General features: G+C 41.3%; 3 protein-coding genes across 4 annotated transcripts; all 3 read right to left on the bottom strand.

Moving 5' to 3' along the window:
* Positions 1-1,564: 1,564 nt before the first annotated feature.
* On the bottom strand, positions 1,565-35,447 carry LOC114659712 (tyrosine-protein phosphatase non-receptor type substrate 1-like). The gene is made up of 7 exons (XM_028812334.2): positions 35,262-35,447; positions 23,970-24,311; positions 16,849-16,947; positions 12,541-12,654; positions 9,612-9,636; positions 5,020-5,050; positions 1,565-2,113 (listed from the first exon to the last, which is right to left on the bottom strand). The coding sequence occupies exons 1-7, from the start codon at positions 35,308-35,310 to the stop codon at positions 1,979-1,981; spliced, it is 795 nt and encodes a 264-aa protein (XP_028668167.1). The 5' UTR covers positions 35,311-35,447; the 3' UTR covers positions 1,565-1,978.
* A 6,901-nt stretch (positions 35,448-42,348) lies between these two features.
* On the bottom strand, positions 42,349-81,676 carry LOC114659709 (signal-regulatory protein beta-1-like). Of its 2 annotated transcripts, none has more exons than XM_051932660.1 (5): positions 81,519-81,676; positions 50,599-50,949; positions 47,362-47,694; positions 44,955-45,263; positions 42,349-43,077 (listed from the first exon to the last, which is right to left on the bottom strand). In XM_051932660.1, the coding sequence occupies exons 1-5, from the start codon at positions 81,568-81,570 to the stop codon at positions 42,677-42,679; spliced, it is 1,446 nt and encodes a 481-aa protein (XP_051788620.1). In that variant the 5' UTR covers positions 81,571-81,676; the 3' UTR covers positions 42,349-42,676. The 2 variants fall into 2 exon arrangements, with proteins under 2 accessions (XP_051788620.1, XP_028668163.2); XM_028812330.2 differs by lacking the exon at positions 81,519-81,676 and adding an exon at positions 57,032-57,907.
* Positions 81,677-93,415: 11,739 nt separating this feature from the next.
* LOC114659710 (signal-regulatory protein beta-1-like) lies at positions 93,416-107,608 on the bottom strand. The gene is made up of 4 exons (XM_028812332.2): positions 107,474-107,608; positions 102,422-102,775; positions 97,359-97,646; positions 93,416-93,930 (listed from the first exon to the last, which is right to left on the bottom strand). The coding sequence occupies exons 1-4, from the start codon at positions 107,526-107,528 to the stop codon at positions 93,635-93,637; spliced, it is 993 nt and encodes a 330-aa protein (XP_028668165.2). The 5' UTR covers positions 107,529-107,608; the 3' UTR covers positions 93,416-93,634.
* Positions 107,609-119,570: the final 11,962 nt, after the last annotated feature.

Consider the following 119,570-nt stretch of genomic DNA (forward strand, 5'->3'; position numbering starts at 1 on the left):
CAGTAGTAGACACCTTTGTATGGAATCTCTATTTCTATTTCTTGGCATGTCTGTCATGTCTTGGCTTCCCCATAATCCCTTGGCACGTCTTCCCCATAATCCCTCCAGCCACAACACAGTCCCAAATAAAGCACTGAACCTACGACCCACAACCCACAATCCTCCACCTTGGCACCACCACTCCTCCCAGGCAACCTTGTCTTCTTCCTCCTGATTCTGGCCTTGAGTGGTGGTTGCTGGTCCTTTTTATAGCCCACCCGGAAGTGCTCCAGGTGCTTGATCACCTGTTGCTAATTGCACTTCCGGGCGGGGCTGTAGAGGTGCCCAGGTTGGCTCTGGGATCCATGCAGCACCCCCTGGCAGCCACCCCACATCCCATGGAGCCCTGCGGGGAACTGAGGCACCATCGTCACCCAGGGAGGCTGCCACCAAGCATCCCGGGGGAGGTACTGAAGAGCTCATGGCCACCTCTTGGACCCTCAGGTAACACAGGGTAAAAGCACAAGACTCTTTTATTTTCTTCTTGTATAGTGCACAAAGCACCCTTCACTCCACACTATTCATATAACTATTACACACTAATCACAAACCAATCCTCCTCGCCCAGACACTTCGCCACCCTACCTCCCAGCTCAGCTCAATGTACTGGGCTTCCCAGAGTCCTTTTATACACCCTGACCCGGAGGTGTTCCTCTCCAACAGTCCAAAGTTCCTTATTCCTTCCGGGTCAGGGTAAACAGTCCTTTTCTTCAACCCGGGAGCATGTTGTTTCTTCCTGTCACGTGACCATGACGTACCTCCGGGTTATAGGGCACATAAGAGCCCACGAGCCCTCCTATAGTGACTCCTGGTGGCCCCCAAGGTATCCAGCAGGGCTGCGTATAAAAACTACATAGTCCATGAGGCCCTGCTGGAACTCGGGGCACGTCCACGCTGTTGGGAGAGCTCCTCCTGGTGGCCTGGGGGTGAGAGCCGGAGTAAGAAGCCGGCAATCCACCACAATATATATATATATATATATATATATATATATATATATATATATATATATATATATATATATATATATATATATATATATATACACACAGTACATGTTGTAGATGCCACATGGGCTGAACAAGCATTCTGGCCAGAAGAGGGGATGGTTCCTTACATGGACAGGACGCTCCTAACAGGCAGATAGGCAGCTTGATGGCCGAGGTCTCCAGGACTCCTATTACGTGACATCATCTCCTGTTGTTATATTGTATTGAGGATTACTTGTGTTCTATTCTGTGTATTGTGTTGTATTACCCCAATTTTATTGCACACCCACTTCACGCCCAGCCTACCTGGAAAGGGGTCTCTTTTTGAACTGCCTTTCCCAAGATTTCTTCCATTTTTTTCCCTACAAGGGTTTTTTGGGAGTTTTTTCTTGTCTTCTTAGAGAGTCAAGGCTGGGGGGCTTTCTACAGGCAGGGTCTGTTAAAGCCCAATGCGGCACTCTTTGTGTGATTTTGAGCTATGCAAAAATAAATTGTATTGTATTGTATTTAGCTCTGTAGACAGCAAAGACACCATGTTCAATTCTGCTATAAGTTTTATTGTACAAAAAATGTATATCGATATAGGTGATTGCATTTTCATGCCCACTGCTATTATCCTGCAGTTCATCAGGTGTATCACAGATTGCAACAACAGCCCCCTCTACTGATATCAACCAAAACTGCAGGTAGGCACATCTGCGTATTAATCTCCCAATTCACCCCTTTCTTCCTATTTATAGTCATTATATATTAAAAAGCACAATGAAAATGAAATTTTGACATAAAATATTAAAGAAATATCTCAGAGACAGAGGCATGTCCTATTCAGAAAAGGAATTTGAACCCCAAACTGCTGGGACAGCACCCTATTGCTTGTCATGCACAACACTTCTGGTTCTCAGTTTCTCTCCATCTTCACCTTTGGTTTACTGTTGTGTAAAGATTCATCTTCACGCTCGGCTTTTTCTCAATGGCTTACGTGCCTCTCCTTGACCGTGTGTCATGCTGTGGCTCTGAGGTGGCTGATTCTGAAGGGGCTGATTCTGGGGTTGCTGATTGGCGTGGATGCAGGATTTGTGATGCATCTGTGGGGCCCAGAAACATAAAAAAAGGAAAACCAACATTAAGTGAGTGGACTTTACAACTGTATTGGAAGATGCAAGCATATAAAATGTAGAGGTTGAGGCTTTGGCCTTCAAGCTTTGAGGCTGTGGGTTCAAATCCTGCTGCTAATGCTTTATGACCTTGAGCAAGTCACGTCACCTGCCTGTATTCCAATTGGAAAAATGTCACCAATTGTATCTCAAGTGTTGTAAATAAGTAATTGCAATAAATAATTGTTCTTCTATCAGGATCAGATATCATCTACACCAAGGTGGTGGCCTACCCTAGATGGGCACAAAACTTGAAATGGTATACTGGAGGAAACTACTGCAGATACACACTCAATAAAGACATTCTTAGGAACACCATCCTAATACTGGGTAGGACCTCCTTTTGGCTCTCAAAACAGACCCAAATCTTCATGACATGGATTCCATAAGACTTGAGGAGAACATGCAAACTCCATGTCGAAAGTGTCTGCACTTTGGTTTGAACCCAAATATTCCATGCTATGTATTGTAGCTGGGTGCCATTTTTGGTAAAACTTTTAGTCTATTAGGCCTTTCCATTATATTGACTTTTATTTAATTGCTCAAAGTAGGATGAGATCCTTCAAGTGTGCAAACCCCAAAGTAGCCCCTGTCCTTGGAGTGAAGTATCACTTATCTCTTTCTGTGTTATCTAATACAGAATGATCTAATGTCCCATGTATGGACCTATTTATAAAAGAAGATCGTTGAAAGACAAGCTGAAGACCACGTTAAAAAAGTATGAGATCCCGCCTGTGGATGTGGAGAAGGTTGCTTCTGACCGCAAAAACATGATGGCAATTGTGTCAAGAGGGGGACCCTCCTGAGGAAGAAAGAAAGGACAGCCAAGAGACAGCACAAGAGCTTACCCGTTGCTGCTGCTACAATTACTGGCACTGTTACATGCAAATACCCACCATGCAACAGAACTTATGGATCCAAGATAAGACTTTTACGGCCATAAGAAAACTTACCGTCGGGGTTGGTCTCATCTGTTACAGAAATCTCTTTAACAGCCAATAGCGTGCTGCCTGATAGAGCCGGCTCTGTGTGAATCATTAACAGCTATGGCGAGTTCAGCCACCATCTTTGCTTTTTTTTTTTCCCCTGTGGCATTTAAAACCATCCGAGAGACAAGCTTCTCCTCTGTTTCTGAGGTCCAAACCAGCCACATTCCTTATTCGTTGTTGCTTTTTTCGATGCATTGTATTTCCAGATGAGCATTCATTGGCTGTCATCTCCCATGCCCTCAGAGCCTACCCTACGACTAAAGACAAAGTTAAACCTGTTTGAAGTCTCAGACTAGTTGGACTGAGTCACTTGGTATATCATTTTAGACGACTGGGTTCATGTGAGCACTCCGCTAACGGCCTCCTACTCATTAAGATAATGTAAATGAAGGCTATAACAGAAAATCGTGGAAAAGTCACGTAATGTAACATAGCCTTAAGTAAAGTCATTTAAACATGGAGAGAGTGTACAGAGACAATGACGGGCTTGGGGCTGTGACCGGGATTCATTGAGTCACTATGTAGTAGTACTGTGCTGTAGCTGCACTACCTAATTGGACCGCAAACCCCAGCAGTCCCAGTAGTATTACACGATTGAACAGTTTCAGAGTGGCACAGGGCTTGCTGGGAAGAAGGATGATTAGGCACTTTCTTTAAACAGGAGCCAAAGACGCGGAAAAGAGATTGTGATCATCTGTGTCTTTTTGTTTCTACGTTTCTCGCTCTATTGGATTACCATGGATTACAGTTCTTTCTGGATTTACAGCATGTGCTCGTTCATGTGATTTCATCTTGATTGGATATGTCTTCACCTGGGGAGCCCTCCTAATCATGTCAAATCTACACATAAAAACTGGAACCTGGTAGGACAAAACTATACATTTCATTCAGATGGCTGTTCACTGGGAATCCTCATTCTACCCACCATCATCACCGGCATCTGCTGTACTGGACTGTGTTCAGACTGTGTCATAAGTGTTGTTATTCAGGTAGATCCTAGTGCTCCATTCGGTTTCATTTGTTCTCTGTTGGTTAAATAATTATTTCTGCTTGAGGAAATTTGGGTGGGATTTTGCATTAATCATTTATTGATTGTTTTCTTCATTTAGTTAAAATTAGTCAGTTAACATTATTGATTGTTTTCTTTATTTAGTTAAAATATTCCTTATTTGTTCACTTTGAGCCACTTTGTTACTTGTCCTTGTTGTGAATGTAAGAGTTGGGTCAAGTCTGGGTGCGTTTCTGGGATCCCCAAAATGAAATAAACAAATTACTATTTAAGCACATTGAGAGTGGAGGGCCTTCTTCACCATTACAGTATTACCATGCCACTAATAATAAGAAGAACAACACTGGGACCAGGGTGGAATATGATTCAATGGTATGCATTGCCACCCCATGTATCCAGCATCCCAAGTTCAAATTTTATGCCTGAATTGTTGTTTGTGTGGAGTCTGCATGTCCTCCCCATGTGGGATCTCCTACAGGTATTTCAGGTTTCAAACCACATCCACAATAACTTTCCGGGTAGGTAAACTGATAACTCCACCTTGGCCTCTTCTGGCTGTGTAGGGTTCCTGTAAGCTCCAGCTACTTGCTCTCTACAACCCTGATTTGGATTAATCAGAATGGAGAATGTTATGTTAACACCACCATAGTGTTATCCTAAAGCTATGGGGTGACCCACACTAATAATAGGCAGGTCAGGGGCAACATAATGTCTGAACCCAGGTCTCCTGGACCAGTGAGGCACTGGCGCTATCCACCCAAGATTCCATAATTGTTATTATTTGTATGTGCACTGAGCATGCTTACAGCTAATATTAAAATGAGAGATTTTTTACTTACATTTTTGCCCGTTCTAGAGTGAGCAGGACCTCTGAAAGACAAAAGTGAAAACTGAGTATTAGAGAATTCTGATTTGCAGGACAAATCGTGCTGCTTTATTTACAGTAGATCACTTTTATTAAATGCAATACGATAGACATTACAATTCATCTCATTTAATAAACCCGTCTGTTCCAAACTATGTAAAGTCAAAACCAAAATGCAGGGTTCAAGTAATCAATCACCACAGAGGCAGAGAATGACATTCCAGCAGCTCAGCCCTTATCAGTAAAGCTCTGTGCTCCTCTTACCAGCACAGCCGTCTATGATCTTAGTCTTACTGGATGCTGTTGCAACAAGCAAGTATTAATTGAAGAGTTCAGTTTTTTATATGTGGGTCATCCTGGTTCCAACTTAATGTTGAGGGCTGATCAATTAAAAGGCCTTCAGTTTTTATTAGTTCAAGATTGGGAATGTGAGGAATGTAAAACATGATCAGATGATGGGCATCTCAGGGCCAGGCAGCAAGTACAACCTGCAAGTCCTAATGATTGTTATGAAAAGATTGATTATTATTAGGAGAAAGAAGTTTACAAGGCTGTGGTGGGTTGGCACCCTGCCCAGGATTGGTTCCTGCCTTGTGCCCTGTGTTGGCTGGGATTGGCTCCAGCAGACCCCCGTGACCCTGTGTTCGGATTCAGCGGGTTGGAAAATGGATGGATGGAAGTTTACAAGGCAAGTTAATTTGTATGAAAACAGGCACAGCATGAGGTCATTACTACGAAGATAACATGTAAAGTGGATGACGAGAATTATGTACGAAATGGGGATGTTTTTGTGATTAGAAACGAAATAAAAACTAATCATGCCCAAACCACCGAGCTCATTTCATGAACTGAGACAGGCTTTATGTGCTCTGCAATTGTTTTCTATTCTATGCAATAAAGTCTTAAATTCTGACTGCCTTTCTGAAGACTCTGCTTATTTTTCCTGAAGATTTCTCCACAACACTGTCGCTAACTGTGTTGTCTTCATTTTCCTCTAGTGTACTGGGAAGTCAAGAAAAATGAGACCATTTATTGGCCGGCTAAAAAGATTACAATATGCAAGCTTTCTAGGCAACTCAGGACCCTTCTTCAGGGCAAAATGTAACCTGAAGCTGCCGTCTTTCTAGTTAGCCAATAAATGGTGTCATTTTACCTGACTACTTCCACAATGGCTAACCCAGTACAACACCCTAGTACTACTCCATGGTACTGAGAAACCGCCCAGTCAGGACAACTGACTCCGCCCCTTCAGGTCTTAACAGCATGACCGCCGCAAAAGAGGCGTCACTTCACGACCGACCAACCAGAGAAAGGGAGCTCCTCTATAACTTAAAAAAAAACATATCCAATCAGTCCACCCCCATGCTAATTGGATGCTATTATTTGTTCTATTTTGATGGCATTGAGTGATTGTTTTGTTGCTTTTTTTCCCCTTTAAAGTAAACAGGGATGGCCGGGTTGTCACCGCAGAATTTATTTTAGTCAAGTCTGTCATTCCCTCCGATGACCACAAATTGCAATAATAATTTTCTGGCTAATGACCTGCACTCTGAATTTTCACTACTCACTTGCTTAGATCATTTTAGGGTTTTCCATCTCTCTGGTCCTAGAGGCTTCCATTACTATTAGAATATCCAAAGCTTTTTTTTTTTTTATATATTTTATTAATTTTATTGTAATCATTCCGTACAAATAATCAATTTACAAAAAATAGGATTGAAAACAAATCAAATCCCACCCCTGAGAAAGAGAGCATGGCAAAAGGAGTAATACTTAAAGCTTGTAAACATACCTAAATTGTTGAGTTTAATAGGGTAATGAAGATAAATGGAGAAGGAAAAGAAATGCGGAAATAATTATTTCTTCTTATTCTAAAATATTATTGATTAGATCCTTCCAGGTTTTGAAAAAGTTCTGTAAAGATCCTCTAACTGAGAATTTGATTTTTTCCAATTTCAAATAATATAAAACATCGGTATCCCACTGACTTATCAGAGGAGAGTTAGGATTCTTCCAATTTAACAAAATAAGTCTGCGTGCCAAAAGTGTAGTGAATGCAATCACCGTTTGCTTGTCCTTCTCCACTTCAAATCCATCTGGAAGAACACCAAACACAGCTGTTAGTGGGTTAGGAGGGATTGTGATACCAAGGCTGTCTGAAAGGCACTTAAAAATTTTGGTCCAGACTGATGTTAGTTTGGTGCAGGCCCAAAACATGTGACCCAGTGAGGCAGGAGCTTGGTTGCAGCGTTCACAGGTTGGATCTTGCCCTGGAAATATTTTGGACAGATGTGCTCGATATATAATTTTTAGTTGAATAATTCTATGCTTTGCACATATGGAGCTCGAGTGAATTCTCTGCATTGCTACCTTCCACTCCTTTTCTGATATATTAATTAAGAGATCTTTTTCCCATTGTCCTCTTGGATCTTTGAAAGGAAGGGACTCTAATAAAAATTTATATATTGCAGAAATGGTGTCTAATTCCTCGAAATTGAGCAGTATTTTTTCCAGCATGGTGGAGGGTACGAGATGAGGCAAATCGGGCAGGTTCTGTTTAACAAAGTTTCTAATTTGAAGATAGTGAAAGAAATGTGTAGTTGGAAGGTTAAATTTGGAATGTAATTGTTCAAAGGATGCAAAGATATTGTCTATATAAAGATCTCTGAGCAATTTAATCCCAAATCTTTTCCAGATATTAAAAACTATATATGTTTGCGAGGGTTGAAAGAGGTGGTTCTCCTGCAGAGGTGCCACAGATAAAAGATTTTCCATCTTAAAATGCTTTCTAAATTAGTTCCATGTTCTGAGTGAATGAAGCACAATTGGGTTATTAGAATATTTGCGATAACTTGCATTTATTGGAGCGCAGAGCAGGGGATATAAAGAAGTACTGCAGGATTTTACTTCTATTGTGGTCCAGGCCTGTGGATGTTCATCTATTTGTGTCCAGGTTTTTATGGCTTGTATGTTTGCTGCCCAGTAATAAAACTTAAAAATAGGTAGAGCCATGCCACCTTCTGCCTGAGGACTTTGTAGGGACGCTCTTCGGATACGTGAATGTTTTGAGTTCCAAATAAATGAGGTTATGGTTGAATCTAATTGCTTAAAAAATGATTTATTGATGTATATTGGAATGTTTTGAAATAAAAAAAGAAGCTTAGGAAGGATATTCATCTTAACAACGTTAATTCTTCCAGCTGGAGTGAGATGAAGGGTTGACCATCTATGCAAGTCTTGCTTAATTTTTTCCATACAGACGGCAAAATTTTGTTGATAAAGAGCTTTATGTTTACTTGTGATATTTACCCCTAGGTATTTAAACTGATCTGCTATGGTGAAAGGTAGGGTGTCCAATCTAATATTATATGCTTGTGAATTCACTGGAAAAAGTATACTTTTATTCAAATTAATTCTGAAACCAGAGATCTTTTGAAATTCTGTAAGTGCTGTTAAAACTGCCGGCACAGTGTTTTCTGGGTCTGATATATATAAAACCATATCATCTGCATATAGAGAAATTTTCTGTTCCAGTCCTTTTCTGAAAATCCCCTTTATCTGATAAGAATTTTGACAGTGGACCGCCAGTGGTTCAATGGCGATTGCAAACAGCAGTGGTGACAAGGGGCATCCTTGTCTGGTGCCACGTTCTAGTTTAAAGTAGTCTGAACAAATGTTGTTAATACAAACTGAAGCTTCTGGATTGGTATACAGTAGTTTGATCCATGCACAAATATTCGGGCCAAACCCAAATTTCTCCAATGCAGTGAAAAGGTAGTTCCATTCAATCATATCAAATGCTTTTTCTGCATCCAATGATAATAATATCTCTGAGGTGTTTGACTTTGCTGGTGAATATATAACATTAAACAAGCGTCGAAGATTGGAAGATAAGTGTCGGCCTTTAATAACTCCAGTTTGATCCTGTGATATTACCGAAGGAAGCACTTTCTCCATCGTTCTAGCTATAATTTTTGAGAGTATCTTAACATCATTATTCAGAAATGAGATTGGTCTGTATGATGCACAATGTAACAAGTACTTATTTTGTTTAGGAAAGATGGTGATTAATTCTTGATGAAAGGTTTGAGGTAGAATTTGATTGTCTCTAGCTTCTGTAAATGTTGCCAATAAGAGGGGAGCTAGCTGAGTGGAGAATTGGATTGGAAATTATCCAAAGCTTTTTTAGACCAGCCACCAATCTGTTACAGCTGAATGGAGAACATATTACCGTAGGCCTAAAATTTCAACCTTGAATGGATTTATATGTTTCCATCACCCCTGCACTTTCCAAATGTTGCCATACAAATGTTTGTTTGTCAGACCGTGATTCTGTGGACACAGCAACTGAAAATTAATCAATCAATCCCGTCTTGAGGATGGTGACACTTAATATTATAATAATAATGTATACAGTACTTAGAAAAAAATACTTTTAGAAACCCGTTCTTGTACTTAACACGAGTCAGAAATCATATAGATCATGAAATGATTAAGTTCTGGCTGGCTGGCCGAGAATCAATCAGGTGACTACAGACCCTCATGGTGTCCATCACATCACCTTACCTGTTTCTAGCTGCTCTCCGCCTTGCTGTGGAGACAAAAAAGAAAAAAAAGAAGAAAGAACTCTTAAGTAATATGAACAGACAACATTTAGGGAGAACGTAAGAAAATGACTAAATAAATAAATAAGGAACTAAATATGCAAACAAATAAATTCTGTTGTACAATGTGACAATAAATATATAAAACAGTATAATTTGTGAACAAATTAAATAAAAAATTCAAGAAGTTTTATGCCTAATTTGTGTATTCGTTTAATTATTCTTTCATTTATTGATTTTGGTGACACCACACATAACATATGAAATACACAATGAAATGAAAAATGAACTGCGGTGGGTTAGCACCCTGCCCGGGATTGGTTCCAGCCTTGTGCCCTGTGTTGGCTGGGATTGGCTCCAGCAGACCCCCGTTACACTGTGTTCGGATTCAGCGGGTTGGAAAATGGATAGATGGATGGATGAAAAATGAAAACTGTTGCTTTCACTTGTCAAAGCTGAGAGGGTGGGCTCTAGCGAGTGCTGCGTTTTGATTGGTGAATCGTCAGCAGAGTGCAGTCCTATCCACTTCATTCTTCTAAAATAACATCGAGTCAAGTTTTCAAAGTCCCTAAAGTCCTGCTGTCTGCCATGCTACTTGGTCACTTATTCCAAGTGTCTGTGTGAAGAAGAACTTCCTAATGTTTGAGTGAAATTTACCCTTTTCCAACCGTGTCCCTGTGTTCTTGATGAACTCCTTTTAAAATCCCAGTCTTGAACCACTGGACTAATTCCCTTCATAATTTTAAACACTTAAGTCAGGTCTCCTCTTCATCTTCTTTTGCTGAAACTGAAAAGGCTCAGTCCTTTTACTATTTCTTCACTATTCATCTCCATGTAGCCCTGGAATCAGCCTAGTTGTTCTTCTCTGGACTTTATCCAGCACTGCAATGTTGTTTCTGCAGCCTGGGGACCAAAACTGCACCCAGTACTGACAGATGAGGCCTCGCTAGTGTGTTATAAAGCTTGAGCAGAACCTCCTGTGACTTGTACTCCACACATCAGGGTGCTATAGAACCTGATATTCTGTTAGCCTTCTTAATGGCGTCTGAACACCATCTGGTCATGACAAGCCCACTATGACTCCTACATCCTTCTTATAAGGTGGACTTTCGATCTTCACACCTCCAATTGTGTATTCAAATGTAACATTTTTACTTCCTACGTATAATACTTTACATTTACTTCCATGAAATGTCATCTGCCACAAATCTACCCAAGCCTTTCTGTTGTCCAAAACCCTCTGTGATGATTCAACAGATTCTCGATTATCTGCCAATCCACTGATCTTGGTATTATCTGCAAACTTGATCAGCTTGTTACTGATATTCCTATCCAAATAATTTCTATATGTTAAAAATAGCAGCGTCTCCAGCACTGACTCCTGCTGGTCACCACTTTTAACATCAGTTCATTCTAATAAAGTTCCTCACACCATCACCCTCTGCTTCCTGTGTTTTACCCAATTCTTCCCCCCATCCACACACAACTCCCTAAACTTCCACTTCTTTTAGTTTGATGCCCAACCTCTCATGTGGCACCTTATTAAATGTTTTCTGAAAGTCCAGATAAATAATCTCATATGCTCCATTTTGATCGTATCCTTTTGTTGCCTCCTCATAGAATTCCAGCATGTTGGTAAAACACGACCTCCCTCGTCTCAATCTTGATGTATTGCTCAATCTTTTCCTTGATAATTCCATCCATTATGTTACCTGTGAATTTCCACGGTCCTGAATAGCACAGGGTTCCACGGTGAAATAGACTGACTCCATTCCTGCTTTCCCTGCACACCTCAGACTTTGGATACAATTCCAAATCAAGTCATCTTCAGAAATGTTCCAATGACACCGTCAAAGTTGAGTCTATTAGCGGTGGACAAACGGAATGAACGTAGGGCACCGATGAAGGACTTTGTTGAACGTTGCAAACTGAAGTATGACATTACTGTTGTCACGCCCCTCTGATCTTGGAGCTTCAATCTCTATGCTCTACAAACTTGTTTCGTAGCTGGCATCTTAACCCTCTTGTTGTTAACAGATGTGAACTTTATAGAGTTGATCTTCAAACGTATTGATTATTTTTTTATAACGCTTCCTGCAAAAATACTTTGGGAAACTGAAGATGTTTTTAAGAGAATGGATTCTTTCTTATCTCTCCCATAACAATAATGTGGAGACCAACAAGTCATCAGAGTTCATTTGTGGATGAATAGAACAAATCTGAAAGTAACTCTGTTATTATGCGCATAAATCCTCCGTGTAATTTCGAAGTCGTCGTATAAAGTCATGAGAATGCTTGTTAACTCTTTCAGGGTGGATGTCGAGTTTTGTCAAAAAAAGAAGATGAATTTTTAGTTAGACTATCTTTGCTAGAAGGAAAGTTAGCTTCATTGGTTTTGACCGAGATTCCCTGAGAGGAGCAAACACCAGCGAAAATGGCACCGACATCTACCAAGAGATCGAAGTGGATGCATAAAGCGAAATACTTCGTGGACAATGTTTTGCATATTATCGCCGAATTAGACTCTGAATTGTCGGACTACAATTTTGTGATCGAAAACAAATGTGAGATGTCAGCATCAGCTGATTGGTCCCCAGCTGATCGCGTTGCTGAACAGGTTCATGTAGCTGATGTACCTACGGTAACAATGACAAGAGGTACAAACCAGATTGCGATGCACTGTGACCTCCCCCTGCCATGTCAAGACAGCCTGGTAGCCAGCCAATCGCACATCCCTGATGAACTGGTGGCCACAGCACGCGGCAACAGACATTTTACGTTGATTTCTGGGTGAAACCATAGCTTTGTTTGATTTTCAGAAAACTGAGTTATTCGAAACAAAATATTCAGCCCTCAAAGAGTTAAAGGAGAGAGGTAAGACAAAGACTCACCTTTACATCTTCTGCAGAAAACCCACGTGATGATTCCGATGACAGTAAGGAGCAGAGCGAACCCTCCGCCTATGATGATCCACAGGTAGGGGAATTCAAGTAAGAAACCAAATTCTGAAAGAAATACACACTGGAATGAAGAACAAAGTAACAGAGAGAACATTTATATGTTACAGACTCACAACTTCAAAGTCTGATGCCCGGTCTTTGTTAGCTCTGACTGGTTTTCCCTGTGGCATTTTTTTTGCCGTTTTTTGTTTTTTCTTGCTCATCCCAGGCATGTGAAAATTAGTTTGATTTGTGCCTTTAAATTGGCCCAGTGTGAGTGAGTGTGCCTTGACTGACTTTAGGGTTACGGTTCCCACAATGGGGTGCTACACACAGGTCTGTCAAGCTATTGCATTACTAGCTGTCCCTCGTGGCTCTGCTCATGCAGTAGTGAAACAGGACAATCTTTAAAAATCAATAACAAAAAAAATGTAATTATTTGTACTGAGAAGAATTTATATTGGTAGATTTCATATCAGAGGGCCTCTTGGCATTCAGTATTTTTGGTTTTGCTATCAGGGGCGAGAATGTAGCTGAGATCTATTTGCCGAAAATGTAAAAATTTGGCAAGGAATCTCTGGCCAACTGGAAGGTAGGTACGCTCCAACATCAAATGTTGGCAAGAGAGCATCCCCCGCATGGGGAGAAGAGCACGTGACTGTGATATCTCTGCCAATCAGCAACTACCTTCTAAAACACACGTAGCTCTGATATTTCACTCAAAAACATCAAAAGTTACTCTTTAGCAATCTCTAGATGATAATGCCTGCTTAACAAACAGGTATTGCTAGCTGATCAGAGGCAAGCTACGCTCCAACACGTGGCAAGGGGTAGAGCGACTTGAATGGATAACCAATGGGTACGGGTAACCAATGATTTGCTTATGGCAGCAGACTCTGGACAAACCAGCATATTAATTCTGTTAGACCTCAGTGCAGCATTTGACACTGTCAGACATGACATCTTACTGTCCAGAATGGAGAAAATGCTGGGTATCTCTGGCACTCCAGTGGTTCAAGTCCTGTCTGACTGATAGGCAAGAGTTTGTTAGTCTTGGCAAGAGCAGATCCAGCTCAGCACCAGTCACACAAGGAGTCCCTCAAGGCTCTGTCCTCGGTCCTCTGCTTTTCTGTATTTATATGCTTCCCCTTGGCCATATTATCCGTAGCTATGGACTGGGTTATCATTTTTATGCAGATGATACTCAACTCTATTTCAATGTTAAAAGTGGAACTTCATGAGAGCTTTCTCAGCTCACAACCTGCCTTAGTGAAATTAAAACCTGGATGGAGCAGAACTCTTTAAAATTAAATTGCAATAAAACTGAACTCCTGCAAATTGGGACTAAAATGCAACTTAATAAAATGAGCTCCTTCCCAGTCTATCTTGGCGGTGATCTCATCAGACCTGCCTCTACTGTAAAAAATCTTGGTGTCATTTTTAATCCTCCCTCTCTTATTCCGCCCACATAAATCACATTAAGAAACTTTCTTACTTTCACCTCCGTAACATATCCCGTGTTTGCTCCTTCCTCTCCTTTTCTAACGCTGAGAAACTTGTCCATGCTTTTATCACATCCCACATCGATTATTGTAATTCCCTACTGGCAGGTGCCCCTTCTAATCTTGTATCACAGCTCCAGCTTATTCAAAACTCAGCTGCAAGAGTCCTTACTTGAACCAGCAGCAGCGAGCACATCACACCCATCCTGCTCCGTATTCACTGGCTCCCTGTGTCTTACAGAATCGAATATAAAATCCTACTAATAACCTACAAAGCTTTAAATAACCTCGCGCCAAACTACATCAGTGACCTTCTCCATCACTATGTGCCTGCCCGCCCACTAAGGTCCTCTGATTCTGGTGATCTTGTTGTGCCCCTCACTAATCTACACTCCATGGGTGACAGCAGGGCCTTCAGCTGTATAGCGCCCAGACTCTGGAATGACCTACCAAAATTAATCAGGTCAGCTGACTCCATGAATTCTTTTAAAAAACAACTCAAAACTCATCTGTTCAGGACGGCTTTTAGCTCTACTTGACTTTATTACCCTTCTCTCAGTTTACTTCTCTGTTAAGATGCCAATGTAACCTGTGTGTGTGTGCTAGACCATCAGTTATGGTGTCTGTTTCTTTTTTTTTCAGAATTCACTGTCTTAATCTTCTTTATTCATTTATCTGGTTTGTACAATGCTATATACTGTATATGCTGCCGTTCTTTATTATATTCTGTAAGTGTCTTGAGCATGGGAAAGGCACTATATAAATAAAATGTATTATTATTATTATTATTAATTGAGGCTGGCGCAGGAGTGAGGAGGGTCCCGCCAAGCTCCCTACTCCTGAGGTCCCGCCTCCCTCTTCCCTCGGCCCGCAGCGTCTCTCTCGGATTTGTGAGAGTAAATCGGTGCTGCAACCGAACTCTAATGCTTAGCACAATGAGAGAAGTTGGAAAATCTACCGGAATGTTCAAGCAAATTATAAAGAGAAAAAACAAACCAAATCCATTAATTAGTTCTCTCGTAAAAAGCAGAAAGACATACAGACAGACAGGAAGATGTTTGATTTTATATACATAGAGATAAAACGGAATCCAGTAAAGTGAGGAGACCCTGTGTAGGCCCATACTCCGCACCTGAACATTTCTTGAAAATCATTGAAAGGTGGGCTCGCAGGGGACACAGTGAGGTGCAACTCTTTCTTTCGGATTATGGGAGTCGCCACCGACCATCAACTGAAGCAGTGTGGCACTGCAGTGAAACTTTTGGACACTTTGGAGAGGAGAGCTGGGAGAAGCACACTGGAACTTCTGCACTCTGACCTCCCATAAGAAAGAAAAATCAAAGCCAGAGATCTCCTTCATATCGTTTTGGTTTCTCCTCAACAACAATGAGATCAGAAAGAAATAAAATAGAGACACCATCTTTTGTCTCCTGCTTCTCAGATTTTTCTCCTGTGGATAAAATAAGCCAGGATTCTCCCCAGTGAGATATTAAATATTCCAAAGTACGGTAAGGAGGGGAGAGTAAAATGTTAGAGATGCTGTAAATGTGAATATTGAAGGTGGCGACATGATATTAAAGAACTTGGTGCCCTGTACACTGATTGATCAGGGGGTGCAGGGGTTAAATAACATAAAAAACATTCATTACTTGTGTTTCATAATCCACACATCAAGCCATCCAGTCTTGAGCTCACAATATACAAGACATATCTTTTTTTTTTTTGCTAAAATATCATGAAATGAATAACTATGGAAAATTAAAGCAATCCACAGACAGGAAGCCCCCTTATAAGAAAATTTTACCACTCAAAGGTTGATGGCTCACGTGACTTCACAGAGATTCTCATGTACATTTCATTTGAGAATCGACTTTGTCACAGATGTCTCTCCTAGAATTCCTTAGGAGAAAGCGCTTTAGACAAAAAGGAGACACGACTGTGAATCCAAGAAGTCCAAAGTGAGAGTTTGGTTTGAAAGGTGTGGCATATTTTGTGAGATCTTGTTTCAGTCTCTTATAAGACTTCCTATTTTATTTATTACTGGACTGATGACTTACAACACCCGAGATACAATTGAGTTCTTTTCATTTTCGAATTGGAACACAGGCCAGTGAAATGACATGTTCATGGTCACACATTGGTGTCAGTAGTGGGATTTGAATCCAGACCGCCAGGGTTTGAAATCCAAAGTCTTCACCGCTATACGACACTGCCTAGCTCTTCATTTACAATGATTCTGATCTAACTTGTGTACAGCAATATAAATTAGAGCAACAAATTGTGTTATTCAGAAGCGAGGACTACAGCTTTGTACTCCTAGTAAAGGGTTTCATTACCACCATCCGTACATTTGACCAGATATGACTGAGCACACAATTTGAAGATCTGAGCCCACTGTATGACTTTGCTGAGATCTCTGCTGAAACTCCAGATCTGCAAATATTTCTAAAACTCTGTTTTGACTTTGTCATTCTGGGGCACTGAGTGTTGCTTCATAAGGGGAAAAATTAATTGAAGTGATTTAAGCACAAGGAGGCAACAAAAGAAAATGTGAAGAAGATGAAGGGGTCTGAATACGTACTGAAGGCATAGTACGATTAGCAATATACCATATTGTCCCTTACAATAAAATTTTGAAAAGGGGTTCCACGTTATTTTATGTTTTCAGAGAGAAAAATGCTCAGAATAGTAAATCTGTACAAAACATAAGAAAATAAATAAACAAACAAACAAATAAATAAATAAATAGCTAGCTCACCACTTGAGACATCTACTGAATTTGCCGTTGCAACCTTCTTTGTTTGACCATCTCCATTCTTTTTTGTTGACTGTGTAGGCCCAGGCATTTGGGGTTTTTCTATATACAAATATTCAAAGAAAAAGTTATTATTTTGTAATTTGTAGACACATGTGTTACCGGACTCACGGTCTAGGGGAACCTGGGCCAGGTACAAGCCACTGTTGCTACAGGGTATAGCCACAGTGATATGGTGAAAAGCATAAAAGAAACAGGCAGCAGTCCCGAGTCTCAGACCATACTTCTCTGTTCTCTTTATTCTCCTTTTCCCAGAAATATACAGTGATCCCTCGCTATATCACGCTTCGACTTTCGCGGCTTCACTCTATCGCAATTTTTCTTCATACACGCTTACGTCACTACACATGCGTTTTCTGAGAACGTTTATCTAAGCCCCACGATGGCTCCTAAACGTGCTGCTTTTTCTAAGCCTTCTGACAATAAAACTAAGCGCCGGAGGAAGATGCTTACTATCCAGGAGAAGGTGAAACTCTTGGATATGATCAAAGATGACAATACCCTACAAAAGCCTCCTCACGCATATGAAAAGACAGCGCCAGCAACTGCCTATCAAGATGTTCTTCAGCCGCGCACCCAGACACCCACTGCCTACTCCTAGTACTCCTTCAGCAGAAGAAGACAATGACGCACCTGCTGAAGATACTGCACCACCTGAAGACTCTCCTACTGAGGTCGTGCCTTCATAGGTTAGTGGTTGTGTGTAAGAACTGTGTGTTTGTGTAATTAAATGTACAGTACAATAATCTACTATATAAAAGCGGTCGGGATTGTCCTTCCGTCTCATGAGTGCAAAGCGTAGCGGTATTACGCTTATCACAGACTTACTACTTGCGGCTTGCGGTACGAAGCGACGTGATGTGAGCAGAGTTCTGGTGCTCCCATCATTCCCTTGCTTTTGTGCGCGATGCGCTGGAAAAATAGACAAAATTATGTCTCTGGAAATAATTCATGTTGATGGAGTACAAATGCCTCACCGCGTAGTAAATATCAGGGGAGATGGTGCTTGCTTATTCTCATATATAGCTTATTTAGTGCATGAAACTCCGTCTTTAGCGGTACAGATTCAGGCTGACATTGTACGACTTTGGACAGGCACTCGAGGGGATAAAAAAACGTAGGTTTTCAGGAGATGTTATGAATGGGCACTTTGATGTTCTCATTCCCTACACTTACATGCCTGATGTACACATGGAGCGCACACAAATTCAGGATAAAAGTCGGTCGCCTTAAAAGGCGGGTGAGCCTAGTAATAATATGATATTTGTAACGTTTAATATGTCTTATTTTCTCTTATTTTGTCTAATATATTGGGTAATATGAGTGTAATGGTGACTAAAGGGTGTTATTTCATGTCTAGAGGGCTCTAATAATGTTAAAAAATGTATTTAGAAGGTCGTAAACAGGTTTTCTATACTCTAACTGCGAAAATATTCGATTTATAAATAAAGAATCCTACTTTGCGAAAATTCATTTATCGCGGTAGAGTCTGGAACGGATTAACCGTGATAAACGAGGGTTCACTGTATATATGCTTCAATTTCTGCATAGATCAACATGGCAATCAGTGAACACAATGGTCCAAGCCGATTTCCTCTGCATAACAAATAGTGTAAACACATTTACTTTGAGTACTTGATTAGAAACCAATGTCCCCAGAACTCGTTAATTTTCCAAGGAAGCAGACAGTTCTGTTTCCCCATATTGTGTGTAGATGGGATACTAAATCAAAGCAGTCTGACTATTCAAAGCAGGTGACTCTTTAGCAAGACAGGTAAATATTTATGTCCTGTAGATAGCCATCAGTAATAACCTGTAGCAGAATTTTCCAGAAATTCTGCCTTTTCTTTAAAACACTGGTTTATAGCCTATTACACTAAGCAACACACCGTAATGTCATTTTCTTTAGAATACTGAATTCTAGCCCACTACACATGCATGAACTCTGCTGTCTTTTTACATGGTGTGATATTTGCCCGGACACCACCAGTCGGAGACCACATCTTTATCAAATGTACTTTTTATTTTGTCTTCCCACAACACACTACTCAGTCCTGCACAACAATGTTTTCAGTCCCAGTCACCTTTCTCCTGGGCCTTCTCTCTCCTCGTCCCTGGGCCACCTGTCTCCTCTCTCCAGGAGCTTCGTCCTGCTCCTGCTCCCGAATCCAGCTCCATGACAGGAGGGAGGCGGGCCCCCTTTATCCTCACCCAGATGAGCTCCAGGTGCTGTCCATGACGTCATGTCCTGGTGTGGCGGAAGCATCAGGAGAGCACCCGGAAGCACTCCGGGTGACCCTGGAAGGATCGTCATTCATGGGTGTGGCGGAAGTGAATAAGTCCCGGGCTCCATGAGGCTTTGGGCGCCCCCTGGCGGTGACCAGAGGCCCCAACGGTCTTGAGCCTCCCTGCTCCCCTTCCGTGGGCCTCTTCTATTCCAGGGTGGTTGCCCCCTCGTGGCCAGGAGGACAAATATGCCAGCACCAAGTCCTTCCAGGTGTCCCGGCCGGGTCTGACGCCCAGCCGTGTACGACAATGGATACATACATACAGTGCTCTCCATAAAGTCTGGGCCAAAATCACATCTTTCCTCAATGTCCCCCTCGGCTCCACAGTTTACAATTACAAGCCAAGAGATTCAGACATCGTGATTAAAGTGCACACTGAAGACTTTCATTGAAGGGGATTGGCAGACATTTCCATCACAATGTGCTTTGTCAGCATGATCCCCCCATTTCAGGGCACCATAATGTTTGGACACAGCATTGGCAGGTCTATTAAAGCTGTTGTCATATTTAAGACTTTGTTGCATATCCCAGCATGCAATGACTGCTTGAAGTCTGCGATTCATAGACATCACCAGGTGCTGAGGGTCTTCTTCACTTACACTACCAGTCAAAAGTCTGGACAGTCAACCAGGAACACAAATAGTCATTGTGTTAAAAGTGTAGTATAGGAAATCCATCTTATGAACCCATTTATCCAGGGCGGGATTACTCAGAAACTGGAGCCAGTCCTAGAAATTATCAGTTGCAAGTACATCACAGAGCCAATAAAACAGCAATTCAGCCACATGAACACATCTTGTAAATTCCACACAGGGGGCAACCCTAGACTTGAACCCTGGTCTCCAGAAACTACTGTACCACTATGAGTTGTTAGTTACATAAGCTAATGTCTTCTGATGTTCTTCCAAACAGTGCTACGAGAACAGGGTTTCTGGAACTTTTCCTTATTGCGATCCAATTTTGCCGCCTTTAGTGTCTTCAAGATTCATTCCTTGTTGAATGCCTGGATGATCGTCATCGTCAGTTGGGAGAGAGTATCCTGCTTGGAGAATCCTGGGTGACTGTTGTAATGTCAATTGCTTAATCAACCAGCAGTGACCCCCAGTAAGAAAACCATCTGCAACATATCACAATTGAATAAGAAGCAAGCAAATGGCAGAAACCCACCAACCATTGATCAGATAGATCAGAATATTGCTAACACAAATGCCAGGTTAGGTCAGGTCAGGTTGGGGAGTATGCACTGGTACAGCGCGTAGCCGCACCCACCACACAACAAAATAGCTCTGGATCCCAGTTGGAAGCTGCCCAGGCAGACACGCAATCCACCCTCTGGAAATGACCACCTACCTGCCACAGCCAGGTGTTACGTGGACGTCCCCTTGGCCTGGTCCAGCTGTTTAGGTCCTCAGCAATGAGGGTCCTGTGAGCTAGATCACCCTCTGGGAATCACGCCACATCGCCGTATTGCAGTAACTGACGCCCCCTCACAATGCAGGTAATGTGCCTCATTCGGGACTCCGTGAGCAACACAAAGTCAAACCAGGGGCACCCAAGGATTCTCCGAGGAGACACACATGAAGGAGTCCAGTCTTCATCTCAGGTCACTGGATAGTGTCCATCTCACAAATAGGTAGCACCAGGACTCTAAAGACTTGGACCTTCGTCCTTTTGCATAGATATTGGGGGCGCCACACACCCCTTTCCAACGACCTCATGACCATCCATGCTCTCCCAATCCATCTACTGACTTCATAGGAAGAGTCACCAGAGACATGAATGTCACTGCTGAGGTAAGTAAACCTCTCAACGAGGTCGACACTCTCTCCAGACAGACACACTGCTGATGGCTGTGCCCAAGAGGTCATTAAAGGCCTGGATCTTGGTTTTTATCAGGACCCTCACAAGCCCAGACACTCAGACTCCTCACAGTCTCTCGAGAGCCCCGATCAGAACCTGCATTGACTCCATGAAGATCAGAGCATCATCAGCAAAGTCAAGATCAGTGAATCTTTCTTCACCAACAGATGACCCCACGACCCTGCCCAACACCCAGTCCATGCAAACATTGAACAGAGTAGGAGCAGAACACACCACTGACGGACCCCAGAATCAACTGGGAAAAACACAGAGGGTCTGCCTCCACTCTGCACAGCACTCAGAGCACCAATGTACAGGCCAGCCATGATATCCAGCAACCTTGGGGGGATCCCACAAAGTCTCAGGATGTCCCACAGGGCAGCTTGATCAACTGAGTTGAATGTTTTATGAAAATCGACAAAGGCTGCAAAGAAACTCAGCTGACATTTGTGCTTGTGCTCCATGAGAGCCCTCAGTGCCAGGATGCAGTCGATGGTAGACTACTTAGGCGTAAAACCAGACTGCTCTGGTCACTGCTAGGAGACCAAGTGATCTTTGATCCTATTAAGAAAAGGACCATAAATATGAAAGCCACTATAAGATAGATAGATAGATAGATAGATAGATAGATAGATAGATAGATAGATAGATAGATAGATAGATAGATAGATAGATAGATAGATAGATAGATAGATAGATAGATAGTGCGACAACTGAAGGGTTTGACAGACATTGATAGAAAGAACAACATGTTTTTATTTTCTTCAGTCTCGTGGGAAACGCCTTCCTCATTTCCCACAGGCACAACACAGTTCCACAAGCACAAACCACACAATATTCTTCCTTTCTTTTCTCTTCGTCTTCTACCACCCGACTCTGGCTCACTGAGTAATTTCCTCTGGCCCCTTATATACTGTAAGTCACCCTGAAGTGCTCCAGTTGCTCGTTGCCCCACTTCCGGCTGCACCTCCGGGTGTGGCAGAAGAACCGCCCACACGGGCTCAGAAACGACTGCAGTGCACCCTGGTAGCATCCCGTGTTCCCAACAGGGCTGTATCCAACTCCATCTCCCATGAAGCCCTGCGCGAGTCTGAGGTACCGATGCCATCCAGCGGGGCTGCCATCTAGCGTTCTGGGGGAAGTGATACTCTGTCCACACTTGCTCCCCTGGTCTCGGCCCCGGCCATCCATGATGATAGATAGATAGATAGATAGATAGATAGATAGATAGATAGATAGATAGATAGATAGATAGATAGATAGATAGATAGATAGATAGATAGATAGATAGATAGATAGATAGATAGTATACTGTATAACAATTACAATGTCTGTCTATCTGTTCCATATTCAGTCCTTCACCCTTTGACTGATTTAGACCAAACTTTGCATAGCTGCTCTTTAGGATTCTACAGACAATAAAGATTACTTTGGAGTCCAACATGTTGTCCCTGGGGGTCCCAGAGGTGTTTGTTTTTTTTTTTTTTACAGTTTGCATAACAGTGCCACCTGCTCGCTCAGAGCAAGTGAATCATCTGACCAGACTGTAGCCAGACAAGCAGATGGAATGGCCAGAGCGCAGTGGCGGGCCATCAGGGCCTTCAAGACCTTCTCGGCTGGCCTAAAAAAATATCTGAATCACAAACCGATGTTAATTATATTTTGTCCATGAATACTTATTAAATAATTCCAAATAGTTTGTTCGCTTCCTTTCATAGCTTTTCCGATGGCTGTGCTGCTTCCAGACATGTATTTTTGTATTAAAGCATGTAGCCAATCACATTTCAGCCATCATTTGTTGCCCGGCAGGGTCAAAGTCAAAGAAGTCTGCCAGAGGCCTTCACAATCCGTTCTGCAGGCCCTCTAACACAAAATAAATGTCGATTAAACCGTTGCTTCAACCAATCAGATTTTGAGTTGGTTTCACTAGGGCCCTCTAGCAGGCGTATGGCAACGTCACCGTATTCAGACCTGTTGAATGGATAGGATGGTGTAATAGAAAAATCTGAATGAGAGCATCATGGGGCAGCTGTACACATTGGTATGTTTGGCAGTGAGCATTCCTGTGTCCACTGCTTCTGTCGAGCGGACATTTTCAGCCCTAAAGCGAATTAAAATTTATGCCAGAAATACGACAGGGCAGGTTTGACTTTCAGCATTAGCTTTGATGGCGATAGAAAGGGACTTCATGATGGAACTGAAGCACACAGATAATCTGTACGACAGAGTAATTGAACTGCTTTTGAGGAAAGAGAGGAGGATGGATTTTGTTTACAAATAATCTGAATTTTTGATGAGTAAAATGTTGCGGTTTTCCTAAATAATATTACAAGTTTATGAGTTATTATTGATGTTCACCCCTGGTTTGTCTGTTCAATAAAGGCATTTATTGCGGCTATAGGAGTTATCTATCTGCGATGCAACGGCTCTTTATACTGTATTTCTGCATATTAAGATGGTTTTAATAACCATAAATTAGTTTTTGAGGGGCAGGTTGATTCAGACGGAGCACTACTGAAGGCCTAGGTGTGTAATGCATGGTCCACCACTGCCAGAGCGTAACATTACTTACCCTGGCAATGTTTGTGAGCTGCTTCAATCTACTGTGACATAAACAGGCATATCGTTCGCTTTAGCAGGGGGGCACAGGGTGAGGTTTGATCGAGAGTGGAAGAGAAGCGCAACAAACTGTCCACCATGAAGTAAGAGGACAAGTCAGACATAACAGCATTCATGGTTACAACCCAGCAAGGAGTTACTGCATTTGTGAAACCCCATCGGACCCAAAAAGAACCAATTTACAACCCATTCTACAAATCTACCCGGGAAATGCCAGCTACTTTAGCTAGTTAAACCTAAAAACAAGTCGGCCCAATTACGATCCGTCAATAGCATCATCTTCGGCGTATTGCCTACCTCTTACAATGAGGGCTGTCCATCCTCCTGTGGCATGTACTTTGTTGTCCTCTCCCTTTTTGTATTTCTCACAGGAATAGTCTCCTGCATCGCTGGCTCTGACTTTTTCCACTTTGATGCTGAAGTTGAGAGGTGAGTTCTCCACTGCCCAGGTCACCCGAGGGTCACTCTTTTCATTATCCCTGGGAACAGCAGCGAAAAAGTGCTGGCGCTCACTGCCTGTCTTCTTGAACCATTTCACAGGACCCACGGGAATCTCACTGGAAACGCTGCATAGTAAGACTACATTGCTTCCATCTAGTGCTTCTACAGTCGGCAGTTGAGTGATTTCGAAGGCAAATCCTGTAAGGCCAAATAAATTTAGTTAATAATGAGATAGCACTTGTTCTTATCACACATAAGGCCACGTGAGATATCATTTGCATGATTTGTCTCCTTAATTTGTCCACATCAGGGCACTCGTTTGCCTCAACAAATGTGGAGGGTACACATCTACACTTAACACAAAGCAGACGGATGTCCATCCATAACAGAGCATCGGCCATGTAGTTTTCAAATGCACATTACTTCTGCATCCAATTATGGTGTTGAAAGGTCCATTTCAGGTTCATCGTCAACTTTCAGGCAGTTGACCTCAAATCTTCATCATTTAGCATTTAAGCAATCAAAGTGGACAAGGCAGAGAAGCTCACCGATGAGTGCGGCCATTTGCCTTGACCTCAAAATGAAAACGTTTTTGACTGCATGAACAAGTATGGGGCGCCCTAAATGGAAACTATGAAATGGCCTATGGATTGACTTTAAGAACTTTGCATCTTTAATTATTCATTCTACTCTTATAGGATTGAAGATCCTAAATTTCACAAGTGAACTCACATAAAGCCTCACAGGATATGGAAATGGTGGTGCAACACAATTATAAGTGACCAGGACAGACACTTGCTTTGCACCTCATTTGAGTTGTAATTCATTCTGTTTCGACTTCACGAGTAGCTTCCAAAGAGGACAAGGAGCATACAGTACAGGCTTCAGAGAACATGGAAACGCTCTCATCCTTACAGTATGGCGGATGACATTTTATGAGTCTGTGAGGTGAAACACTTTTTTAACGTTTGTGTAACCTCGACCAGCTCCATGTGTGTCTCCATGTTCTTATTATTGAAGAATTTATATTGGAGTAACAGCTGAGATGCACTGTAGTGATTGTCTTCCAAATTCTGAACACCTCAGTCATGTTACCTTTTATTCTTTGCACTTTAAGTTGAGAGGTTCAACTCCTTCAATCTCTCCTCGTAACCATAGTCTTTAAATCAATCTAATTACTCTGCTTATGGGACTTTACATAGCACGCCATTTTTAGGCAGAAGTTCTTCTGTGTGTTTGGATGTGGGGAGGTTCTGGTTTATTGTAATATACTGTATATAACTGCTTAGTACATTTAAACATTTTTTTTTACAAAATTAGTTTTTTAATTTCTGTATTTTTCCAAAAACTCAGAATCAATTTACTTTATTAGCCCTGGAGTTCAATTAAAGCAGAAGTTGGTGGGAACAAAAACCTGCAGCCACAGTGGGTGTCCAGGGCCAAGTTAGAGAAACCCTGACTTAGTGAATACCTCATTGGCAAAAGTGACACGCATCGTCGTCTTTGAAATCTCCAAATACTCACCCAGCTTATTACGCACATTCAGCAGTAGTAGCCATAGTTGTAGTAGTTTATATTTTATTATTATTAGTTGTAGTATCTTAGTAAATTTTTATTATTATTATCGTGGTATATGTATTATTTATCATAGTAGTAGCAGTAGCAATTGTAATTTTATCATTATTATTATTATTAGTAGTAGTATAGATAGATAGATAGATAGATAGATAGATAGATAGATAGATAGATAGATAGATAGATAGATAGATACTTTATTAATACCAAGGGGAAATTCACATAGTAATAGTAATTGTTGTATTTTTAGCACTAGTATTATTATTATTAGTAGTAGTATTATTAGTATTACTGGTAATAATAGAAGTAGTACTAGTAATTGTATTATTATTATTATTATTATTATTATTATTATTATTATAACAGTAATATTTCATATATTGTTTTTTAGAAGTAGTAGCAATAGTAATTGTTTTATTTTTATCATTATTATTATTAGTAGTAGTAGTAGTAATAATACTAATTGTTGTATTATTATTATTATTACTATTAGTAGAAGTACTGGTAATAGTAGAAGTAATTGTATTATTATTATTATGAGTAGTAGTAGTAACAATAGAGGTAGAGCTAGTAATTGGTGAATTAATTAATTATTATTATTGTAGTAGTAGTATTTATATATTGTAGGTTTTAGTATTAGTAGTAGCAATAGTAATTGTATTATTATTATTATTATTATTATTATTATTATTGTTTCAGCTGCATTTTGCATATATTTTTATTAGTAGTAGTGGCAATAGTAATTGTTGTATTTTTATTAATATTATTATTAGTAGTAGTAGTAGAAGTAGTAATTGTTGGATTTTATTATTATTATTATTATTATTAGTTGTAGTAGTAGTAGTAGTGGTAGTAGTAGTAGTAGTACTGGTAAGTAGTAGTAGTAGTAGTTGTATTATTATTATTATTATTATTATTATTATTGTAGTACTAGTATTTTATATATTGTTTTTATTAGTAGAAGTAGTAGTAGTTGTATTATTATTATTATTATTATTATGATTGTAGTACTAGTATTTTATATGTTGTTTTTATTAGTAGAAGTAGTAGTAGTTGTATTATTATTATTATTATTATTGTAGAACTAGTTTTTTATATATTGTTTTTATTAGTAGAAGTAGTAGTAGTTGTATTATTATTATTATTATTGTAGAACTAGTTTTTTATATATTGTTTTTATTAGTAGAAGTAGTAGTAGTTGTATTATTATTATTATTATTATTATTATTATTATGATTGTAGTACTAGTATTTTATATGTTGTTTTTATTAGTAGAAGTAGTAGTAGTTGTATTATTATTATTATTATTATTGTAGAACTAGTTTTTTATATATTGTTTTTATTAGTAGAAGTAGTAGTAGTTGTATTATTATTATTATTATTATTATGATTGTAGTACTAGTATTTTATATGTTGTTTTTATTAGTAGAAGTAGTAGTAGTTGTATTATTATTATTATTATTGTAGAACTAGTTTTTTATATATTGTTTTTATTAGTAGAAGTAGTAGTAGTTGTATTATTATTATTATTATTATTATTATTATTATTATTATTATGATTGTAGTACTAGTATTTTATATGTTGTTTTTATTAGTAGAAGTAGTAGTAGTTGTATTATTATTATTATTATTATTATTAGTAGTAGTAGTAGTAGTAGTATTAGAGTGGTTGTTTTTGTTGTTGTTGTATCTCATATCACAAGTGATGCTGTTGGCTACATCAAGTAACAAAGAGTAACAGCACACTGATACCCTGAGCCAGTATTATTATTATTATTAATAATAATAATAATAACAACTAGGCCTTCATTTATAAGGAAACAAATCGATTACGTGTATAACTGTCATTGAAGTCTGAATCTGTGGGCTGCCCTCCACGTTGCAGTAACCCATCCCGTTCCCAGTTTTCCCAGACACACCTGAGGTCATCCATTGCACAAGGATGTCTGAGGAGCTCGGCCGACAGCAGCAGTACCACAGATGACGTGGTGACCTCATGGATGACTTTGCCTTTTTAGTGTTGTTGTGATAACACAATAACGAGGCTGAAGAAACCCCTAAACAATCACTTAACACTTTTGATTAATTGGAAAAAAAAAGGATTTGTATTTGAGTTTAAAAGGTTATAGTAAAGTTTGTGAAGTGTGCTTTTTTGTTTATTAATTATTTATTTGTATATTTATTGTTGAAATTAAATGATGTTATAAGAAACACTAATGTAGCAGACTGAGGGAGCAGCAGATTTTCACTTTGGGCCCCAGTTTGGCCAGGGGTGGCACTGCTGGTAATTACTACAGCAGCACAAGATAATATGTAAAAGGAAAAAGACAAGCTGGGACTGCGGCTGATCTCACCAAACCTGAGAGACATTAGTGGAGTCACTGGCACTGTCAGGCTGCACGTTAATGGAAATTTGAAATATGCTGCTAAAGAGTTGAGTTGTCGTGCCATCCTTTCAGATTCCGAGGTGTGTCTCAAGATGAGATCCAGCAACTGCACTGCTGAAGTGTGACTATGCCAGCCCAGCCCGCTCTTCATTCTGTCATTACGGTTTACTAACTCAGCTCCTCCATTAGCCGGATGTTTTGGTTTTTTTTAAAGTGTAAAATTCTTAAGCCTGATAACAGAAGCTGGGGTTTTGTGGCTGACTGAAATGTGCAGTTGTGTTTAGCGACACTTTAATCTTTACTCTCGTCCCTTCTTCCTCTGAATTGTGCACACCAGATGCTGCAGCTGACGGAAGGCGCCAACCTTTTTCTCTTTTTTAAGTCACAGTGTTACCAGAGTAGCTAAACATACTGGAGAACTTCTCAGGGGGCTTTATTCCACAATTTTTCAGTTACCAAAAGCATAAATGAAAGAAAAAAATGTAAAAAGATGGATTTCCAGAAAATTCTGAAAATATTCAGACTCCTTCAGCTTCTGCACCCTTCATTGTGATGCACGTTTAACTTTTAAATGGAAACGTTTGCCATTTTAGCCCATCAGTCTCCACTCAGTCACCCATAATGAGAAATCGGAAATCAAAAACTGAAATCACTTCTTCATACAAGTATTTAGACTGTAAATTCAGGACCTTTGGCAGCTGTTCCATCTTCAAGTCTTCTTGGGTAACTCTACAAGCTTAGCACACCCAGATTTGGGTGATTGTTTTCCGTTCTTCCCAGCAGATTCACTCAAGTGCTGTTAGATTTGTTGGGAAGCATCTGTAAAGGTGCCATCTTCAGGTCACAGTCAGGGCCACTCAATGGCAGTCATAGATCCCCTCAGACCATTCCAGTGTTGTCTTCACTGTTACTGTCATGCTGGACGATGAACCATCATCTGGGTCAGAGTCACCATGTACTCTGGAGCAGGTTTTTTGGAGAAACTCTCTGTGTTTGTCTGCATTCATCCTTCCCTCAATTCGGCCCCAATCTCCCTGTCCCTGCACCCCCTTAACATGTCACTGTCACCACTGTGCTTCACCAACGAGATGATATTAGGCAGATGATAAACAGTGTTTCTTCTTCGATAGACATAATGCATGGAGTTCTGCCCAAAGAGACCAGAGAATCTCCCCCTCATGCTCTCAGAAATCCTGTAAATACCATTTGGCCAACTCTGATCATAAATGTCGGACTGATGGAGTGCTGCTGAGGTGGCTGCCCTTCCCACAGGTTCTTCCATATTAGTAGAGGTCCTTGACCAAGTCCCTTCTTGCCCGGTTGCTCAGTTTAGCTAGATGGCCAAGTCTAGGAAGGGAAACGGTGTTTCCAAACTTCTTTCATTTCACAATTACTGAGGCCACCGTAACCCCTGGGATCACTCAAAGCTTCAGAAACGGTTTGATTCCCCTTGGCCTGATCGTTGCCTCACCATAATTTGATCATGAAGGTTCGCCAGAGAGTTCCTTGGGTTTTTATCATGACATGCAGTGTGAATTGTGGGACCTTCAATGTATGGGCACACGTGTGTCCAATCAATTCAGTTGACCACTGGTGGACCTCTCAAGGAGAACGAAAGCAAACTGGGCACGATTTGGAGAGCCACAGCAAAGGGTCTAAATATTTCTAGGAATAATAGATTTCAGCTTTTGAGTTTTATTAATTTTTCAAACCATTCTAAAAAAAATCGTTTTCACTTTGCCATTATGGGGTATTGAACGAAGATTGATGAGCAAAAAATATTTGGACGTGAGGGTCAGTAGGCTCTGTGCCCAAGGAACTAAGTTACCAAAACTATTCTAGAACATCTCAGTAATTATTTACCTCTCTGGTGCTGATCTCTCTGATCATAAAGTAGGTCATTGCGATAGCAATTTATGAGAAGAATTCATAATTAATTGAAGAATTACGGTATTTGAGGGTTCCTCTAGAGGACCTCTTGCACAATTTGGCTCAAAAACTAATCAGCACATCGTCATCTGATAACAGGCTTAAGTTTCAAGTTTCATATTTTTTAGTTCTAGACTGTCCTCAAGAAACTGTGATGCTCAGACAGACAGACACACACCCATCATCGAGAAATCAATGTTTTTGGTATCAGAGGACTCTAAAACATCGAGATCCATTGAAAAAAATGGAGATCGAAATTTTTGAAGAATCTAAAGCTTTTTCTCCTCCCCCATAGAGGATAGGTTATGGGGGCTGGGGGACGCGGCGCATGACAAAAATGGCAGATTCATGCAGTTCTAAATAAAGTGTGCAGAAAATGAAGGGATCTGAGTACTTTCAGAATCCACTGTACATCAGAACTACAGTGTGTGTGTAGCACAATGCTGGTTTTCACCTTCAATGAGATAAGGAAAGAAAAATAAAGACGATCAGCGGCAGAGTTTTCAAATGTTTCAAACTACTCTTGAGGATTATTTTTGTGTTTTTTTGTCATAGATAAAAACACAGCATCACGTTACCCGAAAGCGAAAATTAAAATAAACACTGATCACATATTCGTGAGAATACAAATAGTAGCAGCAGCAGGCAGGCGACTCTTCTGCCGGTCAGTTCCTTAACCACTGCAAGGAGGACATCCTGGTGACACTGGGGACAGGCAGGAACTGGCGTTGTGGTGAACGTTTGAACAATTTATATGTATAATAAGCCATTAGATCTGTGACTGTGGCAAAACTAAAGTAGGGGTCCACTCTTAGAAAGAAAGAAAGAAAGAAAGAAAGAAAGAAAGAAAGAAAGAAAGAAAGAAAGAAAGAAAGAAAGAAAGAAAGAAAGAAAGAAAGAAAGAAAGAAAGAAAAGATTTTAAGTTCATGGTGCTGTGAAATCATACTATTGTAATGAATTCACAATGGATTCAGAAAGTATTCCAACCCCTTTGCTTACTGCACCCATCACTGTGTTGTGCATTAAACTTTTAAATGGTTAAGTTTACCATTTTTGCCCGTCAGTCTCCACTCAGTCACCCGTAATGACAAAGACAAAACATGTTGATTCAGAAATCAAAAACTGACATCTCTTATTCATATTTCTGACCGTTAATTCAGTACCTCTGGCAGCAATTCCAGCTTCAGGTCCTCTTGGGTAACGGAGTGGTGGCTGTGAGGCTAAGGATCTGTGCTGGTATCCCGAAGGTTGCCGGTTCGAATCCCCGTCACTGCCAAAAGAGATCCTACTCTGCTGGGCCCTTGAGCAAGGCCCTTAACCTGTAATTGCTCCAGGGGTGCTGTACAATGGCTGACCCTGTGCTCTGACCCCAAGGGGTGTGAGAAAACTAAGAAATTCCTAATACAAGAAATTGTATAAGGCGAAATAAAGAGCAAAAACAAAAAAAACAAGCTTTGCACACCTGCATTTGGACAATTTATCTCATTCTTCCAGGCAGACCCTTTCAAGCTCTGTAAAACTCCCATCTTCAGGTCACAATCAGGGCTTTGGCTGGACCACTCAAGAGTAGTTATAGTCATTTCTTGAAGCTGTTCCAGCATTGACTTCACTGTCATTGGAAGGCTGGAAGATGAAACGTCATCCCAGTTTGTGGTGGTGTGAAATCGTGGGCAGGTTTTCTTTGGGGCTTCATTCATTGTTCCCTCACTTGTTCCCTCAATTCGGACTAATTTCCCTCTCCCTGCACCTCCATAACATGAAGCTCATACCCCCAGTTGACACCATCTATCTATCTATCTATCTATCTATCTATCTATCTATCTATCTATCTATCTATCTATCTATCTATCTATCTATCTATCTATCTATCTATTATATAGTGCCTTTCACATCTATCTATCTATATGTCTGTCTGTCTGTCTATCTATCTATGTATCTATCTATTATATAGTGTGTTTCTTTTATTTTTACTTGTGCAAATCTTGAGTGTGTGTATTTTTGATAACACTGGTTGTCGGTTTTTGTGTTTTGGTTTATTTTCTTGTGTCCATGTAGCAATGCCTTATATTTTGCACTTTCCTACTGCAAAAAAATTTCCATCTGGGATAATAACAATTCTACTTAACCAACCTAATAATAATAATATTAGATAGATAGATAGATAGATAGATAGATAGATAGATAGATAGATAGATAGATAGATAGATAGATAGATAGATAGATAGATAGATAGATAGATAGATATGAAAGGCACTATATGATAGATAGATAGATAGATAGATAGATAGATAGATAGATAGATAGATAGATAGATAGATAGATAGATAGACAGATAGATAGATAGATAGATAGATAGATAGATAGATAGATAGATAGATAGATAGATAGATAGATATGAAAGGCACTATATGATAGATAGATAGATAGATAGATAGATAGATAGATAGATAGATAGATAGATAGATAGATAGATAGATAGATAGATAGATAGATATGAAAGGCACTATATGATAGATAGATAGATAGATAGATAGATAGATAGATAGATAGATAGATAGATAGATAGATAGATAGATAGATAGATAGATAGATAGATAGATAGATAGATAGATAGATAGATAGATAATATCAACAAATAATAGCTGTGGCACACTGGCTAGTGCCACCAGTTGCCAACTTCATGATGTCTGCTTGTTATCACAGCCCATTCTGCATGAAGTCTGCAGGTTCTCTCTGTATCCATGTTGCGTTTTTCTTTGCAATTCCTTTCTACATTACAGAGACTTGCATGCTGGATTTAAAGATGTCCCAATGTCAGTGTATGTGTGTGTGTGTCCTGTAATGGATTGGCACCCTATCTATCTATCTATACTCAAACATTTCAACTCACTTCAGTTCATTTTTATAGATTGCTTCTTACTGAATGTTGGCTCAGAATGTTTGAGCTCAATTAGCTCTGTAATGCATTAACAGCAAATTACCAATCATAGAACAGTTTTATTTTATTGCATTCAACAGTAGCATTTACATTTATTTGCTTAGCAGCTGCTTTCATCCAAAGTAATTTACAAAGGCGTGATCGTATACAAGTAAAAAGTTATTTTAAGCCAGAGGTCTGAGTGGCGTGTACTGTGTAATGGGTCCCAGTGTCCATGAACATCAAAAAGCACATCGGTGATGACGTTGAAAGCCATTTACTGGTACATGAAACGTTAACCTTTTCAGAACAGACCTGAACTGTGGTGACGTGAGCGGTGGCTGGCCTGCTGCTGCTCTTGCTGTTGCTTTCAGGGCGTTTTGCAGGTGTTCTGATGCGAGGCTCTTGTGTGCTGAGCGACAGCACGCGGTGTTAAAAGCAACGAGGCTGTGACTTTACCCAGTAGGTATACAGAAAGCTCAAGGCATTGCCCTTTGAGTCAAGTTTCCTTTCACGGGTGCAAGTTGTCCAAGAGTGTGTGAGAGAAGATAGCAGAGAGAATCAAAGAAAGGAGTGGTGGTGCTGTGCATTTTGCATAATTTTCAGATTCAAGCGAGTAGAAAGTGCAGCCAGCGACAAGGGCCTCTTTAACAGAAACTCTTAACTTTTAACCAGCAATGTGTGAAAGTGAATCTTTTTTCCGGTTACTTGTACATAATTTAGTTTATTTCTCTTGTATCGTTGCTGACAGATTGAACTCAAGTACAAAGTCATGACTTCTCATGGAAGATGAAATTGAGGCTGAACTTGAACGGGCTGACAGGTATAACATATGAGAGTGACTGTGATGTTTGCGTATCTCCTACATGTAACATAAGCAGGTTTATCGGGGGTCCTTCTTGTCACGTGTACAATTCTTACTTGCATGTGCAGATTAACACACGTGACAAGTTGCCACGAATAGTGAGCACTGCACCTTCAAACCTCTGCCGTCTTTGTTTCATTAATCTCCGAGTTCACAGCAACAGCCAAGTCAAGCTTTACGAATTTTCTTCTTTTCCCAGCAAACGCCATTATAAGATACTTTATGAGGGATTCTGTGCAACTGGCATCTGCCACAGCATACAAGACCTTCATTAAAGTGAATACATCAGATGCCAGCAGTCAACGTCCGGCTTCATAGAGTAAGACAGGGCTGCCCAAAACTCAGTCCTGGGGGACCCCCCAAATGGCTGCAGGTTTTTGTTCCCACCTGCTTCTGTTTTTAATTGGACTCCTGGGCTAATTAAGTCATGTGTTATTTCCCAAGTTCTGTGTTTCTGTGTTGAACAATATAGAAATTAGAAAACTATCCATCCATCCATTTTCCAACCCGCTGAATCTGAACACAGGGTCACGGGGGTCTGCTGGAGCCAATCCCAGCCAACACAGGGCACAAGGCAGGGAACCAATCCTGGGCAGGGTGCCAACCCAACGCAGAATTAGAAAACTAAGTTTGGTAAAATATATATATATATATATATATATATATATATATATATATATATATTAAAATGTACCAAGCAGTTATATGGGAATAATGTATTCATTTTTCTTTTTAACAATATTTTCATCTTGATTTTCATTCTACCTTTCCAGTTGTTCTAATTGTTTAATTAATCCATTGTTTAATAATTAGAGGGTCTGACACTAAAGTAGTTGCAGCCTTTCATGATTCCATGTTGTTTGCCTCAGGGGTCTGCTCTGCGCGTTTTTAATTGTCATTAATAAAATACAAACTGCACAGAGAAAGGGCCAAATAGAATGAAATCAACAAAAGATACATAAACATTTAAATCAATAGCAAAAGCAGAAATATTTTCTACTTGTTTTCTCCATGTAAAAATCTTTCTGCTTTGCTTTTCTGAATGTAGAATGAGAGAAATAAAATACCAGCTAATTAAATGAGCTCAGTTCACTGATTAGGAATCTGATTGGAAGAAAAAAAACTGCAGCCACAGGGGGTCCCCCAGGACCGAGTTTGGGAAGCCCTGGAGTAAGACCTTCCATTAAATACGCCATTCAGCTAAAACAGGAAAGTAGCAACTGTTTCGGAACGAAACTCCCACCCCTCCCGGACCATCACTCCAACCCACCACCACCTTACACGATCAATTTTAAACTCGTAACTTGTGAAAAGAAGAAGAAGAGACACAAACAGTTCTTATCACCGACATACTGCTCTTTGTTAACACCAGGTGTTATCTCCTAATTAGAAGGAGACCCACATTCTATCACCGAATAATTTCTAGTAATACAGCAAGAAAATAAATAAATAAATGACACGAGGTTAGTGATACCTTGACTGTGGCTTAGAAGAAGGACCACAAAAGGGGTGAAGACCTCCATTTCTGGTTACGATGAACTCCGGAGCTGCAGTCTCAATCGGAACATCAGATGCTATTGTTCTGAACAGGATGTGCAGCTGCTCTACCAGCAATGCCTACAGAGATATCATTGGCTTCTCTCACAGACAGAAGTCAGCAAAGCTCAAAGAGATGAAGTGCCCTACTGCTCCACTCGAGTTGAGTCTGTTATTGTAAGTGTGGGGTGTGGACGATGAACACAGACCAGACAGCAGGTGTGGTTAAGAAGCAGCTTTATTCTTCAATGTCACAGTGAGTAGAGTTTCAGAAAACAGGCAATCAATATTACTTGACAGCGTCAGGTCTGTTCTGAACCCCGTTTTAGGGTGAGGCAACCGTTTTTATAATCTTAGGACGCGTGATTTAATATTCATTATTAAATGTAACAGCTTACAAAATCCTTGAGCCAAGTTGCCAAGCAACCCCAGAGTGGCTTCTTCTATCTACAAGTTCAACCTCCCTTTCTTCGCCCTTTGTTATGGATTTCAGAAGGAAACGCGATAAGACAGAGTCAGTTTGAGGAATGCTTAGACCCTGGATTCCTTTGCTCATCAAAACAAGCTTTTACACAATGCTTGGCCTTGCAGAGCCCACTTCTGTTGAAGTTAAAGACATGGGTTAGTACAAGGGAGCGAAGAGAACATTCATCTTCCACAGGGGACATGACTTTCTACTTCAGTTTTAAGTCTTTGGATGTTTGAGTAGAGCTTAGGGGTACACGTTACTGCTCAAAGGCTGATCTTCGATGGCGTCACCGAGATTCTCATGTCCATCCATCTTTCCATTTTCCAACCCGCTGAATCCGAACACAGGGTCACAGGGGTCTGCTGGAGCTAATCCCAGCCAACAAGGCAGGGTGCCAACCCATCGCAGGACACACACAAACACACCAAGCACACACTAGGGCCAATTTAGAATCACCAATCCACCTAACCTGCATGTCTTTGGACTGTGAGAGGAAACTGGAGCGCTCGGAGGAAACCCACGCAGACACGGGGAGAACATGCAAACTCCACGCAGGGAGGACCTGGGAAGCGAACCCAGGTCTCCTAACTGTGAGGCAGCAGCGCTACCCACTGTGCCACCGTGCCGACCAGGTTCTCATTTCTGTTTCATTAAAGAATCGACTTTGTCACAGATGCGTCTCCTAGAATCCCTGAGGAGCAACAGCTTTAGACAAAAAAAAAGGCGACACAAGGTTAAAGATCTCTTTTCGAATCTTGTTTTTGACCTCATTCAGGACTTCATATTTTTTTATCAGACTGATGCCTTTGCCCAGGGTGTCTTACAACATTTTAGATACGTCTGTCTACTCCTTTACACTTGTCACGTTCGTTAATGGATTGGCCTACTCCCGCCACCTTAATAAGAACACACTGTGGTAAATCAGTCCTAGACACAGACAGACAGACATACAGCATCACAGCAAGGCCAAAAAGCACCATAATGTGCCCATAAATAAACTCAGTTTCTTTCTTTCTTTCTTTCTTTCTTTCTTTCTTTCTTTCTTTCTTTCTTTCTTTCTTTCTTTCTTTCTTTCTTTCTAAGAGTGGAACCCCAATTTAGTTTTGCCACAGTCACAGATCTAATGGCTTATTGTACATATAAATTGTGCAAATGTTCTCCACAACGCCAGTTCCTGCCTGTTCCCAGTGCCACCAGGATGTCCTCCTTGCAGTGGTTAAGGAACTGACCGGCAGAAGAGTGGCAGGAAGAAGATCCCTGCCTGCTGCTGCTGCTGCTGTTTGTATTCCCACGTACATAGTATGAATATGTGATCAGTGTTTAATTTCATTTTTATTTTTGGGAAACGTGATGCTGTGTTTTTTATCTATAACAAGAAAATGGCAAAAATATCCTGAGGAGTACAGGGGGTCCTCAGATTACGACGTCTCGACATACGACGTTTCGAGTTTACAACGCTCACGCCCATAAAAACTTGGAAAAATTGAGACGTGAGTGTTCCGGCTTAACGTCGTTAGCGTCATACTTACAGACTATGTGGGTGCGCGCAGCGGAAGAATACGCGGTGATGTGGCGTATGACTGAGGGAGTTGGCAAACAAGTTTGGTTGCACGCGAAGGAAGTGTTCTGTTTGTGTTGCTTTGTTTGGCGACTTTTTGGCCCTTATCATGGCTCCTAAATGACAGTCAGAGTCTTCAGATGGTAGCGCTTTGAAGAAGAGGAAAGCCATCACGATGGAAGTGAAATTAGAAGAGAGAGATCAGAAGGAATAAAGGTAAGGAATATTTTCCATCCATCCATCCATTATCCAACCCGCTGAATCCGAACACAGGGTCACGGGAGCCAATCCCAGCCAACACAGGGCACAAGGCAGGAACCAATCCTGGGCAGGGTGCCAACCCACCGCAGGACACACACAAACACACCCACACACCAAGCACACACTAGGGCCAATTTAGAATCGCCAATCCACCTAACCTGCATGTCTTTGGACTGTGGGAGGAAACCCACGCAGACACGGGGAGAACATGCAAACTCCACACAGGGAGGACCCGGGAAGTGAACCCAGGTCCCCAGGTCTCCCAACTGCGAGGCAGCAGCGCTACCCACTGCGCCACCATGCCGCCCAGGAATATTTTTTGACACTCATTTTTTTCTGTTACTACAGTAGAGTATATTTATGTCCTTTTCCTTTTTCTGTGGCTTGGTTGTGTTTTTATCTTCTAGATTATGATTTTGCAAATGTGTTAGGATAGATAAGTGACTTAGGATAGGGTGTGTTTCGATTCGGGTTACATCACTGTCGTAGGAGCGGAATTGTGTTGTAACCCGAGGACCCCCTGTAGTTTGAAACATTTGAAAACTCTGCCGCTGATCGTCAACCTCCCGACTCCGGCTTTCCGAATGGAGTGAGGCGGCTCCCTTTTTTATGTTGCACACGGATCTGCTCCAGGCTCTCCTTGACAATCTCTCTGGCAGCACTTATGGTGGAAGGTTTTGGTGGAAGTGCTGCAGTCCACGGCTCCGGAATCGCCAAGGTAGCCATGGTGCCCCAACAGGGTTGAGCTTCCAAGCTCCATTCCCATGGCCCCAATGCAAACCGGGGTTGGGGTCGGGGCTGCCCAATCATTAATGGGACCATATAAATGCATCACCACGCATCTTCAGATCATCCGAGACTATAAAGCTGTGAGCTGTCACTCGCTATTTGATCTTTGTATTTTGATTTTTGATCGCCGTTTTGGGCTCTGATAGTTTGGTTTCCCGGTATGAACTCGGCATGTTTCTCAATCTTGTCAATCTCTCCAGAAAAAAAAGCAACATCTGTCTCTTCTGGAACGACACCCCGAAAAACACAAGTAGCAAAGTGGGAGGCTTCACCCTGAGTGTGATGGTCGCAACAACTGATCAGCATTCAGATTCCCGGTCTGGTGACTCTCCATTTTACCACGTGGGATTTCCACCTGCATCACAAAGACATTCAAGTCAAGATGGGGAGCCTGCACTGGGACAGCGCGTTTCCGCACCCACTACATGACAAAACAACTCGAGATCCTGGTTGGCAAACCCCCAAGGCAGACACACGGTCCAGTCCCACCCTCTTTCTGCTGCAGCCAGGTGTTACATGGGTGACCCCTTGGCCTGGTCCAGCCACTCGAGTCTCCAACAATGAGGGTCCTGTGAGCCGGATCACCCTCGGGGAAACGTGCCACATGGCCATAGTGCTGTAACTGACGCTCCTTCACAATGCAGGTCATGTGTCTCATTTGGGACTCCATGAGCAACACAAAGTCAAACCAATGGTACCCAAGGATTTTCCAGAGAGACACACATGAAGGAGTCCAGTCGTTGTCTCAGGTCACTGGATAGCGTCCATGTCTCGCAACCATATAGCAAGACAGGAAGCACCAGGACTCTAAAGACTTGGACCTTTGTCCTTTTGCAGAGATATCGGGAGCACCACACACCCCTTTCCAGCGACCTGATGACCCCCCCATGCTCTCCAAATCCGTCTACTGACTTCATAGGAAGAGTCACCAGAGTCAAATGGATGTCACTGCCAAGGTAAGTAAACCTCTCAATGACGAGGTCGACACTCTCTCTGCAGACAGACACACTGCTGATGGCCGTGCCCAAGAGGTCATTAAAGGCTTGGTTCTTGGACTGAAGAAAGAACAAAGACATTCCAGTCCAGTAAACTGGTGACTCTAAACTGGCCCACTAAGGAAAGGTAACTGGCAAGGACGAGTAAGTCTGCCACTGTTTGGACCTTCTTGCCCAGGTGGTGCGTCCCACAGGCTCAGCCTGATGCAGTCATTTCAGGTAATGGGCGGACGATCTTCTCTGCACAGGAACGCAATAACTGAAACGTTCTTGCACTGCAAAACTAAATTGATCATCCTTTTAAATGAGGATTTATTAGTTCAATTTAAAAGTCAGCGTATTATTAAAGTATGCTAATTTTTGATAAATGTGAGGTCTGGCATCAATCGTGAAGTAAGGACACAATACCAGCAACGGAAATAACCACAAATATGACAAATCAGCCAGGCAAGCAAAAATCACTCACACCGTCTCGGCCGGCGTAGTGCGACAAATTCTGCAAGGTGTTGCATTCCTACAAAACAATGCAAGATATGACTTACTGCGTGAGTAAAAAGAAAAGAAAACGGCAGAAAAAAAAGCAGCGCAGTGTAGCAATTTATGAGAAGATGCAACTGTATAAAGCCACCAGATGAAAATCTCATAACAGTGCACAGTTACCATTCAGTTACCCTTTGCCACCAGTTCTTTTTTATTTAATTTAGTTATTTATTTTTTTGATACTCTGGCAAGACGGGCGCAGAATGTACTGTCTCATGTCATCACGGCCATCAGAGAACAGTGACATTTGTGTGTCTGAGAGGCCCCTCTGCTCTCCGGGTGTGACGCTTTCTTCAGAACAATTCTTTTTGTTTGTTTGCACACAACTCAAAGTGCCAATGGAGTTTCATTAGTCGCATCCTTAATCTTCTGTATATTCTGTATATTCTAATTTCTGCTCTTCAGATCTTTCCCTCTATATCCATCTGCCCCCTTAAGTGTTGCTATTGCTGGATGTTTCTTTTTGGCTTTTTCTTTTGAGTCTTCTGTCTCGAAAGTCAACACCCAGTATCTGAATAAGGCTTAACCTTAACATTAATAAATAGTAAAGAAACAAATGACATCAAAAAGACGCAGAGAGGGAACAAAGAGCTTCTGCAAAAGGTTGCCATCTGCACGGTTTGTAGATGTTGTGCAAACTCTTTTCACATTTAAAGTTTATAATATTGTACTCATTTCACTTAACTGCCACAGATTACTAATACATCCTGAAAAATGTAAAGCACAGTAAGCCGACAAAAGCTGTCCACTTGATGTTAAAAATGTGATAATTGACCATATGAGGCGATTGCCAGTGAATGTTCAATTTTATAAGAGATACATTATAAATAAATGCACTAACCATCTAAGACAAGTTGAAATCTAAATAATCAACATAGCCTGCCACATTTTCAGTGTTAATGTTTTCAGTGCACCTTCTATTAGAATGTATTTTGTAATGGATGTAGTAATTAAATGCATTGCATTTATCATTCCAACAGATGGTGCATCACAAACATTTGCATTCATGGCTACACATGTTTGTAATGCACCATCTGTTGCAATGACAAATGTAATGCACAAGTCTCTGTTATCTGCCATTTGTTATAGACTTCAAAATTCATTGCTACAAATGTTTGTGATGTGCCACCTGTTGGAATGATAAATGTGATGCACATGTCTCTATTATGTGACATTTGGTATGGCATTCGTCAAAGCAGTGTTAATGTCTGTGATGCACCATCTGTTGGAATGACATATTCAATGCATTTTGTTGCTACAAATGTTTGTGATGTGCCATCTGTCGAAATGACAAATGCGATGCATATGTCTCCATTATGTGACATTTGATATGGAATTTAAAATTTATCATTACAAATGTTTGTCATGAGCCTTCTGTTGGAATGAAAAATGCGATGCACATGTCTTTGTTATGTGCCAGTTGACATGGGGATAAAAATTAATTGGTACAAATGTTTGTGATGCACCATCTTTGGAATGACAAATGTAATGCATATGTCCCTGTTTTGTGCCATTTTGTATGGGATTTGTAAAAGCAGTGTCCATTTGTTTGAATGACAAAAGTAATGCACCAAATGTTTGCAGTGTGCCATCTATTGGAATGCCAAATGTAATTCATATGTCTCTGCCATGTGCCATTTGGTATGGAATTGAAAAAGCAGAGTATTTGTTTGTAATGCTCCATCTGTTTGAATGACAAGCGTAATTGCAATACAATTTATTACTCTGAATGTCTGTGATGTGCCATCTGTTGGAATGACAAATGTAATGCACATGTCTCTGTTTTGTGCCATTTGGTATGCGATTTGTAAAAGGAGTGTTAATGTCTGTGATGCACCATCTGTTGAAATGACAAATGCAATGCATTTTATTGCTACAAATGTTTGTAATGTGCCATCTATTGGAATGACAAATGCAAAGCATTATTACATCATTGTTAAATGCCATGTGGTGTGGGATTCATAAAAGCAGTGTTAATGTCTGAGATGCACCATCTGTTGAAATGACAAATGCAAGACAATTTATTCCTACAAATGTTTTTGATGTGCTGCCTGTTGGAATGACAAAGGTGATGCATGTGTATCTATTATATGCTATTTGGTATGGGCTTAATTAAAGCAGTGTTAACGTTTGTGATGCACCACCCTTTGGAATGGCACATGCAAAGCATTTTCTTATTGCAGTTGTTTGTGATGCACCATCTGTTGGAATGACAAATGTGATGCACGTGTCTCTGTTATGTGCCATTCGGTATGGGATTCATAAAAGCAGAGTTAATACCTGTGATGCGCCAGCTGTTGGAATGACAAATGTAATGCATTTTATTAACACAAATGTATCTAATGTGCCATCTGTTGGAATGACAGAGGCATAGCAGCCAGACAGGCCCACAGAAACTCAGACACATAGACACTTGTCCTTTTTCTTTAAAGTTTCAATAAAAGAAATTTATAATATTTAAAAAAAGCATTGCTTAATTTCTTGACCTAAACTTTTCAAAGGCAGCTGTGCTAAAATGAACAGGAAGAGGAAGGAGCATGCTAAATAAAGCCTATGATGTATTATCCTGATTTTTTTTATCCTACGCAGTGCTAACAGCTTGCTATTACAGTATTTACCAAATTTTTTTTTTTTTTCATCTTGAAGAGCTCTATACTCTATACATTATACTAATGTATAAGAAACAAATTGCTGTTGAAATTAAGAATCTTGGCCATCAATGAAGCTAAAGCGGAATCTCCTCATGCATTCCTCTGGCAGCAGGTCTTTCTTTCAGTGGCTGGCTGAACCTCCGTCAGGCCGTCGTTCACTGCTGGAAGGCAGTTGCTCATTTTGTGGCCTCTTTTGCAGGTCATGGCCTCACCCACGCTTCTCGCACAACACTGCTGACAATATCCGGCATGACATTTCATCACTGCACCTGCAGACAGCTTACTGCGACTCACTTGAACGTGGCAGCTCGTGCTGAAGGTGCCATCTGCATTGCGCCACTTCTTCTTACAGCAAGATGGCACGGAGTGGTTCCTGAGGGTCCAGTACACGCGGATATCTTCAGGATAGAAGCCCGTGACCTCACAAGAGTAATGGTGTGATGAGCTGTTGGAGAAACCAGCAGTTGTGGTGATTCTCACCTGGGGCATCACTTAGAAAAAGGAGAGAAAAGAAATGGAAGTTATTCTTAAGAAGCTTTTCAACATATAAAACTAATGGCTGCCTTCTTTATGTTTTCCTTAAATTTGACATAAGCACCCAAATTTATCAAGTGGCTCAGAGTAGAAAAACAGTTCAAACTAAGTCCAATACCTAGGAGTGATGCCAATTTGGTCCTTTTCTTAGGAGTAGGAGTAAAAGCATTCTATCAATTTTCCTAATTTAGGAAACTCCTCCGAACTTCACCAGAATGTAGAAGAGCTCGTGAGCTGTCCAGAGAACCCAAGCAGATGAAGCTCTCATATTGTCTGACACTAATATTTGGCAGAGTTGTGATTGTCCACAGGTTAACATTTGTGTGTTCCTTAAATTAAATGCTGGCTCCTCAACTATTACTTTGGACCCTTTTCTTCCTATCAATAATTAGAAAAGTGGTGTAGTCGGCAGGATTGGGCTGCTAGTGAGGATTTCAGACCTGGTAGATTTTCAAGAGATGGTGCAGCGACTCATGGAGCAGGTGACCCAGTTGTAAGTTCAAGCTGCTGCACAACAAAACCAACATCATACAGAAGTGGACCCCCCCAACACAATGGCATAGAATCCAGAAGCAGAGACTTGAAAATGACATAATGCCAACCCCTGTGCCAGTTTCTCCTAACTTAGCTTTACCTTCCCTTCTTCAGACTGACACCTCAGACACAAACACTAGCCTGGGCGCCATGTTAAGTCAGGGCATTGTGGAAGCCCTCAGCCTCAGACTACTGGAACGGAAAACAGGGTACACAGTGGTTGAACAAGAGGCCCTAGACGTCAAGTGGGCCATTATGAACCTCAGGTACTACCTTTTGGTTTGGGAATTCATGTTGGTAATTGATCATGCCCCCTTTCACTGATCGTGTGCCCACAGGGACTGCAATTCTCAGGTCACCCGGTGGTTCCTGAGTCAGCAGTCCTACAAGTTTGGGGTCAAGCACAGGGTATCATTGCTGATGCCCTCTCCCAGCTCTACAACCTCTTGGCTAGGTCTTCCTACTCCTTTGGGGCTGAGCTAAGTGGGAAGCCGTGTCACACATGTGCTTCTGGGGGGGTCACCTTCAGGGCTCAAATACCACCACAAATCAAGTGAACGTACTGTCACTAACTGTCCTTTCTCTTCTGTCTACAGTTCTTAGAAGAATCCAAGAGAGGGCATGTGACTTTGCTTTAGGAGGCCTACAGAAGACCCTGTCTTAAGACGTGCTAAAAGGATTTGTGCCCAAAGAAGTTTGTCTCATTTTGACCCAGAGAACTCAAGCAGACAGGGCTCTCAAGTTTCCAAACGCTAATAGTTTGTTGTATTGTGATTGTAAAGGCTGGATTGGTTAGGGTTAGGGGTAGGGTTAGGTTAATTAGGTTCAGTAATGGATGGATCAATGTAAGAAAGACATGGCATCAGTAGCAACTTGCAAAATCAGTTAATAGGATACAAAGCGTAGAGATATGAGGTCAATTCTTTCCCTCACAGGAGGCCATCAGAGGTGCCTATCAGGGATCTGTGTGTAAATTGTTAATGTTATCTGATTCAAAGTAATGACATAAGTTCAAATTTAGTTAGTAAACGTGCCCAATTTCCCAAAAAAAGGCATCAAAAGAATGTAAAAATGCAATGGAACTGATTCTTCACACAACAGGTCATGAAAATGGGGAGCAAGCCACTAAATCACCTAGCTGAAGCCGTAACCTAAGGGACTGGAAGGATTCAGCTAGTTATTAACAAACTGAGCAACCTCCTGTCTGTGAAGCGTCTGACGTTCTTCTTCTGACTTTATGTGCAGAGTTTGCATGTTCTAACATTAGAAGGCAATTGCTGCAGGACAATCAGTCCAATACCTGTGATTAGGGGATTCAGCTTGAACACAGCAGACAAGGGTTCATCGTCATAATCTTCTTCTTGTTCTTCTTCATTTCCTTTCTTCTGACATTCCACAGAGGATTGGATATCTTCTTGAGTGATTTTCAAAGACAGCCGACTCATAAGAACATTTCCATTACTGCTCGTCGTGATACGATCAGGAGGAAGGGGTCGGCCATCCTTCAGCCATATTAAGGTTGGCATACTGAAGCTGTTCACTTGGCAAGTTAAGGTGACAAAACTACCCAACTTCACTCGTCCGGGGGGTCCAGTGATGAATACATTTCCTGGGAGCAGAAACAAAAATAGTTTGTGTAAATGATCAAATAGAACTACCAAAATAATGAAAGATATTGAAAATGTCAATTAGTTATCAAACCAATGCCACGATAGTCTATTTGGAAGAGGCTCTTCAACAAAAGAACCCAGAATACAAAAGATTAGATAATGCAGTTTTACTATCTATCTATCTATCTATCTATCTATCTATCTATCTATCTATCTATCTATCTATCTATCTATCTATCTATCTATCTATCTATCTATCTATCTATCTATCTATCTATCTATCTATCTATTTATGAGTTACAAATGGTCCCTGTTTAGGTTATAAATGGTCCCTACCATCTATCTATCTATCTATCTATCTATCTATCTATCTATCTATCTATCTATCTATCTATCTATCTATCTATCTATCTATCTATCTATCTATCTATCTATCTATCTATCTATCTATCTATAAGTTACAAATGGTCCCTTCTAAGGTTACATATGGTTCCTACCATCTATCTATCTATTGTGACAGATAGAGGGTGCTGTCATCCTCTTGAACCCTCTGACTTGACTCCAGACACCAGGTAAAAGTCCAATAATTCGTTTTATTTGGACAATACAGTGCACAAAGCACCCTCCTCTCCACAATACTCAAATAATACACAAATAATCAATCAATACAATCCTCCACACTCCCAGACGCGTTGCCACCCTTCCATCCAGCTCAGCTCGATGTCTGGGATTTCCCATAGTCCTTTTATAGTCCTTGACACGTCATTCTTCCTGTCGCTATGACTATGACGTACCTTCGGGTTATAGGGCACATAATAGTCTCTGGACCTTCCTGCAGCGTCCCCTGGAGGTTCCCCTGGTATCCAGCAGGGCTGTGATGAAAAACTCCACTGTCCATGATGCCCTGCTGGAACTCGGGGCACCTCTGTGTTGCATGAAGGGCTCCACCTGGTGGCCTGGGGGTATTGGCCGGGATAAAAGGCCGGCCATGTCCCACACTATCTATCTAGCTATATCCCAGATCAAAGAATAGATGAACAATTAGTCCACCAGCATTAATGGTGGCAGTGCCTCACTGGCTGGAGCCCAGTTTGGACCCCAACAGGATTGTCTGGGCAGTGTAATGCGAAAGGGCAACACTTTTGGGGTCCTTGGGTGCCACAGAAGGGCTCTGTGAAGAATGGACCACCCTAATTAGGAAAGCAATACCGAGGTTACCAGACGTACTCCAGCGTCCAAGAAAAAAGAGAGCCTTCTCAATGCATCGAGGAGTCAGAGTCAGGAGGAAGGTGGATGACACTCACAGAGTAGACAAAAGGAGAACAGCGGTGCTTCACAGGTTAGTCATATGATACTGGACTGATCTGATACTGCGGCAAGGTGCTGTTGTGAAGTAAGTAACATTTTTATTTGTCTTGAAATCATGTGCAGCTGAGATACGTCTGGGCTCTGGAGTGCCCCCTAGTAGTCTATCTATCTATCTATCTATCTATCTATCTATCTATCTATCTATCTATCTATCTATCTATCTATCTATCTATCTATCTATCTATCTATCTATCTATGAGTTACAAATCATCCCTGTTTAGGTTACAAATGGTCCCTATTATCTATCTATCTATCTATCTATCTATCTATCTATCTATCTATCTATCTATCTATCTATCTATCTATCTATCTATCTATCTATCTATCTATCTATCTATGAGTTACAAATGGTCCCTGTTTAGGTTATAAATGGTCCCTACTATCTATCTATCTATCTATCTATCTATCTATCTATCTATCTATCTATCTATCTATCTATCTATCTATCTATCTATCTATCTATCTATCTATTATAATGCATCATTCACTTGTATGTGTCTTTTTATTCTAGATAGTTTCTATTTGTGTATTTCATACCATAATGTTGTTTGTGTGTACTTTATCATACTGATGAACTGATTACTTATAACAGTTTAGTTTTCACCAGTACGATGCTCAGTCAAGTTCCATAATTTCAGACTTTGCTCTAAGTACATAAGATTCAGAACTACAGATTCATGTCAGACACATGCAGTACAATGTAAATGTAGGTCACACCGCCATACCCACCGCTGACATTCAGTCGGTTCCCACCGCCCGCAGCTATAAGCGCCCCTGTGCTGCTGAACTTCTCACAGTAATAAACGCCCGTGTCATTGATGGTAGCGTCTGTAATTCTAATGGACTTATCCCTCTGATGAACATGTTCTGCCCAAGAAACCCGTGATGCAGATGTCTTCTTCTCTATGGTGTCCTCGGATATAAGAATCTCCCGTCGCTTCCCGTCCACTTTGTACCATTTCAGTGGTCCCTTGAAGAACGTATTGGAGAGAAAGCAGCCCAAAGTAATGGCTTCTCCTTCTTGTATTCTCAGGGGTTTGGCTGGCTGTATTATTGTTAAACCTGCAGAATTGATCAGAAAGAGTGTTTATAAATTACAGACACTTTACTACTTCCCATTGTCTTGATTTTTTTTTCTTCCTATCCTTGTTTATTTATTCATTTATTTATTCGCTTTTTGTTTCTAGACATGTGCATCCTCTTCATGATTTAAGAGAATGGCACTGATTACATTTGACATTAGTAAAAGAGTGACATTCATCACACTCTCACAAAACAGAGATTGGGACCCCTACTTGTTAGGGTTTCCAACTGTGTTGTTGTATTGTGTTTGCTTCCAGGAGGGGCTTCTCACAGAATGGTCACTGCAATTAGTATCTCTGTCAATGGACACCTTTGAGGAGTTCGGTGCCCCAGGCAATCGCCTGCCATTCCTGTCCTGTTGGTACACCCCTACTAGGTTCACCCATCTTAAAAATGAATGAAATAACTTTCTCAAGAAACACGTCCATCTCTGGTTTGTTTTATTATATATTACCCCTACTTGAATTCCCCAGATGCCCTTTTCTTGACTTCCTTTTGAGGAATGGTGGCACCAGCCTTGCTCAAAGTCTGTGCTTATTCCACCTGGGTTGACTCTTGTCTTGTAATCAGTAGACTTGGTTACCCTAAACTAGTGTGGCACCCGGCTGGGGTTCATGCCCGGACGGGATGCCCAGGAGGACCGGAGGAGGGCTTGTGCCTCCTCCAGAACACGAGGGGGCGTCCCCCCTGGTTGCTGTGGGGGCCACGGGTACAGAGCTTGGAAGCTCTACCCTGTAGGGGCATGTGGTCACAGCCAGGGGGGCGCCCCGATGCCTTGGAAGCCCTGGACCTCAGCACTTCCGCCACACCCGGAAGTGCTGGGGGGAAGAGGATTGTGGACACCCGGAGGACTTCTGGATGTACCGCCAGAGCTTCAGCCACACAGGGGTGTGGCTATGGAAACCCTCAGAATGCACCTGGAGTCCTTCCGGGGTGAATAAAAGGGGCCGCCTCCCTCCAGTCATGGGCAAGAGTCGGGAGGAGTAGGACGGAGCTCGGAGGAGAGGCGGACCTGAGAGACTGAAGGCATTGTGTTGTGTGGCCAAGGACTAAGGGGTGATTGGTGCCAAGGCACTGGGTTGTGTGCACTTATTTGACTTGTATATAGTGTAAATAAACGTGTGTTGGGACCTTAAAATGCTCTCCGTCTGTCTGTGTCTGGGTCATCTTCCACACTAGATAAGCAGAAATGGATTGATAAACATTCGAATGTTAGAAGAATCTGGATGAGGACAGGCCATTCAGCCCCACAAAGCTCGCCAGACCTATCTACTGTCACACACGGGCACAATGGAGGCAGCTGGAAGGACCAAATGAAGGGTAATTCTACACCAGGCCAGGAGGGGGCAGTAAACCTTTCTGTTTTATCTCTGCAGACCAGACACGGGAAATTCTACCTGATACCAATGACGGCATTTCCATTCCCCGCCCATGATGACGTCACTTCCGGTTCCGGACCCCGAAAACTCACATCCGGTTCCGGCCCCCCTGATGACATAACTTCCATCAACCCACTTTAAAAGCGAGACAACTTCCATTTCTATTCAGTTCTGTTTTGGACTCAAATCTGTACGCATCTGTGCAACATATTTGCCCTTTTGAAGCCAGGATTAAGTATACGGCTGGCTGCCCCAAACCTTTCTGTATGTCAAGACTGTTCATTTTCACACGATGTGCTTCATTCAAAGTCACACCAAGTCGAGTTTTGATGGTGCCAAAAGTTGTACTGTCTACAGCACTGCTTGGTATCTCATTCCAAAAAATCAGTATCACGTGAGATTAGGTTTCCCTAATTACGCTGTACTTACCATGTAATTACCTATTCAATTACAGAGTAACCAGGTGTTATTACCTTGTACTTACTGTGAAGCACAATGTAATGATATAATTAAGTACTCAATTGTAATTGTTATTCCACAATTTATATACGAAGGACGTTCTCAAAGTTTCTGCACTTTTCTTTAACTCTATGTATTAAGAGTGTCAAAAATAAATGACGTCACTTTTCTACATGGCCACCTTCCTTTGCGATGCAATTTTCCCAGCATCGTACCAATGTCGAGTGCATAACCAGTGATGCACCGTTGCTTTCACATCATCGTGGCTGTAGCTGGACATCCGGAACGATCTGCATCCGTCACACTATTACGTCCATTTTCAAACATTTCAATCCACTCCTAGACGACTCCACGAGACAGAACTTAATTCTCGTACTGAGCACACATGCGGAGACATGTATGACAGAACGCTGTTCCTCTTTGGTGCAAGTTTCACATCCATCTTCACCACAGGGTGACAACTCTTATACTAAACTGCAAGGGCAGCCAGACAGATCTAGTCACATGACACTCTCAGACACGATCAATTGCTACTCCTTACGCCTTCACTGTAAAAATATAAAAGTGCAGAAACGTTTTGAACGTCCCTCGTACATATGTACTTAAAACACTGTGGAATAACGATTACAATTGTGTACTTAATTATAGCATTACATTGTGTTACACAGTAAGTACAAGGTAATAACACCTAGTTACTCTGTAATTGTATAGGTAATTACATGGTAAGTACAGCGTAATTAGGGACACCTAATCTCAAGTGATACCGAAAAATCCCCTCCTTGAATTTAATGGTTGCCCATGCAAAGTTTGACAAGGCTGCTTTCAGTTGGGTTTGAATAAACAAAGACCTGAGTGAAGGCAGGAAAAGGAAAATGAGAAATCTAATAAAGCATAAAGGTGTAGGAGAAAGACGAAATGCCGTCTGAATAGGAAATCGATTGTCTTCAAAAGCTTTGTGACACTCTCTTCCTTTCTTTGTTCATCTATGACTATCAGTTGCCTGGAAATGAAAATGAAATAAAAATCTTACGAAGCTCGTACACACCTCTGACGTTCAGGAGAGTCCCATTTCCCAACTGAGTGCCCGTGTCACGATCTTCACCCTCGATCACACAGTAATAGGTGCCAGTTTCGTCGTTGGTGACATTAGTGATTCGGATGCTGAAATTGATTGTTTTATTTTTATCCACCCAGGTCACTCGGGGGTGGTTCTGCTCAGTTCCACTAGGCTTGTCTGAGTAGATGTATCTCTTCATTTCTCCCTCAGATCTGTACCATCTCACAAATTGGACATGTTGTTCTTCTGGTACGAAGCAATTCAGAGTGATGTTGTCACCTTTCAGCACATCTACATTTCTGGGGTACTGTATGATTCGCAGTTTTGAAACAGAGACATCTGTAAAATAATAACTTAAAAAGTCATCATTTGGCATTGCATGTTTTGGTTAAGGACTCTTACAGAGGAGCTGGAGCTGAGATGAAAGATTAGAAGGAACGTCAGCCAGTGTGAGATGTGATAAAAGTGTGGAGAAGCCTCTCATTGCTACACAAGGAGAGGAACAAGAGAACATGGGAGATGTTTCAGCGATGGACATCATAAACTTATGTGATTTAACTGGGTGTTTTGCAGAAGAGGGAAGAACTAAAATGGCATGATGGTTTCCACCAGGAGGTGAAGGCACACTTGTATCATCACTGAGAGTGAAGGAAATGGAGCTCCTTTTCTTAAGATGGGCAAAATAAAATCAATTATGTGGAAGGAATATGGAAATCTGATTTACTGAATGTGTACCCAGTAAAAGCTTTCTGTTAACAAATACAAAGTGCTTTGGCTGCCCCCTGGTGGAAACAAGAAGATTTGTAGCAATATTTTTTTGCAGTTGACAGTGTGATTTTATTTCTTTACTGATTCCAGTTAAACTTTTTTAGCTAATAATAACATGTATTTATTAACTAGATTTATCACTTATTTGTCAGTACCCTGTGGAACTGTAAATAAGAGTTTCATTAACTCTTGTAGACTTGGGATATTAAACAAAAACTATTACATACCTGGGGTCTTTATATTTATGTAGAACTCAAGCCACAAATCACTATAACTGTACAAACTTTTGTGGAAAGCTCTTTCTTGAAAATGACTTTTAAAACTAATTTTTAATAATAATTACCTTTAATTTTTATTATTTATGCAGTTCCTTTCAAAAGGTATTGGTGTTTGTCATGTTTTGTCACCTTAACATGGATTTTCATTTGAATTTTGTGTAATGGAGTTAACAATATAGTCCAAGTTGTTGAAGTGGAATGAAATTTAAAAAGCAAGTGGTGAGTGCACATGTAAGATAGATAGATAGATAGATAGATAGATAGATAGATAGATAGATAGATAGATAGATAGATAGATAGATAGATAGATAGATAGATAGATAGATAGATAGATAGATAGATAGATAGATAGATAGATAGATAGATACTTTATTAATCCCAATGGGAAATTCACATTCTCCAGCAGCAGCATGCTGATACAATAAATAATATTAAATTAAAGACTGATAATAATGCAGGTGAAAAAACAGACAATAACTTTGTATAATGTTAAATGTTAACGTTTACCCCAAGGGTGGAATTGAAGAGTCGCATAGTTTGGGGGAGGAATGATCTCCTCAATCTGTCAGTGGAGCAGGACGGTGACAGCAGTCTGTCGCTGAAGCTGCTCTTCTGTCTGGAGATGATACTATTAAGTGGATGCAGTGGATTTTCCATAATTGATAGGAGCCTGCTGAGCGCCCTTCGCTCTGCCACAGATGTTAAACTGTCCAGTTCCATGCCTACAATAGAGCCTGCCTTCCTCACCAGTTTGTCCAGGCGTGAGGCGTCTTTCTTCTTAATGCTGCCTCCCCAGCACACCACCGCATAGAAGAGGGCGCTCGCTACAACTGTCTGATAGAACATCTGCAGCATCTTATTGCAGATGTTGAAGGACGCCAGCCTTCTAAGGAAGTATAGTCGGCTCTGTCCTTTCTTGCACAGAGCATCAGTATTGGCAGTGCAGTCTAATTTATCATCCAGCTGCACTCTATGTATTCATCCCCTTTGCTATGAAACCCCTAAATAAGATCTGGTCCACCTAATGAACTTCAGAAGTCACATCATTAGTGGATGAGGGTCCACTTGTGTGCAATTAAAGTGTCAAATGATCTGTCTGTATACATAGACCTGTTCTGAAAGGCTCCCTGACACTACAACACCACATAGAGACTAAGGAACACTCCAAATAGGTCACAGACAAAGTTGTGGAGAAGTAGAGACCAGGGTTGGGTTATAAAGAAATATCCCAAAGTCTGAATATCCCACAGAGCTCCTTTACAAACCTGACAAGAGAAGGCCACCCATCAAAACCTCACAGGACAGGCATGGAGGTCATTAATGCAACAAGAACACCAAGGATAACACTGAAGAAGCTGCAAAAGATCCATAGTGGAGATGGGAGTATCTGTTTATAGGACCACTCCACCTAGCTGGGCTTTATGGACGAGAGGCCAGAAAACAGTAATAGCTTCACAAAAAAAAAAAAAGAAAACACATTGGGAGTTTGCCCAACAACAAATGGTGGACTCCCCAAGTGCATGGAAGAAGGTTCTCTGGTCAGATGAGACTAAAATTGAATTTTACTGCCATCATGGGAAACACCATGTGTGGGGCAAACCCAGCACTTCCCATCATTCCCGTAGTGAAGCATGGTGGTGGCAGCATCGTGCTGTGGAGATGCAGGGGCAGAATAACTAGCTAAGCTATATGGCACTAAACACTGGGCATTCTTGAGGAGCACCTGCTTCAGTCTGCCAGAGATCTGAGACTGGGATAAGGGTTCACCATCCAGCAGGACAAGGACTCTAAACATACATTGGAGAGGTCCGTGTCATAATTGTGGACGTGTCAGAGACGACTATCCACAGAAAACTTCATGAACAGAAATACAGAGGCCACACAGCAAGATGCAAACCACAAAAACAGGATGGCTGGATTACATCCATCCATCCATTTTCCAACCCGCTGAATCCGTATACAGTTTGAGAAAAAGGACTTCAAAGAGCCTGCAGAATTCTGGGAAAAGGTCTTGAGAACAGACGAGGCAAAGATGAACCTCATTAGAGTGATGGCATGAGCAAAATGTGGAGACAAACCCGACTGCCCAAGATTCAAAGATGACCACCTTATCTGTTAAACATGGTTTTAGGGGTGTTATGGCTGCCACAAGTACTGGTACACTTCTCTTCATTGATGATGGAACTGCTGATGGCAGTGGCAAAATGAATTCTGAGGTGTGTAGAAACATCTGATCTGCTCAGGTTCCAGTAAATGCCACCAAACTCCTTGGGCAGTGCTTCATCCTACAACAAGACAATGAGCCAAACATACTGCTGAGGCAACACACGAGTTTATCAAAAGCGAAAAACTGAAGATACTTCAATGGCCAAGCCAGTCACCCAGTTTCAATCCAACTGAGCAGGTCTTCCAAATGCTGAAGAGTTAACTTAAGGGTACAAGCCCCCTGAAACAAGCAGGAGCAGAAGATGGTGACATTAGAGACTTGGCAGAGCATCACCAGAGGAGATTCTTAGCACCTGGTGAAATCTATGAATTGCAGACTTCAAGAAGTTATTGCATGTGAGGGATATGTGACAAAGTCCTAAATATGTGGTGCTGTGTGGTGTCCCTTTTGCATCTGCTTTGGGTTATGCAGCTTGTGCTGTTTCATTCTGTGCATCTGCTTTCCTCCCTTCACTTTCCTCCTTGTCTGAGCTCTGCCCCTCTACAATTTCCTGCCCACGACATTCAGAATATGATGGCATCAGAAGGCTCTTTCTCCACTGCGACTCTCTCTGACTTGTAGTCTGCTATCAACAAAAGGGTCTCTTTCAAGGGCTTGCTGTGCTCATAAGCATCCCAGCATTTCTTTTCTAATCTTTTACATCTATAAACTCATAAATACCTACATAAAAAGTAACACAATAAAAACACAGACATAATGAACACATAGAGGTACAAAGAAATCGTGAAAAAAGAAGTTTTTGTTTGAGTGCAGTTTTCAAACACAGCACTTAAAATTTTCATGTAAAAATACTGACACTTTACCGCATTCAGGGTTGCTAGTGACCCAGTATGTTTTAATGATCAGAATTAAAGACTTTTAAACTATTTTGGCATATTTTTTGGTCATAAATTGTTGTGGGTGAAATAAATGAGACAATCCCCGGGGAACTGCGTCCACATTGTATCTCCGTGAGAGTTGTGAACACAGTGACACGGGTCGCTATGTATACAAAGGTTAATCACGGTGAGAGAACTTGACAGTGGATCGTCATTGTTATGAAGGATACCAGTGTTGTGTGAGTTTTCCAGACTTAATCAGTGAGGAAGAAAAAAACATTATTAACTGTAATGATTATAAGTATTTAACTCACAAACACCAAGGACTGTGTTTTGCATTAATCATGCTGCAGAGAACTATATGATTTATTATTTCTATATCATTTGTTCTTCATTTAGGTAGAAAAAGAATTAAGCTTGTGCACAAAATATGAGACTGGTCTTTTATGAGAAAATGCTGATATCTTGATACTAACAGAACACCCTGTGATATTATAAATCAATGTGATCGATTTCTGAATTCTTGCTTAAAACTATAAGAAACACGTCACTTATGAATTAATAAATGAGGATTTATTAATCTAACCAAACAAATGTATTCTAATGAAGATATTAAAGCTCTAAGAATGTAATTTCTTTGTAACTAAAGTACTGAACTATCGAAACTGCCTTGAAACTGGTCTTGTGTGTGTGAGCTGATAACGGCGTATTTTTAGGAATGTGAGTGCCCTGATGACTCTTTAAGTTGGTAATAAATTCTGTACACTCCTGCATGTAATAAATTAGGATGTAACCGTAACTTACAGCAATCTATGTATGACCTCAAAATGAATTGCCATGTTTTTTTCTCTTTGGCTAATTAATAAGCTAGGTGTTATACTAAGTTTTGTTATTAAGTTTAATGTCACTGTGCCCACTGTTATGGACTCATTCATGCAGGCAGACCAAGTATGGTACGCAGGGGCACAGCATCAGCATTTAGAATTGCCAAGCCAAGCACAGGACTAGAGAGCCAAAGACAACTGGAGAATTGAATAGTCAGCCTAAAGACAGACTAGTATATTTCTGTCTTCTGTCAGCACACCATCCTCTTTCCTTGTTGGGAGAATGAGAACTGTATGTAGGCGTTGTGCTATTCCTGTATTTTTGAAGGTGGGGTTTGAGTCCTTTCCTGTCCTTGTTTGGATCCGGAGCCAAGAGCCTGCACATGGAGCAACCAGTATATAAGGATGGACCTACGGCCAACACACTTTGAAGCTGCCGTGCGGAAGATTATGTCTTCCGTCCAGGGCCAGGCGGAAGATTATGTCTTCTGTCCGGTGAAAATCCTTTCAGCGTGGTGACGAAAAATGGCAGACTGCGTAGGTCAAGATACCCACATTGCTTGATATGTCTGTCATAAGCTTCCCGTCTGTAATACGCGTGAACCTGTCAGTAAAGAGCTAAATTATCCTTTTTACATAGCGTGTAATCTTTTGACCATCATATTGCATGCTGGGGGGGATAATACCTTTTTTATTTATAATTTTTAAAATTTAGGTTAATTAAAACACCACAATTGAAAAGAGCACATTTCCAGAGAGCTAATGCCTCTTAAGGAAACACTAGGTAATATAAAGAGAGGACTTTTTTTCTTTTAGACGGATTGTCTGTTCTGACCAGTCAGTGGCACTGAACTGGGGGTGGCTGCAGTCTCTTTAACTCACCAAGAATAACGAAATTGTTTTTTATTTTAAATTGGTGTTTTTGCATCCCGTTGTTTTTGACTTCAGCGTCCACATCAGTCTCTCAATTAAGGTATGGGATGGTGGATTAGAGTAGGTAGGATATAAAGACTGTATCCTCTCATTTTATTCTTCTAAACACTTGGAATCCATCCATCCATTTTCCAACCTGCTGAATCCAAACACAGGGTCACGGGGGCCTGCTGGAGCCAATCCCAGCCAACCCACCGCAGGACACACACAAACACATCCACACACCACTTAGAATCGCCAATACACCTAACCTGCATGTCTTTGGACTGTGGGAGGAAACCGGAGTACCCGGAGGAAACCCACGCAGACACGGGGAGAACATGCAAACTCCACGCAGGGAGGACCCGGGAAGCGAACCCAGGTCCCCAGATCTCTCAACTGCGAGGCAGCAGCGCTACCCACTGCGCCACCGTGCCGCCCAACACTTGGAATTGTACAAATGAAGATGAATCCAATCCCCAGCTTTCCATTCAGACAATTGCTGTAGTGAAATCATAAGGCACTAACTGCTTCACTTGAAATATTGGCCTAACCTTTAGGTTTTTAAAGTTCTAATAATAAAAACGTATTTACCTGGAATGCTGAAAAAGAGTAGAATAACAAGGCTAAGGTTGAAGAAGGAGCAAACACTCATGCCTGCCATTGAGAAGTTTAACATAGACAGAGAAGGATGAATAAAGTGCACCGCAGACTGTATAAATCTGTCTTCCTGCGACCTGCCTTAGGAGTGCGGTGTCAACTTGCCAATTCACTCCAACAAAGTACAGTATGTCTGCGCTGCTTTGGATGCTGCTTTAAAAGAAGAGGGTGGAAGAGAAAATACCCAAGTGAAGATGAGAAGAAGCAGAACAGAAATGCAAAACCCCAAAAGAGGGAAATGGTGAGGCTGCTAAGGCCTGGGAGGAAGTGAAAAATGAGCAAATCCCCTTATAAATAAATAGGGAGCTTAATTTAATGGTGCAGCTGTTGGAAAATTTACACTCGTGTGTCGAAATGTTTTTATTTTTGTATTACTTCCTTACTGTGTTGACAGCTCAGCTATATATTTGCATAGTTAAAAATACTTTGCAGTATAATTGGGAACTCGTTAATGCCTCCATGCAAACAAAATGATTAACACATTAAAAGAGATGAAAAAGTAATATAAAAAAAGTTATATTTTACAGAGAACTTATCAGATTTAGATAAGTATAAGGAACTCAACACAACGTTGATCATTTAATCGAACTTAATTTCCCTTTACTTCTCTTAATTTTACGCAGTGCTTGAAACATAACTAAACTTTAACTTGCCTTGCCTTTATTTAAGAAAATTAAAAAGAAACAAACACAGAACTACAATCTTTTAGTAATACAGAAACCATCCACCTACATTTCCTTACAAACTGCTTTGTGGAAATAATATCGGCACAAGTCAGAGTAAAGGCTATTTCAAATTACATGACTTCTCCATTGATTTTCAGTCATGTAATCTCAGCGAGCCGGTGGCACACTGCTGTGACTTCCAGTCATATGTATTGTCACACACATGCGCATTGGAAACGGTTTTCAGGCTCAAAAAGTGTAATTTCTCAGCCAGACCAGAGGTTGGCACTGTCATCTACTCCTCTTTCCTTTTGTCCCTTTGCAGACCGAGTGGAGACTGTACCTCCCAGTAGCACTGCCTCCGATCCACACACTGATGATATCACTTCCGGCTCCCTCTGATAACATTCTATCCAGTATCAAGAACCTACTTTCTGCAGATTTCACTTCTTGTTCCAGTCTCCCTGATTACACCCCTTCCTGTTCCTGCAAAGTATATAGGGCAGACATTCATTGTTAGCTCAGTTCCATTTTGAACTCTGCATTGAAAGACGTGTTTTCTTTATTTTGCTGATTTTTTCAGTGCACTGGTTGACCATGGATGGAAGGACCAGGGGAGAGAGCATCTGCAAGGCACTACCTCCCCCAGGACACTAGAGGGCAGCCATTCCTGGAAGGCTGTGGCACCATGTTTTCTCGCAAGGTACGCTGGGAGTTGGAGTTGGGCACAATTTCTTTTGGGTTCCGTGGGGATCACCGGGGGGAGCTGCAGAGCCCTACTTTGGTCTTTTACCACACCTGGGAGTGATTCCAGGTCTGATTAATGAGCCAACTTCCACACTCCCAGGACCTGCTTAATAGGAGCCACCTCATTCCAAACAGGGAGCCAGAGTCAGGTGGAAGAGGATGAAGCTAGTGAAGGTGGAAGAAGACATGGAAAGAAGAAATGAAGAAGAAGGGACTGTATATTTGGTGCTTGGTGTACTGAGCTGTTGAGGTGAGGAAATAAATTTGTGCTGTGTGAGATGCAGATCGCGCAGCACGGTAGCAGCAATCCAGCAGCTGACTGAGCAAGGAGGAGATTAAAGTGTGTGCTTGGTGTGTGGGTGTGTTTGTGTGTGTCCTGCGGTGGGTTGGCACCCTGCCTGGGATTAGTTCCTGCCTTGTGCCCTGTCTTGGCTGGGATTGGCTCCAGCAGACCCCCGTGACCCTGTGTTCAGATTCAGCAGGTTGAAAAATGGATGGATGGATGGATGTATTTGTTTCCCATTGTACCACCGTTTAAGAGGGGGTTTCGGAGGGAGCGACGGAATTCAGCCCCCCTCTTCACAACGCGAGTGGCAGAGACGTGAAGTGGTTGATGCGTAGCGCTGTCTGGGTGGGGGTTGGTGAGCCCTAATATGTATATACTAGCAAAATACCCGCGCTTCGCAGCGGAGAAGTAGTGTGTCATTTCTTTTGCCACTTCAAAGACATTTAATTTAAAATCAGCTTCATATTTTCTTCTGATCGAACGCTCCATTGTAGATAAGGGATGGTCTTACGATAAAAGTGTATGAGGGTGTGAGATACAAAAAACACAAAACAGTGCAAATGTTGCTTCAGAATAGTTCGGGTATTACCGTGTGGTCACGTAGGCATAATAGAGAAAGAGAGAGAGAGGTAGGAGTACGCGCTGATACAGCGCATTGCCTCACCTACAAAAAAAAGGCAGTGTGTTCTGTCGTTACTCTCTCAGGTGGGCATTAGCGGAGGCAAGGTGCACTGCAACACGTGGCGACACGTAGAGTAACTGGAACAGAGGCTGGCGAGTGAATGAGGAAGGCCCCACCCCCATGCTCTGAGCCCACAGGCACTCTGTTGGATTTGCATAAATACATCAATACCGCAAGTGAACTATGGTACTTAGTGTGACTATTTGAGACTTACTTTTCTGTTCAGGTACCCATTTCCTTTATGTAATCTGCGGATTCTCCGCTATTTTTTGTTCGTTTATTATGATTATAGTTATTTATTGATTCCCTTCTTTAGCTGACTGCCTGCTCATATAAGGCGCTCCGCTTTTTTTTTTTTTTTGAACAGGTTTGATTCTTCCAAGTGATCACTCGGGCTTCGTTCATTCACTTCACGTGAGCCGCTCTCTCGCTTCTTATTCTTTCGCTGCCTCCTCAATTGTGTAATGAATATTTTCTTCAGCGCTCTTCCTTGTTTTCTACGTACTTCCTTCACAGTCAGTTCACGTGATTACGTGGGAGGCGTGATGACGCGACACACAACTCCGTCTACTACGGCCATCTTGCTTCCTTCCATTACAGTATATGGACAAAAAAGAGGTTCCAATTTTGACCATTACGCGTAGAATTTCAAAATGGAACCTGCCTAACTTTTGTAAGTAAGCTGTAAGGAATGAGCCTGCCAAATTTCAGCCTTCTACCTACACGGGAAGTTGGAGAATTAGTGATGAGTGAGTGAGTGAGTGAGTGAGTGAGTGAGTGAGTGAGTGAGTGAGTGAGTGAGTGAGTGAGTGAGTGAGTCAGTCAGTCAGTCAGTCAGTCAGTCAGTCAGTCAGTCAGTCAGTGAGGGCTTTGCATTTTATTAGTATAGATATACATAGTAATAAACAAGCAAAGACACACATAAAGGTTTGGGATTTTTAGCCCCGTATACTGTAACAGAAATTGGTCAATTGCTGGGAAATGCTGGGAAAACCGTGGTGATTGATTGGTGGTTGACGTCATCATACGGGGACCAGAGGGAAGAAAGGAACCTGGAAGTGCTGCGGCTTTATTGATCGTCCGGGCGGTATTACGGCGGCAGAAAATAAGAAGAGAGAGTTATGTACGCTGCTGTTGTCCCCTGGCACGACTTGTCGCAGTGCGCGTTGGTCCTTAAGCTGTTCCCTATGTGCTTGTGCGTGACAATATATTATGCGTCTCTGCATAAATATATACTGCAATAATGCACATGAAATAGTTTATATTTAGTTATTGTATTGGAGAATAATACCTAACATATACTGTAGGTATGACATTTTATTAATGTCTAACAATATCATATTTTAAAATGCAGGGAAGTTGCTTAAGCATGTCCCTGCTTGGGGACATTTGCAATTTACCAGATCAGGATAAGACTTCTGTATGCAGGTAGCCCTAGCTGAAATTCTAAAGCAAGATCTGACTGGCAAGGCCATCTAGCCTAGGGGAATACAAAATAATTTGCAATTTAATAAATATGTCCTGAGCACTTCTTGTCCTCTCCTCTCGTAATTTATTTTTCCTCATCTTGAACAAGGTGGCACAACGTTTAGGCTGCCACCTTACCTATCCAGTCACTGTCTACGTGGAGTTTGCACAGTTTTGGCTTTTCCATTTCTAAACCCGTGAACATTCGGGTTAGGTTATCTGGTGAATGTAAAGCTGTTTGATTGGACTGGTGCCTCAGTTGGTTCCTGCTTTATGTGCAATGCTTGGTGGAGGCTCCAGCCCTATCCGTAACACTGAATTTGTTTAAGTGGGTCTGAAAAAGTTATTTATAGAAAGAAACTTCTGGGAGCCGCCTCAGTATTTAATGAGTACAATGGCATCTCGATAGTTTTATTGTATTGTTGTTATGTAAGTTTTTCAAGAATTGAACAGTTTTCTTCTAGTGTTCAGTCCATATTGTACACCACACCTTCATTCTAAGCCCATATGAAGGTCTGTTATATAAATCCAGAAAGCCTGAACAGAAACAAAGTTCAAGGTTGTCTTAGCAGCTCTTCATGTTATCTCCTATTCTCTTACTGAACTTCAGGGTTGTGGTGCCCATCTCACAGCTTTGCTCACTCACTTTGGACAATGTTGAGCATGATAACCAGCATGACATTGCAGGACGCTTCCTGAGAAAACGTTCTTCAAGGCTATTTGGATGGGGCAGACTGTACTGAATGTGCCATCCAGGTGGTTCTGGGTCTTCTCGCAGCATGAAGGGACCATGTGGCTCCCAAGGGTCCAGGACACTTGGATGTCTTCTGGGTAAAAGCCATCGACTCGGCAGGAAAACTTGCCCAAGGAGTTGTCTGTGATGTCAGGGCTTTTTTCAATTTTTAACTGTGGTATCACTTTAAAAAAAAAAAATGAACAAAAAAAATTAAAAGAGAATCGTCAGCATCATTTGTGGATTAAGAATAATAACTTTGAATACAATGATTATTGTAAAAAAACAAAAAAGATATAGTTTCAATGCATATCAATATTTCATTCTCTTTCAATTTCTGTAGTCTTTTCAATGCAATCAAAATCTATACTAATAAAAGGCAAAGCCCTCACTGACTGACTGACTGACTGACTGACTGACTGACTCACTCACTCACTCACTCACTCACTCACTCACTCACTCACTCACTCACTCACTCACTCATCACTAATTCTCCAACCTCCCGTGTAGGTAGAAGGCTGAAATTTGGCAGGCTCATTCCTTACAGCTTACTTACAAAAGTTAGGCAGGTTTCATTTCGAAATTCTACACGTAATGGTCATAACTGGAACCTGTTTTTTGTCCATATACTCTAATGGAGGAGGCGGAGTCACGTATCGCGTCATCACGCCTCCTACGTAATCACATGAACTAAAAACAAGGAAGAGATTTACAGCACGAGTCAAACGCGGGAACGAAGGTAAATGACATAAATTTGTGAGTGTCTTTTAATACTGTGTAAGCATACATATTAACACATGTGCAATTAAACGTGTGCATTTACGGGGTGATTTCTCAGGCTTAAAAGCTCGCCTTTTATTAAAAAGGTAAATGCCAACTGTTTTCATTCTGAAGGGCACAAACCACGTTAGATTTCAGCCGTTAAACGCGCAAAAATGTCGGTACACCAGATAAATAAGCGCAACATATTATCATTTGTATTGTATGCCTACAATACATATAGAAATGTGTTAATCGTTAACTAATAGTATGGGATGGTGTTTTTCGACTCTTGGTGGGTTTGCGTAGCTTATTGTCAATATCTTTACACCTGTTTTTAATACTTATTGACTGAAACGGGCTTTCACGAAAAAAGTTAGGGCTTTGCTACAGGATACACCCTCCACAAGTTAAGGAAGTAAAAATAAAAGGTATATATTTCTGTTTTATTTAAACCTTTTAAGTTCGTGTAAGCATACATATTAACACATGTGCAATTAAACGTGTGCATTTACGGGGTGATTTCTCAGGCTTAAAAGCTCGCCTTTTATTAAAAAGATAAACGCAAACTGTTTTCATTCTGAAGGGCACAAACCACGGTGGATTTCAGCCGTTAAACAAGCAAAAATGTCGGTACACCAGATAAATAAGCGCAACATATTATTAGTTGTATTGTATGCTTACAATACATATAGAAATGTGTTAATTGTTACCTAATATTATGGGATGGTGTTTTTCGACTCGCGCCTTGATTTAAACGATTGCATGTCTTGGTGGGTTTGTGTAGCTTATTGTCAATATCTTTACACCTCTTTTTAAGACTTAATTTAAAAAGGTTTTCTTTTCTTCTTAATTAAAATTTAAAAGCAATACTTCACCGCTGCGAAGCCCCTCTAGTGCTGACGTCCGAGGTTCGATTACCGTAAGCGAGTGCAGTGAGTGTGTACGCCTGATGAGCCAAGAATAAGGGGGAAACACGTGTCGTGTACTCTTTGCATTATTTGACAGTAAACTATTTTCAACCACTCTATGATCTGCTTCTCACAACTGAAGGCACCGTGGCTGATGTTACCTGACTTGCTGGCCAACCATAAGCGTTACCTGGTAGGTAACCACCCACTCACTTCACTCCCTTATGGGAATCGAACCTCAGACGTAGGTAACGCTAATGGTATGTGTATATATATATGTTGATATGTGTATATATATATATATGTGGATGTGTATATGTATATATATATATGTATATATGTATATATATATGTATATGTAGATAAGTGTATATATGTATATATGTATATGTATATATATGTTTACATAACCTCTTTAACACACTACTTCTCCGCTGCGAAGCTCGGGTATTTTGCTATATATATATATATATATATATATATATATATATATATATATGAATGTATGTATGTATGTATATATGTATGTCTATATTTATATATATATATATATGTGCATATGTATATATATGTGTATATATATGTGGATATGTATATATTTATATGTATATATATATGTACATATGTATATATATATGTAGATGTGTAAATTTGTATATGTATATATATGTATATGTGGATGTGTACTGTATATGTATGTATATATATGTATATGTAGATATGTGTATATGTAGATATGTATATATATGTATATGTATATATATGTTTACATAACCTCTTTAACACACTACTTCTCCGCTGCGACGCGCGGGTATTTTGCTAGTATTTTATATATAAGGATTACCAAATGATTAGCAAATACGTGACGACTACTTAACAATACAAGGAATTAGCCTCCCTGTTTTATAGTTAATATTTGTTATGCCTTTTGCGAAGCATTAATTACCGTCTTCCCTAAACAAAATAAGGACTTATTAAAATGTGCATTGTACAGACCAATCTCACTTCTGAATAACGATGTTAAGATACTCTCCAAAGTCCTAGCTAGAAGGATGAAGAAAGTGCTACCTTCGGTAATATCACAAGACCAAACTGGATTTATTAAAGTCAGACACTTAGCTTCCAGTCTTCGACGCCTGTTTAATGTAATATATTCACTTACAAAGTCAAACACCCCGGAGATCTTATTATTGATGGATGCAGAAAAAGCCTTTCATATGGTTGAATGGAACTACCTTTTCACTACATTGCAGAAATTTGAGTTTGGCCCGAACATTTGTGCATGGATCACATTACTGTATGCCAATCCAGAAGCTTTAGTTTGTATTAACAACATTAATTCAGACTACTTTAAACTAGAGCGTGGTACCAGACAAGGATGCCCCCTGTCACCACTGCTTTTTGCAATCGCCATTGAGCCACTGGCAGTTCACTGTCAAAATGCTATTGAGAGAAAGGGGATTATCAGAGGACTGGAATAGAAAGTTTCTCTGTATGCAGATGATATGGTACTGTATTTATCAGACCCACAAAATACTGAGCCTGCAGCCCTAACAGCACTAATAGAATTTCAAAAGATCTCTGGTCTCATAATTAATGTGAATAAAAGTGTGCTCTTCCCAGTGAATTCTCAAGCATACAATATTAGACTGGACACCTTCCCTTTTATCATTGCAGATCAGTTTAAATATCTAGGGGTAAACATCACAAGTAAACATAAAGCTCTTTATCAACAGAATTGTGCCATCGGTATGGAAAAACTTAAGCAAGACTTGCATAGATGGTCAACCCTTCATCTCATTTTACCTGAAAGAACTGTCATTGTTAAGATGAATATCCTTCTTAAGCTTCTCTATTTATTTCAAAACATTCCAATATACATTGATTTTTTTTTTTAATTAGATTCAACCATAACCTCATTTATTTGGAATTCAAAACATCAACGTATTCAAAGAGCGACCCTACAAAGACCTAAGGTTGAAGGTGGCATGGCTCTACCTAACTTTCAATTTTATTACTGGGCAGCAAATATGCAAACTATAAAAACCTGGATATGGACACAAATAGATGAACATACACAGGCTTGGTCCACAATAGAAATACAATTTTGTAGTACTTCTTAATGTTCCTTGCTTTGTACCCCTATAAATACAAGTTATTGCCAATATACTAACAACCCAATTGTGCTTCACTCAATCAGAATATGTATCCAATGTAGGAAGTATTTGAAGATAGAGAAGCTTTTATCTGTGGCACCTCTGCACGAGAACCACCTTTTTCCACTCTCTCAAACGTACGCAGTTTTTAATGCCTGGAAACCATTTGGGATTAAATCACTTAGAGATCTGTACACAAACAACGGCTTTGCATCCTACGAACAATTACACTCCAAATTTAACGTTCCAGCAACACATTTCTTTCATTACCTTCAAATTCGAAACTTTGTTAAAAAGAACCTGCCCAGTTTACCTCTCCTCCCACCTACCTCTATGCCGGAAAAAATATTAATCAGTCTCGATGACTCAGACAGCATTTCTGTAACATATAAAACTATTTTACAGTCCCTCCCTTTCAAAGATCCAAGAGGACAATGGGAAAAAGATCTCTCACTTCAACTCAAAATTATATATCGAGTGCATCACTCTCGTTTAAAATTGTCCAAAATGTTTCCAGGGCGAGATCCAACCTGTGAATGCTGCAATCAGGTTCTGGCCTCACTGGGCCACATGTTTTTGGGCATGCACCAAATTAAAATCAGTTTGGACCAAAATCTTTAAATGCCTTTCAGACAGCCTTGGGGTCACAATCCCTCCTAATCCATTAACACTCCACTCCACTGTTTGTTGGGCGGTCAGATGGGCTTAAAGTGGAAAAGGAAAAACAAACTGTAATCGCCTTTACTACACTACTGGAACGTAAACTTATCTTGCTCAACTGGAAGAATCCTAACTTTCCTATTCTAAGTCAGTGGGTAACTGATGTGATATACTATTTGAAACTGGAAAAAATAAAATTCTCACTTAGATGATCTGTACAAAACTTTTTCAAAACCTGGCAGGATCTAATTAATAACATTTTAGAATAAGCATTTAAATTGAGGAAGCAGGCTCTCGCCCCTCTTTTACTCCATTTATCTTTATTCATTTATTAATTTATCTATTCACTTATCCTTACTAGCATAACGTTTCACACTGCTGGCCTAGCTCTCTTTCTCAGGGGTGGGGGTTGATTTGTTTCAAACCTTTTTTGTCTTTTTTTGTAAAACTTGAGTTATGTGTATGGAATGTGTGGAAGATGAATGTTCTCTTCGTTCCCTTGTACTAATCCGTGTCTAAGGAGTTAAGCAGAAGTAAGCTTTAAAAACATGATTTGCTGAGCAAACAGAAAAAATATTTGTCAGAAGGACTCAAGGTCTAAGCTTCCACACTGAGACTGCCTTATCACGTTCTCCCTTTGTTTACATCTGAACGCCATAACAAGGAGCCAAGGAATCAAGTTGCACAAGGAGCATTGAAGGAGCATTGAAGGGGCTCAAGGATTGTGTATAATAAAGTGTTGACTGTTGCATTTTCATAATGGATATTAAATCACGCATTCTAGGGGTATAAAAAGCTGCCCCACCCAATAAACAGTTGTTCAGAGAGCCCTGACGCTGTCATGTAATATTGATTGCCTGCTTTTCTGAAACCTGCTCACTGTGACTCCGAGTAAAATAATAAAGAGAACTAAAGAAATATTATCTGCCGACTGTCAGTGTGCCTTTTTCGTCCACAAGTGTTATTTGATTTTAATAAAATCAACAAAAATTTTAAAAAAGGAATGAAGTAAGGTAACAACAAATAGCAGAGAGTTTAGATGCTGAAAGGTTGAAAATAAATGAGCAAGGATCGAAAACCACGGACTCAATCCTGTCCATGTTCAAATCCATCCATCCATCCATTTCCCAACCCGCTGAATCTGAACACAGGGGTCTGCTGGAGCCAATCCCAGGTCACAAGGCAGGAACTAATCCCGGGCAGGGTGCCAACCCACCGCAGGACAAACACAAACACACCCACACACCAAGCACACACTAGGGCCAATTTAGAATCACCAATCCACCTAATCTGCATGTCTTTGGACTGTGGGAGGAAACCGGAGTGCCCGGAGGAAACCCACGCAGACATGGGGAGAACATGCAAACTCCACGCAGGGAGGACCCGGGAAGTGAACCCAGGTCTCCTAACTGCGAGGCAGCAGCGCTACCACTGAACCACCGTGCCGCCCATGTTCAAATCCAGAATGCAAAATAAGAATTGTTGTGATAAAAACACAGTGTTAGAATTGTAAGCCTTGAATGTAAGAACATGAAACACTTAGAAAATTAGCTGAGGAGAAATCTTGGATGGCCCTTTGACTCTTAACAATCAGTTATAGGAACGGTGGGGTCAATGACACTTCCTGACACGACCCTTGAAAAGCTGGCACACATAATGTCTCCACAATGGGAACATAAAATAGCTGCAGCCACAATGAAACCAAGAAGGTGACGTGATGATTTTAGAAACAAATAATTCTTGAATTAATAATTGTCTGAGAAATATTAACTAAGTTAGGTATTTTCAACAATATCAAGCCCTGGTATCTTGCTGCATTACCGTTCTTCTAAGAATGTCGTTCTAACATAAAAGAGAGCCTCATACCTGTAATACTGGAGCTCAGGTTGAACATTGCAGACAGTTTTCTTCCTTCATTTCCGAATGTAACACACTGGACGACCGACCTAATGTCTTCCTTTTCAGTTCGCAGAGACAGGCGACTCACATGTTGTGTTCCATTTTGGATTGTGGTCGAGTGCGTCTGAGGAATGTCCTCACTGTTCTTCAGCCACGTGAATGTAATGTTATCAAAACCATTGACCATGCAAGCTAAATTCACAACATCGCCAACCTTCACTCGTCCAGGAGGCCCAGTGATAGTAGCGGCCATTCCTAAAGGAGAAATGGTTTATGGTAAGGTTAGATGAAGGTGAAGCCTGGGAAAGATGGTGACGTTCTGACAGATGTTGGCGGCACTTTAGAACGAGAAATTGAAGAATGAAAAACAATAAATCGAAGTTCTAAGCCAAATTGGGAAGCAAAATTTATAGTCAATAAGAACCTAAATTGAAGTCTAAAATACTGAGAGAATCTTGAACCAAACACAGACGCTCATCTTTTTGAGAAAATCCACCATCTTAGATGTTACACAACAAGTGGTGGCGACTTTTAAAGCGTCACATTAAAAAGCAATTATGGAAATGAAGCCACATAATGGTAAAACTAAAAATAACGATCTAGACAAGTGTCTCTCAACCACTGGATCGGGCTGCCACCGGTGGATCATGAGTTCTTTATAATGTTACTGTGTCATGGTGGGTCACAACGTGAATCACAAGTGGGTTGTGCAGAGGTTCACAAGTCGGTTGACCCTACAACGATTGCGCTTGTTCCCCCACCACACTCTAGTGATCGCGCTCAGTCCACCACTCTTGGTGTGTCACACACTGACGTGGGAATAAGTGGGTCACGACACCAAAAAGGTTGAGAAACAAGGCACTTGCTCTAGAGTGAAATCTGATTGGTTGTGGCGTAAAACAGAACTATATTCGATGATCAGAAGGTTTTTTTGTAAAAGGTGAGGAGTGAAATGGCATTTTAAATTAGAATTTGAAGTCTTCACTTTATATCATCATACAGTCATATGAAAAAGTTTGGGAACCCCCCTCACCCTGTATAATAATTGACTCTCCTTTCAACAAAGAAGATAACAGTGGTATGTCTTTCAATTCCTAGGAACATCTGAGTACTGCGGTGTTTTCAGAACAAAGATTTTTAGTGACGCAGTATTTAGTTGTATGAAATGAAATCAAATGTGAAAAACTGGCTGTGCAAAAATGTGGGTCCCCTTGTCATTTTTCTGATTTGAATGCCTGTCACTGCTCAATGCTGATTACTTGGTTGGATGAGCTCGTTAAGCCTTGAACTTCATAGACAGGTGTGTCCAATCATGAGATATAAAGGTATTTAAGGTGGTCGATTGCAACTTGTGCTTCCTTCCCTTTGACTCTCCTCTGAAGAGGGACAGCATGGGATCCTCAAAGCAACTCTCCAAAGATCTGAAAACAAAGATTGTTGAGTCTCCTGGTTTAGGGGAAGGCTACAAAAAGCTCTCTCAGAGGTTTAAACTGTCAGTTTCAACTGTAAGGAATGGAATCAGGAAATGGAAGGCCACAGGCACAGTTGCTGTTAAACCCAGCAGGTCTGGCAGGCCAAGAAAAATACAGGAGCGGCATATGAGCAGGATTGTGAGAATGGTGACAGACAACCACAGATCACCTCCAAAGACCCGCAAGAACATCTTGCTGCAGATGGTGTATCTGTACATCGTTCTACAAGTCAGCGCAATTTGCACAAAGAACATCTGTATGGCAGGGTGATGAGAAAGAAGCCCTTTCTGCACTCAAGCCACAGAGTCACTTGTTGTATACAAATGCTCATTTAGACAAGCCAGATTCATTTTGGAACAAAGTGCTTTGGACTGATGAGACAAAAATTGAGTTATTGGGTCAGAACAAAAAGCGCTTTGCATGGCGGAAGAAGAACACTGCATTCCAAGAAAAACACCTGCTACCTCCTGTCAAATTTGATGGAGGTTCCATCATGCTGCGGGGCTTTGTGGCTAGTTCAGGGACTGGGGCCCTTGTTAAAGTCGAGGGTCAGATAAATTCAAATCAATATCAACAAATTCTTCAGTATAATGTTCAAGCATCAGTCACAAAGTTGAAGTTACGCAGGGGTTGGATATTCCAACAAGACAATAACCCAAAACACAGTTGGAAATCTACAAAGGCATTCATGCAGAGGGAGAAGTACAACGTTCTGGAATGGCCGTCACAGTCCCCTGAGTTGAATATCATCAGAAATCTATGGGATGATTTGAAGTAGGCTCTCCATGCTTGGTAGCCATCAAATTGAACTGAACTGGAGAGATTTTGTATGGAAGAATGGTCAACAGAACCTCCATCCAGAATCCAGACACTCATCAAAGGCTATAGGAGGATAGCGTCTAGAGGCTGTTAGATTTGAAAAGGAGGCTCAACTAAGTATTGATGTCGTATCTCTGTCGGGGTGCCCCTGTCTAATTTTGTTTTGATGCATATTGCATATTTTCTGTTAATCCAATAAACTTAATGTCACTGCTGAAATATGACTGTTTTATATATGACATAAGGCATATCATACAGTACATTATAAGGAAATTGGTATTTTGAAAGTTCAGCCAATGAGAAACAAAATATAAAGAATTAAGAGGGGATCCCAAACTTTTTCATATGACTGTATAATGAAATTACCGAGTAACTACCCTTTCAGATGCAACGAGAAACAATCAATCATTTATCAGATCTGATCCAAAACCCATCATCACAGAAGACAAGAGCTGGCTGCACTCCCGGCCAGGATGCCTGGGTAATGGAAAGGTAGGAGGAGACCATCACTCTTGGCCATGTGTTCCCCCGATGCTACAGATGGCAGCACACACCCGCAGGGCTTCTTGGGAATTAGAGCTCCAATGGGCAGCCCTGCTGGGACTCGTGGGAGCTGCTCCTGCTGTGAGGAGGAGGTTTCCTTATTTTAGGGAGGTCCTGCCTAACCCGGAAATATTTCCTGGGTGCAGTGTGGTACCACCTGAAGTATTCCCGTGACTGGCAGAAATGATGCCACACCTCCTCCTCACACTGGGAGTCAGAGTCAGGGAGAAGAGGAAAGGAAGAGAGAAGAGGAGGATTTATTGTATGTATGTATGTATTGGAAATGTTTTTGTGCAATAAATCATTTGTTTGCAGCCAGGACTTGTATTTGTATTGTTGTGTCTATGGCTTGGGGTGGTTGGTCACAACACAAAAGAAAGGACATTAAATTATTTACAGGTGTAGCTCATATAGAAATGAAGAGCTAAATGCCATGTCAGGCCACTAGGGTGTGCTAGAGGCATTAGCTGAGGACAGTCCGGTTGTTTCTATTAGTGGAACAGAAGGAGAGCCAATGAGCTGCAACTTGGAAGGTGAATGTAAATAAAGATATGTAAATGTGCAAATAACCACCCGTTGGAATTTTCAGTTACATCATTTCTAATAGCATTATGTGCATGGGATATGAATTCGTTCATCTCTTATTTATTTTTCCAGTTTTTTTTTTTTTTTGTGGGAGCTCCACTGAATTGAATGAAATTGTTTCATTATATTAAGATTGCATTTTTTTTATTTACAGGTTAAAACTTATTTACAGGTTAAAACATTTTAGTAGAAAAAAAGATCTAATAGCATATGGGCATGGGACAGAAATTTGTTTAACCTTTGTTTGTTTTCCCAGTTGTTCCTGTGGAAGCTCCATTGAGTTGATTAAAATTGCTTCATTATATTATAATAGCTTTTTTCTTTACAAGTTAAAATGTTTTTAAGTTAAAAACGTCAGAGTTGTAAACATCTGATATCAGTGCTCTTTATGTTGGTGTTAGTTGTGAGCTATACATTATAGAAATACAGAAATGCTTATAAGTAAGTACAGCTGATCCTCCATATCTGCAGGATCCAAATCCGTGGATTTAAAAAAACTGCAGATCAGAAATATGGAAAAAAAATTTCAGAAACTTTTCTGAAAGTTCTAAAAAGCCAGACTTTAATTTCTCGTGCCAAGGGCTGAACCCATGCGACTGAGGTGTTGTGCAGGCGTACCTCCTCCATTTCTCAGATGTTAGTCTCCCTCCGGTGCTCTCTGTCTGAGTGTTGTTTGCTCAAACACTTCTAATAGTGCCCACTAGAGGGGGATGTCTAGAGGGGCAAGCACAAAATCTTTATAAATTATAAGACCGATTCATCCTTCACAAAAAGGATTCCAACCACAGAGGTTGGAGAACAAAGGCCTGCAGTACCAGAGTGGTGGAAAAAAAAAACCTAAGAAGGTCAGAATTCCAAAATATAAAAAGAGGGCACAAGATCAGCAAAACACCAATAACTCATTGACTCCACAGCACATTCACAGTGAACTGCCAGGAACTGTGGAAGACCCTCCAGATTTTTAAAAGGGAGGGGGAGCAGTTCCCAGTGGTGATTGGCATGTGGCCCCAAATGTTGGGGGACCTCCCACAAAACACATGGAATTTAACAAAGGCAGCCTATTTACATATCGAAAAACAAAATAAATCAATAAAAATAAAAAAAAATGACACAAGTAATCAACATTAACCCTTTGAGTGTTTCGCCACTATAACCCTGGCCTCTCAACAAGTTTTAAAACAAAAAATGTGGATTTCTAAAAGTCACATTTTGTTATGTGATAATATAATAATAAGCTGTGTTACAGCAACTGATTTATATTGCAGAATAAGCTTTTTCACTTTCATTCTCGAGGTTTTCATCATTTTCTGCCCATCCATTGTAAGGTCCTAATGCTAAAGGTGCACCTTTGAGTGATTTTCAAGGCCATAAGAACACTTTACATGATTTCCACCATCTTCCAATCAATTGCCTAGTTTTCTCCCTCTTACTTCTGACATCAAGTGCCCAAACTACCTCATGGTGCGGTGTAACCCACTCTGTGACAGGTGTCGAGTTTGACTGGGGTGATACACCTGTCACCCCCTTAACACAAACGTCCTAAAGAGCAAGCTCAGGAAGGAAAAAAAAACTCCCATGATGCAGACGGGCAAACGCTCTCTTTGCCTGCTTGCACTTCTCTGCCCACACTGTGCACTGATAGTTCTGAGTTGCTCCCATGCTAAAGTAAATCTGAAATTCTTTCCATTTTCTACTTGAAACCTGCGAGAAATAATAAAACTGACCCGCAGCTAAGGAAACCTCAGCGTAAGAAGCCTAACAGCATAACTAGATAGCGGTATATATGTATGTAGACTAATAAATCGAAGGACGGTATTACGGCCTGCCAGGTTATGACGGCAGAGAGGTGTAGCAACCTTTCAGGAATAGGCCTCGACAGTAGCGTACTGCAATTTTTACAGAGTACAGTAGTGAAACAGTAGCACAGGGTAACAAATATTAGTTATTGAGGCATGCAGAGTTATGGTGGTAGACAGGTCGTCAATTAGACCGGCCTTTAAGGAATACACTGCTGTGTGGTTGGCCCAAAAATCATCCAGCTGGGTCCAAAGGGTTAAATAATGAATCAAAAATTCGGAGGTGAGAGTCAGTAGTCTTTGCACCCTAGGAACTAAGTTACCTGAACTATTCTAGCAATTACTAGAAGTAATTTAGTAATTACTTACCACTCTGATGCTGATCTTTCTGATCATAAACTAGGTCATTATGATAGCAACTGACGAGAAGAGTTCATCATTAATTGCAGAATTACGGTTTTTGAGGGTTCCTCTAGAGATCCCCTTTCTTTCTCTTGCACGATTTGCCTCAAAAACTAATCAGCACCTTGTCATCTCATAACAGACTTAAGTTTTGAGTGTGAAATTTAGTTTTGAGTTTGTACTCATAACTGGTATTACTTGAGTTTACTCGTAACTTTTATTATTTGAATTTGTATTCATGACTTCTATTACTCGAGTTTGCTTGTAACTCTTATTATTCGAGTCTGTATTCGTAACTTCTGTTACTTGAGTTTGCATTCTTAACTTCTATTACTCGAGTTTGCTCATAACTCTTATTATTCGAGTTTGTTTTCGTGACTTGTGTTACTTGAGTTTGCTTGTAACTTTTATTATTCGAGTTTGAATTCATAACTTTTATTACTCAAGTTTGCATTCGTGACTTCTGTTACTCAAGTTTGCTTGTAACTTTTATTATTCGAGTTTGCATTTGTAACTTCTATTACTTGAGTTTGCTCGTAACTTTTGTTATTCGAGTTTGAATTCATAACTTTTATTATTCGAGTTTGTATTCATAACTTCTGTTACTCGAGTTTACTCGTAACTCTTATTATTCAAGTTTGCATTCATAACTTTTATTACTTGAGTTTGCATTCGTAACTTCTGTTACTCGAGTTTGCATTCTTAACTTCTATTACTCAAGTTGCTTGTAACATTTATTATTCGAGTTTGCATTCATAACTTTTATTACTCGAGTTTGCTCGTAACTTTTATTATTCGAGTTTGTATTCGTAACTTTTATCGTATTGTAAGTTTTATTATGTTTCAAGTTTGGTATTCCAGCCATTTTAGCTCTAGACTGTCTTCAAAAAACTGTGACACAAAGACACATACCCATCATCGAGATATCAGTGTTTTTGGTATCAGGGACCCTAAAATGTGTAACGTTGAAAACTGGACATCAAAATTTTTGACAAATCTAAAACTTTCACTCCTCCCCCATAGACGATAGGTTATGGTGGGGGAGGGTGCAAAGTAAAAATGGAACAAGAGAGACATAAAGCATGAATTAGAATCCCATGAGAGAAACTGAAGAGAAAAAAAAAGTGAAGGACTGAGAATTATTCATCCCTTCAGGCCTTGAAAAGGAAATAAAATCTACGATAAACAAATGACCTGACATAGTATAGAGTGAAAACACTAACAAGTCCTGAAAAAAAAGAATGCATTTTAATTAAGCGACTGGATTGGATTTAAAACCCATGACCACTATGACCCTCCAGGACTGACCTTGAAGACCCCTGCTCTAGTCAATAATATCATTATGATTTCTGGTCAAATCCATACTCACCTTTGACTTTCAGAAGAGTTCCATTTCCAGCCCAAGTGAGCAGGGCGCCATGTGCCACACAGTAATACACACCCGAGTCCTTTACAGTGACGTTGGTGATGCGTATGCTGAAGTCGTCCTTTGGGTTTTGCTGTAACCAGTTTACTCGAGGGTTGTTCTTCTCTTTACCTTTAGGTCTGTTTGAGAAGACATGGATCTCATTGGGATCATTCCACAGGGACCACCTCATGGTATTGGGGTTTCCCGTTACGTTGCAATGTAGCCTGACTTCAGCTCCTTCCGTGGCTTCCTGAGAGTTGGGCCACTGAGTAACAAGACGCTGTGTGATGGAGATCTCTACGTGCAAATAAAAAAAGAAAAGGACCTTTGGTTTTGTGTTCCTGCAGATTTTCATCAATCGCTTTATCCCATTAGCAATCTCGGAACCAGCAGAAATAAACAACTTCCAGCCCCTTTCAAACATAATTTCCATTTAATTCTCTATATACAGTGGACTGAGAAAGTATTCACACCCCTTCACTTTTTGTACACTTTCTTTGTCTGCAGATTTAAATTTAAATAGATACGTTTCTCATTTTTGACATTAAAACCTGAAGTCATTCTATTTGCTCAATCCACTGTTACCCAAAATATTGCTAGTAACCTGAATCCACTTGTCTGATACTTCAGGGCCATCTCAACGGCATCATAAGCAAAGAACTGCACTGGAGACCCTGTTTTGATTCCAAAGCAGAAACACATATATACATCAGAAAAATCGTGGGCACCCGTCCAGTGCCCATTCTGCCCATACATTAAGATGGCCCTGCGGTACTTAAACCCATGTGCTAAAAATCTTGGGATGATTTTGGATTCGAATTTTAAATTTGATAAAGAGATCAATGCTGTTGTAAAAAGTAACTTTTCCTACCTCAGGACGATTAATAAAGTCAAGCTGTTAATGTTGTTTAATGACCTGCAGAAGCTCATTTGTGCTTTAGTCATGTCCTGTATGGATTATGTATGTTGGGGTATCCCGTAAGACACTGTCTCACTTGCAGCTGGAACAGAACGCAGCCGCTACTAGAGTTTTGACCAGTAGTAAAAAAAAAATGGGGATCACATTGCTCCGGTGTTGGCCTCTCCTCATTGGCTCCTTGTTACTTACAGGGTGAATTTTAAGATTACAGTGTTTGTGTTTAAAGCCTTACAAGGGTCAGCTCCATCGGACTTAGCTGATCTTCTTGTTCCGTATTCGTCAGCCAGGCAGCTGAGGTCTTCAGATCAGCTATTGCTCACTGTTCAACATGGATAGCTGAAGCCGAGGTCCGTTCGGATCTTTGTGGTGGCTCGGCCTCAATAATGGAGCGGTTTGCCCATTGCAATAAGGTCAGCTCCCCTACAAGGCGTAGTTTGAAGTCTTTACTAAAAAGCACTTTTATTCACTTGCTTTTTAGCTTAGGATTTTGAGTGTTTCTATCCATATTGTTTATACTGTTATCATTTTATTCTTGTGCACGCATGTATTAGTTATTTATCTTTATGACTACATTTTTTTTTTTTGCAACTGACAGCTTTAATATATATTTTATAATTCTTTATCTGGCTTTTATTTCTTACTATTAGATGTATTCTGTGCAAAAGTTTTAAATGTACTTTATAAATAAATAAACCATAAACCATCTATCTACTCTGAACACCCCATAACAACAAAGTGAAAACTCATTTTTAGTCATTTATTAAAACTCAAAAACTGAAATCACTTATTCCTGTAAGTGTTCAGACCCCCTTTGTTAAGCACATTGTAGAAGCCCATTTGCCAGAAATTCCAGCTCGGAGTCTTCTTTGGTAAGTCTCTACTAGCTTTGCACCCCTGGCTTTGACGGGTTAATCCCATTCTTCCATTCAGATCCTCTCAGGCTCCCATAGACTGAATGGGAAATGTCTTTGAACGGCCATCTTCAGGTCTCTTCACACAAGGACACCCAGAGAACTGTCCCAAATCCACTCTGGCATTGTCTATATGCTTTGTCGTTATTGTCATGCTACAAAGTGACACCATCACATGCATTTGAGGTGGTCTGCACTCTGGAGCAGGTTTTCTTTAAGGACCTTTCTGTATTTGACTGCATTCATCTTTCCCTCCATTGTGACAAGTCATCCTGTCCCTGCCTCTGAGAAGCCCCCCCATAGCTTGCTGCTCTCTCCACCATATATTAGGCAGGCCTGGCCTTCACCAGACATACAGTTAGGTCCATAAATATTTGGACAGAGACAACTTTTTTCTAATTTTGGTTCTCTACATTACCACAATGAATTTTAAATGAAACAATTCCGATGCAGTTGAAGTGCAGACTTTCAGTTTTAATTCAGTGGGGTGAACAAAACGATTGCATAAAAATGTCAAGCAACTAAAAGATTTTTTGAACGCAATCCCTTCATTTCAGGGGCTCAAAAGTAATTGGACAATTGACTCAAAGGCTATTTAATGGGCAGGTGTGGTCAAGTCTGTCGTTATGTCATTATCAATTAAGCAGATAAAAGGCCTGGAGTTGATTTGAGGTGTGGTGCTTGCATGTGGAAGATTTTGCTGTGAACAGACAACATGCGGTCAAAGGAGCTCTCCATTCAGGTGAAAGAAGCCATCCTTAAGCTGCGAAAACAGAAAAAACCCATCCGAGAAATTGCTGCAATATTATGAGTGGCAACATCTACAGTTTGGTACATCCTGAGAAAGAAAGCAGGCACTGGTGAACTCAAAAACGCAAAAAAGACCTGGACGTCCACAGAAGACAACAGTGGTGGATGATCACAGAATCATTTCCATGGTGAAGAGAAACCCCTTCACAACAGCCAACCAAGTGAACAACACTCTCCAGGGGGTAGGCATATCGATATCCAAGTCTACCATAAAGAGAAGACTGCATGAAAGTAAATACAGAGGGTGCACTGCAAGGTGCAAGCCACTCATAAGACTCAAGAATAGAAAGGCTAGATTGGACTTTGCTAAAGAACATCTAAAAAAAGCCAGCACAGTTCTGGAAAAACATTTTTTGGACAGATGAAATCAAGATCAACCTCTACCAGAATGATGGCAAGAAAAAAGTATGGAGAAGGCGTGGAACAGCTCATTATCCAAAGCATAGCACATCATCTGTAAAACACGGTGGAGGGAGGCAGTGTGATGGCTTGGGCGTGCGTGGCTGCCTGTGGCACTGGGACACTAGTGTTTATTGATGATGTGACACAGGACAGAAGCAGCTGAATGAATTCTGAGGTGTTCAGAGACATACTGTCTGCTCAAATCCAGCTAAATACAGTCAAATTGATTCATGATACAGATGGACAATGACCCAAAACACACAGCCAAAGCAACCCAGGAGTTTATTAAAGCAAAGAAGTGGAAAATTCTTGAATGGCCAAGTCAGTCACCTGATCTTAACCCAATTGAGCAGGCATTTCACTTGTTGAAGACTAAACTTCAGACAGTAAGGCCCACAAACAAACAGCAACTGAAAGGCCTGGCAGAGCATTAAAAAGGAGGAAACCCAGCATCTGGTGATGTCCAGGAGTTCAAGACTTCAGGCTGTCATTGCCAGCAAAGGGTTTTCAACCAAGTATTAGAAATGAACATTTTATTTCTAGTTATTTCATTTGTCCAATTACTTTTGAGCCCCTGAAATGAAGGGATTGTGTTAAAAAAATGCTTTAGTTGCCTCACATTTTTATACAATCGTTTTGTTCACCCCACTGAATTAAAGCTGAAAGTCTGCACTTCAATGGCATCTGAGTTGTTTCATTTAAAATTCATTGTGGTAATGTACAGAACTAAAATTAGAACAAAGATGTCTCTGTCCAAATATTTATGGACCTAACTGTAGTGCTTGGAGTTCCATTGTCCCTTCAAATCACAGAATCTTTTTCTTCATGTCCCCAGATTCCAAGCTGGCTGTCCCATCCCTTTTACTCAAGAGTGGCTTCTGTACAGTCGCTATATCATAAGCACCTGATTGATGGAATGCTGCTGACATGGTCATCTTCCCAACAGGTGGTCTCATCTTGGTCGAGCACCTCTGAAGCTCTGTTAGAGTGACTATTGGGTTTTTGGTCACCTCACTGACTGAGCACCTTTTTGCCCAGTTACTCAACCTGTGCGTTTTTCCCAGTTGATTCTGGTGTTCATCAGTGGTGTGTTCTGCTCTTATTCTTTTCAATGCTTGTATGGACTGGGTGTTGGGTAGGGTCGTGGGGTCCAGTGGCTGTGCGGCATCTGTTGGTGAAGAAAGATTCATGGATCTTGACTTTACTGACGATGCTGTGATCTTCGCAGAGTCAATGGAAGCTTTGATCGGGGGTCTCGAGAGACTAAGTGAGGAGGGTTTGGGCTTGCGAGTGTCCTGATAAAAATCAAGATGGGGGCCTTTAAGAACCTCTTTGGCACGGCCATCATCAGTGTGTCTATCTGCGGAGAGAGTGTTGACCTCATTGAGAGGTTTACTTACCTCGGCAGTGACATTCATGTCTCTGGTGACTCTTCCTATGAAGTCAGTAGACGGATTGGGAGAGCATGGGGGGTCATGAGGTCGCTGGAAAGAGGTGTGTGGCGCTCCTGATATCTGTGCAAAAGTACGAAGGTCCAAGTCTCTAGAGTCGTGGTGCTTCCTGTCTTGCTATATGGTTGCGAGATATGAACGCTATCCAGTGACCTGAGACGAAGACTGGACCCCTTTGGTACTATGTCTCTTCAGAGAATCCTTGGGTCCCACTGGTTTGACTTTGTGTTGCTCACAGAGTCCTGAATGAGGCACATTACCTGCATGGTGAGGGAGCATCCGTTACGGCACTATGGCCATGTGGTGCGATTACCCGAGGGTGGTCCAGGTCACAGGATCCTCATTGTCGAGGACCCGAGTGGCTGGATCAGGCCAAGAGGTAGCCCACTTAACACCTGGCTGTGGCAGATAGAGGGTAATTTCCGAAGGTTGGGACTGGACCCCGTGTCTGCCTCAGGGGATGCCAACCAGGATCCTGAGCTGTTTCGCCGTGTGGTGGTGGTGGTACAACACTCTGTACCAGTGCACTGACTTGACCTGACTCAACTCTAGAAAGAATGCTGATGGGTCCAAAACTTCTTCCATTTCACAAATATGGGGGTCACTGTGCTCCGGGGAGCGCTCACAGCTTTAGAAATGGTTTGATGGTTTTGCCCTGATTTGTGCCTTATCACAATTTCAGAGTTCCTTGGACTTCATGGCTTGTTTTTTGTCCTGACCTGCAGTGTGGGACCTTCTACTATACACGGGCACACATGAAAACCAAAGTGATGTCCAATCAATTCAATTTGCCAAAGGTGAGACTCCAATCAAGTTCTAGAAACATCTAAAGAAGAACTGAAGCAAAGAGGATGGACACGCACAACGTGGACGGCCACAGCAAAGCATCTGAATACTTCCAGGAAAGAGAGATTTCAATTTTTGATTTTTTAATAGGTTTATAAAACTTTCTGAACACATGGCTTCACTTTGTCATTATGGGTTATTGAGTGCAGATTGATGGATACCAAAATGGCAAACTGACCCATTTAAAATGAAATCTGTCACACAATAAAGTGCAGAAAGTGGAGGAGTCTGGATGCTTTCAGAATCCAATTTGAATAACACTAAAATGGGCCTACTAACCCCGTCCATCATCTTGGTCACTGTCCAAACCCACTTATTCAGCCCTACAGTGCAGATGGTGAGGGTCTAAGACAAGAATGCTTACTCCAGTTAAAAAGATGTCTATGGTCTACCATAGCATGATTAGGCAAGAAGTAGCACCCAACCTGGAATTGTGCCCCAGTCTATGGCCGGGCACGCCGATGACCACTCACAACAGGACAATTGGAATCTGCCAAATGATCTAACAGTCATAACTGCAATGTAAATGTGGCGACTCCACACAGACTGGTTATGATGTTAACCGAGGATGTGTGGAGCTGTGGGACAACAGTGCTAGCCACTGTGCCACCAGGCATGCCCTATCCAGTGTTTATTTATCCTCAGAATCAGGTCAAGGGAGGATGGATTATTAATCCAGTCAACATTGTCCTATGATATATAGTGCCTTTTATCTCTAGAGGGTGCTATTCAATAAAAACACAACAAAGCAATTTACCTCCAAGTCTAATGGTGGTCCAGGAATGCACTGAAAGCTTCTGTAGCTTTGTCTGATCTGAGATGAAGGTGGCTGGTTTGACAGTCTCAGAATTTTAAAAACCGCGATGCTGCAGCTCTGGTGTCAGAAGCCTCAGTCGCTGGTCAGACCGTTTGACCGGACGCTTCTTAGTAAAAGGTGAAAGCTTCTGTGAAGCTGCTTATCATGCAACAAAAGACTGAAGGAGGAAGTCACTCACTTTGCAGCCTGTCCATTTGTTCATCTGATGGAGTTACCCGCAGTGCGCAAAGGGTGCTTCTCGTTCAGTTTTTTTTAAAACAGATTTAAACACTTACCCGGAAGCGTGAAGAACAGCAGGATCACTCTGAAGATACAACACTCCTTCATGGCCGGCACCAAGAAGATTGGACAACGTGTGTTTGGGAAGAGATGAAGTGAGCTGCACCTGAACAGACATAAAAAGGAAGAAGCTTATCAAGCCAAAGTGTCACGGCAGCGATTGCAACACATAAGAAATGACAGAGGAGTAGATATGAATGCAAGAGGAGCAGTAGACTGGCCATGAGGAAGGAAGGACGTCCGGTCTTTCCAAATGTGCAACATGAGGAGACTTATTTCTAATTTTTTGGGTTTGCTCAATTCAGCTAAATATAACATCTCTAGTAGTGTGGAGGAACAGACCCTTAAACTCCAAGGCTACTGGTTCAACTCATTCCTGTGACAGACACTTAACTGGCCTGTCTACCAACATTAAAAAGTCAGACTTGGCATAACCATTCTGATTTGGGGTGTTCATAAGAAATGAAATGATCATGAGATTGAAGTACATACTAAAAAGGAATTGTAGTGTTAAATATCCACTTTAATAAAAGGTTAACCATCTGTGTGTCCATCCGGTTGTTAAGTCTCATTCCAACTGATGGCACATCACAAACATTGCACAGCATTGCGCTTTTTATTCTCACAGATAGTGCATCAAAAGCATTTGTAGTATTAAAATGCATTGTGCTTCTCGTTCCAACAGAGGGTGCATCACAAACATTTGTATTATTAAAATGCATTGTGCTTTTGATTCCAACAGATGGTGCATCACAAACAATTGTAGCATTAAAATGCATTGCGTTTTTCGTAACAAAAGATGGTGCATCACAAACATTTGTAGAATTAAAATGCATTGCCCTTTTTATTTCAACAGATGGTGCATCACAAACATTTGCGCTATTAAAATGCATTGCGCTTTTAATTTCAACAGATGGTGCATCACAAACATTTGTGCTATAAAAATGCATTACCCTTTTTATTTCAACAGATGGTGCATCACAAACATTTGCGCTATTAAAATGCATTGCGCTTTTTATTTCAACAGATGGTGCATCACAAACATTTGTGCTATAAAAATGCATTACCCTTTTTATTTCAACAGATGGTGCATCACAAACATTTGTGCTATTAAAATGCATTGCCTTTTTTATTTCAACAGATGGTGCATCACAAACAATTGTAGTATTAAAATGCATTGCGCTTTTCGTAACAAAAGATGGTGCATCACAAACATTTGTAGAATTAAAATGCATTGCTCTTTTTGTTTCAACAGATGGTGCATCACAAAAATTTGTGCTATTAAAATGCATTGCCTTTTTTATTTCAACAGATGGTGCATCAAAAACAATTGTAGTATTAAAATGCATTGTGCTTTTCGTAACAAAAGATGGTGCATCGCAAACATTTGTGCTATTAAAATGCATTGCCCTTTTTATTTCAACAGATGGTGCATGACAAACATTTGTGCTATTAAAATGCATTGCCCTTTTTACTTCAACAGATGGTGCATGACAAACATTTGTGCTATTAAAATGCATTGCCCTTTTTACTTCAACAGATGGTGCATCACAAACATTTGTAGTATTAAAATACATTGTGCTTTTTGTTTCAACAGATGGTGCCTCACAAACATTTGTACTATTAAAATGCATTGCACTTTTTATTCCACAGATGGTGCATCACAAACAAATGTAGTATTGAAATGCATTGCGCTTTTCGTTCCAACAGATGGTGCATCACAAACATTTGTACTATTAAAATGCATTGCGCTTTTTGTAACAAAAGATGGTGCATGACAAACATTAACACTGCTTTTACAAATCCCATACAAGATGGCATGTACCAGAGACATGTATATCGCGTGATGCATTGCAAATGCTGTCATGATTTTCAAGGACAACAAATTAAATAACTTACTGAGCAACTTTGGGTCATCGAATACCAAGTCAACTTCATAGGAAGTACTGACAATAATACAACTGCTGCTTACAGAGTGGGTAATGGAGAACATTCAAATGATCCACCCTTCAAGCTTACTGTGGTTTTCTACTATATAATAAAACGCTACTGTCTGTGCGTCTGTGTGTGTGCATGTGTGTGTGTGCGTGTGTGTGTTTATGTCCAGTTCCTTCGATCAATTTCATTGGTCAGATTGAGTCTGGTCTAATTTGTCAGTTGCACTTTTGTTGCTCAGTCAATTTGATTGGTCAGTTTGGCTCTGGTCCGAGTTATGCCTCCTCTCACATTCTCCTTCCATTACAGCTTTCTGTCCACGGCCAGGGTTCCCCTTCCATCTCAGTCCATCCACACCGGCACTTACACTCTATACAAGCCGACCCAACGGTTGTCTTCAGACCTGAACCACACCAAAGCAGGTGCCCGCTTGCCACGCTGCTTTCTATTGAAGACGTCTCTTCTCAGCTGCTGGCCCCGGTGGGAATATGGCAATCACTCACACCCAGTGCTCTGAACAGATCGTGTTGTGGCAGAAAGACGCAGCTCAAAGAAGGCACTCAGAGTCTCGGGATGGGCAGCAGACTTGGGCTTTATTGTATGGCACACATACAGACTCAATTCAGATGACTTGAGTCCCCAGTGATTGGCAAACCTTATTTTTATTACAGTTCTTATCAAAAAGTTTACCTCACTCAGTACATTTGACACTCCTGCCTGACTCTAATTTCCTGTTACCTTGGTTCTAGTTCTAATTAGTGCCACCAATATTTCCTTGCCCAAGGGAGGCAAACTCCAGTCTTGGAGGGCTGCAGTGGCTGCAGGTTTTCATTCTAACTCTTTTCCTAATCAGTGACCAGTTTTCACTGCTAATTAACTTCTTTTTCTCTTCATTTTAATAGCCCTGTTTTTAAGGATTCAGTGCTCTGAATTATGTTCTTCTTTAAATGACAGCCAAACAGAAATCAAATGTAAAACAAGTCAACAGTTGACCAGCTAAATTGGGGCTTCAAACTCCAACTAATTTCACTCCAACCAGTTTCTTAATGAGAAGCCAATTTTTGCTATTAATTAAACTCGTTATTTAATTCAATAGCTTGTTGCTGCTCTCATTTAGACACAGCAACCATTTCCATAATTGTTGATTTTCTGTTTTTTCTAAGCACATTGTCAAAATGTTTTGGGGAGATGAGAGATGAACCTTACTCAGACCTTCACTTTTCTTTATTTTCAGATATAGTGTGATGGGCACGGGTGAGCTGGTCATGTGGCACCTTGTTTTGTGTCTCATTATTGTTTGGCAGCTAATTAAAGAAAAAGAAGCAACTAAGGGACCTGAATCAAGTTAAATAAAATTAAGGCAAAAGAAGTTAATTAGCAGCAACAACTAATGAAGAAGATGGTTAGAATGAAAACCTGCAGCCACTGTGGCACTCCAGGACTGGAGTTTGTCACCCCTGTCCTAGCCTAATGAGCATAGCACTTTATCTTATCCATTATGACCACCTGGCAGGCCTTCTGCTCTCCTTGAACCCGTCCAGTTCCTGCCACCATTATCTCTCGCCTTCAACACCATCCAACCTTTGCTCCTTAGGGACAAGCTGACAGAGATGGGAGTAGATTCATACCTGGTGGCATGGATCGTGGACCATCTTACAGACAGACCTCAGTATGTGCGTCTCGGGAACTGCAGGTCTGACATTGTGGTCAGCAGCGCAGGAGCGCCACAGGGGACTGTACTTTCTCTGGTCCTGTTCAGGCTATAAACATTGGACTTCCAATACAACTCGGAGTCCTGCCACATGCAATCCTGCTATCGTGGGCTGCATCAGGAGTGGGCAGGAGGAGGAGTATAGGAACCTAATCAAGGACTTTGTTAAATGGTGCGACTCAAACCACCTACACCTGAACACCAGCAAAACCAAAGAGCTGGTGGTGGATTTTAGGAGGCCCAGGCCCATCATGGACCCCGTGATCATCAGAGGTGACTGTGTGCAGAGGGTGCAGACCTATAAATACCTGGGAGTGCAGCTGGATGATAAATTAGACTGGACTGCCAATACTGATGCTCTGTGCAAGAGAGGACAGAGCCGCCTGTACTTCCTTAGAAGGCTGGCGTCCTTCAACATCTGCAATAAGATGCTGCATATGTTCTATCAGATGGTTGTGGTGAGCACCCTCTTCTACGCGGTGGTGTGCTGGGGAAGGCAGCATAAAGAAGAGGGACGCCTCACGCCTGGACAAACTAGTGAGGAAGGCAGGCTCTATTGTTGGCACGGAGCTGGACAGTTTGACATCTGTGGTAGAGCAATGGGCGCTGAGCAGACTCCTGTCAATCATGGAGAATCCACTGCAGCCACTGAACAGGATCATCTCCAGACAGAGGAGCAGCTTCAGCGACAGACTGCTGTCACCGTCCTGCTCCACTGACAGACTGAGGAGATCGTTCCTCCGCCACACTATGCAACTCTTCAGTTCCACCGGGGGGGTAAACGTTAACATTATACAAATTTTTGTCTGTTTTTACCTGCATTTTTATTACTCTTTAATTTAATATTGTTTTTTATCAGTATGGAGTATGTGAATTTCCCCTTGGGATTATCTATCTATCTATCTATCTATCTATCTATCTATCTATCTATCTATCTATCTATCTATCTATCTATCTATCTATCTATCTATCTATCTATCTATCTATCTATCTAGTCCCACCTGGAGAAGAGTGGGGGGGGGTTCTTGCTTATTAGTCTCTCTCTTCACTCTTGACCTCGACTCATGAAATATTAGTAGTTTTCCGGCTTGTTAAGAATTGATAAAAACAAAACACAGGTGCAAGCCTTTTTATGATTTAACCCTGCTTTACTAATGTGCAGTAAGACATATAATGCTTGTTCTAATACATCTCTCTATATATATAAAATCCAACGTCTGTCTGTCTGTCTGCTTTTCATGACAAAACTACTTAATGGATTTAGATCAGGTTTTTTACTGTAATTTGCTTGAAAATGATTTTGTGACTTCTTTTATTGCGCTATGTATCATAGTTTGCTTGCGGCACCAATTTTTTTGCGCGAATCCGAGAGATCTGGGACCTTCTTCACTCACCCACCAGCCTCGGGGCGCATAGCTGCTTCAGATTGTTCCTCACTCCACTGATGTTCTGGCAGTTTCTTTGCATTCTTCTTTCAAATTTTAGACCTATTTCTACCCTACCTTTCTTAAGTAAAATCCTAGAGAAGGCCGTCATTATGCAGTTAAATGACCACCTCAATAAACCTGCTATTCTTGATAAGTTTCAGTCGGGTTTCAGGACAAATCACAGTACAGAAACTGCACTCGTTAAAGTAGTCAATGACTGCAGACAGAGGCCTTTTATCTGTTCTCATCCTCTTAGATCTGAATGCCGCATTTGATACCATTGATCACAATATTCTTAGAAATCGCCTTGGTCAATGGGTGGGCCTGTCTGGCAGGGTCTTAAATTGGTTTGAGTCCTACCTGGCAGGTAGAAAATTCTTTGTTAGTTGTGGTAATTATACTTCAAAACCCCTGATATTCTATATGGTGGTCCACAAGGATCTCTCCTGGGTCTGCTGCTCTTTTTGATCTCCATGCTTCTGTTAGGTCAGTTTATCTCGGGGCATAACATGAGCTACCACAGCTATGCTGATGACACACAAGTGTATTTATCAATAGCGCCTGATGACCCCGACTCTCTTCATTCACTGACACAATGTCTTACTTGTGTTTCTGAATGGATGAGTGTTAATTTTCTCAAACTAAATAAGAAGAAAACTGAAATTTTAGTGAATGACAAAAATGGATATAATGAGGTTATTAGAAATAAACTTGATGTATTAGGATTAAAAGTCAAGACAGAGGTAAAGAATTTAGGGGTAACAATTGACTTTGACCTGAATTTTAAAGCACATATTAATCAGATTAGTAGGACAGCATTTTTTCACCTAAGAAATATAGCAAAAGTTAGACCTCTTATAACATTGCAAGATGCTGAGAAATAAGTTCACGTTTTTATTTTCAGTCAACTAGATTACTGTAACACCCTCCTCTCAGGACCACCCAAAAAAGACATCAATCGATTGCAATAAGTGCAGAATGCAGCTGCCAGAATCTTAACTAGGAAAAGAAAATCTGAGCCCATCACCCCAGTATTGATGTCACTACACTGGTTACCGGTGCCATTCAGCATTGACTTTAAAATCCTGCTGATGGTTTACAAAGCCTTAAATAATCAGCTCCATCTTATATATCGGAATGCCTGTCACCTTATACTCCAAATCATAACCTTAGATCTTCAAATGAGGGTCTGCTTAGAATTCCAAGAGCTAAACTTTAAAGAATTGGTGAGGTGGCCTTCTGCTGTTATGCACCTAAAATCTGAAATAGTCTGCCAATAGGAATTCACCAGGCTTATACGGTGGAGCACACTTTAACAGTAATGGCTACAGCGTAAAGTATCTGAGGGTCACTGTGCTTATGGGTAATTTGAAAACCCAACAGGAGCAGAGAGAATGGGAATACAAACTTATGCTTAAATTCAATACTCTACAAAATGGTCTGAATAGATACAAGAGTACTATTACCAGAAATGTGGACTAACTGACTGATTGACCAGCTGACTACATCAGAGGCCCATCTTATAGACAATGCACTTCAAAAAAACCTTACAGGAGTTTCTCTAGTGATGGTTATCTTTTCTCTACATTTTATTAGTTCATTGTTCTCTTCTTTCACGGTTAATTCATCATCTAAGGTTTATTAATTTTGCTAACATTTGAACCAAAATCACTTTGCTGTCCCAAAATAATCTAGAGTATTTTTCAGTTTCTTTGTTACACCTTACCTGATGAAGCTGCCTCAAAAGTGTGCTTTTGTAATCTATTTAGTTAGCCAATGAAAGGTGTCAAGAGGATTGCCACGAATTATACATCGGGGAAAGCAAAGAACCACTAGCGAAGCCGATGGCACAACACAGAAGAGCTACCTCGTCAGGCCAGGACTCCGCAGTCTATTTACACCTACAGGACAGTGGTCATTCTTTCAGTGATGAAGATGTGCACATCCTGGAGAGGGAGGAATGCTGGTTTGAGCGAGGAGTCAAGGAGGCCATTTACGTGAAAAAGAAACAACCATCTCTGAACCGAGGAGGGAACCTAAGGTTACATCTTTCATCATCTTACAATGCGGTGATTGCAGCCATTCCCCAACTCTCTGTGAATGCTACTCATGGCCATTGATCAATGGACAATTGGCATACCATTGATCACACGGCCCATTGTTAGTCAATGGTGCTAGTTTCGGCCATTATGCAAAGGTACTGTTTATAAGATTGGAGCAACCTGCAGTCAACTGAGACTGAGGAAGTCACTTGGATGAGTGATGTAACGTATCTCCCTCGGAAAATAAAAACTATGTCCAGATGAACGGAATCAACTTTCCAGAATTTCCTTACCTGGATTATTGAGCATGCATGGAGACAATAAAAGGTGTCATTTCACCCTACTTTCTCGTGTATTAGGGTAAGGTTCAGGGTTAGGGTTAAGTCACTGAAGATACTGAATTTAAAGTTAGTCTTTAGCAATCATTTACAAATATACAATACATGAGTGTTTGAAAAAGGATTTGGAGTGAAATTTTTAAAAGTTAAGGAGACTCCATGTAAATAAAGTCAAAAAGGCGCAGCTTTTCCAGTTGCTGGCTGTTGACTGAGGGGTCCTCAGGTTGGTCAGTATGCTCGTTTCAGGACATTCCTTCTAAGCTACGCATTCACTTTTCAAGTTCGTTCTTGGGGTTTTTCTACTGTTCAAATCTCTGCATGGCTTTTGTGTAATGTCATCCGCAGGTCCTAATGTGAAGAAAGAACGGCAGAAATGTTATCGAGTGTCAATCTGTGTGTGTTGAGATTGCAAAAACAAGCAGCCGCGCAACACACTGTACTTTCCGTGACGTGGCGTGCGCACACACGAGCCAACGAAACAATGCCCAGAAAACGAAAAAGGGCAGATGGTGCGATAGAGCAAAACCACGAGAACACAGAGAGAAAAGCATCACAGAGCCGGCACTCAATGGTTCATTAACTCACGCAGAGTCTCTCTTGTTGATGTTCACGAAAGCACATTTTATTTATTCGGTTATTTGCTTTTCCTGTCGGAGATTAAAATTCATTTTGATTTCTCAACTGTAGGTTTTCTGTTTTGGACACAAGGAATTCAGCGGCGCTCCTTATTTTGTAAAGTTTATTTATTTCTGTCCTTGCCAACATTTTGGAGATAGTGGTCTGGCTGTGGCTTTTTTAATCATTCCAGTACAATTGCTCCGTCCTGGGAGTGACGCTAACCCACATCCAGCCCTGCTAGTAGGTCCTCCAACTTGCAGGGAAAATTCAAGGGGGGTTGGTGGCAGGACTGGCACTCCAGTCACCAGAAAAAAAAAAACCTCACACTCTTCCAGTGGGGTTCTGAGGTCTCACACGGCTGCACTCGGGTCCCAATCCGGGTGGTATATTGTGTGGTGGGTGCGGCAACGCCCTGAAATCAGCGCATGCCCCCAACCTCTTCTCTCTCTCTTTCTCTCTCTCTCTCTCTCTCTCTCTCTCTCTCTCTCTCTCTCTCTCTCTCCATGATGTACAAAAAGTCAGTCAGTCATTTTCCAATTCCACTATAACCTAACACAGGGTCACGGGGGTCTGCTGGAGCCAATCCCAGCCAGCACAGGGAGCAAGGCAGGAACAAACCCCGGGCAGGGCGCACCGCAGGACACACACACACACACACACACCAAGCACACTAGGGACAATTTAGGATCGCCAATGCACCTAACCTGCATGTCTTTGGACTGTTGGAGGAAACCCACGCAGACACGGGGACAACATGCAAACTCCACACAGAGAGGACCCGGGAAGCGAACCCAGGTGTTCTTACTGTGAGGCAGCAGCGCTACTGCTGTGCCACCATGCCGCCCTGTACAAAAAGGTATTTCAAACAATCTATTTTTTTAAAATGCTGAAAGAATAATCAAAAAGACACATAGGCTAGGGCAGTGCTTACCAACCTCAGTTGTGGGGACCCCCTGTGACTGCAGGTTTTTATTCCAACCAGATTCACAATCGGTGACAACACCTGATAGCACTGATCTCATTTAATTAGCTGGTATTTTTTACCTCTTATTCTATATTCAGAAAAGCACAGCAGCATGATTTTTACATTTATAAGACATTTAGAAATATTTCTGCTTTTGCTATTGATTTAAATTCTTAACTCTCTTTTATTGATTTCATTCTATTTTGTCCTTCCTCTGTGCAGTTTTTCCCCTTCGTTGTATCTTATTAATGACAATTAAAAATGAGCAGAGCAGACACGCTGGCAAACAACATGGAAAAATCAAAGGCTGCAACTACTTTAGCATCAGACCCACCAATTAGTGAATAATGGATTAATTAAACAATTAGAACACCTAGAAAAGTAGAATGAAAATCAAGATAAAAATATTGTTAAAAAGAATAAAAATACATTATTCCCATATAACTGCTTGGTACATTTTAATATACCAAGCAAAAAATGAGGCCCAGTGAGGCTGGAGCTCGATCGCAACGTTCGCAGGTTGGATCTCGCCTTGGAAACATCTTGGACAATTTTGAACGAGACAGATGTGCTCGATAAAAGATTTAAAGTTAAATAATTGAATGCTTTTCCACATATGGAGCTTGAGTGAATTCTGTGCATGGCTGCCTTCCACTCCGTTTCTGAAATACTGAATAAGAGATCCTTTTTCTACTGTGCTCTGGGATCTTTAAAAAGGAAGGGACTCTAAAATGTTTTTATATATTATACATTCACATTTGTGAGTTTGAACGTTAAACGTGTCCACTTTTATTTTTCACAATGTCAAAAAAAAAAAATTCTAAACTCTTACCGAGTATCGATCTGTGTATTGAGATTGCACACATGCTGCAAAAAAAAACAATCAACCGCTAGCACTTTGCTCTTTTTGTGGCATGCGCCCACCTGGGCAAACTAAAAATATTAAGAAAACGAAAAAGGCAGATTGTGCGATAGAGCAAAACCACAAGAAAACAGGTTAAGAAGCACCACAGACCCGTGACTTAACTTATGCTGACTCTCTCTTGTTGATCTTATAATGGCATATGTTATTTATTTATTTATTTGCATCTCATGCCAAAGATAGGTTTTTGGACACAAGGAATTCCAACAATGATTCTTATTTTGTAAAGTTTATTATCATTTACTGATGTTTTTGCCAGCATTTTGGGGATAGCTGCATGGTCATTACTGTGGCAATTTTTCCTAGGATGCACCGGGATTGCTTGGCGGATGATGTCAATGATGTGACTCTACGTTTTTTTGGACACAAGGAATTAGACGGTGATCCTTATTTTGAAAAGCTGATTAGTATTTATTGCGGTTCTTGCCACCTTTTTTGGGATAGCTACCTGGTCATTGCTGTGGCGGTCTTTACTAGGATGCACTGGGAGTGCGCGGCGGCTGACTTCATCGATGTGACCGTAGGTCTTTGGACACAAGGAATTCAATACTTATATTGCGGCCAGAGCTTTCTCTGAAAAGTTTATTATTATTATTTACTGCTTCTTTTGCCACCATTTTGGGGATAGCTGCATGGTCATCACTGTGGAAATTTTTCCTAGGATGCGCCGGTAGTGCACGGCAGGTGACGTCATCCAGGTGACTATAGATTTTCAGACACAAGGAATTCAGTGGTGCTACTTATTCTATGACCAAAGGTTTGTCTGAAAAGTTTATTATTTACTGTTGTTCTTGCCACCATTTTGGTATAGCTGCATGTGGCGATCCTTCCCATGATGCATTGGGAGGGCATGGCGTGTGTTGTCATCGACACGACCATAGGTTTTCAGACTTATACTGTGCCAGAGGTTTCTCTGAAAAGTTTACTATTGCTTACTACGGTTTCTGCTACCATTTTAGGGTTAGCTGCATGTGGCGATGATTCCCATGATGCACCAGGAGGGCATGGCATATGATGTCATCAATACAACAGTAGGCTTTCGGTCACAAGAAAATCAGCAGTGCTACTTATTATTTCTTATTATTATTTACTGCTGTTCTTGTCGCCATTTTGTTGTGTGGTCATTGCTATGGCAGTCTTTCCCATGATGCACCGGAATTGTGGACGGGTGTCATCAGCAACCATATAGAGGTCACTGTGTGCATTCCCAGCTTGCATTCAGAATGTGGTTTAGATTTCAATATCTTTGTATAATACACGAGTGGTAGCTTCACATCCTCTTTCATAGACTATGGGACAGCACAAAGCTTTAAAACAGTCAGAGCGCTCCAGTGAAGCTTTAGACGTCATCGGCCACGTGGCTGTAAAGCTTCAATACAGTGTGCTTCATTAAAATGACACAAGCTTCGAAGCCTCAGTATCAAACGTCCAAAGGCTTGAAGAACTGAAGGGTCTTCTCTCATTTGTCCGATTTCTTATGTTGCAAGACAAGTCCTGAGAACATTTAAGAAATGGACCTGGATGTAATTTTAAAGAAACAGGCTTGATGGACTGAAGGGTCTCCACTCGTTTGTCAAGTGTCTGAGTGTCCCTGAGCATCCCAGCCAAAGCCCAGACTTGCAGAACCTGCATGGAGCAACCTTGAAGATGGCCATTTCCTGATGCTTCCTATCCAATATAACAGAGCATCGGAGGATCTGCTAGGAAGAATGGGATAAGCTGCCCAAATCCAGGTGTGCAGAGACTTAGACTTAGTCAAGCAGAATTGGAGCTGTAATTATTTCGAAAGAAGCTTCTGATTTAGAGGTCTGAAAACTTTTCGGAAGGAGAGACTTCACTTTTTGATTTTTTAATACATTTGCAGACCTTTCTGACAGCACGTGTTCACTTTGTCATGACAGGTTACTGAGTACTGATGGCAAATGAATCCATTTATAATTAAATTTACAAGACAGTAAAGTGAGCACAAAACGAAGGGGTTGGCTACTTTCTGAATGCACTGTCAGCTATTTAAGGATTAACAGGTTTATTAAAGCATCAAAAATTGTTAGCAGATTAATAACGATAAAGGCCGGCCGGCTAACTCTTTCGACGTGTAAGCCACGTCTTGTTACAGTTTGAGTCAGACATGCCACCGGCACTGTTGGTCACCCTCTTAGGTCATGACTCTGCCCGCTCCCTTTGGGCAACACTGAAGACAGTAACTGGCACGACAATGCAGCACTGCCGCCGAGGTAAGCTTCCTGAAGTCAACATGGATGTGGCAGATTGTGCTCAACGTGCCGTCCGTGTGGCTCCAGCTCTTCTCACAGCAGGATGGGAATGTGTGATTCCCAAGGGTCCAGGTGACTTGGATGTCTTCGGGGTAAAAGCCATCGACTCTGCATAAGTACTTGCCAAAGGTGGTGCTTGTAACATTTGTGCTTCTTTCAAGGCTTAGTTGTGGCATCACTTTAAAAAAAAACACAAAAAAAGGAGAAGATGAGTCATATGTTTGGAAACTTACAAAAAATATTAACATACGAAATTAGCTCATTAATATCATTTGTGACCTGTTGGGGGCGTAATAGCAGCTCATACCCCAGACATAATTGCATAGATAAGTCCCATGTTTAAAATGAAGGTTTTTATTTTAAAGAAATACCTTCAAACAATTCCCAAATGCAAACAATGCAACTATTTCTACCTTTTTCTTTTTGTTTGTCCATCCTCCACGGCCAAATCCAACTCTCCTGGGTGAGACAGAGTGGCTTTCTTTATGCCTAACTTCTGCTGCTATGACCAATGCACCCAAGAAGCACTTCCAGGTCAGGCATAGCCTCGCTAAACCGGGCAATGCTCCTTCCTACAGCTCCCCCTAGTGGCCGCCAAGAAACCCAGCAGGGTCACCCATTGGGACTACAACTCCCATGCAGCTCTGCAGGGGTGAACATGGGAGATCCACCAGAGCGATGCTGCCACCTAACACCCTGGGGGAGCACACAGCCCCATGGAGACTTCTCAGCTGAGTAAAGAACAATCTATCTTGGCCGTGGTGCCAGCCAATTGGTGTACTCTGTGGCACATTACATACTACTGTAAACCTTTCCAAAATATTGGTTTTGTTTGTGAGTTGCAGGAGAAGACGTTAGTTGTGAGAGAAATGAAAATGTTAAGGTGGATGTGTGGAGTTAAAAACAAATGACAGAATAAGAAATGAGACAAAAATGAGAGAGAGAGGTACCTAAGATAGATAGATAGATAGATAGATAGATAGATAGATAGATAGATAGATAGATAGATAGATAGATAGATAGATAGATAGATAGATAGATAGATAGATAGATAGATAGATAGATAGATAGATAGATAGATAGATAGATACTTTATTAATCCCAAGGGGAAATTCACATATTTCAGCAGCAGCATCCTGATAAAAAACAATATTAAATTAAAGAATGATAACAATGCAGGTAAAACAGACAATAGCTTTGTATGATGTAAATGTCTACTCCCCCAGGGTGGAACTGAAGAGTCACATAGTTGGGGGAGGAATGATCTCCTCAGTCTGTCAGTGGAGCAGGACGGTAACAGCAGTCTTTTGCTGAAGCTGCTCCTCTGTCTGGAGATGATCCTGTTCAGTGGATGCAGTGGATTTTCCATGATTGACAGGAGTCTGCTCAGCGCCCGTCGCTCTGCCACGGATGTCAAACTGTCCAGCTCCATGCCTACAATAGAGCCTACCTTCCTCACCAGTTTGTCCAGGCGTGAGGTGTCCCTCTTCTTTATGCTGCCTTCCCCAGCACACCACCACGTAGAAGAGGGTGCTCACCACAACCGTCTGATAGAACATCTGCAGCATCTTATTGCAGATGTTGAAGGACGCCAACCTTCTAAGGAAGTATAGTCGGCTCTGTCCTCTCTTGCACAGAGCATCAGTATTGGTAGTCCAGTCCAGTTTATCATCCAGCTGCACTCCCAGGTATTTATAGGTCTGCACCTTCTGTACACAGTCACCTCTGATGATCACGGGGTCCAGGAGGGGCCTGGGCCTCCTAAAATCCACCACCAGCTCCTTGCTTTTGCTGGTGTTCAGGTGTAAGTGGTTTGAGTCGCACCATTTAACAAAGTCCTTGAAGGTTCCTTGACATGTGATGAGGAAAGACAATGACTATGTGGGCAAAAGAGTGATAAAGATAGAAATACAGGGGGAAGAGGAAGGAAGCAAGGGAGGCCAAAATTGAGGTGGATGGATAAAGTGAAAGAAAATTTGAAGGAAGATGGCTTGACTGGGGAGAAGGGGCAGGGCCAAGCTGTTTGGAGAAGGTGGATCAGGCACATCAAACCCACCATAGAAGTGAGAAAAGAAGAAGAAAAAGAAGAGGTTCAAGGGTTTCAAAATTTAGATTATAATCAATGTCTTACAAAAGTATTCAGTGTCCCAAAGTTGGCAATGTGTATCACAGTGACACCCAAAACCAAGAGGTCAAAGGAATTGCTTGAAGAGTTTAGAGACAGGATTGTGTCAAAGCACAGATCTGCGGAAGGCTACAAAAAGATTACTTGCAGCATTGAAGGTTCCCAAGAGCACAAGTAGCTTCCATAATTCTTTAAATCGATGAAGTCTGGAACAACCTAATCCATTGAGAGAGAAGGACCATGGCAAGGGAGGTGACCAGGTCACTCTGGCTGAGCTCCAGAGAATCTTTATGGAGATGAAATAAGCTTTGTGAAGGACAATCATCACTGCATTATTTTCACCAATCTGGACGTTATGACGGAGTGGCCAGACAGAAGCCTCTCCCCAGTAAATGACAAATGGAAGTCCACTTGGAGTTTGCAAAAAGGCACCTAAAGGACATTCAGAGTTTGAGAAACAAGATTCTCTATTCTGGTGTTTCCCATCCTTTGTGGTGTTCCAACAGAAATTTTTACATGACTATGTGTTTGTGACCCACTGGGGCAGGGGCGGGGTGGTCCCCCCTCCACAAATTTAGCCTGACCCATCAATTAATCTATTAGTTTAGCGTGACCCACTGAGGGTTAGTTCCTCCTCTTGAATTCAGCCTGATCCCCCCAGTAATTTGAGAGTGATTCTCAAAGCGGCCAGGGGAGGGGTCCCGCAGGATAACCAGAGCATCACCATAGCTTTAGATGAATCAAGTGTGATCATCAGTGCATTTCCTCCTTGGTGTCTTGAGCACAATCATCACAGCAGGGATGGGGGAGGTCATCCATGATAGGCCACAAGCCACCTGCAATGCTGCCACTCTGAATCGAACAGTGAGGGGAAGGGCCGGAGTTTCGTCCGGGGTCTGCTGCCGCCTACCTGCAATGCCGCCACAGCCCATAGGTTGGAAAATGCTATACTCTAGTCTGATGAAATCAAGATTAGCGTATTATCTGAGGGAAACCAGAAACCATTCATCACCTTTGCAATACCATTCTAACAATAAAGCATGGTGGTGGCAGCAGCAGTGACTGGTAGACTAAAAAGTGGCAAAGGAAAGTTGAATCGAGCAAAGTACCAAGATATCGTTAAGGAAAACCAGAAAAATGATGAAGCACCCGGAAGTGCTTCCTGGGTGCACTGGTCATAGCAGCAGAAGTCAGGCATAAAGAAAGCCAATCCATCTCACCCAGAAGAGAAGCTTGCTGAGAGTTTTGGTGATGACATGAATAAGAGTGATAATATAAAATTGGTTGGACTGGCATGTTTCAGATTCTGCGTCTTCCACCCTAAAACATCTTTAAACACCCCAAAACACCTTTCAGGTGAGTTTTGAATTTCCCGATTGTGAAATGACATAATTTTCAAAAAACTGCATGTGAAATGAAACTTGTCTGTTTCGCTCCTCACCACCGACGCCGAAGCCCCCTTGTCTCCACGCACTCCATACCTGTAAGTACAGAGCTCAGGTTGAACGCTGCAGACAGACTTTCATTTTCACGGCTCTCCTTCCCACACTGGATGACCGACCGGATGTCATCTCTCTCAGTTTGCAGAGACAGACAGCTGGTGTGCAGGCTTCCATTTCTTGTCGAATTGAAGTGCTCCTGAGAAATGGCTTCGCCGTTTTTCAGCCAGATGAATTTAAAATCATCGACGTCATGGACTTCACAAATGAACTGCACGACGTTGCCCGCTTTTACTCGTCTTGCGGGTCCAATGATTGTCCCAGTCTTTCCTATGAAAAAAAAAAGGTTTTGTTAGAGTTTTGCCAACGAGGGAAAAGAATAAAGAATGGTGTCAGGTGAAGAAACATCTTAAGGAAGGGTACGTGTGATTTATGAACTTGCGTATTTGTGAAGGTGACATAGGACATGGCCTCTCTTTACTTTGTCTGTTTTGCTAACAAATATACTTGCTTTGATGGACAAACTAACATAATTGATACAGACCATAAAAGACAGACATATACGTACACCTACACTTAAACCATTATCCGATGAACTAGGCTGTAGGAAAATTTTACTTCTCAAAGGTTGATCTTTGGTGGCTCATCACACTTCACAGAGATTCTCATTTTGCATGGTATATTTTGTGTGATCTCATTCTAGTCTTCTTTAATTATCTTTGAAGACCTCACATTTTTGGCCTATTATTGGATTGATGCCTTTCTTCAAGGTGTCTTACAATATTTGAGATATGATTGGTTACAGCTCTTTCGATTTTCCAACTGAAGCACAGGCAGATGACGTGGTGACATGGTGTTAGAAGTGGGATTTGGACACACAAGCTCAAAGTCTTAACTACTATGCCACACTGCTTGTCTCTTCTAACTGGAACACAGAAATACAAATTGGACCAACTAATAGGATTATTCAGAATAAAGGATTGCCGCTTTGTAATCTTGGTAAAGTGTTTTCTTACGACCATCCATACATTTCACCACATATTAATGAACACACAAGGAGTTCCTGAGGAGTAGAGAAGAAGTGTACTGGTGCTGATATTTAAGAATAAGGGGGATGTGCAGGACTGTTGTAACTACAGGGGGTAAAATTGATGAGGCCACAGCATGAAGTTATGGGAAAGAGTAGTGGAAGCTCAGTTAAGAAGTGCGGTGATGATTAGTGAGCAGCAGTGTGGTTTCATGACAAGAAAGAGCACCACAGATGAGATGTTTGCTCTGAGGGTGTTGATGGAATAGTATAGAGAAGGCCAGAAGGAGTTGCATTGCGTCTTTGTGGACCTGGAGAAAGCATATTACAGGGTGCCTCGAAAGGAGCTGTGGTATTATATGAGGGAGTCGGGAGTGGCAGAGAAGTACGTAAGAGTTGTACAGGATATGGTATGTGGGGAGTGTGATGGAGGGAAGTGTGTGTAGGAGTGGCAGATGCCTTCAAGGTGGAGGGGGAATTACATCAGGGATTGGCTCTGAGCCGTTTCTTATTTGCAATGGTGATGAACAGGTTGACAGACGAAATTAGACAGGAGTCCCCATGGACTATGATGTTTGCTGATGACATTGTGATCTGTAGCGATAGTAGGGAGCAGGTTGAGGAGACCCTGGAGAGGTGGAGATGTGATCTAGGGAGGAGAGGAATGAAGGTCAGTAGGAACAAGACAGAATACCTGTGTGTAAATTAGAGGGAGGTCAGTGGAGTGGTGAGGATGTAGGGAGTAGAGTTGGCGAAGGTGTGTGAGTTTAAACACTTGGGATCAACAACACAGAGTAATGGGAATTGTGGAAGAGAGGTGAAAAAGAGAGTGCAGGCAGGGTGGAATGGGTGGAGAAGAGTGTCAGGAGTGATTTGTGACAGACGGATATCAGCAAGAGTAAAAGGGAAGGTCTACAGGACGGTAATGAGACCAGCTATGTTATATAGGCACTGACCAGAAAGCAGGAGACAGAGCTGGAGGCGGCAGAGTTAAAGATACTAAAATTTGCATTGGGTGTGATGAGGATGGATAGGATTAGAAATGAGGACATTAGAGGGTCAGCTCAAGTTGGACGGTTGGGAGACAAAGTCAGAGAGGCGAGATTGCGTTGGTTTGGACATGTGCAGAGGAGAGATGCTGGGTATATGGGGAGAAGGATGCTAAGTATAGAGCTGCTAGGTAAGAGAAAAAGAGGAAGGCCTAAGAGAAGGTTTATGAATGTGGTGAGAGAGGACATGCAGGTGATGGGTGTGACAGAAAAAGATGACGAGGACAGGAAGATATGGAAGAAGATGATCCACTGTGGCGACCCCTAACTGGAGCAGCCGAAGAAGAAGAAGATTACTGAGCACACAAGGCAATTACTTTGAAATTGCAAAAAAAAAAAACCACGTTAAGATGCTAGTTGGAAGATCAGAGCCCCTTGTATGACTTTGCTGAAATCTCCATTGAAACTCAAGAGGAGACCTTTGTGACAAGTCAAGGGTATTGTTTCTCAGGAGAAAAATCTGGGAGAGAGGAGAAAAAAAAAACAATGTCTCCTTTTGACTTCTTTCTGATCACATTGTTTTCAAGGAGAAACCCAAAAGATACTAATAAGATCTTTTTTTTGACATTTCATTCCTGTGAACGCACCTCAGAATGGAAATTAAGTTAACAGGCTGTAGGCCTGTACAGTATGGAGACTGGCGTTGCCTACAGCAGTGAGCTAAGCACTCCAAACTAGCACTGAAGTCTTCATGCCGCTTAACAGGTTCCACTAGATGGGAAATCTTTTGAGACAATTAAGTTCTCCTCTCTCGAGTGAAATGAAGTCAGAGAACCCTGGGTGGCCAGAGGAAGCTTTTGAAAGATATCCTCAAAGCATGCCATACAGAGGTTTGGATCAACCACATCAGATGGGAGACTCTAGCCAGGAAACATCTCCCAAGGTTATGAAAAACTGATCAGAAAGAGCCACCTCTCTGATGAGGCAGAGAGAGAAAAAGTTTGGACTCCTTAGCAATTTAAAGACAAACGTATGAATGTAAGTCAATGGTTATTCACAGTTTTGTAGTGATTTTGTTAGGGTTGGCTATAGAGCATTTCCTGTACACAAGTGGAAACATGGTGTGTCTGTGGTCACAGTGATAAAGTTATGACACTGATTAGTCAGTTTCCCTTGTTGCAAATGGTTGCTCTAATCTCTTTTTACAACAAAGAATAGCAGGAAGCAGTGATCCGCTTTTAATGAACTGAAGTTGTACCAGGGGCCAAACATCCATAGGAGGGTTTTTGCACAATTTACTACAGCAGCATGTTTACGAATGGAATAAAAATTGGAAAAATGGTTGAGCAAGTGTTAAACACGCAGAAGGAGCAGGATACCCATACATGTCTACTATTGAAAATAACACTGAGGCAAATCTGTACCGTAATTCTCATGAACTGATAAGTGACTATTGTCACGCATGTGCAATTACGGGACAGTCAAAGGGGTCCAATTCAGGGCATGAAAACATTGGGAAAAGGGCTAGTAAAGGTTATCATTGCCTTCTCTCTTTCATTGCAACAGAACCACAGAAGATTAAGTAACTTTACTCTCTTCCAGATGATCTCACTTCCCTCCCACCTTGAAGACTTCACTTCCGTCCCACCTCGATGACCTCACCCTACTTCCTGCCGCCTTAATATAAATTCTCAGTCTCTTCATTTAGCACTTGTCTTTTTGTTGTATAACAGTTTACAAGACCGGTTTCAGTCTTTTTTGACTAAACTGCCAGACAACATACGGGGCCATTCATTAAATCTTTATTTTTGTTTCTGCAATTATTCTACATTGGCGTAGTCAGCAGGATATTGCTCAGAAGATGACTGACGAGCAGGACCTGAACACTGTGTTGGAAAACATCATGGCCGAGCTTCATCGGGTGAAGCTACAGCTGGGGAAAAGAAAGTGAGGTCATCTGGAAGAGAGGAATGCTACTTAATCTCTTGTGGTTCTGTGGAAATGAAACAGAGAAGGCATTAGTACCCTTTATGAACTCTTTTTCTGATGTTTTGGACCCTTTGGCTGTCCCCTAAGTGCATGCGTGTGTGACACTATCAATGAAGTGGCAAATCATACATAAATCACTCATTGTTCTGTATATGGCATCAGTCACAACCCGCTTGGCCTTCATAAAGTAAAGTAGTTTCTTTGCATTTTTTTTTTGTGAATGTATTTGCATTGCATGATCAGTAATTTATTTAACTGTGCTCGAGGTAAATCATACCTATTTTGGAAGAAAATGCAGACAGTGAGGCATAGTGGTTAAGACAAACCCTGAGATTGTAGGTTCAGATCCCACTTCTAAAGCCATGTAGCCATGAGCAGACCCCTTTATCTGTCTGTGCTTCACTTGGAAAAACAAAAGAAATGTTGTAACCAACCTTGAATAAAGACATCAGTCCATTAATAACGGGGTTATGCTTCCCACAGGAGAGAGAAAAAAAGTGTGTGCTGAACTTTTGTCCTTCGTCGGTCTGGTTCAGGTTTGGGCAGCAGAAGACCGCAATATATATACTATATATATGGAGGCGTAAACAAACTTGTGGAACAGTGAACCTAGAGCATTGACAAGCAAGGTAACTTTGTTGAAAAACGATGTTTCTGTATGGTCTCCACTGTAATTGTAGTGCATTTTAGATACAGGGTGCAGATATTTTTTAACCTACCCTTATATAATGCTGTCATTTACATTTTAAGTGACCAGCAAGAGTACCTATTAAACTTATCAGTGGCAAAACTTGTATCACTTCTTAAGAACATTCACAAAATACTCTCAGTGGCAACTGTTACTCAACTTTGGGCCATAAATTGGCAATTATATGAGGTGTGGCTTCAGTAGTGGCCAAATATAAGAACAGGTAATGTAGAAACGGAAATTTTTAAAATTTCATTTCCATTTGTGGATATGTCTCTGATTAAGAGATCAGTTGCTTTAAAAAGCATTGCCGCATTTACGTCCAATGCCAATGGTACCCCATCTGCATTTGCTCAACTTTATTACCAATATACACGAAATGAAAAGGATTCCAAATGAAGCTCATGCATACCTTTGACTCTCAGGTAGGTTCCTTTCCCAGAGATATTGTGCAGCTTGCCATCACCACCGCCATATGCCACACAGTAATACGTGCCTGTATCCGTAAAGGTGATGTTGGTGATGTGTAAAGCGTAATTGATAGTGTGGCATTTCAGCGCCCAGTCCATTCTGGGGTCATTGCTCTCATGGGCCTCAGGCCGCTGCGAGAAGACGTGTGTTTTCTTCACGATGTCCTGTCGGTGCCATTTCACTTTACTGGGTGTGGTGTCTCCTGTCACAAAGCAGTTTAGGATGACTTCACTGTCTTTCTGTGCTGCCAGAGATTCGGGAAACTGCTTGACTTGCCAGAGTGAAAAGGAAACATCTGCATGCAAATAAAAAGAACAGTAGATGTTTTTAGTTTGCACTTCATGATTTTCTTTATAACTCAATCACATTTGCTTTATTACATTTAAGGGAATTGTTCCATGTAGCAGGGAACACATGATAAGAACCAATACAGAAATGGACAGTAAACACTAGATATGGACTCACCATGGAATGGACACCAGACAACTGTTCAGATATTTATGGTGATCATAACCATTAGTTTTGAATGCTTTGAAATCTCTTCTGTTTTTTTGTGCTCATCACCTTCTGTCTATTCAGCATGAAAATACCAACACATATGACATAACGTTTAACTCATCTTCATGTCTAGCGATGTAAGACTTTGACCATTTTTTGGAGTTCCCACCTATGAGACCCAGAAAAACTTAAATGTTAGGTCATTTTTGACCATATTTTGTGCAGGAAATTAAGGTTAGCATCATGTCTGAAGGAAACCAGACACCACTCATCATCTGTGCCGTACCATTCTAAGGATAAAGCATGGAGGCAGCAGCAAGGACTGGAGGACTATAAAGGGTTGAAGGAAAGTGGAATGAAGCAAAGTGCTGAGGTGTATGTTCATCGATACAGTGTTGGCAACAGAGTGAATCGTTATTTGTTGCTGAGCTAATGAACATTAACAAGAATGATGTAACTTATCTTCCTGGGTAGCAACATGGAAGAGCAAAGTTGAGTTACTGCTCAAAGGTTGATCTTTGATGAGATTTCACAGAGAATTTCATTTAGTACGGTATATTTTGTGAGATCTCATTCTAGTCTTCTTTTAATCTTTTTCAAGACTTCACATTTTTTTTTTACCTATTACCTATTATATAATATACCAATGGGTGGCATGGTGGTGCATTGATAGCGCTGCTGCCTCGCAGTAAGGGACACAGGTTCGCTTCCCGGGTCCTCCCTGCGTGGAGTTAGCATGTTCTCCCCATGTCTGTGTGAGTTTCCTCCCACAGTCCAAAGACATGCAGATTAGGTGTATTGGTGATTCTAAATTCTCCCTAGTGTGTGCTTGGTGTGTGTGTGTGTGTGTGTGCCTTGCGGTGGGCTGGAGCCCTGCCCAGGGTTTGTTCCTGCCTTGCACCCTGTGTTGGCTGGGATTGGCTCTAGCAGCCCCCGTGTCCCTGTGTTTGGATATAGCAGTTTGGAAAATGACTGACTGACTAATACACCAGTTATACAACTGATCCCTTCATTTAAGAATCAATTTTGTCACAGATGTTGCTCCTAGAATTCCCTTAAAGCAGGGGTGTCGAACTCCAGACCTGGATGGCCGCAGTGGCTACAGGTTTTCATTCTCACCCTTTTCCTAATCAGTGAGTAGTTTTCACTGCTAATCAACTCCTTTTCCCTTCATTTCAATAGCCCTGTTTTTAAGGATTCAGTCCTCTGAATTGATTTGTTTCTTCACTAAATGGCAGCCAAACAGAAATGAGACGTGAGACGAGCCAACAGATGGCCAGCTAAACTGGAATTTCAAACTCCAAACAATTTCACTCCAAACAGTCTCTTAATGGGAAGCTGATTCTTGCTTTTAATTAAGCCCGTTATTTAATTCAATGGCTTGTTGCTGCTCTCATTCTGCCACAGCAGACATTTCCAAATTTGTTGATTTTTCTGTTTTTTCTAAGAACACCGACAACATGTTTTGGTGATCTGAGTGATCAACCTTACTGAGAAGTTCACCTTTCTTTATTTTCAGATATTGAGTGATGGGCACAGGTGAGCTGGTCATATGGTGGCTTGTTTGATGTCTCATTATTGTTTGGCTACTAATTAAGGAAAAAGAGACAATTAAGGGGCCTGAGTCAAGTTAATTAAAACTAAAGCAAAAGAAGTTAATTAGCAGTAAAAACGGCTCACTAATGAAGAAGGTGGTTAGAATGAAAACATGCAGCCACTGCGGCCCTCAAGGACCAGAGTTCAACACCTGTGCCTTAAAGGAACAGCATAGACAAAAAGGAGACATTAGGTGCAACTGAGACAAAAGGAATTAAGAATTGAGAATATGGTTTGAAAAGTATGGGATATTTGGTGAGATCTCTTTCTATTCTTGTTTTAAGCTCTTTCAAGACTTGTACAGTAATCCCTTGCTATATCGCGCTTCGTCTTTCGCGGCTTCACTCTATCGTGGATTTTATATGTAAGCATATCTAAATATATAACGCGGATTTTTCGCTGCTTCGCGAGTTTCTGCGGACAATGGGTCTTTTTACTTCTGGTACTTGCTTCCTCAGTTGGTTTGCCCTGTTGATTTCATACAAGAGATGCTATTGGCGGATGGCAGAGAAGCTACCCAATCAGAGCACACAGTTAAGTTCCTGTGTGCTGCTGATTGGCTCAGCGACGGAGTGTTGCATTAACCAGGAAGTCTAATCTCACTCATTCAGCATTAACGTGCTCCTGCTACTGCTTCAGGGGCCGTGTCCAAGCGGCAACAGAAGATGCAAATGATTGCAGAAAAGGTAAAAGTTTTGGATATGTTGAAGGAAGGAAACAGCTACACCGCTGCAGGACACCATTACAGCATAAATGAGTCCACGATTCTTTTTATTTAAAAAGGAGGAAAAGCATATAAGATCTGCGGCCGCAGTGTCCTTTAACCAGGGCGCAAAACGAGTTGCAAGTGGACGTGATAAGGCAGGAGTCTGGATGGAATCTGCTTTAGGGATTTGGATTGAAGAGTGCTGGAAGAAGAACAACGGCGGTGCTACACAGTCACCTGAAGAGGCTCCTTTAGAAGAGCTGTAACGCTCTTTGTTGTGCAGTAAAATTAAACTCATCGTTATCGGACAAGTCGTTGTGTCATTGTTGGTGAGTAACCATAATTAATTATTAACGTACAGTACTTATTACATGTACATAGTTTAGTGTCACTGTACACACATTTTACTGTATACAATTTTTCTTGCATTGTACGTATTTATTGCTGGTGGCCTGTCTGTCGTAATGGCTGTAACATATGTGATATCGGAGACGCTCGATATCTTTAAAATAATATTTAGGTTTTACTGTATGTAAACTGTGTTTACATACATAATTTCAATGAATCTTACCTAATATCTAAGAGAATACAAAGGGTTTATGCTGTATAATTGTGCGTGAAATGTTTATAATAGTGTGGGAGAGTTTATAAGGGCTTAAAATATATAAAAATAAGCATATGAACATATGGTTTCTACTTCGCGGATTTTCTTATTTCGCGGGTGGCTCTGGAACGCAACCCCCGCGATGGAGGAGGGATTACTGTATTTTATTGGACTGATGCCTTTATCCAGGTGACTGACAACATTTGAGAGATGTTTGGTTACATTCCTTTTATTTTTCCGAAGGGAGTACAGGCAGGTGAAGTGACTCGCTCATGGTCACACATGTGGTGTCAGTAGTGGGATTTGAATACACAAACCTCAAGATATGAAGTCCAAACCTTTAACCACTTTGTCACACTGCCTGCCTTTTCTTTTAGAATGAGCCTGACCTAACTGGAGCACAGCAATACAAAATTAGAGCAACTAATAGTATAATTCAGAAGCAATGACTATAGCATTGTAATCCTAGAGCTGTGTTTTATTACTACCACCCTTACATTTGCTGAGCACACCATGCAAATACTTTCAAATTACTAAAATAAATGTCACAACACTGCTTGGAAACTCTTAGCCCGTTGTGTGACTTTGCTGAGGTCTCCACTGAAACTCAAGAGGAGACCCATGTGATGATTCAAGAGTAATTATTTTCTCAGGAGAAAAATCTGACAAAGCTGGAGACCAAAGACAAGGTCTCCATTTTCTTTCTTTCTGATCTCATTGTCAGTGAGGAGAAACCTAAAAGATGTTAAGGATTTCTGATTTGTCATTCCTTTGGGATGAATCCGTATTCCTGTTCAAACACATTCCAACAAAACTTCTGAAACTTCAAACCAGAGGGAATGCATTGAAAAAACAATTTATGATAGAGAAGGGTAAAATACTGTACCTAAAAAGAACATCATGGATGACCACATATAGGACATAAGAACTGGATGGGATTTTGGGGTTCATGAAGTCGATTCCCCTTGGCAATATGTAAAATTAATTAAACAGAATAAAATTTTTAGTTCATAGAGGATGCTGAATACAAATCAAGGCACATTATACTCTGTAATGCAGAAATGCAAATAACCAAAATTATGACTTGTTATTACACACAAATAAGGATTTCACTGTCTTATGTACCTATGACTAAACTATTCTTACTAGTTGATTTTTTATTGTTAAACTTGACTTGCTTGTATGGAATGTTATATAATTTTAATAAAATCAATAAAACGCATTGCTAGTAAAATTCACACGAGTGCTGATTGAGGGTCGCACCACCGATTCGTATGGTGTCGGTGGACTCATAATTTAATATGTGGATGGGAGGTTTAGGCCTTTCATGACACTATTGCACCATTCATATTAAAAAGGTCCTGTCCAGTGACCACCTGACCCCAAGAGGCTGATCATTAGGGGGGGACATGAAACACCTTGGATGTGGTGCAAGGCTCATCATAAAACAAAAGCCTGGCACAGAAATCGGCTCAGTTCGGATCTTTCAGCTTTCACCTAATGGAGTCTAACTTAGTCTTAGTCTTTAGTCTAACTCTGTTGTGTGAATGAGTCTGAAATTCAATTTTACGACAACTTAAACTTCTTACCTGGAAAAGTGAAGAAGAACAGGATAACGAGGCCGACTTTGAATATGCAACACATCCTCTTGGGTGCATCAGAAAAGGAGCAGAAATGAAGTGTGCTGCATCTGCACAGAAAGTTCAAAAAAGGAAGAGACCTGGGGACTTACCATGCAGAAACAGAGCAACAATTAGTTCAGCATTCAAGAAAAAAAAAAAAAATATATATATATAAAGATTACCAGCACTGATAGGGAGATAAACATCATGCTGTGCAAGTAACTGGGGAGATGGAGGAGATAAAATGGCTTAGAAGGAAGGGAGGCCAAACATAAGAAATATGAACAGTAATTAAGTTTGCTTCAATTTATTGCACACTTCCTTTGGAGGGGGTCAAAGTGCTATAAGCATTTATAGTGCCCTCCATAAGGTTTGGGACACAGACACGTGGACAGGGTCCGCTCACACACACACACAGCCACACACTTACACAGGGCCCATTTGCCGTTGCCAGTTAATGGTTTTCTGCTTATGCAGAACCCCCATGATATTTAGGACAAAGACTTATTTTTCCTCGATTTCCACCTCTGCCCCACAGTTTAAAATGACAAATCAAACAATTCAGACATCGTGATTAAAGAGCACATTGCCGACTTTTCATTGAAGGGGGTTTGCATACATTTTGGACACACAACACTTTTTTTATGTGGTCCCCCCATTTCAGGGTGCCATTTCATCAATGGCAGGTCTATTATAGCTATTGTCATATTTAGGACTTTGTCACATATCCCAGCATGCAATGACTGCCTGAAGTCTGTGACTCATAGACCTCACCAGTTGCTGAGGGTCTTCTCTGGTTACAGACTCAACTCAGATGGGACAATGAGCGTCCAGCCATAGGCACCTTTTACATTTATTACAATTCTTATCATTGTAAGCCTTTATTCTTCCTCATCTGTCTCCTAACATTCCATTGCTCTAGTCCTGCCTCTAATTAATCCCACCAATATTTCTTAGCTCAGACCCCGCTCTGTCCATCTTATCTGTTTGATTGGGACTATTCTTGCTTGCTACCATTATTTACGGCCAAACATTCTCTCTCTAAGCGAGGGACCCATCCTTCTCCAGCTCTCCTGCACGTCTAACCTTTGGCTTCGTGAACTATTGATGGTTTCTAACTCATACAGAATAATAAATATATATGTAGGCATAAGTCTTTTTAGTCCTAACTCTTACATCTTAACCCTTAAACTGCCGTAATTGGCTACAGTCATTTCCCAATGCAATTTGTCAGCACGCTGGAGCATAGTATATTCGGCGACATACATTCATTGAATGCCGTCACCGCCTATAGTTGTTTCCCAATGCAATTTTCCAGCATGCTGGAGCTGATCAGTCAGTGCCGTACATTCGTTGAACAGCCGACTCATGACCAATGGCTCCTCCTGCAGCATCACCCTAACTGGGATTCAGCCGCTGCACTAGACTGGCCTGACGGCGTCAGCGTTGGCTTCTGTGTGCAGCCAGTTCAAGCGCAGTTAACTGTGATTTACTGAATTTCATCAATAGCGTCAGTTGCCCCTTGTACATTGTGACAGATAGGGGCGCTATCGCTCCCTTGAACCCTTGGACACCATGCCAGACACCAGGTAAAAGTCCAATAATTGAATTTATTATAATAATAACAATACACACACTGACTTAATTAACACACACACTGTATTACAGATAGAGCTAAGGAGGTTCTATCTCCTGTTAACTTACAGGGGGTAAAAGGTTATACCATAATCCAAAGCTATGAAAGAAAAATTATTCATCCATCCATTTATTATCCAACCTGCTATATCCTAACTACTGGGTCACGGGGGTGTGCTGGAGCCAATCCCAGTCAACACAGGGCGCAAGGCAGGAAACAAACCCCGGGCAGGGCGCCAGCCCACCATAGGGCACGCACTCACACACACCAAGCACACACCAGGGACAAGTTAGAATCGCCAATGCACCTAATCTTAAATTGGTTTCAGTCTTATTAAACAGGTAGAAAATTCTTTGTTTTGTTCTGGTGATTGTAGTTCAGAGACCCATGTTATTATACAGTTAGGTCCATAAATATTTGGACAGAGACAACTTTTTTCTCATTTTGGTTCTGTACATGATCACAATGAATTTTAAATGAAACAACTCTGATGCAGATGAAGTGCAGACTTTCAGCTTTAATTCAGTGGGGTGAACAAAACGATTGCATAAAAATGTGAGGCAACTAAAGCATTTTATTAACACAATCCCTTCATTTCATGGGCTCAAAAGTAATTGGACAAATTAAATAACTGGAAATCAAATGTTCATTTCTAATACTTGGTTGAAAACCCTTTGCTGGCAATGACAGCCTGAAGTCTTGAATTCCTGGACATCACCAGATGCTGGGTTTCCTCCTTTTTAATGCTCTGCCAGGCCTTTACTGCAGCGGCTTTCAGTTGCTGTTTGTTTGTGGGCCTTTCTGTCTGAAGTTTAGTCTTCAACAAGTGAAATGCCTGCTCAATTGGGTTAAGATCAGGTGACTGACTTGGCCATTCGAAAATTTTCCACTTCTTTGCTTTAATAAACTCCTGGGTTGCTTTGGCTCTATGTTTTGGGTCATTGTCCATCTGTATCATGAAACGCCGCCCAATCAATTTGACTGCTGCACTTAGCTGGATTTGAGCAGACAGTATGTCTCTGAACACCTCAGAATTCATTCGGCTGCTTCTGTCCTGTGTCACATCATCAATAAACACGAGTGTCCCAGTGCCACTGGCAGCCATGCACACCCAAGCCATCACACTGCCTCCCTCCACCGTGTTTTACAGATGATGTGCTATGCTTTGGATAATGAGCTGTTCCACACCTTCTCCATACTTTTTTCTTGCCATCATTCTGGTAGAAGTTGATTTTGGTTTCATCTGTCCAAAGAATGTTTTTCCAGAACTGTGCTGGCTTTTTTAGATGTTCTTTAGCAAAGTCCAATCTAGCCTTTCTATTCTTGAGGCTTATGAGTGGCTTGCACCTTGCAGTGCACCCTCTGTATTTACTTTCATGCAGTCTTCTCTTTATGGTAGACTTGGATATCAATAAGCCCGCCTACCCCCTGGAGAGTGTTGTTCACTTGGTTGGCTGTTGTGAAGGGGTTTCTCTTCACCTTGGAAATGATTCTGCGATCATCCACCAATGTTGTCTTCCGTGGACATCCAGGTCTTTTTGCGTTGCTGAGTTCACCAGTGCTTGCTTTCTTTCTCAGGATGTATCAAACTGTAGATTTTGCCACTCGTAATATTGTAGTAATTCTCGTTTGGGTTTTTTCTGTTTTTGCAGCTTAAGGATGGCTTCTTTCACCTGCATGGAGAGCTCCTTTGACCGCATGTTGTCTGTTCACAGCAAAATCTTCCACATGCAAGCACCACACCTCAAATCAACTCCAGGCCTTTTATCTGCTTAATTGATAAGGACATAACGACGGACTTGCCCACACCAACCCATGAAGTAGCCTTTCAGTCAATTGTCCAATTACTTTTGAGCCCCTGAAATGAAGGGATTGTGTTAAACAAATGCTTTAGTTGCCTCACATTTTTATGCAATCGTTTTTTTCACCCCTCTGAATTAAAGCTGAAAGTCTGCACTTCAACTTCATCTGAGTTGTTTCATTTAAAATTCATTGTGGTAATGTACAGAACTAAAATTAGAAAAAAGTTGTCTCTGTCCAAATATTTATGGACCTAACTGTATTTGGTGTACCACAAAGATCTATTCTGGGCCCTTCATTATTTTCAATCTTTATGCTCTTATTAGGCGAGATTACTTCAAAACACAAGGCGGACTATCACAACTATGACACACAGCTTTACCTGTCTATAGCACCTGATGACCCTGACCCTCTGGGCTCTCTGACACAATGTCTGTCTTGTATTTCTGAATCAATTAGTAGTAATTTCCACAAACTATCCATCCATCCATTATCAAATCCACTATATCCTAACTACAGGGCAACGGGGGTCTGCTGGAGCCAATCCCAGCCAACACAGGGCACAAGGCAGGAAACAAAGCCCGGGCAGGGTGCCAGCCCACTGCAGCACACACACACACCACGCATACACTAGGGACAATTTAGGATCACCAGTGCACCTAACCTGCATGTCTTTGGACTGTAGGAGGAAACCAGAGTTCCCAGAGGAAACCCACACAGACACGGGGAGAACATGCAAACCCCACACAGGGAGGATCCGGGAAGCAAACCCAGGTCTCCTAACTGCGAGGCAGTAGTGCTACCACTGCGCCATCGTGCCGCCCTTCTATTCAAATTACTCAGTCACTAATATGAGCTTAACTTAAAGCATTAATTCTCTAATACACTGACCGGGCAGAGAACATCTTTGGTGTGACGAAAGTCAGTAACCATCCATCCATCCATCCATTTTCCAACCCGCTGAATCCGAACACAGGGTCACGGGGGTCTGCTGGAGCCAATCCCAGCCAACACAGGGCACAAGGCAGGAAACAATCCTGGGCAGGGTGCCAACCCACCGCAGGACACACACAAACACACCCACACACCAAGCACACACTAGGGCCAATTTAGATTCGCCAATCCACCTAACCTGCATGTCTTTGGACTGTGGGAGGAAACCGGAGCGCCCGGAGGAAACCCACACAGACACGGGGAGAACATGCAAACTCCACACAGGGAGGACCCAGGAAGCAAACACGGGTCTCCTAACTGTGAGGCAGTAGCGCTACCACTGCGCCACCGTGCAGCCCTTCTATTCAAATTAATCAGTCACTAATATGAGCTTAACTTAAAGCATTAATTCTCTCATACACTGACCAGGCAGAGAACCTCTTTGGTGTGGCGAAAGTCAGTAACCACTTCCTTCATTTTGCTGACATTAAGTTGCATTCTTTTAAGCACCAAAAAACAAAGTTCTCCTCCTGACTCCTATCCTCTGACTCATTACGCTTACCGCTCATTAGTGCAGAATCTCTTCAAGTGAGCTGACCTGGTGTGATACTTATAGTTTGAGGTGTGCAGAGTGAAGATCAAAGGTGACAGGCCTCTTCCTGGTGGTGTTCCAGTGTTGCTCACACAGTGCTTGAGTCTCACAAACTGGTGGTCTGCCTGACAGATGGTCCATCATCCAGGACACCACAGGCTCAGCCACCTGCGTATCTCCAAGTTTACCCCTTAACACAGATATAGTTGGGTGGTATTGAAGGTACTGGAGAAATCAAAAAACATCATCCTCACTGTGCTGCCGGCTTTGTCTGGCCTTGTGGAGCAGACAGATAATTACATCTTGCCTGAAGAAAGGGCCTGAGTTGCCTCGAAAGCTTGCAATTTGTAATCTTCCTAGGTGTCATTTTGCTTAACTTCTCACTACATCCATAATGGCTAATATGCTACAACACCCTAGTACTGCATACAGATAGAAAAAAGTTATATGATTCTCAGTTTTCTTTTCATCTACAATATCTTGGGTACACCTTGAACACCTGAAATTTAAAGTTGTTGGGAGATCCTTGAACGTAAAATTAAAAAAAAAAATACTTGCTATGATGTTAAATTATAATTCACTCAGGGCCCATTACTGGGTTTGTGAAAGAGTGTCAAGATGTCGTCAGACCTAAGAGTGACCAGTTAGGTGTCTGTGCAGATATTTCAGATCATGGGGCAGTTTGGGGGAGCGAGTATTCATCCAATACTCCTCTCGATCAGAATCGATCAGCTTTGGCGAGTCTCGAGAAGGATCCTGGTCTGGATCAGCACATTAAACTGAGAAGTAATAGAGATGACCGGACCCCATAAGAGCAAGGAGAGCCTCAGAATTGGGCCAGGCAGTGGATGTGAGAGGGGAGAGGAGAGGGTGGCTGATTTGGAGAGACTGGAGTGGAGCTTCATAGGAGGAGCCAGCAACACCAATGGATGACTAGCTTCTGCCTTCTGTGCTCTTAGCTAACTAGAGTGACATTGCTGGTCTTTGGTCAGGTGGTAAACATGTTCACAGCTAGAATTTACCATAAACCTCTTGGTGAAATCACTGCTCTAATGATGCACCCACAGAGAGTCCAAGTGCGAATCTGTTATTAAAATTACCAGTGCTATGATGTAATGGCCGACTCGCTCTCCCTAACCGGCAGCTACACCACCAAGACCTGCGGCCTGGCAAGCTGAGGACGTTAGACCTGACAAGCCGTACTTCTTCCAAGTAAACTTCCCCAATCAATGATCACAGATAAGCTAAAAGACAAACAATATGCAAAATAATAAAATGAGTATATATCCTCTTTAATAAAACCCCTGTTTGCGTCCAGTGTCCGTGTGTGTGTGTCTTCTGGTGAAGTGCGCATGCGCGGTGCACGGTGGGATGCTTCAAAGGCCGCCTGACACATCACACAAGACATAGAGGGCGGGACCTATAAAATATCGTGTGGCAGATCCAATTGGATTTCGGTAAATGAGGCAAGACCTAAAACAGAAAACACGAAAAATACAATCGGGTACTGAGACGCGGAGACCAGCTTCCCCATTGTTGTGCAAGTGTTCACTCTGAGGATGGCAGATTTGCGATTAAGAAGCTTGGCCTGGTAAAGTGTAAAGTAAAAGTAGATTTATTTTTGCGCACATTATATCAGTTGCTGGGGAGAATCTGCTGATTGCCCGCTGTTGTGACAGAAAATTAAACGCATATTACGGACAGCAAATCTAGTATTGCTGTCAGAGAAAATTACAGGCATTTTACAGAAAGAATTTAATGAGGTAAAAGGTCCCTTGCCATTTAATATAGACTGTTCCTACTAATGTTTATGGACTACTGTTCTAGCGTCCGTTATTGTAACGGGCTTAATGTCTAGTTAATCTATATTACTAAACCACAGTTTTAATTTATGTACAGATGCACCGATACGCATTCGCAGTGCGCTGCGGCGCCCCAGAGTCAAACGCAGCGGCTTCCCAGAGTCAGTAGATGGCACCCAAACAACACAACCTGTGAGCACCCAAACAACACAACCTGTAGGGTCAAACGCAGCGGCTTCCCACAACGCGATGGATTTCCAGAGTCAGTGGGTGGCGCCCAAACAACACTACCTGTAAACTAGACTTAATGAACAAAGGCGCCCACACAAAGAAACCGCTTTAGTTCAAATAGGGTTATTGAATTAAATGGAAACTTTACCATGCCTACGACCTGTGAACTAAACCTGAGGTAAAGCGTGCACATCAGATTGTACAGCCGCCCGGACGCGACCACCCACACCACCGCATATACCCTCCATGATATTTCATCACGCAGAAACTGATTGCCATTCTTGGATTTCCGATTCACTAGCGAATCGCGGGCTTACTTGTAAAATAAAGAAATGAAGCAAACTCCAAACAATATATATTTCACACCCCAACCTGCCCCAACATAACACTCAACTCCAAAAGTGACCTGCAGAATGTAACAATAAAAAGGTGCAGCAAAAGTTAATATACAACATGAACCCTCCCTTGACCCCACACTGAACATGAAATTAATGAGATGCAAAGAAAACGCGAAACGTATAAAAGTCCAGAAGATTAAACGGAAAATGAATAATGTTTGTGAACCTGGTTCAGCTGGAAAAAGTGTCCTATGGCAATTATATACGGATGAAAATGACGGCTTGCTCCTGTTCCCCAAACAACAAAAAACAGTCTCACTGTGCTTATCCTCAGTACATCGGCGTAGTCCAGAACCCCGGGTTTTGCGTCGTAAAGGTCAAGTTGTTAGACGTTGAAAGTGGCAAATAGAAAAAAGTGTAAATGATCTGGATTGCTGGCGCTATAATGAATTGGTGGTATAGTAGAATGAGATCTTTTTCATTTTTTTTGTCCTCCTGTTTAAATAGTGAATGACCCAGATGCAGGTGATGGGTTTGACAGGACAAATTATCACGAGGGACCCCGGTTCCACAGTGTTATCTTTCCCCCTTTGCTTCCAAGGGAACATATTTACATAGACACACAAAGACCATGTAAACAGGACAACACTACGAAAGACGCGACTCAGAACAAAATTACATTTAAGACGACGTTAATCACGTAGCACCGCTACAGTGTGATGCTAGTCTGAAGTACAAGGTGTTGTAGTTTTTATGTGAAGAATCTAGTATCGCTAGGTAATTATGTCTTACAAATAATTTAACAACATAACTTTATTTAAGACTAGCTGTCCCCTGTGGCTCTCCCCACGTAGTAGTGAAACAGGACAAACTTTAAAAAACAATAAAGAAATGTAATTCCGGCCAAGCGGAGGGTAAGTACACTCCAACGTCAAACGTTGGCACTGTATCTGATCGTGTTCAGTTCTGATGGGAGAGTGTCCCCTGTGTGGGGAGAAAAGCATGTAACCGTGATATCTCTGCCAATCACCAGGGCCTCGCCCGCTTCCAGGGTCTCGCCCGCTTCCCCCTCCCAGTTGGATTTGTGTTAATAAATCGGTACCACAAGTAAACTATAATGCTTAGCGTGATGACAGAAGTCAAACAATCAACCAGAATGTTCAAGCAAATTATACAAAAAAAATCTGTTCGGTAGTTTCACTTTCATGAAAAGTGGACAGAGATAGAGACAGACAGACAGAGATTAGATTTTATATATATATATATATATATATATATATATAAATATATATATACAGAGAGAGAGAGAGAGAGAGAGTTATGGAGCATCTATACAAATAAATGAAAACATAATTAAATGAAACATAAATGAGAAGCTATGTGAAGTCTCATGAGCTATCAAAGATCATTTCCCTATGAGAATGGCCAGCTTAAAACTGCAGGAACACCAGGAGCCACAAGAGGGAGCTCTGTAAAGATATCCCAGTAATTATGGAGCCAAGAAGTGGGTTTTGCAGCCCCATTCCTGACAAAGGTTAGAGTGTGGAATTCAAAAAGTGAGAGATAGGCAACATTTGACATTTAGGAGGCAGAGGAAATGACACTAGTGACAGAGATATGGGCGAACACATGGCAGCCTGTTCTGGGTCTTGTAAGTGGAAAAGTCTGACCACAAGTCATCAGGTGTACTTCTCTGGGGCATTTTATTTGATTAATTACCACCGAACCCACCGAGTTTCTTTTTTTGTATTTTTTGCTTGGTACTTTCATTTTGTTTCCCATCATGCAATGGTTCTTTTCTAAATTGACGGCGGTAAAGCCTCATATAAATACGAAACCGATAGACTGAAAGGTTGTAGAGGTCAATTATGTAGACAACCATTGGAATCGTCCCAAAAAAAGTCTGCTAATGAAGATTTTAAAGCTGCTATCAGACCTCCAGCCTCGGCACTGTATGAACGTGAGGAGAAAAGGAGAAGTTCTGACTCGTTGATGAAACGGCAGGAAGTTCCTTTGTACGAAGAGCAGATAGTTTTTAGAAAGAGGAACTTCAAGTTATCCTTTAAAGAAAAAAAAGTGACAGAGTTAAGATAAATTAATAAATATATCTAAAAAAGAAGACCATATAATGTATGACCCATGCCTTCTAAAATAACAAAACAATGAAAAACAAAACACAAAGTACAAGACAAATAATAGAAAGACGTGCACCTGAAAGTGGTTGTCATTCTGTCTGTTAGGTGGGATGGTTGGTGGCCAATCCCCAATATTTCATTATTACTTAAGCAAGGAAAAAGTAAATCACCCCTACGTTTATCACAACGTCAAATAACCAAAATTTGAACGAGGGACACCAGATCAGGTGCTGACGACTAGAGCATTGTCAGAGAAGATTTTGTCTTCTTTTAACCTCGGATGTTCAGTTTGGTTTGCTCTTTGTTGTTGAAGTGTGTGTTATCACCTTGACCAGATCGAAGGAGCACCCTGAGGCCTTCCGAAAGAAGATTATAGAAGTCTGTCTGTCTGGGGAGAGATTTAAAAACAATCAATTAGATGTCACTCATCCCACCGTCTGGAGCGTCTGCAACTGGAGAAGATTTGATATACTCTGTTAATTGCAAGGGGGGAAATTACCTTTTCATACAATCATTGGGGGTCAGCCATTATACAGTGCTCTTGGAGCAATTTTTCAGGTCAAGAGCCTTGCTGAGGGCCCAACAGAGTAGGATCTCCTCTGGCAGTAGCGGGATTAGAACCAGCAACCTCACAGATATCAGCCTAGAGCCACCACTCCATCTTATTTCAAGCAACTGCAGATTTATCCAGCAGGTTCAGCCCAAAAGGAGAATATTGGATGATGAAAGGAGTCTCTAAGAACACCAGAATTCCATCATGGGAGACCCCTTGATGTCAACGTGAATGAGTCTACCATTAGAAACTAACTGTGCAAAGCTGATTTCCAAGGGGAATGTGCCAGGAGGAAACCTTTACTGTCCAGAAAGAACATCAAGCCCAGACAAAGACCTGGACCTCTGCAACAGTCTGCTCCAGATAGACAAGGCAAAGATCTACCTATTGGGCCACAGTACCAGAAGACATATCTGGCAAGAACTAAACACAGATTTTGAGCAGAAGAACCTAGTGCCAGCTGTAAAGTATGATGGTGGAAATGTTTGGGGTTGGGGCCGCTTTGCTGCATCAGGACCTTGGGTAGAGTGTCATCGTAGAATCCAATAGGAATTCCTCATCGTACCAGAGGGTGCTGTGAGAAAATTGAAGCTCAGCCAAAAAGGGGTCCTTGTACCATGTCAATGACCCTAAAAATAACAATAAATTAACCAAGGAATGGTACTAAAAAGAATGACAGATGGAGGATTATGGAGTGGCCAAGTCAAAGCCCCGCTCTGAATCCCATCAAGATGCTCTGTGAGGGGATTTGAAACAGTCTGAGCACTGAAGACATGAGCGTCATAATGGGGGAAAAAAAGGTGATGATTACCCAGGGCCCAGTGGGTTGGGGTTTGGGGGGGGGGCCTCAAAGCCTAGAAGGACACATGACAGACGTGAATCAAGAGGTAGGGATCCACAGAGACTGCCTATGTATATGGTCCAGAGTTCCGTGAGACACCCCCCAAACATCACATAGTTGAGAAGGTTCTCCAGGGAGGAGTAGGAGAAAACAGTTCATGTTAGAGACTGCTAGACCAGTGGTTCTTAAATTGTTTTTTTTTGCCACCCAAATTTGCCTTTTGCATGTCTTCGATATCCGCAGTCGCCAGGAAGAAGCTTCTAGAGGACTGCTGTCCCGTCTAGGAGAAGAGAGGTCCCTCATTGTCATCCATCCCACTAAGGGAATTGCTGACATAGTGGTCCGGGGGGACAATTCACATGGCTTTCCACAGACCGTCTGCGCCCCTTTCTCATTCAGTACTATTGTAATTCAGGACTCAGTGTGACCCAAATTCAGAGATCATGTGACCCAAAATGGGTTGAGTCCCATAGTTTGAGGAACTCTGGGTGACTTGAGGAGGCAAAGTCAGATGTTAGAGCCAAGGGTGGATTTGTTTAATCCACAGATGGAAGTGGATTCTCAGTTCATGTATTTGTTTCCTATTATATCACCTTTATCTAAAGACACGCTTGAAATGAAGATGAAATCTTGAATTGTCCCCATATCCTAAAAACATTTGCAACCACAAAGTAAATTTAAGAATCACCATTTTATTTTTTACATTTTCCATACCATCACAACTTTTCCTGATTTGGGGTTGTATTTCTATCTATTTATTTTTAACACTGATATACAGTAATTATTTCTGGAGAAGAGTACAATAATAAACTACACTACAACATATGCATATATACAGACCATAAGATCAAGAAGACACCAAGTTAATTATTTTTTTATTGTTGAAGGCCAGAGGCATCAGCAGTTAAGTTTAGTTAAGAAGAAAATTATATGAATTGACAAATGAGGGCCTATTTTTCTATTTAATCATAATTTTAACACACCTTTCCAGCTCACTCTTGTTCTTATTGCAGCTCAGGCCTTTGATTGGAAATTAAAATTACAGTAAATGATGAGTGAAATTTACCATTTAACTGTTTGCAGGCAATGCTCTCATATTTTCCATTTAGACATCAGCACTCAATGAATAGGCTCTTGGTGTCCTAAAGTCCACATATGTGTATTAACAGTAATATTAAAATAAACTTGAAAGATAAGTTTTGT

Source organism: Erpetoichthys calabaricus, chromosome 10, assembly GCF_900747795.2.
Source record: "Erpetoichthys calabaricus chromosome 10, fErpCal1.3, whole genome shotgun sequence".
Taxonomy (NCBI): domain Eukaryota; kingdom Metazoa; phylum Chordata; class Cladistia; order Polypteriformes; family Polypteridae; genus Erpetoichthys; species Erpetoichthys calabaricus.

Coding starts and splice junctions, on each gene's coding strand:
- LOC114659710 (XM_028812332.2), bottom strand. CDS start 107,528: ATGTGTTGCATATTCAAAGTCGGCCTCGTTATCCTGTTCTTCTTCACT. Junction 102,776..107,473: donor GTTCTTCTTCACTTTTCCAG/GTAAGAAGTTTA, acceptor ATTTGCATGCAG/ATGTTTCCTTTTCACTCTGG. Junction 97,647..102,421: donor AACCTACCTGAGAGTCAAAG/GTATGCATGAGC, acceptor TTTTTTTCATAG/GAAAGACTGGGACAATCATT.
- LOC114659712 (XM_028812334.2), bottom strand. CDS start 35,310: ATGGAGGTCTTCACCCCTTTTGTGGTCCTTCTTCTAAGCCACAGTCAA. Junction 12,655..16,848: donor TTCAGTAGATGTCTCAAGTG/GTGAGCTAGCTA, acceptor TATTTCTTTCAG/AATTTGGTTTCTTACTTGAA. Junction 2,114..5,019: donor ACTCTAGAACGGGCAAAAAT/GTAAGTAAAAAA, acceptor TGGGCCCCACAG/ATGCATCACAAATCCTGCAT.
- LOC114659709 (XM_028812330.2), bottom strand. CDS start 57,116: ATGTTAAACTTCTCAATGGCAGGCATGAGTGTTTGCTCCTTCTTCAAC. Junction 50,950..57,031: donor ACTCTTTTTCAGCATTCCAG/GTAAATACGTTT, acceptor ATTATTTTACAG/ATGTCTCTGTTTCAAAACTG. Junction 45,264..47,361: donor GAACCGACTGAATGTCAGCG/GTGGGTATGGCG, acceptor TTCTGCTCCCAG/GAAATGTATTCATCACTGGA.